The sequence below is a fragment of the Artemia franciscana genome, chromosome 12, assembly GCF_032884065.1.
Source record: "Artemia franciscana chromosome 12, ASM3288406v1, whole genome shotgun sequence".
Classification (NCBI taxonomy): domain Eukaryota; kingdom Metazoa; phylum Arthropoda; class Branchiopoda; order Anostraca; family Artemiidae; genus Artemia; species Artemia franciscana.
Genome location: NC_088874.1, coordinates 27,207,107 through 27,336,261, shown reverse-complemented (window position 1 = coordinate 27,336,261; position 129,155 = coordinate 27,207,107). Strand labels below are relative to the sequence as shown.

At 34.7% G+C, this 129,155-nt stretch overlaps 1 protein-coding gene across 2 annotated transcripts; it reads left to right on the top strand.

Annotated features, from left to right (window-relative positions):
• The first annotated feature begins 27,597 nt into the window (after positions 1-27,597).
• On the top strand, positions 27,598-120,078 carry LOC136033937 (uncharacterized). 2 transcript variants are annotated; one of them, XM_065714954.1, is made up of 3 exons: positions 27,598-27,695; positions 89,773-90,074; positions 114,232-120,078. In XM_065714954.1, the coding sequence occupies exons 2-3, from the start codon at positions 89,942-89,944 to the stop codon at positions 116,697-116,699; spliced, it is 2,601 nt and encodes an 866-aa protein (XP_065571026.1). In that variant the 5' UTR covers positions 27,598-27,695; positions 89,773-89,941; the 3' UTR covers positions 116,700-120,078. The 2 variants fall into 2 exon arrangements, with proteins under 2 accessions (XP_065571026.1, XP_065571025.1); XM_065714953.1 differs by lacking the exon at positions 27,598-27,695 and adding an exon at positions 82,996-83,331.
• The last annotated feature ends 9,077 nt before the right edge of the window (positions 120,079-129,155 follow it).

Genomic DNA, 129,155 nt, shown 5'->3' with positions numbered 1-129,155 from the left:
CCTTTTATATTGAAAAATGCCTTTTTTTTAACGTCTACCCTCCTGGATTTTTAAGAATAGCTTTTTTGTTTCTTCATTTAAAAATTGAGAAAAATTGCTCCCTTCTACATTCTCGTGACCTAGCGCTAATATTACCAACTGGCCGTATTGGTTGTATTCTAATAACTGTTGGGTTTAAATGGAATGCATAAATATTTAGCGACAAAAAACGCCGTGGCACGGAAGTAGGCAATAAGAAGTTAAAGGCTTTAAGGATTATCATGGTCCTAAACTGATTGGGTATGTCAAATACTCGATCGAGAGCGTTTTGAACCTATTTCGGCCAAAATCGCCTTTTCTTGTAGTACAACGTGGCAGAAAACGGTATTTAGTTCCGCTATAATCGCCTTTACTACTGATTAAATGAAAAAAAAGAGTTTTTCAACTGAAAGTGAAGTGCAATATTAAAAATTAAAACAAACAAAAATTCTTCCGTATGTGAGGGGGAGTGCCCCTCCTTGACCCATGGTCTTCCCTCCAAAGCATGGCTTTTTGTCCAAATTCTTGAAAGAACGACTGCTCACCCACAAGGGCCATTAATTAGAATTCGAATATTTTTTTAAATTACTATAAACTTTAGCGTAAAGAGCGGGGACTGATAAAAAAGGGAAAATCAACAAAATGGTGAAAATTAACAAAATAACAAAATCTTTACTCCAAAGCTTGACTTTAGGCCCAAATTCTTAAAGAACGACTGGTCACCCACAGGGGCCATTACTTGGAATGCGAAATATTTTTTAAAGTGCCATGGACTTTATCGTAAAAAGCGGGGACCGATAAAAATAAGGAAAATTAAAAAAATGGTGAAAATTAACAAAATAACAAAATCTTTACTCCAAAGCTTGACTTTTTGTCCAACTTCTTAAAGAACAACTGATAACCCACAAGGGCCATTAATTGGAATGCAAAATATTTTCTAAAGTACTACAAGCTTTAGCGTAAGGAAAAGGGACCGATAAAAAAAAGGAAAATTAACAAAAAGGTGAAAAATTAACAAAATAAACAAATTTTTCAAACAGTTCGTGGTAACGAACTGTAGTAAGGAGTGACCCGGCTCAAAAGTAACCGAAACTCTATAAAATGGAATTTTGATATCAATAGTTACACCAAAAGAATCGGATTTTAATGTTGATTTTAAATATATAAGTTTCATTTAACCCATCAAAATTTACCCATAATAATTTTACCCATCAAAAGTTACGAGCCTGAGAAAATTTGCCTCATTTTCGAAAATAGGGGGAAACACCCCCTAAAGGTCATACAATCTTAACAAAAATCACACCATCAGATTCAGCGTATGAGAGAACCTTATTGTAGAAGTTTCAAGCTCCTATCTACATAAATGTGGAATTTCGCATTTTTTTTTCCAGAAGACAAATCACGGATGCGTGTTTATTTGTTTTTGTTTTTGTTTTTTTTTTGTTTTTTTGCTCCCAGGGGTGACCATATCGACTCAGTGGTCCTAGATGTTGCGAGAGGGCTCATTTTAACGGAAATTAAAAGTTCTAGTGCCCTTTTAAGTGACCCAAAAATTGGAGGGCCCATAGGCCCCCTCCCACGCTCATTTTCCCCCAAAGTCACCGGATCAAAATTCTGAGATAGCCATATTGTTCACCATAGTCGAAAAACCTAATAACTATGTGTTTGGGGACGATTTACTCCCCTGTAGTCCCCGTGAGAGGGGCTGCAAGTTACAAACTTTGACCTGTGTTTACATATAGTAATGGTTCCTGGGAAGTGCACAGACGTTTTCAGGGAGATTTTTTGGGTTTAGGGGAGAGAGTTGAGGGGGAGTATTAAGCGGTAGGATATTTCCACGGAGGAACTTCTCATGGGGGAACATAATTTCAATGAAGGAGGCGCAGGATTTTTTAGCATTATTTGAAAAAACAATGAAAGAAAAATGTGAAAAGTTTTTTCTACTGAAAGTAAGGAGGAGCATCAAAACTTGAAAGGAACAGAAATTATTACGCCTATGAGGGCTTTACTTCCTCGTAATACCTCAATCTTTACGCTAAAGTATTTTTAGTAATTTCAACTATTTATTCTACGGCCTTTGTGATTCAGAGGTATTTCTTAAGGAATTGGGACAAAATTTAAGCTTTAGTGTAAAAAGCGAGGTATAGACGAGGGGTGAACCCCTTCATATTCGCAAGAAAACCATACGAATATAGAAGTTCGTTATGTATGTTAATTCGTAAGTTACGTATATTTTTTACTAATGAAAACTTTCGTAAAAAATTAAAAGTTCTAGTTGCCTTTTTAAGTAATCGAAAAATCGGAGGGTAACTAGTCCTCCTCCCTCTCTCCTTTTTTATCAAAATCTTCCGATTAAAACTATGAGAAAGCCATTTAGCCAGAAAAAATTAATATGCAAATTTCGTTTTAATGTCTAACTATATCTATGTCTATGTCTATGTCCTATGTCTAGGTTCTATGTCTTTTGCCAGAAGGCAGATCACGAGTGAGTGTTAATTTGTTTGCTTGTTTTTTTGTTTTTTTCCCCAGCGGTGATCGTATCGACCCAGTGGTCCTATAATCTTGCGAGAGGGCTCATTCTAATGGAAGTAAAAATTTCTAGTGCCCTTTTTAAGCGACGAAAAAAATTGGAAGAGAATACAGAAGTTCGTTACGTAAGCTATTCTGTAAGTTACCTATACCTTTTACTAATAAAAACATTCGTAAAAAATTATAGTTCTAGTTGCCTTTTTAAGTAACCAAAAAAACGGAGGGCAACTAGGCCTCCTCCTCCGCTCCCTTTTTCTCAGAATTATTCGATCAAAATTATGAGAAAGCAATTTAGCAAAAAGAACAAAAAATACAAATTTCCTTTTAATTATTCATCTGCGGAGAGCCAAAATCAAAACATGCATTGATTCAAAAACGTTCAGAAATTAAATAAAGAAAACAAGTTTTTTTAACGGAAAGTAAGGAGCGACATTAAAACTTAAAACGAACAGAAATTAATTTGTATATGAAAGGGGCTGCTTCCTCATCAACCTCCCACTCTTTACGCTAAATTTTTTTCCTGTTTAAAAAAATAGACTTAAGAAAAAGAGTCAAACTTTAGCGTAAAGTGCTGGTGAGGAAACAGCCCCTTTCGTATACGAAGTAATTTCTGTTCGTTTTAAGTTTTAATGTCGCTCCTTACTTTCCGTTAAAAAAACTTGTTTTTTTTTGTTTATACTCTAAAGCTTGACTTTTTGTCCAGATTCTTAAAGAAAGACTGCTCATCGACAAGGGCCATTAATTGGAATGCAAAAATATTTTTAAAGTACTATAAACTTTAGCGTAAAGAGCGGGGACCGATAAAAAAGGGAAAATTAACAAAATGGTGGAAAATTCGCAAAATAACCGAATTTTCACTCCAAGTCTTGACGTTTTGTCAAAATTCTTAAAGAACGACTGTTAACCCACAAGAGCCATTAATTGGAATGTCAAATATTTTTTAAAGTACTATAAACTTTAGCGTAAAGAACAAGGTCCAATAAAAAAGGGAAAATTAACAGTATGATGAAAAATTAATAAAATAACAAAATATTTTCTCCAAATCTTAGTTTTTTATCCAAATTCTTAAAGAACGACGGCTTATCCACATGGGACCATTAATTGGAATGCGAAATATTTTTTAACTACTATAAAATTTAGCGTAAGAGCGGAAACCGATAAAAAAAAAGGAAAAATTAACAAAATGATGAAAAATTAGCAAAATAACCGAATCTTCACTCTAAATCTTGGCTTTTTGTCAAAATTCTTAAAGAACGACTGCTAACCCACAAGGGCAATTAATTGGAATGCGAAATATTCTTTAACTACTATAAAATTTAGCGTAAGAGCGGAAACCGATAAAAAAAAAGGAAAAATTAACAAAATGATGAAAAATTAGCAAAATAACCGAATCTTCACTCTAAATCTTGGCTTTTTGTCAAAATTCTTAAAGAACGACTGCTAACCCACAAGGGCAATTAATTGGAATGCGAAATATTCTTTAACTACTATAAAATTTAGCGTAAGAGCGGAAACCGATAAAAAAAAAAGAAAAATTAACAAAATGATGAAAAATTAGCAAAATAATTGAATCTTCACTCTAAATCTTGGCTTTTTGTCAAAATTCTTAAAGAACGACTGCTAACCCACAAGGGCAATTAATTGGAATGCGAAATATTCTTTAACTACTATAAAATTTAGCGTAAGAGCGGAAACCGATAAAAAAAAAAAGAAAAATTAACAAAATGATGAAAAATTAGCAAAATAATTGAATCTTCACTCTAAATCTTGGCTTTTTGTCAAAATTCTTAAAGAACGACTGCTAACCCACAAGGGCAATTAATTGGAATGCGAAATATTCTTTAACTACTATAAAATTTAGCGTAAGAGCGGAAACCGATAAAAAAAAAAGAAAAATTAACAAAATGATGAAAAATTAGCAAAATAATTGAATCTTCACTCTAAATCTTGGCTTTTTGTCAAAATTCTTAAAGAACGACTGCTAACCCACAAGGGCAATTAATTGGAATGCGAAATATTCTTTAACTACTATAAACTTTAGCGCAAGAGCGGAAACCGATAAAAAAAAGAAAATTAACAAATTGATGAAAAATTAGCAAAATAACCAAATCTTCACTCTAAATCTTGGCTTTTTGTCAAAATTCTTAAAGAGCGACTGCTAATCCGAATGCGAAATATTCTCTAAAGTACTATAAACTTTAACGTAAAGAACGGGGACCAATAAAAAAGGGGAAAATTAACAAAATGATAAAATATTAACAAAATAAAAAAATCTTTACTCCAAATCTTAACTTTTTCTCCAACTTCTTAGAGAACGACTGCTCACCCACAAGGACCATTAATTGGAATGCGAAATACCTTTTAAAGTAGGCCTACTAAAAACTTTAGCGTAAAGAGTGGGGACTGATAAAAAAGGGAAAATTAAAAAAAATGCTGAAAAATTAAAAAAATAACAAAATCGTTACTCCAAAGCTTGAATCTTTGCCCAAATTCTTAAAGGACGACTGCTCACCCACAGGGGCCATTACTTGGAATGCTAACTATTTTTTAAAGTACTATAGACTTTATCGTAAGGAGCGGGGACCGATAAATAAAAACTATAGGAAGATTAAATATTTTTAAAGTACTAAAAACTTTAGCGTAAAGATTGGAGACTGATAAGAAAAAGGAAAAAGAAAAAAATGGTGAAAATTTCAAAAAATAACAAAATATTAACTCCAAATCTTGCCTTTTTGTCGAAATTCTTTTAGAACTATTGCTCACCCACAAAGGCCATTATTTGTAATGTGGAATATTTTTTGAAGTACTTTAAACTTTTGACTTTTCTGTAAGGAACGGGGACCGATAAAAAACCTATAGGAAGGCGAAATATTTTTTAAAATACTAAAAACTTTAGCGTAAAGAGCGAGGACTGATAAGAAAAAGGAAAATCAACAAAATGGTAAAAATTTAACAAAATACCAAAAACTTTGCTCCAAATCTTGACTTTTTGTCCAAATTCTTAAAGAACTACTGCTCACCCACAAGGGCCATTATTTGTAATGCGGTATATTTTTTGAAGTACTATAAACTTTAGCGTAAAGAGCGGGTACGGATAAAAAAAGGGAAAACTAACAAAATGTTGAAAAATTAACAACATAACAAAATCTTTACTCCAAAGCTTGACTTTTTGGCCAAATTCTTAAAGAACAACTGCTCACCCACAAGGGTCATTAATTGGAATGTGAAATATTTTTGGAGTACTACAAACTTTAGCGTAAAAAGTGGGGACCGATAAAAAATTAAGAGAAAACTAACAAAATGGTGAAAAAAACAAAATCTTTACTCCAAAGCTCGATTTGTTGTCCAAATTCTTAAACAACGACTCCTCACCCACAAGGGCTATTAATCGGAATGCGAATATTTTTTGAAGTACTATAAACTTTAGCGTAAAGAGTGGGGACCGATAAAAAAGGGAAAACTTACAAAATATTGAAAAATTAACAAAATAACAAAAACTTTACTCCAAATCTTGACTTTTTGTTCAAATTCTTAAAGAACTACTGCTCACCCAGAAGGGTCATTTTTTGTAATGCGATATATTTTTTGAAGTACTATAAACTTTAGCGTAAAGAGTGGGGACCGATAAAAAAATGGGAAAACTAACAAAATGTTGAAAAACTAACAAAATAACAAAATCTCTACTCCAAAGCTTGAGTTTTTGTTCAAATTCTGAAAGAAATGTTGAAAAATTAACAAAATAACGAAGTCTTTACTCCAAAGCTCGACTTTTTGTTCAAATTCTTAAAGAACTACTGCTCACCCACAAGGGCCATTATTTGTAATGCGATATATTTTTTGAAGTACTATAAACTTTAGCGTAAAGAGCGGGGACCGATAAAAAAAAGGGAAAACTAACAAAATGTTTAAAAATTAACAAAATAACAAAATCTTTGCTCCAAAGCTTGACTTTTTGTTCAAATTCTTAAAGAACGACTGCTCACGCACAAAGGCCATTAATTGGAATGCAAAATGTTTTAGAAGTACTATAAAATTTAGCGTAAAGAGTGGAGACCGATAAAAAATTAAGAGAAAACTAACAAATGGTGAAAAAATTCTATAAACTTTAGCGTAAAGAGCGGGGACCGATAAAAAAAAGGGGGAAACTAACAAAATGTTGAAAAAGTAACAAAATCTTTACTCCAAAGCTTGACTTTTTGTTCAAATTCTGAAAGAACTACTGCTCACCCACAAGGGCCATTATTTGTAATGCGAAATATTTTTTGAAGTACTATAAACTTTAGCGTAAAGAGCGGGGACCGATAAAAATAGGGAAAACTAACAAAATGTTGAAAAATTAACAAAATAACGAAATCTTTACTCCAAAGCTCGACTTTTTGTTCAAATTCTTAAAGAACTACTGCTCACCCACAAGGGCCATTATTTGTAATGCGATATATTTTTTGAAGTACTATAAACTTTAGCGTAAAGAGTGGGGACCGTTAAAAAAAAGGGAAAACTAACAAAATGTTGAAAAATTAACAAAATAACGAAATCTTTATTCCAAAGCTCGACTTTTTGTTCAAGTTCTTAAAGAACTACTGCTCACCCAGAAGGGTCATTTTTTGTAATGCGATATATTTTTTGAAGTACTATAAACTTTAGCGTAAAGAGTGGGGACCGATAAAAAAATGGGAAAACTAACAAAATGTTGAAAAATTAACAAAATAACAAAATCTCTACTCCAAAGCTTGAGTTTTTGTTCAAATTCTGAAAGAAATGTTGAAAAATTAACAAAATAACGAAATCTTTACTCCAAAGCTCGACTTTTTGTTCAAATTCTTAAAGAACTACTGCTCACCCACAAGGGCCATTATTTGTAATGCGATATAATTTTTGAAGTACTATAAACTTTAGCGTAAAGAGCAGGGACCGATAAAAAAAAGGGAAAACTAACAAAATGTTTAAAAATTAACAAAATAACAAAATCTTTGCTCCAAAGCTTGACTTTTTGTTCAAATTCTTAAAGAACTACTGCTCACCCACAAGGGCCATTATTTGTAATGTGATAAATTTTTTGAAGTACTATAAACTTTAGCGTAAAGAGTGGGGACCGATAAAAAAATGGGAAAACTAACAAAATGTTGAAAAATTAACAAAATAACAAAATCTCTACTCCAAAGCTTGAGTTTTTGTTCAAATTCTGAAAGAAATGTTGAAAAATTAACAAAATAACGAAATCTTTACTCCAAAGCTCGACTTTTTGTTCAAATTCTTAAAGAACTACTGCTCACCCACAAGGGCCATTATTTGTAATGCGATATAATTTTTGAAGTACTATAAACTTTAGCGTAAAGAGCAGGGACCGATAAAAAAAAGGGAAAACTAACAAAATGTTTAAAAATTAACAAAATAACAAAATCTTTGCTCCAAAGCTTGACTTTTTGTTCAAATTCTTAAAGAACTACTGCTCACCCACAAGGGCCATTATTTGTAATGTGATAAATTTTTTGAAGTACTATAAACTTTAGCGTAAAGAGTGGGGACCGATAAAAAAAATGGGAAAACTAACAAAATGTTCAAAAATTAACAAAATAACAAAATCTTTACTCCAAAGCTTGAGTTTTTGTTCAAATTCTGAAAGAACTACTGCTCACCCACAAGGGCCATTATTTGTAATGCGATATATTTTTTGAAGTACGATAAACTTTAGCGTAAAGAGTGGGGACCGATAAAAATTAAGAGAAAATTAACAAAATGGAGAAAAATAACAAAATCTTTACTCCAAAGCTCGACTTTTTGTCCAGATTCTTAAAGAACGACTCCTCACCGACAAGAGCTATTAATCGGAATGCGAATTATTTTTTGAAGTACTATAAATTTTAGCGTAAAGAGCGGGGACCGATAAAAAAGGGAAAACTAACGAAGTGTTGAAAAATTAACAAAATAACAAAATCTTTACTCCAAAGCTTAACTTTTTGTTCAAATTCTTAAAGAACGACTGCTCACACACAAAGGTCACTAATTGGAATGTGAAATATTTTTTAGTACTATAAACTTTAGGGTAAAGAGTAGAGACCGATAAAAAAAAGAGAAAACTAACAAAATGTTGAAAAATTAACAAAATAACAAAATCTTTACTCCAAAGCTTGAGTCTATGTCCAAATTCTTAAAGAACAACTGCTCGCCCACAAAGGGCATTAATTGGAATGCGAAATATTTTTAAGTACTATAAACGTTAGGATAAAGAGTGGGGACTGATAAAAAAGGAAAAATTAACAAAATAACAAAATCTTTACTCCAAAGCTTGAGTTTATGTCTAAATTTTTAAGGAACGACTACTCACCCACAAAGGTTATTAATTGGAATGCGAAATATTTTTAAGTACTATAAACGTTAGGGTAAAGAGCGGGGACTGATAAAAAAAGGAAAAACTAACAAAACGATGAAACATTAACAAAATAACAAAATCTTTACTCCAAAGCTTGAGTCTATGTCCAAATTCTTAAAGAACAACTGCTCACACACAAAGGCCATTAATTGGAATGCGAAATATTTTTAAGTACTATAAACGTTAGGGTAAAGAGCGGCGACTGACAAAAAAAGGAAAAATTAACAAAATAGTGAAAAATTAACAAAATAACAAAATCTTTACTCCTAAAGCTTGAATTTATGTCCAAATTCTTAAAGAACGACTGCTCACGCACAAAGGCCATTAATTGTAATGCGAAATATTTTTAAGCACTATAAACATTAGGGTAAAGAGCGGGGACTGATAAAAAAAGTAAAAATTTACAAAATGATGAAAAATTAACAAAATAACAAAATCTTTATCTAAATCTTGAGTTAATGTCCAAATTCTTAAAGAACGACTGCTCACCCATAAAGGCCATTAATTGGAATACGAAATATTTTTAAGTGCTATAAACTTTAGCTTAAAGAGCAGGGACCGATAAAAAAAAGGGAAAACTAACAAAATGGTGAAAAATTAACACAATAACAAAATCTTTACTCCAAAGCTTGACTTTTTGTCCAAATTCTTAAAGAACGACTGCTCACCCATAAAGGCCATTAATTGGAATACGAAATATGTTTAAGTGCTATAAACTTTAGCTTAAAGAGCAGGGACCGATAAAAAAAAGGGAAAACTAACAAAATGGTGAAAAATTAACACAATAACAAAATCTTTACTCCAAAGCTTGACTTTTTGTCCAAATTCTTAAAGAACGACTGATCACCCACAAAGGCCATTACTTGGAATGCGAAATATTTTTAAGTACTATAAACGATAGGGCAAAGAGCGGGGACCGATTAAAAAGGAAAAACTAACAAAATGGTGAAAAATTAACAAAATAACAAAATTTTTACTCTAAAGCTCTAGTTTTTTTCCAAATTCTTTAAGAATGATTATTCACCGACAAGGGCCATTAATTGGAATGAGAAATATTTTTAAGTACTATAAACTTTAGTGTAAAGAGCGGGGACCGATAAAAAAAAGGGACAATTAACAAATTGGTGGAAAATTAATAAAATAACAAAATTTTCACTCGAAAGCTTGAGTTTATGTCCAAATTCTGAGAGAACGACTGCTCACCCATGGGGGCCCGATTATAGTACTTCATTTTTGAAGTACTATAAACTTTAGTGTAAAGAGCGGGGACCGATAAAAAAAGGGAAAGCTAACAAAATGGTGAAAAATTAACATAATAACAAAATCTTTACTCCAAAGCTTGGGTTTATGTCCAAATTTTTAAAGAGCGACTGCTTACCCACAAGGACTATTAATTTGAATGCAAAATATTTTTAAAGTACTATAAAGTTTAGCGGAAAGAGTGGGGACCGATAAAAAAAGGAAATATTAGTAAAATGGTAAAAAATTAACAAAATAGTCAAATCTTTACTCTAAAACTTGACTTTTTGTCCAAATTCTTTATGAACGATTACTCACCGATAAAGGCCATTAATTGGAATGAGAAATTTTTGTTAAGGTATTATAAACTTTAGTTTAAAAAGCGGGGACCATTAAAAAAGGGAAAATTAACAAAATGGTAAAAAATTAACAAAATAACCTAATTTTTACTCTAAAGCTTGTCTTTTGGTCCATATTTCTGTTTCTATATTTTTGTATATTGGAGCTTGAAACCTCTACTGTAGGGCTCTCTGATAGGCTGAATGTGATGGGAAGATTTTCATTTTCCCCTTTTTAAAAAATTGGACAAAGTTTCTCAGGCTTTTTTACTTTTGATGTATTACATCAAAGGCTTGTATTACTTATTATATGTATTACAACATAGGCTTGTTATTTTAATCGTTACATTAAAGGTAATGATTTAGATACATTTTGAAAAATCATCGAAATTCGATTCTGTTGATGCATCGATAGTTATCAAGACTGTTTCTTAAACTTTTGCTTACTATTGTGCCACATCGCTCCTTTCTTCAGTTCAATTAAATTCAATTCATTTTATTTCCAAAACGGGCAGCGGACAAGCAGAATATTCGTTCAATCCACTTAAATAACTGACTAGTAAAAATATAATAAAACATTACTAACGAACTAAAGCAGCGGACGAGCCGTACAATCCTTAGCCAACCCTTATGAGATAATTTGAAATAAACCCAATCGTCCATTGAAAATCAGTACACAATAACTGACTGGTCAAAACATTATATAACTAACGAACTAAAGCTGTAGCTTTTCTTGTTTACTAGCATTTGTAAAACTTTACAAATGAGGAAACAAAGCTTTTCAAATATCTGTTTCAAGACACATTGATTGGCTTTATACGAGGTACAGCTTCTGCTACTGCTCTTGTGGGTCATTCTCGGTGTGGTTTAAATTTAAAATCAGAGGACAGTATGAATCGTTGAGAAGTTTTGTTCAAAACCTCTACATCAAAAACAAGCGACAATTTTTGTCGACAGCTAGTAAAGGAATCTAGGGCAAACTGTTCAAGGAGGGCACAGTATGGAACTTTGGGTGCTTTTGAAATTGCCAGCAATGCCCAAGATTGAACTCTCTCAATCGCGTCCAACAGCTCCTGCGTTAGGCCGTAATGCCAAAAGGGGGGTCGTAATGCCAAAGTTAGGTAAGACCATTCTTACCATTCAAGGTAAGATCGTATAAAAGAGATATAAACTCGCAAAAGGTAATCTGAAGGAATTCCTTGCCGAGACAGCAGCTTACTGTTCGTTGCCACGAACTCTGATTAATGACGCTGATCAACAACAAAAGTCAATACCTCACCCTTGAGGCCACTTGGCCTCCAGTCCCGTACCACCTCCAGTCCCGTACCACCAAGTACCACAGCTAAACTAGGTGGATCGGTATTGTCATTTATTTTAATAAGATATACACAATGATTTTCACGTATTTGCTTTTCTTTTTTTACTTAAAGATAAAAATTTACTTAAAAAAGCATATTATAGTATATGGTTGAAAAAGAAAAATATGAAAAAAAGAAAAAAAAAACAAATGTCAAGGGCTAGTAAACTGTCAACCTGTTTTCTATTTTATACATCAAGACTGTTGTACTATTGGAATGTAAAAAAAAAAATCTATTATCTATTATTTGACCAAATCATTTAAGATAACCAATTTAGGGCGATCAGAAAGGAATACAGTATTTAGAATATTCTTACCATTTCTGATTTTCAGCTTATAACGCCATTCGAGCCTCCGAAAAGTCTTTAAAATTTCATTATGACGATATCACCAAAAAGGATTATTGCTTTTTAATTCGAAATATTCTGTTCACTTTGGGGCGGTCATCTTCTTGGTATCGAAGCAATTCAAGTTAGAAAAATAAATTGTTTGAATATTGATATAGCATATTATCTATTATCTAAAAAAATCTATCTTTTAGATTTTTATCTTTTAGACAAAAAAAAATATCTAAAAAATATTATAAAAAAATCTATTATCTATTATTTGACCAAATCATTTAAGATAACCAATTTAGGGCGATCGGAAAGGAATACAGTATTTAGAATATTCTTACCATTTCTGAATTCAGCTTATAACGCCATTGGAGCCTCCGAAAAGTCTTTAAAATTTCATTATGACGATATCACCAAAAAGGATTATTGCTTTTTAATTCGAAATATTCTATTCACTTTGGGGCGGTCATCTTTTTGGTATCGAAACAATTCAAGTTAGAAAAACAAATTGTTTGAATATTGATGTAGCATATTAAAACAAGAATTTATATTGACTTTCTTATGAACATTTTCCGAATTTGTCTTATTTTCTGGTTATGTTTGTGAGCAATGAGCAGCAAGCATCGTACTTTACGCTATTACTGACATAAATAAATAATTAAAATAATAAATAAATAAAAAGCGATAGAACTACTCCTTTCTTTATTTTAGAAAGTTTGCAAAGCTGACGGAATAATTTTCTTCTAGGTATGAGATAGGAATACAACAGCTGCAATATTTATGCTTCCGATTTTTTTTTGTTAAATTTTAAATCTTAATAATAGGCCTATCTGCGATGGTAGCATGGTAGCCTACTATCTTGATGATGTCTTGATTGCTTAGTTTTAAAAATAACAGCTTTAACTTTGTCAATACACGGAAAAAATCAAACAGTTCGTAATAACGAACAGTAGTAAGGAGCGACCCGGCTCAATAGTAACCGAAGCTCTAAAAAATGGAATTTTATATCAATAGTTATATCAAAAGAATTGCATTTTAATGCAGATTTTAAATATATAAGTTTCATCAAGATCAGTCTTACCCATCAAAAGTTACTAGCCTAAGAAAATTTGCCTCATTTTAGAAAATATGGAGAAATACACCCTAAAAGTCATACAATCTTAACGAAAATCACACCATCAGATTCAGCGTATCAGAGAACCTTATTGGAGAAGTTTCAAGCTCCTATCTACAAAAATGTGGAATTTCGCATTTTTTGCCATTTTTTTCCCCAGGGGTGATCGCATTGACTGAGTGGTCCTAGAATGTCACGAGAGGGCTCATTCTAACGGAAATTAAAAGTTATAGTGCCCTTTTTCAGTGACCAAAAAAATTGGACGGCACCAAGGCCCCCTCCCACGCTCTTTGTTTCCCAAAAGTCACCGGATCAAAATTATGAGATAGCCATTTTATTCACAAGTTTCTTACTGTTTTAAAAGTTAGGTTAAGAGAAAGAATCAAACTTTACCGTAAAGAGCTAGGCGTTGAGGAAGAAAAGCTCCTTTCGTATATAGAGCTATTTCTGTTCGTTTTAAGTTTTAATGTTGCTCCTTACTTTCATTTAAAAAAACTTGTTTTTTTTATTTAATCAAACAGTTCGTGGTAACGAACTGTAGTAAGGAGCGACCCGGCTAAATAGTAGCCGAAACTCGAAACGAATAGTAATTGATACCGATAGTTAAATAAAAAAAGGAAATTTTGATACCAATATTTACATCAAAAGAATCCCATATTAATGCTGATTTTAAATATATAAGTTTCATCAAGATCAGTCTTACTCATTAAAAGTTACAAGCCTAAGAAAATTTGCCTCATTTTAGAAAACAGAGGAAAACACCCCCTAAAAGTCATACAATCTTAACGAAAATCACACCATCAGATTCAGCGTATCAGAGAACCTTTTTGTAGAAGTTTCAAGCTCCTATCCACAAAAATGTGGAATTTCGCATTTTTTACCAGAAAACAGATCACGGATGCGTGTTTATTTGCTTTTTTTTTTTCCAAGGGTGATCGTATCAACTGAGTGATCCTAGAATGTCACGAGAGGGCTCATTCTAACGGAAATTAAAAATTCTAGTGCCCTTTTTAAGAGACCAAAAAATTGGAGGGCACCTAGGCCCCCTCCCACGCTCATTTTCCCCCAAAAGTCACCGGATCAAATTTCTGAGATAGCCATTTTATTCACCATAGTCGAAAAATCTAATAACTATGTCTTTAGGGACGACTTACCCCCCCCCCCCGCAGTCCCCGTTGGAGGGGCTGCAAGTTACAATCTTTGACCTGTGTTTACATATAGTAATGGTTACTGGGAAGTGTACAGACATTTTCAGGGGGATTTTTTTGGTTTAGGGGGGAGAATCGAGGGGGGGGGGGTGGGTTACGTGGGAGGACATTTCCATGGAGGAACTTCTCATGGGGAAAGAGAATTTCAATGAAGGGGGTGAGGATTTTCTAGCATTATTTGAAAAAAAACAATGAAAAAATAAATATGAAAAGTTTTTTCTACTGAAAGTAAGGAGCAGCATTAAAACTTAAAACGAACAAAGATTATTACGCATATGAGGGGTTTGCCTCCTTGTAATACCTCACTATTTACGCTAAAGTATTTTTAGTAATTTCAACTGTTTATTCTACGGCCTTTGTGATTCAGAGGTTATTCTTAAGGAATTGGGACAAAATTTAAGCTTTAGTGTAAAGAGCGAGGTATCGACGAGGGTTGAACCCCCTCATATACGCAATAAAACATACGAATATAGAAGTACGTTACGTAAGTTAATTCGTAAGTTACGTATATTTTTTACCAATGAAAATGTTCGTAAAAAATTAAAAGTTCTAGTTGCCTTTTTAAGTAATCAAAAAATTGGAGGGCAACTAGGCCTCCTCCCTCGCTCCTTTTTTCTCAAAATCTTCCGATTGATTGCAATCAATTAATATGCAAATTTCGTTTTAATTATTTATGTGCGGAGAGCCAAGATCAAAACATGTATTAATTCAAAACGTCCAGAAATTAAATAAAAAAAAAAAAACTTAAATGAAAGTAAGGAGCAACATTAAAACTTAAAACGAACAGAAATTACTCCGTATATGAATGGGGCTTTTCCTCCTCAACTCCCTGCTCTTTAAGCTAACGTTTCTTACTGTTTTAAAAAGTGGAGTTAAGAGAAAGAGTCAAACTTTAGTGTAAAGAGTAAGGCGTTGAGGAAGAAAAGCTCCTTTCGTATACAGTGCTATTTCTGTTCGTTTTAAGTTTTAATGTTGCTCCTTACTTTCATTTAAAAAGACTTGTTTTTTTTTTATTTAATTGAATACAGTTCGATATCCCTGGAACAAATTGTTTTAGAATAGAGGACATGTCAGCCTGCGAGTCACGGTTGGCCCCAAGATTATTTGGAGAGAGCTTACAAAATATATTTAAAAATTATAATTTAATTATAATTAGATTAATATATTTATATTAATTAAATTTATATAATTAAATAAAATAATTATATTCAAAAACTATAATTTAAAAATTTTCCATTCAAATTTCATTGGACATGGTTTTAAACATCTCAACATAAGATATTCCAATAATTCAGCATGAATGAATTATATTCAATACAACCTAAATTTAATATCTGCTTCAAATTCAGTGTAAATGACTGGTAAGTAAAACAATTGTCTGTCCAACCTTCCTCGTTAATTCACTTTCCAATGTTTAAACGACAGCTTGGTTATTTCAAAAAATTTAGATTGACATCCCTTTTTAAATATAGGGCTTAATATTGAATTAAATAAGCTCGGGGGAATATTGAATTTATATATGAGACCGTAAAATAGAGCCCTTTGTGAGGGCTATAGCGCCCCCAAGATTTTCTTGTCACCCCTAATTAAATTTTTTTAAGTACCTTTTTTATATTAAATAAAGCTTTTTTATTTTCATTGAGAAAAATTGCCCCTCCGTAGATTTTGAGAAACACATTCTTGCTCCCTTCCTAATTTTCGGGAATTGATGCCATTGTTGAATTGTTTTATAATGCCTCCTTATGAGGTGGTTATCGTGCGCATAATAACAATCATGACAACACAAATTTTGTCTCAGTTCTTTTTTGTTGTAAAAATAACATCATTGTATATTATGGAGACAATTTCATGGTACGTATTCAAGAAATAGTAACATTAATTTATAGGTCGTATGCTATTAAACCCTGAAAGTCTTCTAACTTTTACATTTAGATTTAAAGCGACTTACTCTATCCTTAAAAATTATCAACACAAGGTTTGCGCTGTTATTTGCTTGCATAGTCATAATATTTTGCCGTCTAAAAGGTATGCCTAGCTAAAAACAGCAGTTTTTTGCAATTTGAGATTATTTAGTTAATAGAAATGACGGCGCACAAAGGGAATGCATAGAGGAGGTCTGCAGTCCTCCCACCCCGAAAAAGAGTTATAGCAGCAAAGTTCAAAAAATTTGTTTCAATACACAATTCCTTCCCCCAAAAAAATAAATAAAAAAATATACCGAATTTACAAAAATTATGTGTCTTTATGCAAAACACTGAATTCCGAACAGGTTTAAAAGACAAATAGCATGTCGAGAGCCTTCTCAGAATTTATACGATGCAACAGGGTTTAACACTTTGAAATGTACAGAGCCTGTTTTGGTTGTGTTTCCGTGTTTAAGTTCCTTTGAGTAACCGAAGCACTTAAGCGCCATCTATTTAGAAAATTATTAAGAAGCTATCTACAGAAAGTAAGTTTTACAACTTATCTTTCTTCCGTTGAAACTAATACAGAGAAAGGGTGTGTGTGGAAGTAGATGGATACCGTTGACAATTATTTGGTTCAACTGAATCAAATAAAACATAACCTGGCAAAGGTAATAAGGTTTATACTAACAAATGATCCTTAAAAAGGAGAATAAAAGAATAATAATTTTAGGCTTTGATAATTGATACCCCCCTCCTCTGTCAAATTTGCGGTGTGAAGTAGAGATTATGGATGAAACACAAAGATATTGTACTGGCATGTTAATAAATTGAAAGGGAGTATTTCTTCTGGACTTCTCTCAGTTAAATATAGGAACGGGGTCGTAATTAGTGATAAAGAAAGAGTCGAAGAAAGATGGGCAGGATGTTTTGGGAATATGCTAAACCGGGATAGTGGTACAGGAAAAGAAATTGAGGAAAAAGAAATTGACACTTGGACGTGAAGGAAGATTTATTTTGTGTGGAAGAATGAGTGACAGCACTAAAAGGATGAAAAAATAATAAAGCCCCAGGTTCTGATGGTGCGGTAAATGAGTTTCTTAAATATAATGGCTAAGAGGTTAGAAATAAGTTACTGAAGACTATGAGTATGATTTAAAAAAAGGGGAAGTACCTAGCTATTTTAGGAAAACCTAATTAAACCCCTGTAAAGAAAGTTGATGAGAGTGAGCGTGGTAATTAAAGATCTATTAGACTGCTCTCAGTAGGTAACAAATTAATTTGTATGATGATACTTTTTACACTGAGAGATGCTGTAGACAAAGTTTTAAGAGAAAAAAAGTGCTGTTTCAGGAAGGGTAGAAGATATGTTGACCAAATTTTCACTCTCAGGTTAATAATTGAGAAGTGCTCACACACTTTTAGTTCTCAATTTTATAGATTATGAGCAAGCGTTCTATCCAGCTGATAGAGGAGCTTTTGCAAAGGACTTATCATTCTATGGTATACCAGAAAAATACATTAAAGTGATTAGTGCTATGCATGAGAATAACAATGGTGCGTTTACGGTAGGAAATGAGGTTAGTAGCTGATTTTGTATTAAATCAAGAGTTCAGAAGGGTTTTGTTCTATCCCCCTTTATATGGACCATTTTGATGGACTTTGTCTTAAGGAGAACAGGAAAGGCAATGGGAGAATACGAATCAAATGGGAAGAAAAACTTTCCTGGACTTAGATTATGCTGATGATGTCAGCACCTCAGATGAAAATGTGAGCAAAATGAGTGAACTTTTTTAGAGGTTTCGCAAGTTCAGGGTACTAGAGTAAGTTCGAAAATTAATGTTAAGAAGACTAAGTCCTTAAGGCTAGGAATAAGTGAAGATGAAAACGTAACGTAGGGTGACAAGAAGATCAATCAAGTGGATAGCTTTACATAGCTTGTTACTATTATTAGTAAGGACTGTGGGAGTTGCGAAGATGTTAAAATTAGTACAGCCAAGGATCAGGGTGTTTCTTCACAGTTGAATAAAGTTTGCAAGAATAGGAAGATAAGTCTGCGAACCAAGACTAGAATACTGAATTCTACTAGTAGCAGTCTGGTTTGATGCTTTTTGTTGAGTTTTATCTCTTTTTGTTATTTGTTGACAGTGATGACAGTGGTTTAATATGGTTCTGAAGCATGGACACTCTGAAAAACCGAGGGAGATTCAGTTAACTTGTTACTACTATTATTAGTGAAGACTGTGGGAACTGTGAAGATGTTAAAATTAGAACAGCCAAGGATCAGGGTGTTTCTTCACAATTGAAGTAAGTTTGGAAGAATAAGAAGATAAGTCTGCGAACCGAGACCAGAATATTGAATTCTACTACTAGCAGTCTCGTTTGATGCTTTTTGTTGAGTTTTATCTCTCTTTGTTGTTTGTTGACAGTGATGACAGTGGTTTAGTATGGTTCTGAAGCACGGGCTCTCCGAAAAGCGGAAGAGAATTTACTAGAAGTTTTCTAGAGAAATTGCTTAAGGATTGCTTTGGGAGTCCGGCTGACTGACTGTATTTCAAACAGCAGGCTCTACGAAAAGTATGATTCAATCCTGCTTTCTAGGGTCATAATGAAAGAAAGGCTGAGACAGCTAGGGCACGTTCTGCGGATGACAGACTGTCAAAAATTCTCCTTTTGGGCCCACTGTCTCTGGCAAAGCGGAAGGCAGGTCGTCCACAATCGGGGTGGGAGGTATTCGTATCGAAAGATTAAAGGTAAATGAGAATTTTCTGGTGGGAAAGGGTTAGAGAGAGAGGTTTTCAATAGATTAGGATAAAGGAGGGACATGTGTAGCTGATTTGGCCTCAGGTGACTTGGTGTTGCAGGGAGTTGTTAGTAATAATAGTAGAAGTATATATACCACTGCTAGTATATAGTAGTATTAGCATTTAATAACAGTATTGTGAGGCCACAAGTAAAGTCACTTAGGACTTATATTCCGCTGGTATTGATTTGGCTTTGACTGGTTATGCAGATGATGTACTGAACCTGAGCTGGTCTCTGCAGGGGCTAGAAGCCAATTTTATCAAGTTGCAACAAGAGTATGCCCATATTGGACCCCAGTCTAATACTGAAAAGTCTGAAGTGCTGTTTTTAAACTTGAAATCTAATGCTGTTCGGATGAGTCACACTTGGTGATTCCATTGTTGAGCTCGCGGATGATATTGTAAATCTGGACCTCCCTATTGGACGGTCAATACTAGAGATGCGGCGATCACTGCTTTCTCATTTTCAGAGGCGGTCTTCTTTTACTTATAGCTGTTTAGTGGCAAATAAGCGGAAGTTTAGCCGTCTTATGTTAGCCCAGGTGTACAATGCTATGATTTTGCCTCATTGTCTATACCTTACCCCATTTAGATGCATTTTTATGGCTATAGGTAAACTGAAATTACGTCAACTGTACTGCAAGTGTGCAAAGTTTTTGCAGGTTTATCACTTTGGACAAGCACATGTGGACCGTCTTATGTTAGCCCAGGTGTACAATGCTATGATTTTGCCTCATTGTCTATACCTTAGCCCATTTGGACGCATTTTTATGGCTATAGGTAAACTAAAATTACGTCAACTGTACAGCAAGTGTGCAAAGTTTTTGCAGGTTTATCACTTTGGACAAGCACATGTGGACCGTCTTATGTTAGCCCAGGTGTACAATGCTATGATTTTGCCTCATTGTCTATACCTTAGCCCATTGGGATGCATTTTTATGGCTATAGGTAAACTGAAATTACGTCAACTGTACTGCAAGTGTGCAAAGTTTTTGCCACTAGAATCGTAATGGGTTTTTTTACTTTATTAAATAGGGTAATTTTCCGTAAGATCATCTCCTTGTTATTCCAAGAAAAAACAAGCGATTCTACAAATTACGATCCCGATACTATCTTGTTTACAGCTTTCCTTGCGCGCCATCTATATTACTCTATCGATTTCCTGAGCACTGAAATTAGCAACCTGAAATGGGCACTGAATTTCTTAGAAATAATCTTCAAACAGACAAAACAATAAGGAGAAGAATAGTAGCCATGGTCCTTAATGCCTGTAATCAGAAAAATACTTCCTTTATAGAAGTATTATGCCATGGAACTGTAACTGTTATAGAATGTATAAGCTGAAACGTATTTTAATATACTATTACTACTGAAAACTTATCACAGGACTCGCTTCAGTCCTCATAGGTCAAAATAGTTTACCACTGTGGACAAGCAATAGAAATGTTACGTGCCATTACAGCATTACCAACCATGAAAGAAGCGATTCTTTCGCAAATTGACCGGTATAATTCGTCTGGCAGGACCCATCCGTGGGCCAAAGTTTCACAGAAGTAGTCAGCTTCTCATCCCCTGAGACTGGTTTTGTTTTATCTTCGACTTTTTTGGGAAGTGTAGTTAGGACTGCTAGTTAGTTACAGTCTTATTTGTTTTTGAATCTTCATAATTTTTGCCAGAAGTTTTTTTTTTGTAATTTCGGGTGTTTCGGACAGCAAAAGCTTAAAAAACATGGGAGAAATTTTGGGTGTTAGTTAAGACTTAATTTTTTGAATCCAGAAATAATAACAAACAGTTCGTGGTAACGAACTGTAAATAAGGAGTGACCTGGCCCAATAGCAACAAAAAATCTAAAAACGGAATTTTGACACCGATAGATTCATCAAAAGAATCATATTTTATGCTGATTTCAAATATATAAGTTTCATCAAGTTTAGTTACACATTAGTTGTTACGAGCCTTAGATAATTTGCCTTATTTTCAAAAAAAGTCATAGAATGTTAAAGAAAATCACACCATCAGATTCAACGTATCAGAGGACCCTACTGTAGAGGTTTCATGCTAATATCTGCAAAAACGGAAGAATTTTGTATTTTTTGTCAGAAGAAATATCATGGATGTGTGTTTAGTTATTTATGAATTTTTCCCCTGACGTGATAGTACCGACCCAGTGATTCTAGAGTATTGCCTGAGGGCTCATCAGAACGAAAATTAAAAGTTTTAGTGCCCTTTTTCAGTGACCAGAAACATTGAAGGACAACTAGGCTCCCATGCTCATTTTTCCCGAAGTCACTCGATCAAAATTTTGAGATAGTCATTTTGTTAAGCACAGTCGAGAAATCCAATAACTTATGTCCTTGACGAAGACTTAATTCCCCCACAGTCCCTGGGGAAAGGGCTGAAGGTTATAAGCTTTGACCGTTATTTACATTTTGTATTAATTATTGGCAAGTATACGGACGTTTCCAGGAGGTATTATTTCTGGGGGGATTGGGGCTTACGTGGGAGGATCTTCCCATTGAAGAATTTTTCATAGGGTGAGCAAACTTCACATGAAGGGGGTGCCAGATTTCCTAGCATTATTCGAAAAACGATCAGAAGCTAAATTAAAAAAAAAAAACAAACAAGATTTATCAGCTGAAAGCAAGGAGGAATATTAAAAATTAAGACGAACAGAAAATATTATGTATATGAGGGGGTTCTCCCACTCGTCAATACCTTGCGCTTTACACAAAAGTTGTTTTGGTACCCTCAAAAGAGCTATTTATTGTAATTAAACGGCCTTTAGGATAAGATAAGATAATATTTATTTGCAAAAGGCTATCACAAGCTCTAAAGAGCCAAATTCGCTTTATATGTCACTAAAAGCTAAGAAAAAAAAATATCAAAATAGTACATTAAGTCAAACACTTAAAATTAAAAGGGATTAAAAAAGCAAAATCATCAAAGATAAAGGGCAACTTAACAATTAAATTACAAATACATTGCAGTAAATAAAAAAAGAATAAAAACGGCAATAGAGGAACAGGGGAATTTGGCAATTAATCACGAATTATTATTAAGGTGTCCCAGAATAAAGGGTATAAAACTTTTGCGAAACCTTTCTGTAACAGCATGGATCGGAGAGTAACTTGGGATTGCTGGGGAGGCTGACCGGGGGAGTCGGAGTCTAATGGGATTGTGAAAATCAGGGAGTAAGTCCTCAGTACGGGGATTGGAAATGACTGATTTAGGGAAAAGCAGGCAAATTTTTTCCCTCCTTTCTTTTAAGGTGGTAATGCGCGCAGCTTTAAGGAGGAAGGAGTATGGAATTTTGCCTTCTTTGTAAATGATCCTGAGCGAACGCTTTTGGACCGACTCGATTTTGTCACTAAGTTCATTTGAAAGTTGCGAAAGCCAGATCGGACATGCATATTCCAATAACGGCCTGATAAAGGATAAGTAAACACGGAGGGAATGTATCTTAGGACAATTAAATTTGTTCAGTAGCTTAAAAATGGATAGTGAAACGTTTGCTTGTTTAACAATGTTGGATACATGTGTTTCCCACTTAAGATCATTAGAAATTGTGACACCAAGAAGCTTAACATGTTTCACTAGCATTTCGCTTGGGATCGGATCGCAAAAAGCAGGAGTAGATTTCAAGAAGTTGATTGTCATTATCTGTGATTTAGTGGGATTTACTGTCATATTTAGATTCTTGGATTCATCCGAACATTGGGTTAGGATTTCAACGGGGTCCTTGACAATCAACATATTCCTATGACATACTTCAAGGATCGACAAGTCATCAACATATTTCCATCTTTGGGGGAATTCCTTGCCAATTTCGTTAATCATGACAAGAAATAATAGTGGTCCCAATAAGGTTCCTTGAGGTATTCCACAGTACCTAGGGAGGGGGTTAGAGAAGGTATTTTTGTATTTTACAACTTGTGATCTGTCTGAAAGGAACGATATAACAATATTTACTAAGAGTGGGTCAATATCAAAGTTATCATGTAGTAAACGAATTAGGATAGTGTGGTCAACTAAGTCAAACGCTTTTTGGAGATCGACTAAAACCAGGTTTAGCCAAACATTTGGTTTCTCTAGTTCACTTAGGATCGTGTGAATCAAGTGTACAAGGTAATGGGTGGTGGAGGTTTTTCTTAAATTACCAAACTGTCGGATGTCAATGCGTGGTATAATTTTAATTTTAAGCCAGTCACAAAGGAACCCTTCGTAAAGCTTAGAAAAAACTGGAGTGAGTGTAATAGGACGCATGTTGGTTATAGTCAGACTGGAAGATTTCTTTGGGATGGGTGTTATAAAACCTAGTTTCCAGCAACTTGGGAATTTACCAGATTTTGTAATTTGGTTAAAAATATCAGATAAAGGTCCAGCAATTGTGTCTGAAAAGGCTTTAGTCAAGTCAATTGGGATGTCTAATGGGCAAGTACTTGATTTTTTGAGCTTTTGGATTTTATTTATAATATCAGAGGGAGAAATTTGGGGGAAAGAGGTGGAGGGAGGAATAGTTTGACCTGAGCCAGTGAAAGGGGGGAGACTTTGTACTATGGACGCAAGATGCAGGTTCAAATCGTTGGCTATCTTGTAAGGGGGCTCAGGGAGATGAAAATTAACTTCAACAGAGTTTTTTCCGCAAATCTCTTTGATTTTCCTGTACCATTGTTTGGGTTTGTTAGAATACAAATCCTTAACCTTACTATTGTAATACCCAGAAGCTGCCTTTCTCAATTTTCTCTTCAGGAACTTTCTTCGATCATTAGCCTGTGTGATATGTCCTTGCTTGAACAAATTAATTTTTTTCCTTATTAGTTTTTTAAAAGTCGCAGTAATGTAGGGTTTATCGGTAGAGCATATTTTATTTTTTTTTTTCACCGGAAAATGGGCTTCATAATTATTCCTCAATAAATTTTGGAGGGACAAAGCCTTGAAGTCGACATCATTTGTTTGGTACACAGGGGACCAATTTTCACTAGTGATCCAAGAGCCAAAATTGTAGAGTCCTGAGTCAACTAGAGGTCTAAAGACGGTTTCAGTAATAGTAAAGGAATGTTTAACTGTAGCTAGTAGAGATAGGAGTAGGCTAAAGTGGTAACTACCTCCGAGAGGGGGAAGAATGGTGACGGGTCTGTAGAAATTTGATATATTGGTTCATATTAAATCACGAGTAGAATTGCCTTTGGTAGTAGGGACTTTTACAATTTGTTTTAGACTAAAAGTATTACATGTAGACTCAAGTTTTAATTCATTTGCATCACCTAAGAGGAAAATTCCAGCATTTGGGTATTAGATAGTACATAGTCGGCACTGCCATGCAATTTTTCAATAAAATTAATTTTTACAGCCACTCTCTGCCCAGGAGAGTAGTAAAAACAACACAGGACAATCAAATTGAAAGGACGTGGTAAGACTTTAGGTTGAACACAAACCCACAAAATTTCATCAAAGGGAGTGAGACAAGGAACCAATATTTCTGAAGGATAAAAATCATTACGGACAAAGAAAAGAATTCCACCCCACTTTCTTACCCAGAGGGTGGGTTTCGGGTCTGAGTTTAATAAACAGGGTGAAATTATTCATTTTTAACATGTGTGTATTTTGAGCGTGTACTTCAGTAATAGCAATTATGTCTGATCTATATATTTTAGAAAAGGAGTCTAATTCATTAAGTTTGTCAAAATTAAGACTTTCAGCGTTGCTTAACAAAAGTGTGGGAAATTTAAAACGACCTGCAAAGGTACCATTTTTACACTTAACTTTATTTAAATTACAAATGGGTACAGGGGGCATGGTGGGATTCTTAGCAGGGGCCAGATTAATGTAGTCAGAAAAGGGGACCAAGGGAGCACATTTGACTTTTATGGGATGACTATTAGGGTCAACATCGAAAGATGAATTATTAGAGTAAGAAAAGGATTTATCTTGAGGATTTGGGGATGGGGGGACGGGCAATGATATGGATGAAGCACGAGGAGAACGATTAGGATTCATTATAAGACAATTAAAAAGTCTCAGACCTGAGTCACGTTGACAGGGTAGGCACGAGGGATAAAACGAATGGATTGGGGGTGGGGTTTCGTAAAGTGCTGGGAAAGGGGGCCTGGTTGGGAATAGTGATTCATGTCCGTCAAGAAATTGCTGGTTTGTGGCAGAGTAGGGAGGGTATAGGGCTGCATACTGTGAGGGGGGAGGATGGACAAGGAGGGAGGATGGGGTCGTGAGTGCCTTCGACGCTGGCCTAAAAAGGGTGGGGCCTCCCTCCGAAATCCATACCCGTTTTTTGTCAAATTCTTAGAACTAACATCGTACACATGGGAAGGTATAACTTGTGGCTTAGAGAATAACCTACTAAACGACTTCGGTATAAAAACATGATACTTGTCGCAACCGAAACAACGACCCGACATAAAAACAGAACAAATTGAAACATGGTCAAACGAGCACGAACTTTTATTGCAAGAACCCGTCAGAAAATATTTGCAAATATGGAGCCGATTACATCTTTTTCCGTGGTTACATTTTGCACGTAAAAAATCTTTGCAAACTGATTTCGTTGATTCCTTATTTTCAATTACACGTTGATCACCATTTTTTTTCCAGGCAATTCTTCCGTTTCCTTCACTTTCATATGCCACAAGTTTCTCATAAACAATTTCAATATCTGCATCGGATTTCGTAGTAACCTTATTAGTCTTTAAAACAAAGGTGTCATTATCCTCTTTCAAATTCAGCATACAACCGGAAGCCGTTAAGTTATTCCTGTATTCGGGATCCTGATCCTCTACCATACTAATAGAGGATTTGTCAGTGGGATTACGTTCATGAATAATTGATTTCATTTCAACATTGTTAACTTGACTGTTCCGGTCAATGTAATTGCTAATCACCTGGTATGTCACTGGTTCAAACGCCCTTGACCTCTCAAATGAATTTACTAAGGATAATATAGCATTTTCTGAATTTTTTATTTTCACTTGATTGACTTCATTATTCTTTATTATATCACTGTTTTGAGTTACAGATAGGGGTTCAGAAATTACGGTCGAAATGTAGCTTAATAACTCTTCTAGTCTGTCTTTTAATGGTTTAAGAATATCAAGATTTGTCTGGCAAGCAAAATCTTTAACACAGGGCTTTGGATACGTTAAATTTTCTCTGGTAACATATGAGTAAGGTTCGGTCTGAACCGATAACTCGCGTGAGCAGGTGCGTAATTTTCCAATGGTGGTGTTCAGAGTATAGGATGGGTCGACGGAAGAAAAGGTCTGGCACTCAGTCTGACAAGAAACTTCAAGAGGGGGGGACGTCACTTCGTGTTGTAAATAGGGAGAGGCTAGAGTCAACTTCTGCGAAGGGGGGAGCACCGGCGATTTGAGCTCTTTTAAGATATTAAGCATCCTAGCTCTTGAATTTGGAGAACGAGGGGTGCGAGGTGAAGGTAAAACAGGTGAATTTAAAGGATTTACCTTATTGATTGGTATTTTCTTAGAGGAGCAGTCAGGACAACACCAGCTCTCACTCCAATTAGCTGTATCAATTCTGGCACATTTATCCGCTCCTGCGTGAAACGAGCAATTGCACCCTCCATACTTCACAGAGTTTGAAAAGACTCTAAGCCTACATTCGGGACAAATTAGTCTTTGTCTGACCATTGTTGTCTTTGCCATTCAGGGGGCACTCTTAAAGAATTTGAACAAAATTCGGATTTTAGTGCGAAGAACGAGGTACTGACGAAGGGAAACCCCCTCATAAACGTAATAATTTCTGTTCGTTTTAAGTCTTAGCGTCGCTTCTTACTTTCAGTTAAAAAAACTTTTTTTTATTTAATTATACCAGAGAAACTATTGTTTTACAGCCAATAAATTGTTGCTTTTTTCACGATTTTTTCTTCCAATTTTGTAATGAAAACACCAAAAATAGACACAACTGATTGTACTTACTGTTTTCATGAAATCAATCTTGTGGAGTATTACCTAGTGTTGGTGTTCCACTGATATTGGGAGTCTCAATAAATAAAATTCTGGAATTTACTAAATCATTTAGCATTAATAACTTCTTTTTTTCGTCACATTCAAAAGCTGAATCCATTTTGCTCAGCTTTGATTTGAAGTACAACTGCTTACATTTGCGCAACTTTATGTTTTTGTATGTGCTAATTGATGCGTGTAGAGTTAGCTCTTAAATGTTGCTTGAAGACTTTGGGTTAGCTCTTATAGAGAGTTAGCTCTTATAAGTTGCTTGAAGACTGATATTTCTTAAATCTTATACATAAATCTTAAGGCGATTCAGTTCACATATAGCATTCATTCAGTGAACATCTTAAACTGGATTTACTCTCACAAAGTTTTGATAAAACAAGAATGCATTCGAGGTAAATGCTCTTACTTTGCGTCGGCCGTTCATTTAGTGTTCAGCAAGGTTAATTTGCTGTCGAAATTTTTTTGGATAGATTCAGATGCCAATATTACGCAAAGTGAGTAATTAAAGGTTTTTTATGTGGAAGTATATTTCTACAGTCTTTTTTTCTTGGAGTTCAATTACTATTTTGTATAATGGGAGGAAAGAGAAAGAAGGAAAAATCTGACGAGTCTTTTCTCACATCCAGTCCTATGGAAGGAATCTCATTGAAATCACTAGCTGATAGTTTGAGTCTAGTTTTACAGACTGTTATGAAAATTCTTTACTGCAATCGCAGTTATCTAGCCTAAGGCATACAATGATGAAGCTGGAAGTAAAGAAACTGATAAAAATATTCTAGCATGGAACGTGACAGCGATTGATGCTGTAAACGCTAAGGTAATTTTCGATAGTATAATTTCGTCATGCCTTGGAATCCATGAGGTACCCAAATATACGATAGCTGATGTTAAGCCTGAAAAAAAGCTGATAAAGGTTATCATGGAGAACAGGGAGCTGAAAGTGGCAGGTCATGACTGACGTCGTGTTTGTTGATTGACGAAATTACACACCGGGACATCGGGACACAAATGACGACCAGGACACCGGGACATAGGGAATATAAATGACGACCGGGACACTCAAAGAGAAAGCGACCGGGACACAAGGAATGTTCGATTAGCAATCACCATCAACAAAGCACCGGGACACAAATGACGACCGGGACACAGGGAATATAAATGACGACCAGGACACTCAAAGAGAAATTACAGACCGGGACACCAGAACACAAATGACGACCGGGACACAGGGAATATAAATGACGACCGCGACACTCAAAGAGAAATTACAGACTGGGACACCGGGACACAAATGACGACCGGGACACAGGGAAACAACAACAACGGGGACGCCGGGGGCACAGGGGGATATATAAATGACGACAGGGACACAGGGAATGTTCGATTAGCAATCACCATCAACAAAGCTCAAGGGCAATCATTAGAATAATGAGGTATAGATCTGAATACAGATTGTTTTTCCCATGGACAATTATATGTTGCATGTTCAAGAGTCGGTAAACCTGACAATCTATTTATATGCACAGACAATGGGACAGCCAAGAATGTTGTACATTCGCAAGTTTTACGTAGTTAAAAATATATATATATATATATATATATATATATATATATATATATATATATATATATATATATATATATATATATATCTATATATCTATCTATATTCGCAGGTGGGACACAGGGACACAACTACAATGGCACGCAACTAATATGGCACGTAACGACTTGCGCGGGGGGGGGCGCGAAGCCCCCCCCCTGTTGGGGTGGCGCGAAGCGCCACCCCAACAGCTAGTACTATATATATATATATATATATATATATATATATATATATATATATATATATATATATATTTAGATATATATATATATATATATATATATATATATATATATATATATATATATATATATATATATATATATATATATATATATATATATATATATATATATATATTTATACTATATACTTTATTTTTTTAACTGTTGATTTTTTATTGATTTCTATGATAATTGATAACATACAAATAAAATAACAATAAAATAACGACGATGTTTTCAAGGCTCTCACACAAAAACTCACACAAAAACTTTCGGGGCTCCAAAAACTCACACAAAATAACATAGGACTAAATGAATTATAAAACAACTAAAACAAATTGCACATCGTAATCGGCGCCACAAACCTTACAAAAAATAATAATCAAAGTTTCTATTAAAATCACACCCCAAGAGGCCAGAATAAATTACTTAATTATATATTTACAGCCCTCCCCCCAGTCACCCAAAAATACAACAAAACTAAAATTCATACTTACTAAAAAGGATTTCATCGAGTTCCGTAATCCTGGATCATGGATCTCAAATTTAATAAACTGCCAAAACATGAAAGACTTGTACCATGTTTTAGCCCAAAAATAAGCAAAAGTGCGTATGATTCTCGTAGTCCAGAAGCTAGCAATATTCTTATTCGCTCGTAGGTGTTGCGAAAGCCTACTGAATCACGAGGTTGTTGTCCAACAAATAATCGAACATCGTTAGTTTGAAAAACTCGTACAGACCGTACAATTGAAGTAAATTTACCAAGCCGAACGCTATTACAAAACAGTATATATATGGATGGACAAGGGAAAAATAAAGGAGGCATAAGCCATATGTTGGGAAAAAATGCTTAAGTTTTCTCGTTATACCCAAATTACGAGACAAAATTTTACTCAGAGACTATACATGGTGCTTAAATGATAATATTTCATCAATATAAACCCCAGGTACTAATTAAATTACCAGGTATGAACAAATTCATACCCCCCCCCTAGGTAGGTATGAATAAAAGCCACTGCCTATTTAAATTTTAAACAACGGTTTAAACTGACCGTGTTGCCAAATACCCTGTGCCAGGTGACCGAATCACAAAAGGAAAAATGCGCCGATGTCACTGGCGCACAGAAAAGACTAGAAAAAGGATGTTATAGGCCCAATGGCATCCTTTTCCAACAAAAGTATGCAGATGTGAAGAATCCTGCATAAAGTAACTTAAAAAATCGTTTGAGTGTTACAAATATACAACTATCTAGCAAAATCATGCATATACACAACAGGTTAAACAATTCTCCTTAGATGGATTAATGGACGATAGACTGTCTATCAACAACTGAAAATAACATCATTTTTATACAATCTTGAAAAATACTTCTCCATTTTTGCCTTTCACTCAGATTGTCTGTCTTGGCTTTGTCTCCAATTGGCCAATGGCTTGATGGTAACTTGATTTTGGCAACTCAAATATATCTATAGTTTTAAACTTACCTTAAACTCTGTTCTATTTATTTTGTTATATTTAAAACTTTTAGGTTAGTACGCATCTTCTTCAATATTGAAAAGCATTATTTTTATCTTTTCATTTTGACGTGTTTATCTTGTCCTAACATGATGGAGAGGATTTAGTACAGGAGCTTTAGTTTTAAAATATAACCATCAAGGAGATAAGCATTCAATTAGGTCTTGAATTTTAAATGCCAACAAGAAGAACAAAAGGCAAACGAAATTCCGGATATAAAAGTATTTTCATATCTAAATGCAGTTTGACATTATAAATGTAAACTTTGTACATCTCATATGAAAGAGGCTCTCACTGATGTTGGATTTTCGGTAGCTGGGCTGGTGCTGCTTTAAATCTAAACTGAGGGCACCAGCTTTCTAATTTCAAGACCCAGAGACATCTAAAGTCTGGATAGTAATTTGCTAATTACAATTTTCTCTGGAAAGCAATAAATAAAATAAATTACATAAGTTATATCAAAGAGTTCGTGGTAACGATATGTAATTAAGGAGCGATGCGGCTCAATATGCCAAAGAGGTGACTTTGCACAAGCAAACAGGGGCAGACCCAGGAGATGGTTTTAAAGGAACGTCCCTGCCACAATGAGGTCAAATATTGCACTAATTACTGGGTCAGAGGGGCGAAAAATATTGATGTTGGAAACCAAATTTTTATCAATGCTCCCTCCTAAAATATCAATTCTGAAACGACCCCTACAAGTAGAACGTTGCAAATTGAATTATTATTCGTAGAGCTCCACAACTAAGCAGCAAATATTTCTCTTTTTTTGCATATATCCAAAAAGACGAAAATCCCATGCTGCCATATTTTTTTGTTAAGGTACTGTTGCAAGGCAACTTAAGAGGTTGAGCTTTTTTACAAATTTGTTTCTCAAAATTTTTGAGAATTGGAAATTTAAGCAATTATTGCGGAATTAACTGCACATTTCCTTCCTCCAACTTTAATAACACCGAGGCTCACCAGGGAGCCATTGCTCACACGTTGAGAGTCACTGACCAAGACAAAAAAAGGGGATGGATCACCACTTCCATCCAAAATGGTACTTCCTTCAGTTTATGGTTTTCGGAATTTTGATCCCAATTATACACTTCTCATTTCAACCTACCTCCATTTTCGAAGAGTTTCAAGATCATTGTCAAAATCTTCGAAAATTTGCTGTTGCAATAAACTTTTGCTGTTAAGAAAAACCTACATAATAATTGTCATCCCTGAATCACTGTTGAAAAAAATATTTGTTCTTAAAAATTCTGTTTCAAAACAAGTTTTTGAATTTTTGGTTATCACTGGTTTTAGGTTGTTCTTTATTAGGTTAAAGCTTCTGCTCCGATCACGATTAAATACTTAGATAAATTTCTTGCGTGCAGAAATTAGAAAGCTGTTGCCGACGCTTTAGACCCAAAGAAATCCGACAGTGCACAGAATAAACATTTAATAATTTTACAATAAAACATTTAATTTTACAATTTGAAGGATAATAGTGTCACATATTAATATCTAGGAATTACTTTTAATGGAAAGCTACCTCTGCAAGTTCATATTCGTCCACTACGTGTCTAATTAACATAAAATATCTGAAAGATACATGCAATCTTAAGGTTGCATGCATTATCTGAAGCATTTTTTCCATTTAGAATCTTGAAGATTACCTATTATTCTTTGGTTAAGCCTTACTCAAAATAATGATTTATTTCAATATTTTTAGCCAAATACAGAAACTTTTCACATTCAGCAAAATAGGGGAAAAAAGAAGCTGGTTAATGTGGGTACATTTTGCATTAAATACATAATATATTGTTAATCATTTCTTAGCAATTTTCCCAAGCTGCTCAGCAAACTCGCAGTTGTGCAAACAATGACATTTTACAGTAATCAAACAGTTCGTGGTAACGAACGGTAGTAAGGAGCGACCCGGCTGAATAGTAACCGAAACTCTAAAAAACAGAATTTTGATACCATTAGTTACATCAACATAATTGCATTTTAATGCTGATTTTAAATATATAAGTTTCATCAAGCTTAGTCTTACCAATCAAAAGTTACGAGTCTTAGAAAATTTGCCTTATTTTAGAAAATAGGGAAAAACACCACCTCCTACAAGTCATGGAACCTTAACGAAAATCACACCATCAGATTCAGCGTATCAGAGAACCCTATTGTAGAAGTTTCCAGCTCCTATCTACAAAAATGTGCATTTTTGTATTTTTTGCCAGAAGACAGATCACGGATGCATATTTTTTTTCCCAGGGGTGATCATATTGACCCAGTGGCCTAGAATGTTGTGAGAGAGCTCATTCTAACGGAAATTATAAGTTCTATTGGGCTTTTTAAGTGACAAAAAAATTAGAGCGCACACGCTCATTTTTTCCCAAAGTAATTGGATCAAAATTTTGAGATAGCCATTCTATTAAGCATAGTCAAAAAACATAATAACTATATCTTTGGGGACGACTTACTCCCCCACAGTCCCCGTGGGAAGGGCTGCAAGTTACAAACTTTGACCAGTGTTTACATATATAATGGTTATTGGGGAGTGTACAGACGTTTTCAGGGAGATTTTTTTGTGGAGAGGGGCTGAGGGGAAAGGGTTACGTGGGGGAATCTTTCCAAGGATGAATTTGTCACGGGGGAAGAGATTTTCCATGAGGGGGCGCAGGATTTCCTAGAATTATTTAAAGACGATGAAAAAATAAATATGAAGAAGTTTTTTCAACTGAAAGTAGGGAGCAGCATTAAAACTTAAAATGAACAAAAATTATTATGCATATGAGGGGTTCACCTCCTTCTAATACCTCGCTCTTTACGCTAAAGTATTCTTAGCAAATTCAACTATTGATTCTACGGCCACTGTGATTTAGGGGTCATTCTTAAGAAGTTGGGACAAAATTTAAGCTTTAGTGTAAAGAGCAAGGTATTGACGAGGGGGTTGGGACCCCTCGTATACCTAATAAAAACATACGAATATAGAAGTTCGTTAAGTAAGTTAATGTGTAAGCTACGCATCTTTTTTACTAATAGAAACGTTCGTAAAAAATTAAAAGTTCTAGTTGCATTTTTAAGTAGCCACAAATTAGAGGGCAACTAGGCCTCCTCCCTCGCTCCTTTTATCTCAAAATCTCCCTATCAAAATTATGAGAAAGCCATTTAGCCAAAAAAAAATAATTAATATGTGAATTTCGTTTTAATTGTTCATGTGCCGAGAGCCAAAACCAAAACATGCATTAATTCAAAAACGTTCAGTTTTCTTAATAAAAAAACAACATATTTTTTAAACTGAAAGTAAGGAGCAACATTAAAACTTAAAACGGACAGAAATTACTCCGTATATGAAAGGGGCTGTTTCCTCCTCAACGCCCCGCTCTTTACGCTAAAGTTTATTACTGTTTTAAAAAGTAGAGTTGAGAGAAAGAGTCGAGCTTTAGCGTAAAGAGCGGGGCGTTGAGGAGGGAACAGCCCCTTTTATATACGGAGTAATTTCTATTCCTTTTAAGTTTTAACGTTGCTCCTTACTTTCTGTTAAAAAAAACTTGTTTTCTATTTAATAATTTACTAAAAACGACATTTTTTTTGTGGTTCGATTTCTAGCTTTTCTCAATTTTAGTTAATAACCACCAAATTGCTTAATAAAATTTTACATTGTTTAAAAGTTACCACCTACATTTATATTATAACTTGTTCTATTTATTTCACTTACAATAGTTTATTAAAAAATATTAAGTTAAATGTTCAATTTCACCTTGAGCTATTTGGAATAGGAAATGTCGGTTCAAAGCTTGGCAATAACTTTGGGGCGTGGCAATGATTTCACCAATGGCGCATGGCAGCATTTTGGTAGGTCATGGGTAAAACGTACACCCTTAGGCTGACTGTACTTTAAAGTAGTGCTTCCACTCCTCCCGATTTATCGAGAGATCTCCCGACTTTTTGGAAAATCACCCAACTGAAATTTTTTTCATACAAACTCGCGATTTCCGTTGAATTGAGCTCTGTCCAATTTGAAGTTTCTGATCTTTTGCGATTGTCTGGCAAAATGCAAAATATGTCTTTGTTGCCCGTAAAAGGGGGATTTCAAAGCCATCGGCTGCGTTTGATTCGTGGAAGTCAACTGCGGACCCTAATTAATGACCTAGTCGGCAGCTTGTTCCGTGAGAGACCATTGTTTTGTTCTAAAAAGGGTTGATATCATTTTATTCTCAGCTCATAACTTCATCGAATCTGATCAGTCAGCTCAGATAGTTCCTTTCCACTGGATAATATTTGTACAATAAGGATGTGGCTTACCTTACGTGACAGGATTTTTTTTTTAGGGTAAGTACCAAGTTTACTGGAAATTCGAATACACTATTCTTACGGGTCTTATAGATAACTGCCAGTATTCAGTAGATATCACGAATTCGGCGAGAGAAATTGGTGAAATTATTGATTATTTAGTGAACTATTCTGTATATTTACGGAGATTCGGTAGTCACACAAAATCCCGAATAAGCTATCGGTCCAAAATGATTCGGTATCATGGTTGGGCTTCGGTAATTTATTCGGTATACTTTTCAGGATTCGGTTGTTACCACGAATCCCACCTTTTCTTCTAGTTTCAACGAAATTATACCGAATACGAATATGGTTCGGTAGTCTTTTGATACCAAAACAATTCGGTGTAATCCCGAACATGTTGTTGATCTAAACAACATGTTGTTGGTCTAATAGCTGAAAGTCGGTAATTTATTCAGTATAATTGCCAGGAACTCGGAAGAGGTTGAGTGAAGCACTGGTCGCACACAAAAGGACTTATCTATTATTTCATTGATAGCTCTCACTTTTATTTTGGATCCAAAAAACAAGATCTAATCATAAATTTTTCGAAAATTCCGCCTGCGAAGCATTTCATAATATTCTCTATTATCTATTCTATTGTATGTCTAGTAACAAACAGAACTTTCCAGGCTCATGAGAAATGTCGGCCGCAGATTATTCTGACTCCAATGAAGCTCAGGATATAAAAAGAAGGAAGATTGATAAGAAAATCGAAATTGTTCCTAGCAGCAGTGGCTCAGATGAGGAATTGGTGATAGTACAGCCAAGCCCCAAACCCCAAAAGAAAAAGAACAGTTGAAAACGTTACGAGCAAAAGCATGTAAAATCCTGGGAGATGGAAGATACATTTAAAGACTGGCTTTCGAAGAAGCGAGGATCCGAAGTTGCTATCTGTTTGTGGTGCAACTCTGAGCTTTCCTACAAAAAGGGTAAAACAGATCTTACTGCCCATGCCCGTACTTCTGCGCATGTTAAAAACAGAGTGACCCCAAAAGCTATGTCTCCTACTATTTCGGTGTACATGGTTCGTGACGTCTTTCCGTCTGTGCTTGAGACTGAAGCTAAAATTGCTTCATTCCTAGTCAGCAGCGCCATTTTCCCTTTCGGACTAGTTGATACCCCTGCTGAAAGCGATGCCACCAAAATCAGTCCTTGGTAAATTGCGTCTCGGGAAACAGAAAGATGTGAAAGTTGTTCACCAGGGAATCGATTCTTACTACAAGCAAAAAGTTGTCGAAGAAATAAAGGTGAGACCTTTTCCTTTGGTCATTGACGAAACGACGGATGTGAGAACCGGTAAACGGCTCGCTACATGTGTTTCCTTTTGTAACAACGAAATGGAAACGGATATCGATATCATTGATTTTGCGGAGTGCTCAAACGGATAAGCAGTTTCCATTTTCACAAAACTGGAGGAAACTTTGGAGTTTCTAAGAGTAAGTGAAGTGCCTTTACGGAATTGTGTCGGGCTCTGTGGTGATACCATGAACGCCATGATGTGTTGTAACAACGCAGTGGTGACTCTGATTCAAAGAAGCTACCTTAATTAGGGTATTAATAGTGAAGTGCATTTGTCATTCCATTCATCTGTGCGCTCATACGCCTGCAAGAAACTGACGAAGACTCTAGAAAACCTTTGTCGTCATGTGTACAATCATTTCAATATGAGCGCCAAGCGAACAGCAGCCCTGAAAGAATTTCAATTGTTTTCAGAGACTGTGGTCCACGAGATATTGGCCCTAGCCTGGAATACTAACCCTGTATTTTACCAGTGCCAGTTTTGAAGATCCGACTCACGGCCGTGAGTTAATTTTGAGTGCTCTGAAAAAATACATTTATGAGGATCGTTATGATGTTTGTGGACCACGCGCTGGGACTTTTGAACGGCTTCAATACCCTTTTTCAGTCACAGGCCCCTATTTTCTACCGACTTAAAATCGAATTGGTGGAACCTCTGTTGAAAACTTTATGAATGCTCGCGCAGTAAGGAGCTGTACCGACATAATAAAATTGATGTTGAAGACGAAGCCAGTTATGTAGATATGCAAAAGGTCTACCTCGGCTAAGACGCCGAAGCAGCAACGGCTGACCTTTTGGCGTCTAGTGATGGACGAAATGCCAATCCTGACTAAGTTGACAAGGTTTATTCTACCGCGAGGGAATTTTACAAGGAAGTGGTGGTCCAGATTAAAAACCGCTTCTCTTTCGACTCGGACATTTTCACCTTCTCCAAACTACTTGACCCTGTTCAGGCTCAGGATCTGAATCTTCCTAGCCTGGCACCATTTTTGGCAAAATATAGCTTACCCTCCTGGTCCAGAAGTCTGATAGACAGAGAGTGGAGAGAGCAAAGCTCTGTAAGATAGCCAAATGGCGAAGATACTAGTTTACTATCAGTAACTGACTACTGGAAGCTTGTATTTGCCCAGAAATACTCTAACGGCAAACCAAGGTTTGGTAACCTGAGACTTGTCGTTGAGTACTTGTACGCTCTACTGTTTTCGAACGTAATAGCGGAGAGATGGTTTAGAACTGTCATAGACGTCAAAACAGACAAACGTAACTGCCTGTCGACAGTTACGATTAGTTCGACGCTTCAGACTAAACTTGGCATGAGTAGGGTTAAGGTGACACTTCAGTTTCTGATCGTAGATGGGAGCATGAGGCAGTTACTGAAAGGCGTAGTTGCTTACACAACCGCTAATGAAGCTAATGTCGCTATCTTAAAATCGGCTTCTTTAGCGCGAACTCGTCTGGCCCGAGGAGCAAACAATATCATTGACATCAGGATTAGAAGTAGTGTGATCTAGTGAAAATTCTGACTGTGGTACGTATTCATAATTCTAGTTCAAATTATGTGATCAAGTAGTTTTAGCTGCAGTGTGATATAGTGAAAAATTTTGCCTGAGTTCTGTGACTCGTATTCATAGTTCTAGTTCCAATTATGTCAACAAGTACATTATATGATTTTCAATAAAACCATTTAGTTTACATAAGTTTTGTATGAAAGAAACATTGTTCCTTGTTCCTGTAATTTTTTTATTACAGTACATCAGAAGACAGGACAGCCCAACGATGAAAATACAAAGGCAAAAAACACTCTTAAAACGATTTTCCAGGTCCTTTCTTTGCTGATTGATTACAATCAGTTTTTTGAAGAAGTCTAGTCGGAAATGTGTTTTAGAATACTTTAAACCTTAATAGTCTTGCTCTTTTTCGTCGCCTTTTGCTTCGTTTCGTCATATTATATTGATAGCTGATTTTGGAGTAATAATTAGTCTTCACCTTCCGGAATCCAGGTTCCCAGATTTTCTTTTTTATTTTTTTTTAATTTTTTTTTAAAAATTTTTAATTTAAAAAAGAGATTTTTTTAAAGTTTTTTCTGCAATACTTAAAAATTCCTGAAATCTGGAAGTTCAAAAGCCCCCTTTTTCCGTATTACTTTGATATACTTTCAGACCGGTTCATATTCCAGATGCAAGAAGAAGAAGACGTCAAAGAATAATCCAGAAGCCCAGATTCCGGAAATTCCGGGAGGTGAAGACCGGACTTAAGACTTTAAAACATATTTTTGATTCTACTTTGTTGTGTCTCTCTATTACTGACATTTTTACCACCAATACAGATGGTATATAAGACAAAACAGCTGTTTTAAACCTCCTGATTTTTCCCCAACTTAAAAAACCTCCCGATAATCTCCCGACTTTTTTGGAGTCGTTACTGATTTTCAGGAAAAAAAAAGTGGAAGCACTGCTTTAGAGCCTTGATAAAAAGAAATCATTGTTCATGTGAATGACGTCCCATTGACATGCATTTAAAGAACAAAAAACATACAGTATAGTATTGCAATGACGTGAAGTATTGCATAAAAGGTGTTATATTTAGATAATATTTTTCATTAGCATAAAATATGCTTAGAGGATGATCCCATGCAAAGATAGTAGGCTAATGGTCTTTCCAGCTTCATTCAGGTGAATACACATAAAATGTTGAATAAAAAAATATATGTCATGAGGGGACATCAGGGTTTTAGAAATACCTAGGTGGGGCATGGCCCAAGACCTGTTGGGAACCACTGTTCTAAATGCTCGAAGGACTGGATTATTATTTGATTTTTGAATCTGTTGAAATTGAGCAGTAAGAGCAGCTGAGAGAAGCGAAGACTGCTATATATTTCACTATCCAGTCGTCAAATGAGTATTTTCATGATCAGTCATTGTCGGTCGTTATTAATAGCAAGATCGTTAGTGGATATACTTATCATATATAGTTCCTCCATGTAAATAGAGAGATCGATATATTCAATCAGATATATGCTCCCTCATAAGTATTATCTGAGACAAAAATTTCTCTCTTATGCATCTTTGACTTATTTAAAAAATAAGTTAAAGAAATCAATAATGCATGATTAAAGAAAAAGCCTCGGGAACGGAAATTAAAAAGTTGTTTACTTGTTGATTTACGTTGTTATTACGTACTTGTCTAGACAAGTATTTTATTTCTTTGTCTTTTTTAATCTCTTTATTTGCTTCTCTCTCTCTCTCTCCCTCCCTTTCTTTCTTTCTCTCTATCTCTCTCTCCCTCTCTATGATAATTGATAACATACAAATAAAATAAAAATAAAATAATGACGATGTTTTCAAATTTGAAAAGTAATTGAAAAATTTGGCTGAATTAACGAAAATTTTAAATACCAAATTCAAGGAGTTTAATGAAAAAGAAATTTTATAATTTTAGAAGTGTGTAAGATGACAGAATTCCCATTTAACTAATAAGTTAATTGAATATCTAGAATATGTGACTGGAAGGGACTGTCAAGCATTTGTGTTGAGGGGTCTGTACTTAGTCAGCGCTAAAAGTATTAAGAGGGGGACATGGGGGGGATTTATACCTAAATTTTGGCAAGAGTGAACTCTACAAAATCTTAAAGTTTCTTGGTAATCGTATGAGAAGTTTAGTCATGCATTCAGGACACACACAAAGACAGGAATAAATTTGATCTTATTTATTTTCTTTAAAAATTTGTAATGGATGATGAAATTTTCTTTTGAAATAATCGTTCAGAATAGTTCATAATCGTTTATACTCCATCTATGGTTTTGAAATTTAACTTAAGTTATGATGTCTTTATTTTGTTATATTTAAAGCTATTAGCTTAATACGCATTTTCTTCAATACTGACAAGCATTATTTTAATCTTTTCGTTTTGACGTGTCCATCTTGTACGATTATGATGGAGAGGAATTACTACAAGAGTTTTAGTTCAAACCATTAAGTAGATAAACATTAAATTTATCTCGTATTTCAAATACCATGAAGAAGAACAAAAGACATACGAAATTCCAGATATAAAAGCATTTTTATATGTAATGCAGTTTGACATTATGAATGTAAACTTTGTACATCTCATTTCAAGAAGGTTCTCACTAAAATCAGACCTTTGGTAGCTGGGCTGTTGCTCCTTTGAATCTAAATGTGGATAGCAGCTTTCTAATTTTGAGATCTAAAAGCCTTTGAAGTCTTGATAGAAACTTACTATTTCCGATGTTCTTTGAGAAGCAATATAAAAAAAAACAACATAATAATATCTCCCTGTGCATAAGGTAAACCAGCCATCGATGCTTCCTAGCAAAAATAAATGTTTGTATCCTCATGATTTTGCATCGTAGGTTCTTGCAGGGGGAGGGGGCTGAAGGCAATAATCTATGGAGGCTTGTCCATCGATACTTCTTAAGGCTCTTTCCTGTGTGTGATAAGGCACATTTGATTTAGTATTTAAACATATATGCGTTTCAATAATAGTTGTAGTGGCAGCTGCAACCTAATAAAGAACGAACCAAAGTCCATAGTACTCTGGTTGTATAGTACATAGTACTGAAGTAATTTTAAAATGCTTTCTGATGAAAACTGTAAAAGTGAGTAAAAACTGCCATTAGAAGCTGATTTAGGAATAGTAACTACGGTTTCAATTAATTTTCATGGTAAAAGTTTATTGTGGAAACAAATTTATGGGATGCAGTCTGAAAACCATTGAAAATGAAGTTGGATCGAAATAAAAACAGCACCATTAGAATTGCCAATGTCAAAAACCCCATAGAGGAGAGTTTCAGCCCCCTCCTTGAATAGCAAGGAACATCACTTTTTTGCATTTTCCCTGTGTAGTAGCACTGATTTCCTCTTTTTTTTCTTCAGTTTGCTTTCTTTTTTCTTGTTACCGTTAGTGGGGAACTGCAACAACATAGAGGGCTGTTTAGAGAGTCATTTGAAAAGACGTTGCAATATCTACGTTCTTTCAATGTAACAAATATATATCTATATTTACTATATATTTAAAATTTTGAAAGGGAAATTTAAAAATGGTAAAATTTTAGAAGGATTTTTAAAATGGTTAAACGTCCGGACTAGGTTTAACGGATTTTACCGCTAAGCACTTGATTTTCCTATCTTTACCAAGACATGCAAAGCAAAGCATAGCTTCAACTTACATAGATTTGGCCATCCTGTATGAAAATTACTATAAAGTTGATGTCATAGTTATTTTTTATTTTAAAGATCAACATGGACAATATTTACCAGGTCAAACGGAAATTCTTTAACATTTGAAAATTTATTTGAAGTGCGTTCTTTTATTTTTGATTACCAGCAGTGTCAATTCACGAAAATTCAGGAGGGGGAGTAAGACGTGTTTTTCAAAATCTGGGGGGAGGTCTTGTCGTTTTTCAGTTGTCAGTTTTCTAATACTCCCCAAACCGCAATTTCAGTGAACATTTCTCAAAAAAGTATTGTTAAAAATCTATTAAGGGGGTGAGGGATGGTTGAGGGATAAGATATACTTTCCAAAACCTGGGGTGGGGTGGGGGGGTGGTCGACCTTGTCGTTTTATTTTATTTTCCAATGGAAATATTGGTACTTATGTGTTATATAATACATACTTGAGAAGTGAAGTTTGGCGAATGCTAATGAAATAAAACAAAATATGATGAAAACACAATACTTTAGTAACAAAAGTATGAAAACTACAACAAAGAATTACAGAACAGGGGCCGCCTAGAGCCATTATATTAAATAAGTAACCTCAAATAACCTAACCAAACCAAAACACCAACTATATATTCAATAAAAATATAGCTATAACAACCTAGTTTCCCACCGAGCTGAAGCTAATTGTCTGATGTAAACACTGTAAAACCTGGTATTGTCTCATGTTCACGATACAAGTTCTCGAGTGTGTATAATATAACACATAAGTAACGAAATATCTCCAAGAAACGTAATTTTAATGAAAGCTTCTGAATACAAGTATTCTTAAAAACCTTTAGGGGGGATTTCTAAACAGAGTCTACATATTATAATGGTCAATTTCAGGGTTTTTAGAGTAAAATTACCTCTGTAGTGAGCTCTTTGACCTCTCACCTCTTACGTCATCTCTGACGTGGCTGTTTGTGCGATATGTGCCGCCGAAGCTACGCAGTAGTTAGAACTATGGATGCGATAAAATTACCAACGACTTCAGCACTAATGATGAACCCCATGCGAAATTTGATGGTTTTGGTTATCTTCAGCGTATTTTATATGATTGACCAATCACATTGAAGTTCAAAGTATCATTTTTTGAAAAGAAGTATCATAGAATGTCATTAGAAAAGAAGGGAGCTTGGAAACTATCTCCATCATGAACCTGACAAAAATAGAAAGACTTAGTATTAGTATACAGTATCAAACAGTTCGTGGTAATGACCTGTAAGCAAGGTGCGAGTCGGCTCAATAGCAGCCGAAACTCGAAAATAGGGAGTTTTAATAACAATAGATATATCAAAATTAAAATTTTTGTGTTCATTCCTAATACCGTATATAAAATTCACTAAATTTAATGCTACCCATCCAAGGCTTCAATTTTGTATTTTTATGAGAAGACAGGTAACAGACGCGTGTTTTCTTCGTTTTTAGAATACATCAATGTTGATACAAGATTCTTTATCACGTATCAACAATAAATGTCATGAACTTGAAATTTATTAAACAAAATCAAGTTTTTTTTTCAACTGAAAGCAATAATAAACGTTAAAACTCAAAACGAACAGAAATTATTACGGCTTCCTCTTCTTCAATACCTCACTCTTTAGGCTACGCTAAAGTTTGACTTATTGCTTATAGCTTGTACCCCTTCCCCCAGGTGCTGGGGGGGGGGGGGGGGTAAAGCCAACCTAAAACATGGTTATTAGATCTTCAGACTATGCTGAACAAAATGGCTATCCAAAATTTATATTGGACGACTTTGAGGGAAAATGGGCGTGGGAGGGGGGATAGTTGTTCTCCAATATTTTTAGTCACTTAAGTAGCGCACTGGAACTTTTAATTTCTGTTTGTTAGTCCTATTTCCGATATTCTATGATCATTGGTTCGATGCTTTCATCCTAGGGAAAAAAAAACAAACAGAAAAGCAAACAAATAAAAACGCATCCGTGGGCTTACTTCTGGCAAAAAATATACAAATTTCCACGTTTTTGCAGATGGGAGCTTAAAAATCCTACCAAGGGGTTCTCGGCCACACTGAATCTGAATGCTTTTCACTAAGATGCCTTGAATTTTAGGGGGTGTTTTTCCCTTTTTCAAAAATCAGGCAAATTTGATTTATTTTTTCAGCAAATGTCACTAAACTAATGTTTAGTGCTTTTGATGAGTAGCACTAAACTTAATGGATCTTTTGTATTGGATTTAGCATAATAGACCAATTCTTTTAATATGTTTATTGATGTCAAAATTTCGTTTTTTAGACTTTTGGTTACTATTGAGTGGAATCGCTCCTTACTTACAGTATTAGCCTCTTCTTAGGTAACTAATGAAAAGATTAGTTACCTAATCCTTATGCTACATTCCCATGAAATCATGGTGCTACATTCCCATTTATAAATAAGATGAATTTATCTTTATAAGAAATTGTATATTTTCAGTTTTCAATGTGAAATGCTAGGAATAACTATTACTCTTAATCAGGGCCGTATCCAGGATTTTTATTTCGGGTAATTTTTCTTTCAAAAAAACTTTAAAAACGCTCAGAAAAAATTTCGAGAGCGGGTTCTAACTGGGTAGCCCCCGGGGACGGCCCTGCTCTTAACAAAACAAAAATATTTTCGTAGTGAAATCACTATAGTTAACTATATTTCACGTAGTAGACTATAGTTTAACTATCAGGATGGAATATGTTCAATAAACATTAGCTTTTTCACGAACAGTTTTGGATTTATCATAAAAGTGTGGCTATAATGTGGCTTGTCCATGTTTGACTTTGTTAATGTTCAAGCCCGAAGGTTTCGAAATAATTAAGAGTTTTTGTGCTTTTGGTGGTGCTCTTTGGTGTTGTTTGGGTAGCCAAAATAATGAAATTGATCTTGAAACTCCACTCACTCCATTGAGCTGATTAATTTTACTAGCTCAATTTGTTTTTGCTAGGGAAACGGGCTGATGACGTAGAATCAATGGAAGAAAATCCGTCTCAGTCGGTAAAAAAAGAACTATTTTTAGTAGCAATATCACCCAACTCAGTCGGTAAAAATAACCAGCTAGTTGGCAAAATTCATTCTCCCCCCCCCCCGTGTTTTGGCCAGTGACGCCTCTGCGGACAGTTCCAAAGTGTTACCGCAGGGCGTGCTTATGTAGTTTCACATTTATGTTCATAGATGGCGTTGCAATCGAATATCTGACGCTCTAGGATTGTTATGTACATGTACCTACTTTGCCAAAGAGAAAGAAACCGATAATAGGCTACAGTAAAAGTTTGTTTTTCTTATGAAAAAAAATCCTTTCAAGAAGAATAGAAAAAATTTACTATTCTAGAAACAATTGTAATTGAACGTCTAAAATCATCGTAAAAGCCTATATAAGAAACACATTATACATGAAAATAACAAGAGCTATATTCATTTGTGAAAAAAGGAATCAGAAGACCGTTTAAAATGAAATTTTAATGATTTCAACGTAAAAATTTTCCGTAACTGAAAAACCTGATAACACTTTAGAAATCAGCAAAGTAAATACTGTACTTACAAACAATTTTTATTTTATCTCACTATTGAAAAACGGATTGAAGTCACGGATCAAGGCTCGAAAGAGGAAGCTGAAAAGACTTTTAACTCATATCATTACTCGCAAGCCCATTGGCCAGGGGTACCAATTATCAGGGGGCGGGGAATAGGTCCCTTAGGATTTGCAAAGTAGATTTATTTGGCATATTGAAAAAATGAAGAAAGTGAAATTGTCCCTTCTCCCTAAACATTTACAAAACACATTATTGTATATTCATTGGTAATAAGAAAATCCTTGTCACTTATCGCACCTAACAAGTCCACAACCAACGATATTGTCTACCTACTAGCTCTGAAGCACTGCGACACAACTTAAGGAAATCTCAATTTACAGATTCATTGTCCAATTCAGTCTATTTGTACACTTTCCTTCCTTCAAACTTTTATAACTTTTAGTAATTTTTTCATTGAAATTTAATCGTAATGAACGTAGATAACTTCGAAGACCACACTGCCTTTCCATGACGAAAGTAAAACAGTTCAAAATAGGGATGAAACCTTTTATTTGTCAGTGAATATATATAACAATTATTTAATTGGATATTTCGAACACATATACAGTGTTCATCATCAGCAGTAAAACATTTTACTGATGAACAACATTTAGCTTTTTTTCTTAAATCCCACCTTAGATAAGAAAATTTCTATAAGGGACCAAGTGTAATTTTAAGAATATAGAAAAAAGCTTAGTTTTTTTTTTTAGCTAAGCTGTGGTAATTTTTGTAACGAAATATTAATGAATTATAGTAAATAAATAATATAAATGGTAATTATGAATAATAATTATAAATGATGATAAATGAAAGGACAAATTTACAGATGTGGGTAACAGATAGCCGAAAATACTGCTTTTGACGATCACTGATCCTACATGAAAAGCACGACACATAGGTAAGAGATGACGAATGTGAGAAATTGTATTTCGAAGGAGAATTCCGAGATAAACGATATTGAAAAGAAACACCCTGTGATGGCATCGTGTCTCAGAACATTCAAACGTTTTCAAATATGAGCATCCTAAAACTTTCAGCTGTTCCAAGAGTATACACCCCATTATTGGATTCAATTCACCTCTTTAGTATGGAGTATGCTGATATTCGTGGAGTTTTGTGTGTTTGTTTGTGTGTTTTGTGTGTTTTGGTCGGTAATAATACAATGATTTCCAAAATAACATAGCTGTATAAAGATGAGTCCTCTCCGTAGGAATCGCTTCTATATTTAACAAGGTCAGAGTTAGTAGCGAACAACCAAATCCATGGCACTCACATTTTTGTAAGCACATTCTGGTTCAAGTTAAGTACTTGATTATCATGTTAAGGGGATAAAATAACATAGTAGATATTGTTAACGGAGCCTGCAAATAGAGCTCCAGAAATGTAGTTTCCGGAAAATTTAATAAAATAAAGAACGATATTATGCTAGAAAATATATTACTTAAGGATAAATAACGTATACTTGCGCATTGACGTATAAATTACATATTGACGTATATATTTTTGACGTATGCATTGTTTCAAAAATACTGCTTGAACCTCAAAGTCGAACAGAACAAATCATATTTTCTAAAACGTGCAAGCAGGGCCTGCTACCTAATTTTGGTTTGAAAGGTTCCTTGAAAAAATGAAAAATACAAATGGTAACTTTTTGTATCTATTGTCGTCCATTCGGATTTATTTCACTTCTAACAAATCAGAATTCAGGTGTCTGGGAACAATTATAGATCAATGCTACAATTGCTTAAAATTTTTGGGCTGGTGATGGCGTTCCAATATGCTAATATACCATAAGCCAGAACTGTTTTACAGCTGTTACTAGTCAGTACCAGTATGGTGCTTCATGGTGCTTGCATGATGCTTCATTCTTCCACTGCGCAAAATTTTATGATCCAGTGTTAAGAAAAGGTTCACATATAGTCTTTGTGGCAGGGAAACGAACGTCCAGACCCCTAATACGTAGGTTGAAAGTAGAAGATGTCTGTAAGCATAAATCTGAAATTTCAGCATCAGGTCACAGGGTATAATCTCGCGAAGAAGGAATTGTGAGCATAAATCCGACTCCCAGGCTTTTACCCATAGGCTTCCTCATTGGCAGAGTTAAACACCTTTTCGTACTAATCCCAGCAAAACTGTAGACGCAAACTTAAATTTCAGCCTCCAAGAGCAGAATATCTTCATGAGTAAAAGCTACTCTTCACAATTGGCTTTTTTGGAAACTGAAAAAAGCAGTTCTTTCCCCACAGATTGTAGATTTCTTTAACAAAACATCACAACTATCCAATATAATAAAACATGTTCATATAGATTTCAAGGCGTAATTTGGAATTCCTAGGTCATAACCATAATTTTGGGTTTTGAAGGACGAAAAAACAGGTTTCTCAGACGTCATCAGATCTATGACCTTTTGTGAAAATAATTTCTCAGACCACACTGGTTCTCACTTACAATTTAAAGGAATTGAAAGCACTGAAAATTTATGAAATTCAAATAAGGCAACAAATTTTTGTAAAATTTTATTTTTTTTGCATTATTAATAATGAAAGTCAGAACATTTTGGCTTCACTTCTGAAAGCCATTACATAAAAAAACTAGTTTTTCTAACTGAAAGTAAGGAGCGACATTGAAACTTAAAAAGAACAGAAATTAGAAACTAGCCTAACACAGAAACATGAGAAAAAGAACAAAAAAAAAAAAACAACACCAACAAAAACAGCACAGAAGCGCTAGACAAAAAAAAAAAAAAGACTCACATTTATACAAGTGCAAAAATAGTAATTCACGGATAAAAAAAAAAACAGCTTGATTGCTTTTTATGCCTGAATTAGTTTTTGATATAATATTACTTAAATGAGTCCAGATATAGAATTTCACGCAACAATATAACAAGGCAGGGTAAATATTATAAAATACTAGCTGTTGGGGTGGCGCTTCGCGCCACCCCAACACCTAGTTGGCGGGTGCGCTTCGCGCCCCCCCCAAGCCCCCCCGCGGGCTTGGAAATTCTGAAATTCTTTGAATTTATATTAATAATTGAAAAGACGTATGAAGGATTTAAGCACGATAAGAAATCTGTACAAATATCTCCTGTGAACGAAGAGATTATCCAATGCTATAAACTAGAATGAAGTATTGTTTAATCTTCTATTTTGAATCATGACTGAATACAAAAAAATTGTTTGACAAACAGTTGATGCCTATAGGCTTTCTGGTTTTGTTATTCGTGCTGGCAAACTAGATAAATAATTAAATTGTAAGAGAATAAGCATAGATTGTGACCGATTACGGATTTTGCTCTTGAGAGATTTTATCACAAATAACGAGCTGCAGAAATAATGCTGACTTATTAAAATCGTTATTAAAAGATAAAAATTCATATGGGCAAAAAGCTGTTTATTGGATACACTAGCATCAACCTAGTAAAGATTAATTTATCTTTAATACATGTAGGCTAAGCTAATTTGAATAAATTTGACAATTGAAGTTTTTGATGTTTTTGCCATTTTGTAGAGAGTAGATATTAAGACAAACAACTCAATCAAAAGATTAACAATGCGTCATTCTGTTTTATGGCCTGTATAATCTTTCTTTTTACGCATAAGGTATTTGTAAATATTTCAGAGCATGTTAATATTTTAGTTGTGACGTCAAAATAAATTCTTAGCAATTCTAGGAAACCAAAAACTGTGACTTTAGTAAACTTTAGATTCTATTAAGTGCAAAAATTGGTTTTTAAACTCAAATGACCCGATTCGTGACACTTAGTAAAAAACGGCGTAACCTCTCTGTATTTTTTCCATTTTCTTCCAATCGCTTCGTATTGGCTCTCAAACATACGAGAGCCAATGCTTACGATTATTCTTACAAATGAAAATTGTTATTGAAAGTTGTAATGCTTTTCCAAGAGTTAAAACTCAGTGGATTAAAGTAAGATTCAGTCTTTCTCAGAAAGCTCCATTTTGCTGTATTTATGCAATTTAAAAAGGGTAAAAGTGCGTAGGGATTTAAGTTTTAAGATAATCGGTCAAAGTCTAAAACCTTAACCAGGAAGCTTGGAGGCTTTGTCAGGAAGTGCCGAAAGGTAAAGAAGGAGGACTTTAATTTACAAGTGCTTTATTTTAAGATGTTCAAGGCACTTAACTCGAGACTTAAAAAACATGTAGATAATTAATGGGACAATAAATAAAGTAAGAATGAATAAGAGAATAATGAACTGACTTAAAGGCAGGGAATAGGATGTAAAACCTAAGATACTACAATAACCCTACATTCTTTCCTAGCTGAATCCATAGTCTACGAAGATGTAGCTTCCAAGATAAATTTTCATCAACTATAAGACCGAGGCTCTTGCAAAATTTCCTTTTAGTAAAGGTAACTAGTTCTTTGTTAAAATGAACAGATATTTGAGAAAGCCACAGTAGGGCATGAGAAAGTCGAGAAAAGATGATGAAATAGGTCTGGGATGATAATGAACAATGCATTTGGCAGCAAACCATTGCAATAGCTTTGTTGGACCACGACAGATGTATTCTCTGACTGATGATACATATGGACATGTGACAGAATTAGCTGTGTCGCCTGCGAATAATAGCGCAAGTAAATCAGCTGCGATTACATCAAGAATGTCACTGATGTATATCAGAAACGGAAGTGGTCCAAGAATTGAACCTTACAGTACTCCTACCTTTTCTGAACATTGGGTTTTTACCAACCTTGTTCTACCCCCATCCATCCTACAGCAAGAGAACATTGCCTGTTATTCCACACCTGTGAAACGGGCACGGAAGAATCAAATGCTGAATCGTGCCAAATGCTTTTCTTCACATTCAATAATATTGAAGCTGGTGTCTCGTCACGATCTATTTCATCATTTAGAAATTGTCGGAAAACGAGCATAAAATGCTCGGCAAAGGGTCCAGGCTTGAATCCGAATTGATACATGTTGAAGAAGCTTAACTTGGTTAGATAATTCATCACTCTGTTGTAGATGCACCTCTCCATAATTTTCAAAACACGAGAGAGAATAGAGATGAGGTGGTAGTTAGAAGCCTGCTTGGAGTCACCACTATTGAGGAGGGGAATAACCCGTACTGACTAGAAGCAAAGGATAAAATAGGGGCAAAGATTCCACCCTTAAAGCAAGAATCAACGACATGTGCAATACCCTCGGCATATAAATTGACGGCCTTCCTTATGAGGTAAGTTGACGACCCATCTAGATATCAGGGTCCCGATGTCCCGATGTCCCGTTTTGTTTATTTCGGTTTTCATTTATTAGGGTCGTTGTATTCTTTTGTAGTTTTTCTGCTTCTTGAAACTGTTTATGGCAATATGCTTCAGCTCCTTGGGTCACTTAACAGCAGTGAAGACCCCATGAAGTATTTTAAACCGTAGGCTAGCAAAGCAGGACAATTAAAGCATGACATATCGAAGCTTTATTGGAGTCTGGAACAAAATTATCCCACGGAGCCGAGCACAGCTTGTTGCATGGACAGCCCATGAAGTCGAAATAGTGGCAAAACGATTGGCTTGGAACGCCTGTTCAAATTTCTCTGAAATCTTAAAGAACTCTTATTTTTGGATCTGTCTTATCCAGGGACTGAAGCATAATAGCCTGCCTATGCCGTCTTATAATAGTTCTAGTCCAACAAGCCGTCGAATACCTGAGGAAAAGAACTTTTGAGCCCCTCAAAAATCTGAGAATATAGTTAAACGGTTAACAATCAACAAAGCTGCTGGTATCTGCGCATTAAAATTAAAGATTCTAAAAAAAAACTACCGTTAATAATTCTATTCCTTTATGCCCGGTTCTATTTATTCATGCAAACTGAAACAGTCCTGAAGACTGACGGAAGGATGTCATCAACCCATCATAGAAGACGCTCCAGATGCAAATATCCTGACTACTGGGGAATGCTTTTTATGTCAGTAGCTGGTAGGTTGATGTCGGAAAAAAATCCGTAAAATTCAGTGTCTGGAGCAAGCTGGTTTTGTGTTGGACATTTACATACGAGCAGATTCTGAAAGTTCAAAAAGTAGTAGGAAAGACCATGGACTTCCAAGACAAAATTTTTTGCTTTCGTAGATTTTCCTTGCCGATTTTTCTGCTGCGACACCGACCAACAACCTTTATGGTCGACTGGCGTTCCCAAGAAGCATTGCAGTTTCTCTAAGGCTTTGTACTATGGGATAGAGAGCGGCGTTGAAGTGAATGGCCGCGGCAGCCTGCTCTTTCAAGTCCTGACAAAAGTGTTAATGTGAGCAGTGGACCCAGAAATCTTTGGTGTCATCAGAGAGTACATTATGACACAGTCTCAAGTTTAAATGTTGCGTCATCTCGAACACTGACCTTGCTAATGTTTAGGCATTCTAGTGGGATTCATATAACAATTGCTGGCAGTGCCCCAACAATTATGAGAAGAAGTGATAGAACTGGAAGTGATTAACTATTGTTATACTGGAATTAAACAAAATAATGTCGTTGACCAATGTAACCCTACTGCTGTTTCTATAGTCAACCTAGACATCTCCACTAGGATCGATGCTATTAAAAATTAACATACCTTGACTCCACAGGTTCTGCGGATGGCTCACTTCTGTCTAGTAGCCAGCAAACATATTTAAAGCATCTTTTGCCACGGAAGGCTGAAGTGCTATCTTTGATGATGGTCGAATATCATCCGTGCAGCGAAGCTACAGATTTTCAACGCCCTCGTCAAGTCTGTCATATTTTATCAAGCTGAGATGTCGTAAATATCAGCCATAACTCTCAAAACCATTGACTGACTCCAATCAAAGAGTCTGAAGGGGATAGAAGATCTTTAATAGTACGACATACTTAGCAACGAAATTTTAGCTCACCATACAGTCATGGTTATCAACTCAAATAGCAAAACAGACCTTTCGTTGGCTTGGACACATGGTTCAAATCAAATACCTCTGCACCTACGCCAAAAGACAATCTACGACTTTTACTCTCTAACAATCAGTTAAAAGTTACTTCATGGTTAGCCGGAGAAACAACAGCCCAAGATTATTTCTAAGTTCGTAACGTTGGAAATCCTCAGACGTGGCGAGGTACAAGCACTGATAATGGTCCATAACGAATAGAGAAGGTACACGTCATTTTCTTCACCGAACAGCATCTAGCTGGAACTATGGGTTAAAGTAAGTCGACTATTCCGGGATAGAAGCTTCATAAATATATTTTAGCACAGAGGTTGTCATATTAGACCTCGTCGAAACCCAGACCATGCGAAAAATTTTAGTCTGCATAATTGAGTGATGTAGGCACAGCTATGGGCCCATTGTAATATTTATTTAAACCTTGGGGGACGACCCTCCAGTATATCTTATAATGACAGTAAACCTAAACTCTCTTGTCAAACTTAACCGGATCGGGGGAATAATCAACAGCAAGGGTAGAAAATATAACCCACCATTATTGGCCTATGTGTCAAATCGAACATAAACTCATGTTAACCTCATGTGATAAACTAATTAAAAAAACTCTATACATAAAATAGGCCGACTTGCCTTTTTAGCCAAGCAATGTCGACGCGGTCCAATCAAGCTAATGGAATTTTAAACTCAAAATTACTCTATCTGTAATTACCCACATCTTCCGAGAAGCCACCTTTAAACAAAGGTATCACCTGTTCTTTATTTAGCAATCAGGAAAATATCAAAATTTGAAACACTCATTACTTAAAAATGCGAATCCTATACAGATCACAAGTTAAACACCACGGAAAACCTTTAGAGTAATTAAATAAAAAAAACAAGTTTTTTTTACAACTGTAAGTAAGGAGCAACATTGAAGCTGAACTTAAACTGCATATACCCATACTACTGATTTCCTGGCATTATCTAAAAAATGATCAGAAAATAAGTTAAAAAAAAGTTTTTTCGACTGAAATTAAGGAGAAATATTAAAAATTAAAAGGAACAGAAACTATTATGCTCAAGACCTTGACCTTTACGCTAATTATCCTCAACACCTCGACCTCTACGCTAAAGCTTTTAAGTACTTTAAAAAAACTTCTTATTGTTCTAATAAAACGAACATAGTGGTTCAGGAATCGTTCTTAAAGAACTGGGAAAAGATAAAAACTTTAGCGTAAAGATCGAGGTGTTGAGGAAAAAATCTTGTTTTTTTTTATATAATTTCAGATGGTTTTTTAGATAATGCAAGGAAACCAGTAATATGGGTATATCCAGTTTAAATATCCTCATGTACCATTGGAGTCACAAACCACTCGCATATGTAATTCAAGCTCAGCCCTATCCCGATGTACTATTGAAACCACTAACACCTCGTATCGCATATGCAGTTCAAACTCATTGTTTGCATTTTCTGCAAACAATACAAGTATATATTCTCGGTGGAACGGTTCAATGGGTACAAGCACATATATAGCGTTATTACAGTTTCCGGTTGATAGGGAAATTCATTGGAAACAATATTATGTGAGTTTCGTTACCAAGTATTTCATTCAAATATTGATTGCGATCTTGAAGTGACATGATGTCTAATAAACAAAGTTTTGATATTGACTCTAATATAAAATTGGAAGTGCTTTTTTTGCACTTTAATGGTATCAAGCTCAATATACTAATGGCTAACGACACTTGTTTCGATAACCAAATTTGTAAAGGCACCAAAAATTGTATTAATGACAGACGGCCAGGTATCCTTTTTGTAATGTAATGGTCCCAAACACACTAGTTTTCTATTACCGGGTTTGCACATGAGTTTGGGACCTGGATATCCGGTCCAGGGCCCCAAAGTCTCCCTCCAGGCCCCCAAGGTCCCCAAAATTTTTGCCCCCCCCATTTTTAAATTCGATTTTATGGGACTTAGAATTATTTTGGAACCTATAATTTCTGGACTTAGAATGTCTTGGGACTTTTTTGATATTTCATGCGGCTGCCCCGTGGTATTTTATGGTTGGTCATCGACGCTACCTAGTTTATTGTATGTTTAAACTAATGTTCTTTGTACATTGGAAAATAAACACTTGCATCATGCTTCGAAACATGAAGATGAAGCATTCCAAGAAAGATCAAACAAAGTTTTGATATTGACTCTAATATAAAATTAGAAGAGATATTTTTTCACTCTAATGGTATCAAGCTCAATATACTATTGGCCAATGACACTTTTTTCGATAACCAAATTTGTCAAGGCACCAAACATTGTGACCAAATTGAAATGTATTTTGTGAAAATGAAATGTATTTTATTCGCGTGTATTCTTATTTCTAAAAGCTAAAATTCAAGTTTCTTAAACGCTCAAAATATTAAGTATTTTAAACGTGTGCATTACTTTTTGTGCAAAATGAAACCTTAGTTTCTTAAGTGATCAAATATTTTTAATAAAATCAGATGTGTTCTAAACGTGAATGTTTTTATTTCTGAAAACTAAAACTTAAGTTTACTAAATGCTCAAATATTTTTAATGAAATGGGATGTATTTTAACCAGATGTGTTCATATTTCTGAAAAATGAACCCTAACTTTTTTTTTGATAAAACCAGATGTATTTTTACCTTGTTTGTTCTTATTTCTGAAAATTAAAACCCAGATTTCCTAAATGATAAATATTCTTAATTAAATTTGATGGATTTTAACCATATTTTTTCTTATTTCTGAAAACAAAACCCCAAGCTTCTTAAATGCTCAAATAGTTTTAATAAAATCAACTGTATTTTAACTATATACGTATTCACTTGTCATATCTAATACACTAGTTTCCGAACTAATCGAATATTTTTAATAACATACGATATATTTTAACCGTGTGTGCTCATATTTATGAAAACTAAAATCCAAGTTTAATAAATGATTAAGTACAATTAATAAAATGATAAAATATTAGTAATGGTAATAAAATGATAAGATATTAGTAAAAAAAGGCCTGTATTTTAAACATGTGTGCTTTTATTTCTGAAGACTAAACTTTAAGTTTCTTCAATGCTCAAATACTTTTTACTGAAATAAGATGTGTTTTAACCATGTGTGTTCCTATTTCTGAAAACTAAAACCATAGTTTCTTAAATGATCAGGTATTTGGTAATTAAATAAGATATATTTTAATTGTGTGTGTTTTTTACTATGAAAACTAAACCTCAAGTTTCTCAAATAATACAATATGATTAATAAAACCAAATGTATTTTAACCGTATGTGTTTTTATTTCTAATATACAAACCCAACTTAAATGTTCAAACTTTTTTACGATAAAATAAGATGTATTTTAACTGCGTAGGTTCTTATTTATGATAAATAAACCCCAAGTTTCCAAAGGCTCAAATATTATTAATAACATTAATTGCATTTTAACCGTATTTGCTCTTATTTCTGAAATATAAAACCGAAGTTTTCTTACATGATCGAATATTAGCAATAAAATCAGATGTATTTTAACAATATTTGGTCTTATTTCTGAAAACTAAAACCGTGGTTTCTGAAATGATCAAATATTTAAAATAAAAATAAGATTTATTTTAACAGTGTGCGTTCTTTTTTTGTGAAAACTAAGCCCCATGTTTCCTAAATAATCATATATTCATAATAAAATCAGATGTATTTTCACCACATATGTTCTTATTTATGAAATATAAAACCCAAGCTTTCGTAAACGGTCAAATATTTTCAATAAAACAGATGTTCTTTAACTGTGTGTTTTCTCTTTTCTGAAGTGTAAAACCCAAGTTTCTTAAATACACAAATAGTTCTATTAAAATAAGATGAACTTTAATGGTATGCGATCTTTTTTTTAATGAAAACTAACCCCATGTTTCTTAGCTGATCTAATATTATTAGTGAAATGAGATGTACTTTACCCGTTTGTGTTCTTATTTCTGAAAACAACCCAAGTTTTTCAACGATCTAATATTATTAAAAATAACCAGATGTATTTCACACGTTTTTATGTTCTTGTTTTTGAGAACTTAAACCCAAGTTTCTTGAATACACAAATATTTTTCATAAAATAAGATGCATTTTAACTTAATGTGATTTTTTTTAATGAAAACAGAACACCAAGTGTCTTTTATATTCAAATATTTTTAATAAAATAAAATATGTTTTAATCGTTTGTGTTAATATTTATGAAAACTAAATCCAAGTCTTATAAACGATCAAATATTAGTAATAAAAATATATGTATTTTAAACATGTGTGCTCTTATATCTGAGAACAAAATTTAAAGTTTCTAAAATGATTAAACATTATTATTGAAAAATCAAATTTCTGTGAACTAAACTCAAGTTTCTTAAATGCGCAAATAATCTTAATAAAGTGAGTTGTTAACAGTTTGCGTTTTCGTTTTAAACAGAACAAAAACACAAGTTTCTTGAATCATCAAATGTTATTAATAAAATTCGATGTATTGTAACAATATCCGTTCTTATTTCTTATTCTGTTCTTATTTCATTCTTATTCCGGCTCCCCAAGCATGGCTCTAAGCTAACTGAACTAAAACGAACCTAACTTTAAATGATACTATAAAGAGGCTGAAAATCATATATGCCAAACAGAGGATCACCTAACTCAGTTCTAAATGTTAACTAGCAGAGTTGTAAAGAAACTTGTGGTATAGTTTTCAGAAATAAAAACACACTCTTAAAATATATCTGATTTTATTATTTATATTTGATTACTAAAGAAAACTTATTCTTTAGATTTTCATGAAAAGGAACGTACACTATTAAAATACATCTTATTTTATTAAAAATATTTGGGCATTTAAGAAACGTGGGGTTTAGTTTTTCAAAAATACAAACAAACCTGTTAAAAAAATACATCTGATTTTATTGATAATATCTGATCACTTAAGAAACTTGGAGTTTAGTTTCCGTAAAAAGCAGGCACATGGTTAAAATATATCTTATTTTATCAATATATTTGAGAATTTAAGAAACTTGCGTTTTATTTTCAGAACTAAGAATACACACGGATAAAATACATTTGATTTTCAGTAATAATATTTAATCATTCAAGAAATGTTGAGTTTATTTTTCCTGAAAAGAAAAGGACACGGTTAAAGTACATCTTATTTTATTTATACTATTTGATAATTTCATAAACTTGGGCTTTAGAATTCTGAAATAAAACAACACACGGTTAAAATAAATCTGATTTATTAATAAAATTTGATCATATAAGAAACTTGGGTTTTAGGTTTCATAAAATAACACAAATGGTTAAAATACATCTTACTTTATTAAAAATATTTGAGTAGTTAAGAAACTTGGGTTTTAGTTTTAGAAATAAGTAAGCAAATGGATAAAGTACATTTGATTTTATTAAACGTATCTGATCATTTAGAAAACTAGAGTTTCGGTTTCCATAAGCAATGCATACAGTTAAAATAAATTTGATTTTATTCAGAATATTTGATCACTTAAGAAACTTGGGGTTTAGTTTTCAAAATTAAGAACGCACATGGTTAAAACTCATCAAATTTTATTAATTATGTGTGATTGTTTAAGAAACTAGGGCTCTAGTTTTCATTTGAAACGAAAACACAAACGGTTAAAAATACATCTTTGTTTATAAGAAATATTTGAGCATTTAAGAAACTTGGGTTTAAGTTTTGAGAAATAAGAAATCAGACACGGTTAAAATACATCTGATTTTATCATTTACATTTGATCACTTAAGAAACTTGGTTTTTAGTTTTCATGGAAATTAATGCACACGGTTAAACACATCTTATTTCATTAAAAATATTTGAGAATTTAAGAAACTTGCGGTTTAGTTTTCAGAAACAAGAATAAACATGGATAACATAGATTGGATTTTTCATCAATAATAAGTAATCATTTAAGAAACTTTGGGTTTAGTTTTCATGAAAAGAACCACACGCGGTAAAAGTACATCTGATTTTATTACTAATATATTGATCATTTAAGAAACTTGGGGTTTAGTTTTCAGATATAAAAGCACAAACGTTTAAAATGCATTTTTCTTATTACTAATACTTGATACTTTAAGAAGAATGGATTTTAGTTTTCATAAATATGAACACACACGGTTAAAATATATCTTAATTTTTCAAAAATATTTGTCTAGTCGAGAAACTTGGGGTTCAATTTTCATAAAAAAGATCCCACTCGGTTAAAATTCATCTTATTTTCTTTATAGTGTTAGTGCATTTAAGAAAATTAACGTTTATAATAAACCTGATTTTCATTAATAGTATCTTATCATTTAAGAAAGTTAGGGTTTAGTTTTCATAAAAAAGATCGGAAACGGTTAAAATTCATCTTATTTTATTAAAATTATTTGTGCATTTAAGTTACTTGAGTTTTAGATTTCAGAAAAAAGAAAACACAGCTTTAAAAACATCTGATTTTATTGAAAATATTTGACCATTTAAGATAACTTGAATATTTGTTTTTCAGAAGTAAGAACGCATACAGTGAAAATACATCTGATTTTATTATGAACATTTGATCATTTAGGAAACTTGGGGTTTAGTTTTCATAAAAAAGAAACCACACATTTAGAATAAATCTCATTTTTGTGTAAAATATTTGATCAAGAAACTACGGTTTCAGTTTCAGAAATAAGACCCTACATGATTAAAATACATCTTATTTTATTACTAATATTTGATCATTTCAGAAAACTCGGGTTTTATATTTCATAATTAAGAACACATACGGTTAAAATGGATCTTAATTTATCAAAAAAATTTGGTCATTTAAGAAAACTTTAGTTTTATATTTCAGAAATAATAACACATACTGTTAAAATACATCTTATTTTATTAATAATATTTAATCGTTTGAGATACTTGGGGTTTAGTTTTCATAATGAAGAAAGCAAACAGTGAAAATACATCTTATTTTATTGTAAATTATTTCATCATTTAAGGAACTATGGTTTTAGTTTTCAGAAATAAGAACACATATGGTTAAAATAGATCTTCATTTATTAAAAATTTGAAAAATATAAGTTTTCAGAAGTAATTGCACTCACGTTTAAAATAAATCTGATTTTATCTAAGAAACTTGGATTTTAGTTTTCATCAAAAAGATCGCGTATGGTTAGAATATATCTTATTCAATTAAAAATATTTGAGTTGTGCACATGGTTAGAATAATCCTTATTTTAATAAAAATATTTGAAAATTTAAGAAGCTTAGGGTTTATTTTTCAAAAATAAAAGCAAACACGTTAGCAATACATGTTTTCTTACTACTAATATTTGATCACTTGAGAAATTTGGATTTTAGTTTTCATGAGTTTGACCATATACGGTTAAAATATACCATTTTATGAAAAATATTTGATTAGTTAAGAAACTTGGGTTTTAGATATGACAAATAAGGACGTATTTGGTTAAATTACGTTTGATTTTATTAAAAATATTTGAGCATTTAAGAAACTTGGCATTTAGTTTTCAGAAATAAGAACATATTTTAAGAACACATTTTTTTCCGAATTATGAACACACACGGTTAAAATACATCTTATTTTATTAAATATATATTACAATTTAATGAACTAGGGCAATAAAATCCACGTTTAAAATACATTCAAGTTTATTAAAAATATTTCATCATTTATGAAATTCAGGTTTTAATTTGAATAAAAAGAAATGCCCATGGTTAAAAAACATGTTATTTTATTTAGATTTGACATTATATTAGACATATATTTGAGCGTCTAAAAAACTTTCGTTTTAGTTTCCAGGAATAAGAATACTCTTGGATAAAATAAATTTGATTTTAATTAATAATATTCGATCATTCTTGGAATACTTCATTTTCCCTTTTAAAAAAATATACTGCAAGTGTTTATCTTTTCAATGTCCAAAAAATGTTGATCTAAAACATACAATAGACTAGGTAGTGTCGATGACCAACCATAGATTACCACGTGGGAGCCGCATAAAAAAAATCCAAAAAAACTATGTTCACCAGTCCCGAAACATTCTAAGTCCAAAAATTATAGGTTTCAAAATAATTATATATATATATATATATATATATATATATATATATATATATATATATATATATATATATATATATATATATATATATATATATATATATATATATATATTCTATATATATAAAAATAAGTTGTCTGTGTGTGTGTGTGTGTGTGTGTGTGTCGAGTGACGTCATGTTTGTGTGTCGACTGACGTCATGTTTGTCGACTGACGTCATTATAAGGATTGAGCTGTATGCGTCATGAAGTTGTCAGTCAACTGATGAAATTACATACCGGGACACCGGGACACAAATGACGACCGGGACACAGGGAAAATAAATGACGACCGGGAACCTCAAAGAGAAATTACAGACTGGGACACCCGGACATAAATCACGACCGGGACACAGGGAATATAAATGACGACCGGGACATAGGGACACAACTACAACGGGGACGCCGGGGGCACAGGCGGGATATATAAATGACGACCGGGACACAGGGATTATTCGAATAGAAATTAGAGACCGGGACACAAATGACGACCGGGACACAAATGACGACCGGGACACCGGGACACAGGGAATATAAATGAAGACCGGGATATATATATATATATATATATATATATACATATATATATATATATATATATATATATATATATATATATATATATATATATATATATATATATATATATATATATATATATATATATATATATATATATATATATATATATATATATATATATATTAAGTCCCAGGAAAATTTCCTGATACGAGGGTTTATTGACTCTAAGGGTATATCGGGATAGGACTGAGTTTAAACTGCATATACGCATACTACTGAAGTCTAGCTACGATTTTACGGAATAATCACTCCTCCCCACGAACGTATTCTCTAGACAGTTCAGTCCTGGTGACAAACTTACCTCGGACAGTGGCTCTTAACATCTCCAAGCGTAAAAATGTGTCGGCAAAGAGAAAACAAGACATAATACGAATTTCGTATATTAATTCTGGCAAATTACCCCAGTATAAAATTTTCCGTGAAAAGTTCACCCCGTTAAAACTTCCCTTCCCACGAAAAATTATCCTTGTGAAAAATCCTACCGGTAGAAAATTGTCCCCCCGCTAAATCCGAAAAATGTATTCATACTTCGCGATAACAAAGACTATGCGTAAAAAATAGGCAAATTTTCTAAATTAAAGACCTTTCCCCAGGGTCTGTAGGGGTCTTAATATCTCGAAAGGCGTAGTTATTTGGTCTTTCAACTACGCTGAATAAAATAGCTATATAAAAACTTGGATTGAATGATTTTGAGAAAAGTGGGCGTTGGAGGGAGCCTAGTCACCCTCCATTTAGCTGTTTACTTTAGAAAGGACACTAGAACTTTTAATTCCTGTTGGAATGAGCCCTCTACCGATATTCTAGGAACATTGGGTCGATACGATAACCCCTGAGAAAAACAAACGAAAAAACCAACAAATAAAAAGGCATCCGTGATATTTCTTGTGCAAAAAATTAAAAACTGCACGCTTTTACAGATAGGAGTTTGAAACCTCTACAGAAGGGTTCACTGATACACTGAATCTGACGGAATGATTTTCATTAAGATTTCATGACTTTTAGGGTGTGTTTTCCCTTTTTGCGAAAATCAGGCAAATATTTTCAGGCTCATAACCTTTGATGGGTAAATTTAAACTTAATGAAACTTATATATTTGAAATCAGCATTAAGAACCAATTCTTTTGATATATCTATTGGTATCAAAATTTCGTTTTTAGTGTTTCGGTTACCATTGAGCAGGGTAGATTCTTGATTACAGTTCGTTACCACGAACTGTTTAATGATCTCAGATCTGGCTGCAACATTTTTCATCTTGTTAATAACTTCAGAAACTTCACTCAATTTTACTGGCCTCAGGTAAGCTGACACATCACATTCTTCAGAAAGCAACTGCGTAAACGCACCATCATCTTGCTGAGGCGAGACCCTCGATCTACTTTTAAATCCAACGGTATCGATCAAGCTGATTTGACATTCACACAGCCTGGAGCAATTTCATCCACAAAAGACTGGTCTGGTTTAATGACAGATTTAAATAGTCTCCGCTTTTTTACAGGTTTACCTATCTGTTTCTTTGCACTCAAATGCAAAACACTTAGCCTTGGACTTTCGTAATAAACTATTCAGTATATCATTATAAGGCTTAAAATCTTCTTCAATCACACCTTTTTTCCGAGCAAAATCTGAAAACATCTGGTTCTTTTTTCATAGATAATAACAAACTTTTTGTGACCCAAGGTTTTTTTTAGGAACACCATATTTTCCTACCTCCTTAATCCTAACATACTCTTGGAGACCTATTTTCTGAATAAACGGACTCAGTGCATTAGAATAGGGGATTTTACGTCAAATGACAAAAGTAAAAAATGTGCTAGTCCTCAAGAATCGGTTTTGGTACCCCTATTGTTTTTGATACATGTTAATGATTTGGATAAGTGCCTGGTAATCTGTGGTCTGTCAACTAGTGACGTTTTTAAGGTTAATTCTATTTTACCGAGATTTGCAGATGGTACCCCATACGGTGGCTGCTAGGACAGAAAGGGAGCTGCTAAACCTTTTGAAAAGCGATGTATTATACATTGAATCATGGATAAGACTGAATAAGCTGAGTGTGATCCTCCTTGGTAATATATGGTAAAGCTCTAATAAGTATCCTTGGATTGAGCAGATACAGTTAAGTGGACACATCATTATACACGCTAAATCAGTGAAGTTTCTTGGAGTTGTACTGGACGAGCGCTACAGCTTTAAGAATCATGTCTGTCAAATTTCTTCCGAAAATATTCTCGCATATTTTCCCGGATAATATCCTAAGTAGACTTTATTTCTCTCTTGTTGATGCACAGCTAGTATACTGCATTACGGCATGGTCTTCTAAGTTCTTAGTTCATCTTCATCCATTGAGAGTTCTACAAAATTAAGTGGTTAGAGTGCTGACAGGTGTAGATAAATGTTCTCCAGCGAGGTCCATGTATTTTGAACTTGAGATGTTGCCCATTTTTGGTCTGGTGAAATTTTATAATGCTCTATTTATGTTTAAGTACCAAAATCATTTGTTGCTCAAGTATTTCAGCAGCCATTTCTTTACCGGTTTTAAGTGTTCACGAGCATAATATAAGGATTTCAAGTCAGTTTAGTAATCCTAGAGTGGTTACTAAGCAATCAAAGTTTTCTTTGCACCATGTTCATCCTCGTGACTGGAATTACTTTGCCACAGAATATTATGCAGGAATTAAACCTGAGTAAGTTCCAAAGTTTGCTGAAAACCATTGTTTATGGGCTTATCACAAGAAAGGGAGTTGAGTTCTCTGTTTTTTTTTTTTATTTATTAAAATAGTAATGTTGTCATTATTGCTGAATTTTTCAACAATAATGTTGAATGTTGGTCAATCTGTTGAATTTTTCGGTTTGATGGACTGACGATGGGAGGTACCGAATGGTTTTTTATTTGATTTGTTGTCGTTGTTTTTTTTTATTGATTGTCGTCAACTTTCATAAGTTGATTTATATTTGGGCCTAGTGGGGTGATTATTTACCTTAAAAATCTTTGCTTCAGGTCTTGTTATTTTTGTTATTGGTGAATAAACCATTTATTTCTTTTAAAAATAAGAAAAATGGTTGGTATTTTTTTAAATTGACAAGATTTTTGCCAAGTTGTTTACAACCCTTTCATTTTACGGAAAACTACAATCAGCATTAAGATTAAGCATAGTGCATACCTAATTATATGCAGGGGCGGTTGGATCGTCTATAATTGACACCATCTGGCACAGTGAAAATGATCAGGCACGTTCTGAGCTGTTGTTCCAGTGAAGCAGCAAGTCAATTTATATCATCCGCCAGTTCTAGTATTTTCTCGTAACCTTTGGCGTCCCCCAGTTCTAGTATTTTCTAGTAACCTTTGGCATCCCCCAGTTCTAGTATTTTCTCCTAACCTTTGGCATAGTTGTTTGTGTCTCACAATATTCTTTCAAAGATATTCATTAGATTACGAGAGATCCCATAAAGGATTTGCAAGGCATTCTTCAACAGCTTCATACGGGTCTAAAATTTATATTTGGTGATTTTCAAAATCACCTTCAATGGTTTTTAATGGATGTGCCACTAATTTGATCTTGTGATAAATTTGTTCAGCTGCCTTAACCCTAAAACCATTACAACTATTGATTTTTGAAATGTTATGATGCTCGCTGTTGCATGTGTTTACACCGTAGAATTCTTTCCTTTTCACTTTCATTTCTGACTCGTTCTGACTCTCGGTGTCGCATGTTTTATAACCGCAAGTGTCTTTGTTCTTCACTTTGTTTTTACACGTTCTGATTCTCGCTGTCACTTTTCTTCTAAACGCAAGTATCTTTGCTCTTTACCTTCATTTTTGACACGTTCTGATTCTCGCTGTTACTTGTATTCTAACCGCAAGTGTCGTTGTTCTTTGCTTTTGTTTTTGACATGTTCTGAATGTTGCTGCAGCATGTCTTCTAGCAACACAATTCTTTCTTTTTAAACTCATTTTGACTCGTTCTGATTCTCGCTGTCACTTTCCTTCTAAACACAAGTGTCTTTGCTCTTCACTTTCATTTTTGACACGTTCTGATTCCTGCTGTCGCTTGTTTTCTAACCGCAAGTGTCCTTGTTCTTTATTCTTACGTTTTTGACACGAAATACCAGAAATAATGTTCAATGGCCACCCTTTATCGTATTTTATTTCTTTACTTTCTAATTATATGAAATGATTCAGAGTCATTTTAAATTGAGTGGATCATTTCAAACATGACTTTGTAAGAACACGTGAACATCGTCTACTTGACATATACGTTTTTCAATTCTACATACGGAGACCTTTCCATTGCCTTTCGTAAGTTATGTCTTCCAGACCTATACTCTGGTAGTCATGAGCTACTAGCTGTAAAGGCGAGTTTGGAAAACTTCTACAATATATTGTTGCCACCACAACTTCCTTATTGTACTGTTACTGCATTTGGTTCAAAATGTTTGATTACGTTCTTCAACTTCTTTGAATTTTGAAAGGCTACTGTTTCAAGTTTTGACATGATAATGCCAGTAGGGCGGAGGAACTTCACCTCCTTAAAAATATGTCCCAAGGATCTTCCCATAGAAAAAAGTAAACACTATCCAGCCTAGCATGTAATTCTATTAGTTTTACGTCCCTGGGTAAGTTTTTCTGATGTTCTATCGAAAATGTTGACTGTTCAGAAGACCTTGTTAAAATAACATGCATATATAACAAGTTTCCACTATTTAAAATTCGCTACATCTTTCTTTTCTTTCTAATCTAATAGTCTGCTTGTAGAAACACACACACACATGCGACAACCGTGCATTGTATTCGTCGGTGATGAGTTCGCGCGAGGTGTGGGAAAAATTTGCCGACAACAAGAAAAAATAAATAAATAAGTTACCGCCTTTGTATTCCTAGGATAAGAAAACTTTCTTGGAAGAGTCAAAATCCGTTTTTTTTTTAAGAATATTAATAGTTATGCGCTGTTCTTGGGGGCCCCTCCGTCCAACTTCATTTTTCGGACTTGGGTTTTCTTGGTCAAGGATTGTTCGACCCCATTTCTGAACAAACATTTTTATTATTATTTCCTAGCGTATTCGAGCTCCCTTGTCCAAAGGAATCATGAATATAGTTTTAAATCGGATAGAGACGCAGATTTTTTGATTGTTTCCAGGTCTGTTTCTTAAGGAGGGAACCCCCAGCCTGTAATTACCGTACAAAGGCAAATATTTTTCTCACTGTTCAGAAAAAAGCTCATTTTCGAACTCCTGTTTAGGAAAACCAATATCTCTCTTTATTTATTTCATTCGATGGGGTCTTCTCTGCTCAAAGTGAATGCGAGTTTGAAATTGATCAGAATTTTTCTCTTTTTTCCATTTGTGTGGCCCATTTTCAGAGTCCCATCCCTGAAAATAGGGGGCACCCCCAGCCAAAAATTACCGTATACAGGGATTTGGTTTTCACGCTGTTCTAAAAAAAGGCCCATTTTGAACTCCTGCTTAGGCAAACCAATATTTGTTTTTTTATTTATTTAATTCGATGGGTTCCTCTCTGCTCAAGGTGAATAAGAGTTTCAAACTGATTAGAAATTATTCTTTTTATCTACTTTTGTGGCCCATTTTCAGAGCCCATCCCTCTAACCAAAATTTTCGCTCGTACAATAGGGTACAATAGGCTCTGAAAACTTACCAATGTCAGTTTTGCAGCACAGAAAAAAGATGTTTTTGGTCCTTTTTTGGGTCCCATTTTGAAACGGTAAAACAATGTTTTCAAAACTGGAAATCATCGCATTAGAAAATGATTAAATAAAAAAAAAACAAACAAAGTTTTTCAAATGAAAGTAAGGAGCAACATTGAAACTTGAAACGAACAGAAATTACTCCGTATATGAAAGGGGCTTTTCCTCCTCAACGCCCCACTCTTTACGCTAAAGTTTGACTCTTTGTCTTAACTCTATTTTTAAAACAGTAAGAAATTTCAGCGTAAAGAGCGGGGCGTTGAGGAGGAAAAGCCCCTTTCATATACGGAGTAATTTCTGTTCGTTTTAAGTTTTAATGTTGCTCCTTACTTTCATTTGAAAAAACTTTTTTTTTAATTTAATTTCTGGACATTTTCGAATTAATGCATGTTGTGCTCTTGGCTCTCCGCACATATATAATTACAACGAAATTTGCATATTAATTAATTGCAATAAATTGGATGATATTGAGAAAAAAGGAGCGAGGTAGGAGGCCTAGCTGCCCTTCAATTTTTTGATTACTTAAAAATGCAACTAGAAATTTAAATTATTTACAAACATTTTCATTTCTAAAAAATATACGTAACTTACGAATTAATTTACGTAACGAACTTCTATATTCGTATGTTTTTATTGCGTGTATAAGGGGGTTCAACCGTCGTCGATACCTCGCTCTTTATCCTAAAGGTTAAGTTTTGTCCAAATTCCTTAAGAATGACCTCTGAATCACAAAGGTTGTAGAAAAATAGTTGAAATTACTAAGAACACTTTAGCGTAAAGAGTGAGGTATAACGAGGAGGTAAACCCCTTATATGCGTAATAGTTTTTGTTCGTTTTAAGTTTTAGTGCTGCTCCTTACTTTCAGTAGAAAACACTTTTCATATTTATTTTTTCATTGTTTTTTTTTTCAAATAATGCTAGAAAACGCTGCGCCCCCTTCATTGAAATTCTCTTCCCCCCTGACAAGTTTTTCCATGGAAACAAACTCCCACTTAACCCCCCCCCTCCCCTCCCCTCAAATCTCCCCCCTGAACAAAAAAACCCTGAAAACGTCTGTACACATCCCAGTAACCATTACTATATGTAAACACAGGTAAAAGTTTGTAACCTGCAGCCCCTTCCACGGGGACTGCGGGGGAGTAAGTCGTCCCTAAGGACATAGCTATTAGGTTTTTCGACTATGGTGAATAAAATGGCTATCTCAGAATTTTGATCCGGCGACTTTTGGAAAAAATGAGCGTGGGAGGGGGTGTAGGTGTCCTCCAATTTTTTGGTCACTTAAAAAGGGCACTAGAACTTTTAATTTCTGTTAAAATGAACCCCGTTCGCGACATTCTAGGACCACTCAGTCGATACGATCACTCCTGGGAAAAAAATAACAAAAAAACAAACAAAAACAAATAAACACGCATCCGTGATCTGTCCTGTGGCAAAAAATGTGAAATTCCACATGTTTGTAGATAGGAGCTTGAACCTTCTACAATAAGGTTCTCTGATACGGTGAATCTGATGGTGTGATTTTCGTTAAGATTGTATGAATTCTAAGGGGTGTTTCGTCCTATTTTCTGAAATGAGGCAAATTTTCTTAGGCTGGTAACTTTTGAATTGTATAACTGATCTTGATGACACCTGTATATTTGAAATCAGCATTAAAATGCGATTCTTTTGATATAACTATTGGTATCAAAATGCCATTTTTTAGAGTTTTGGTCACTATTGAGCCGTGTCGCTCCTTACTACAGTTGGTTACCATGAACTGTTTGATGCAGTCTGTTCCAGGCCTATTCAGAAAGTTTGGATTTTGCGCTAAGAATAAATGTTTTTCAACATAGTCAAATTTTCCCCCCTATATTTTAATCAACAATTTTTTCCCTGCGTCAAATTAGAGGCTCGAAGTTTATCTCTCAAATTTCATTATCAGTTCTTACTTAACGTTTTTAATCCCTTGATATAAAGACTTAAATTAATTAGATAAACTTGTTTTTCCATGTTGGTACGTCAAACCACAAAAGAAAACGTCAAATGAAAGCTTGATTTATATGGTATTAATAAAACATTTGTCTAAATAAATACAATTTCTTAATTAAAGGATTGTAATCCTACTTCTCAGAAGTGGAAATATTTTCAGGTAACAACTCAGAATTATTTGACGTTCCATTTTTATAATGAAAAAATTAAAGCTTGATTAATATGGTATTATAAAGTATTGTCTAGAAATAATACAGTTTCTTAATTAAAGGATTGTAATCCTGCTTCTTGGAAGTGGGAAAAATGCTTTCAGGTAACAACGTCAGAATTATTTTAAGTTGCATTGTTATGATAAAAAAATCAAAACTTAACTTCTCTGTACCGTCCTTGAAATTGATTTGATGCTTAATATGGTTTAAAGGCATCGTTTCTCTTAAAATGGAAGAAAATTATAATCAAAATTGGTTTTATAATGAACCTGAATATATATCTTTGACATGATTACGGATCTAATCAAAAAAAAAAAAAAAAAAAAAAAAAAAAAAAAAAAAAAAAAAAAAAAAAAAAAAAAAAATTCTGAGTCATTGTTTTGTCGTCTGTTCTTTTAGTGCAGCTGGTTATTCGTCGATACTATATTCTGTAGATAGCTCCAATATTGAAAATCCTGACCCTTGGGCCTGAAAATAAACTTTTCCAAAGCTAATTACCAACTGAAAAAACTTCATAATCCTTTTCCTCTTTCCGTTATGCCATTTGGGCGAAAAGTAAAAAAACATCGCCTATTTCAAAAGAACGCAAACGTAGAAATAAACACAAATTCCTGATAATTGAACACATGTATATATGTGTTCATATTCTTAATTCTGTTTAGGTTGGCTAAGTTTTCGTAATTGGATTCGAGTTGCATATTTCAAGACTAAAAAGTACAAGGCGTTGGTCATAAGGGTATAGGGTATATTAGAGGCAACACTATTACTATATTAGAGGCCTTACCTACAGTAAAATCCATAAGGCTTCAAAGTATTATATTTAATTTTATGATTATTTTTGCCCAGAACTACTTCATATAGAAATGGTGTTCGTAGGAACTTTAGAAGGGTCTCATTCGATCAGAAATCGCAAGTTTTAGTGCCCTTTTTTAGAGTGAAAAGCGGTCAGAGGCCAGCTAGCCCATCCGCGCCTTCTATTCCCCAAATGCATCCGATCAAAATTCTGAGATAGTCATTTTGTTCAAAACAGTCAAATAAGGTCAAATAACTATGCCTCTGGTATTGACAAACCCCCACGGCCCAGGGCAAGGATTTTAATGTATGAAAGTTGAGCCAGCTTCCACCCCCATACCCTTTTCCCCCAAATGGATCCGGTCATTCCCCGATCTCTCCACTTTAAGCGTTCTCCAAGATTTCCGGTCCCCCCCACAAATTTCCGCCAACGTCATCGGAACCAGTCAGGATTTAACAAAAGAGCTCTGGGACAAAAGGTTCTTTAAATATGAAATTTCATTAAGATCCGATCAACCATTCGTAAGTTAAAAATACGTTACTTTTTCTATTTTTTCGAATTAATCTTCCTTCCACTCCCCCCCCCAGATGGTCGAATCGGGGAAGCGACTGTTTCTAAATTAATCTGGTCAGATCGTTGATACGCATGCCATGTCAACTTCCAGCGATCGCTATATTGATCACGTATCTAGTTTTGGATCTTCTTCATGTCAAAACTGAGGTGGTCCGGGATTCGAACCCGACACCTTTTGCACCCTAGATGAAAATCATACCACTAGACAAACAATAAACAATCATTTGTTTTATCGGCAGATACAATTCTTCTCAACTATCTCGTTCGCTTGCTCCCCTCTCCCATATGGTCAAATTGGGTAAGCGACTATTTCTAATTTAATCTGGTCTGATCCTGATACGCCTGCCATTTTTCATCGTCCTAGCTTATCTGGAAGTGCCCGAACTAGCGAAACCTGGAACAACAGACTGATAGACAGACAGACAGACGGGCAGACCTACGGACAGAAATCTTAATCGCTAAGTGTCACTTGGTGAATACCAAGTGCCATAAAAACACTAGAAAAGCGACTAGAAAAAAATATAGTCCTGAACTGAAGACTGATCGAACCCCCCTCCCAGCAACTATTGAGCTTTCTCCAGACCAAGATGCGGTCCGTACTCTACACATCCGTTTCGATCTGAAGTTAGGTATTGACCGTGTGGCAGTACCTTCACACCTCCTGCACATACATAGATTTTGTCTGATATGGCTGACACGACATTTTAATCGACTCTAACTGTATACTTCCTAAATTTTTGAAGAGCGAATCGTCATAACCTTTGCTCTTTGAGCTAAATTATTTTCTACACAGTTCCTATAAACATTCATATCGAAATTTTCCTTTACATAGTGTGATGGCACCCTCTTGCAGACTTTATCGTAATTGTGTGTTTGCAGACAGTACACCTTCGGACCTGCAAGCACACCATGGGATTTCAATTCGCTTCCCGTATCGCATTTATGGCCTAGTGCTTCACTAGCTTCGGGTAAATGGACTCGTCCCAGTTGGTGTAGTCCATTCGCGAGCTAATGTGCTCATCATTTTACAAATCATCTAATAAATTTTCAGTTTAACTTCTAACAATTAATAATCTGTATCTAAACTTCAACTTGTCCCTCCCCCGGCCGTTGGAGCTTACATATTTTAATAAAATTCCAGTTTGAGTCTTTTTGAAGGTTTTTTAAATGGCACAGCCAGTGGCAATGTTTTTATTTAAAACTACGTTTCTTTTTTTCCATGTAAAAGGACCATATTGGAGTCTATGATCGTGAAAGATGTAAAATTTGGATCTGCAATGATTCGGGCACATTCTTTTGGATCGGTCACAACGTTACAACGACTCCTGTTTTGCACACTCTCGCACATTTTATCAAAGACTAAATTTAAAATCAGTTTAAAGATTTCTTTTTCAGCCTTTCGGAACATTTCTTGCCAAAAGTGTCAATAAATGGCTCTGTGAATCTTTCTGACATCGAAATCGTTAGCCACCATCCACCGAAAAAGAACGTGATGTACAAGAATGTTCTTTTTCAGATGAATGTCGACAATAAACTTTTGTTTTCATGGTGTCCAGTGCATACCCCCATCCTCTACCAAAGATATATAAGGACTCAAACAAACCCTAGGCACCGGCCTATTTGTGCACAGGAAAACAAAATCCTCTGCCGAGTCATCAAGTCCCACTGGTATTTCACCATCAATCTCAAATAACCATCCTTGTGGATGGTAACCATCCTAGTCGACAATCTTTCCCACCCAGTGTCTCAAATACCTCTACCTATTGCATGGTATTACTAGAGTATCTTTGCCCGTTGACAAAAGACACCGCAATGGCTTCCTGTTTTTTAACACGATTCAAATTTGATGTACCGCACACGTCCATGAGTTTGGCCTCAATGTCTAATTCCACATTGTCGCTCTGCAAGAGTGAATTCTGAAAGTGTTGTAACCGTAAGATGCCATTGTTGCCTGAAATCGTTTCCACGGACTGGAATCCATGACACTTACAGTGCCTGAAGTTGCATTTCAATTTTAATTCGGTATGGAATCTAGATAAAAACTTTGGACAATAGTAGAAATTCCTACCTTTATTATAGTTTGAACTCTTACTTAAAACCCTTACTTAAAATTCCAATTGAATCAGGGTCTTTGGCAGGCTCGTAGAGAAGCCATAACCAGTTTTTCACCGATTCAATGGACGGAGCCCTTAGTTAATGTAAAAGTACCTTTTTATCTTTAAGTCGCTCCTCTTCATATTCTGTATCGTACCGTTTCACAGAAACCCGAATCCTTAAATGTTCGTTTGCCCTCCCAAAAATGTCCATCCCCTCAAGCGTTACAGCATATTGTTTCTGCCCCACCATCATTAACAGACAAATTGTCCAAATGGGGCTTACTAGCATCCCTTTGCAATGGTTTGTGTCCTGAGACTAGGACTGAATACTTGGAGTACTTTAAGCCCGTATAGAAACCAAAATGTTGTACACCTTGACAACCCTTTAAATTAGTATAATATCTTGCACCCCCCTCCTTCCCCACCTCGCCTTTTGAAACACTTTCTTTTTTAAATTTTGTTACATTCAAATCTACATTTTTGTTACATTCAAATCTAAATTTTCAATAAATATAACAACTAACCCACTCCCATTTTCATTATGATTCTCTACCCTATCAAAAATACTACCCCCCAACCTAAAAAACACCTTCAAAATTGTGTAAGTCCGGCTGAAGCGTCCAAATTTTCGTTTGTAGGTTATTCAAGTACACACTCACCCCTGCAGAAAAACCCTCCCCTCTTGTTCACTTTACCGTGGTCGCGTACATGCATTGTCACGAAATGCGGTGGTAATGCCGGTATATAGACTTAGAAGATAATAAGAGCTTATTAGCTCACTGAAAAACTCTTGATTTCATCCTTTAAAAGAATTTATATTAGACTGAAAAGAAAATAGTTAAGAGTGACCCTTCGGATGATTTGAGATGACACTACCATTTATGAATTTAATGACCATACATGGGCCTCCAAAGGGCTCCTTCGGAAGTATTTAAACCTCACTACCAGCTGAGACGTTCATGACCATACATGGGTCTCCAAAGGGACCCTTCGGATGTATTGAGACCACGCTTCCAGTTAAGAATTTAATGAACAGAAATTATTCCATACATTGACCCTTCGGGTCTATAGCCCACTGCACTATGAGCTATATATTTAATGACCAAACATTTACCACGTCAGCTGTCCTTCTTTACTTTTCAGGTATTATATGCTTTAAAGAGTCTTAAAAAACTTACTAGGGGATTCTGATGTCCATTGCTGTTTGTCAACAGAAATCCATCAGCAGATCATCAATCCTTGCTGGGACATCATTTTCAGGAGCTTGTAGCAGGGTGTTGGCATGAAAATATGCCAATTGATTGTTAATAAATAGCTCAAAATCATCGTTCTTGGGGGCCTGGAAAAAATTCTTACTCCCTTGAAGCATTTATGATTTAAGCTATGAAAAGGAATGCTAATCTAAGGCTCTTCAAAGCCTTCAGAACGAACGGGCCAGGGCCTGTTATTATACTGAAGAAGAATAATAATCTAAGAACACTCAAATCCCCTTTTTAGAGGGAACGCATTTCAACACTGGAATGACTTATTTTTGAAGCATGATGATCTTAGTTATTTACCGAAAAGAATGTCTTATTTTTAACTTTTTCCCTGGGGGTAACCCCTCAAAACTATTGTGAGGGCCTCTGATAATTTATCTCATTATTAAGTTGAAAAAAAAGAAACCCATTGAACAACGCCACTCAAATCTTCTTCTTAGGACGCTTTTCAATATTAGAATGCATAATCTTAGAAAACCTTATTTTCAATACACTACTAATAGCTAAAAGCATGATGAAAACTCCATTTCCTTTACAACCGAGGGGCCCAATAGTAAACTAAAAGGAATGTTTAACTTTTTAAAGATGGAGGGAGGGTGGCATCAATATTTAGTATCGTTTCCAGAAAAATTTAGTTTTAGTGGGTTACAAAGCCCTTCAGGGCAAGAACCTGGTCATTTCCCTTTTATTAAGGCGAAATGAATTTGCTACTTTAGCAGTGATGAGGATGGGGGATGCCATTCCCCCTTCCACTATCACCAAACATGGCCGCCCCAACACTCTACAGTTATTTTTCCCTTTGTTAGCCCGAACAAGAATACAAATTAGGCTGAAAAAAGTACGATTTCACTGCTAAAACATTAAGCTTTTCGAGAAATATCAATAAGTTTACACTTATTGTAAATGGATTTTAAGCTTTTCGAGAAATATCAAATGTTTTCGAGAAAACATTAAGCTTGTCGAGAAATATCAATAAGTTTACACTTATTGTAAATGGATTTTAAGCTTTTCGAGAAATATCAAATGTTTTCGAGAAAACATTAAGCTTTTCGAGAAATATCAATAAGTTTACACTTATTGTAAATGGATTTTAAGCTTTTCGAGAAATATCAAATGTTTTCGAGAAAACATTAAGCTTTTCGAGAAATATCAATAAGTTTACACTTATTGTAAATGGATTTTAAGCTTTTCGAGAAATATCAAATGTTTTCAAGAAAACATTAAGCTTTTCGAGAAATATCAATAAGTTTACACTTATTGTAAATGGATTTTAAGCTTTTCGAGAAATATCAAATGTTTTCGAGAAAACATTAAGCTTGTCGAGAAATATCAATAAGTTTACACTTATTGTAAATGGATTTTAAGCTTTTCGAGAAATATCAAATGTTTTCGAGAAAACATTAAGCTTTTCGAGAAATATCAATAAGTTTACACTTATTGTAAATGGATTTTAAGCTTTTCGAGAAATATCAAATGTTTTCGAGAAAACATTAAGCTTTTCGAGAAATATCAATAAGTTTACACTTATTGTAAATGGATTTTAAGCTTTTCTAGAAATATCAAATGTTTTCGAGAGAACATTAAGCTTGTCGAGAAATATCAATAAGTTTACACTTATTGTAAATGGATTTTAAGCTTTTCGAGAAATATCAAATGTTTTCGAGAAAACATTAAGCTTTTCGAGAAATATCAATAAGTTTACACTTATTGTAAATGGATTTTAAGCTTTTCGAGAAATATCAAATGTTTTCGAGAAAACATTAATCTTTTCGAGAAATATCAATAAGTTTACACTTAAATTAAGATCAACAGCTTGCTTATGGAGGGCTGAAGGGGGTGTATCATGGCCTTGCATGGGGACCTGGAAGTTTTAGAAGCTTCACTATCATATGGTACATGTTTTGAAGCCCCGGCGACTTCTTGCACGTGGAGCACAGATGGGGTAGCATTCTCGCCGTGTAATGAGGCTTTTTCTTGGGTTCTAGGCATAATCCTTACCCTATTTTTGGGAGAGCGTTGTTCATGGTTATCCTTAAAAAAAAAAATTAATTTAATCTTCCATGAAGTGAAAAACTACATCTTCTGTAGTGAAAAACATAGCTGGCCCCCTACTGCACCCCACCTCTTCTATATTGATGCTAGAAAACCTTACTTTTCATGGTCCGCAATGATAAAAAAAGTCGAAGCAAAGGTAGTTTATTCAGATTTGCGTATATCCCCATATCAATATCTTACCAGCATAATTTTCGAAAGGCTTTTATTTATTGATATTTAACCGCTTTTTCCTGATTGCGCTCCAAAACCTAGATAATTCCAATCTGCGTACACCCCAATATTAACTTTTCACTACCATACTATTTAAAAGCCCTCCCTTTAAATTTAAAACCACTTTTTTCCGTACTAAATTCCTCAAATTAGATCTAATCGCGTTTCTTTTTTTCATGTGAAAATAGAGATTATAACTAGCGCCATCCCCTGCATCTATTTCAAATTAAATAAAAAAAAAGTTTTTTTTAACTGCAAGTAAGGAACGATATTGAAGCTTAAAATGATCATAAATTATTCCGTATAGGAAAGAGGTTGTTCCCTCCTCAACGCCTTGCTCTTTACGCTAAACTTTGCCTTTGTCACAACTGTACTTTTTAAAACAATAAAAAAAAAACTTTAGCATAAAGAGCGAGGCGTTGAGGAGGGGACAATTTTTTTTTTAATTTCTGAACATTTTTGAATTCATGCATGTCTTGATTTTGACTCACCGTACATGAATAATTAAAACGAAATTTGCATATTAATTTTTTTGGCTAAATGGCTTTTTCATAGTGTTGATTCGACGATTTTGATAAAAAAAGGGTGGGAGAGGAGGCCTAGTTGCCCTCTAATTTTCGGCTACTTAAAAATGCAACTAGATTTTTTTTACCATCATTTTTGTTAGTAATAAATATACGTAACTTACGAATTAACTTACGCAACGAACTTCTATATTTGTGTATTTTTATTACGTATATGAGGGGATTCGCCCCCTCGTCAATGTCTCACTCTTTACACTAAAGCTTGAATTTTGTTCCAATTATTTAAGAATGACCCCTGAATCACAAAGGACGTAGAATAAATAGTTGAAATTACTAAAAACACTTTAGCGTAAAGAGCAAGGTATTGTGGAGGAGACGAACCCCCTTATATACGTAATGTTTTCTGTTCGTTTTAAGTTTTAATGCTGCTCATTACTTCCAGTTTAACTAATTTTTTAATTCATTTTCTCATTGTTTTTTTTTTAATAATACTAGCAAATCCTCCGCCCCCTTCATGGAAATGCTCTTCCCTCATGACAAATTCGAGTAGGATACGCGGTGAATATTAGACGATTAAAAATGTAAACTTTCCATTCAGTTTCCTTCCGATTTGTTTTGTCTCATGGGGGACTTAAATGGTTTTACTGGGGTTACTCTAGAAGTTTTGATGTCATCTCATGCCTGTACGGACAAAACTGCTTGGGAAGTTTGGGATGTTTTGATAATCCATCTCTCTCCAAGGGTTACTAAGGACCATAGTAGACGGAAGAATAATTCGGGTCGTAAAATTTTGGATTTTTGTGGCAAGGAAAAGTTTGTTATTTTGAATGAAAAAGTTGGAAAGGATGAAGGTGTGAGAAATTTAACTTGTTTTTCAAGGGTGTCTCCAAGTGTGATTGATTTTATCTTGGCGGATGTACCTCTTTGGCGTGTTGTAAGAGTCCGACTCTGGAGGGATATAAACTGCACAAAAACAAATAAACCTTCCATCGGCTTCTACTCTTAGCCATATCAAATTACAAGAAGCACTTTTCAGCCACTGGACTTTATGCTTAGACAAAAAATTATCAGACAGCAAAATTACAACTCCACTATAAGCTCGTCCATTCCTAGATTTTTTACGATGGGTACCGAAATATCAATACCTTTTAAACTGAATTTCATTTTCCAACCAAGTTTCAAATAATGCTGCAATATCAAACTTGCACTGGGATACCAATAGATTATTAATTTTCATTTTACTCCATCCTTGAATATTCTAATGCACTATAATTATTTTTTATTGCATAACACCATGGCCCTGGTCTCCCTATTCTTGCAGTCAATTGCTTTGATCTTGGAAAGACAACTTACGATGTGCGATCTGTCTTTCATTTATTGCGGCCCTATCTCAAAGAAAAGTTTGCTGTTTTGTATTCTACGCACTATCATTCGGGCTAACAATTAGAAAGTTTCCTCTCTTTGAAGTGCCCCTTTGAACTTGTGGTGCAGCAACAACAATGGGCGTTTAACGCACTTCTATTGCGTTTTTCAATTGTACAGGATCACAAAATGCGCTACCGAATGACTGCATAGATGTGGTGTTTGAGTTTGATACCTCCGAATCCGCTCTCAGTCTTCCACCATATATCAACGTTACGTTTGAACCTCCAGCAGCCGACATTTGGTATGCCCTAGCAACTCCCCTTCTGTATTAACCACTAGGTATTGTGCACTCCTCTATCTTATCAGTTGCAAAATTGTATATATATAACTCTTGTTCTCTACAAACAATGTCATACCACACAACTTAGCCTCTTTGCCCGCTGATTTTGGTGAATCAAGGGCGAATTTCATTTCCTTTCCAGCAAGCAATTGTCATTCTGTGCAGTCAGGCGTAAATGCATATTTTTGCTTCTCTAAAACGTGGACCTGATTTCAGAGCAAAATCGTGGCAAAAAGCGCTAGTAAATTTAATCAAAACCGGGCGGGGTTTCTTATTGTATTTAATACAGAAATCGTCTTTTATCGCTAAGGTGTAACGAAGCATTCGGAATAAAGTGGTTAAACGTGGTAACTATATCTTCAAGTAATGTCTCTGCTCGTAGGAGATAAGATAAGATATTTATTTCAAAAAAATCACTATCACAAGCCCTCAGGGGGCCGAATTCGGACTTCGGAGTCGACTAATAAAACAAACAAAGCAAAAAACACTAATAATAATGAATGATCAAATTATGTATAAAAATACAAGTCAGAAAAAAAGTCAAAAAATATAAGTCAGAAAAAAAGGGATGGGGACAAAAAAAATCAAGAAATAAACATATATATCTACAAATTAAAAGGGACACTAAAAAAAGTCCAAAAACTCACAAAAAAAGAACGAAGCATAAAACACACGAAAAACACATATGACTTAAAAGGGAAACTAAACCAAAACAGCGGGGGGCAAGCAAATTAGTGTAACGACCTAAAGCACCTCACATGAAAAAAAAGAGGGGGGGGGGGAAACTAGTTGTCTATTTTATTTATTTTTTCTGTGATGAAGGGGACAAAGATTTTTTCATATCTGGAAGTAACGCAGCGAATGGGAGACAAAACTGGGATAGGCTCAGAAACAGCTCGAGGCTGTCGTAATCTGGATGGTGAGTGACGTTTGGGGAAAATACTTGCCGTCCGAGGGTTCGCTATTGCATTTTTTTGAAAAACGGAGGCACAACGACGACCTCCTTCGCTCAAGGGTTTCCAAACTAGCTTTTTTTTAGGAGCAGAGAGTAAGGCACCTTGCCTTCTTTGAAAATTATTCGCAAGGCTCTTTTTTGGATTGACTCAATTTTGTCAGATCTCAATTTTTGTCAGGGGGGACGCTATAGTTACTTAGGAGCTTAAGGAGGGCGATAGACGCATTAACTTTATGGATGATATCTTTAACGTGGATATCCCACTTTAAAATTGAAGAAATTGTGACTCCAAGTAATTTAACCGAGGATGCATAAATTTCAGGAGGGATAGGATTAAGAAAACAGGGCGTGGATTTGAGGAAACAAATCGGCATTATCATGGACTTAGAGGGGTTTACAGTCATATCTAGGTCCAAAGCCTCACTTTCAATTTCATTGAGAATACTCATTGGGTCGCTTATTAAATTTCTGAAGCAACTTTCAACAATCGTTAGGTCATCAACAAATTTCCAACGGTCAGGAACTTCCTTCGCGAGGCTGTTAACCATGACTGAAAAAAGGAGGGGGCCTAGGAGAGTTCCTTGGGGTATGCCATTGTAGATAGGGAGAGGATTTGAGTAATGGTTCTGGTATTTAACCACCTGTGATCTATTTGTTAAAAAGGAGGCAACCAATTTTACCAGTAAGGGATCGATATTGAACTCGCTTTCAAGTTTCTCAATTAAAATATTGTGGTTAACAAGGTCAAAGGCCTTCTGAAGGTCAATAGAAATTAAGTTTAGCCAGGAATTAGGTTTTTCGAGGATTTTCCCGATATGGTCAATAAGAGAAACGAGGTAGTGGGAAGTAGAAGTTGATTTTAGGTTTCCGAATTGCTTCAGGCCAGTAAGAGGTAGGATTTTTTCCTTTAGCCAATCTGCAAGGAATCCTTCATACAATTTTGAAAAAATAGGAGTAAGTGTAATAGGTCGAACGCCATCAAAGCCAGGCTTTCCGTTTTTCTTTTTCAAAGGGGTAATGAAACCCTGTTTCCAAATTGTTGGAATTTGCCCAGACTTAGTAATTTCGTTAAACAGGACAGACAAGGGCTTAGACAGGAAGTCACCGAAGGCTCTAATAAGGGGAAACGGGATATCCAAAGGACAAACACTTGTCTTTCTTAGTTTATCAATTCTTCTTTCAATCTCATACGGGGAAACAGTCGGGAAAAAGTGGGATGGGGCTCCTGTTGAGCAGGCAATTGGCAATTGGCAATGCTGGAAGGCTCTGGACAATGGAAGCGAGAAATTTATTTAGACTATTTGCAGTAACATCAGGGGGCTCTGGTAAATTGAAATTAAGCTGGTCAAGACTCCTGCCACATAGCTTTTTAACCTCGGAATACCAGTTTTTAGGCTTATTAGTAAACAATTCTTCGATCTTATTTTTGTAATACGATCGTGCCAATTTACGAATTTCTCGTTTAATTGATTTTCTTAATATATTGGCTTGATCGAGTTTACCATTTTTAAACAGCTTCAATTTGGTTCTAATTAGTGTTTTTATTGTTTGATTAATAAAGGGTTTGTCACTTGAGCACCTTTTAAACCTTTTTTCTGGGAAACAAATTTGATATTTATCAATTAGCTTTTTATGAAACGTGGCTGTTTTCTCATCAAGGTTTTGTAAACTTGAAAAGCTTTGATTCGTCTTGACGAATCAAAGCTGTGCATAATCACATTTTTTTTTTTCGAATCAGCCTCCATATTACTCATTTTATTCCGCGTTTTCTCCAGCTCTGTTCTCAGAGAATTCACTTTTTGCTGCGTATTAGTGCCTTTAGCACTACTTAAGTAAAGACTCATATTTCTTTAGTATATTTTTTTCTCCCTGCCATTTTCTATGGAATGAGTAGTCGTATCCTCTCCCCCCCCAAAAAAAAATAGGACCCAAGAAGGGGATAATTTTTATTCCTGATTTGGTACAAAATATATATGCTTAAGTCAATGGCCAAAGGGAATCCAATGCAGATGAAAAAACAGAACAACAGTCTTGTTTGGCTCAAAACAGATCCAGAAATGGCCAGAAAAGAGCCAAAAAACTTTTTCCCAGTTACCTCTCATGGATGGGTAGTAACAGAAGCCTGAAAAAAGAGAATAGGGCCTTGGCAGTCCCTGAGTGTGGTTCTGATCTCCGTTTCATGACCCTTAAGCCAGGAAATGCAATGAGGGCGGGGGGGGGCTGGAAGTCAGCCATTTTATGCTTTCACATACCCTTCTTGTGTAACTTCTCGGATTTCTCCACATGCCCATTTAGAGCTGGGTCGACTCTAGCTGAGCTTACAGAGTCAAGCAACTGACCCCAGTTTCAAAATAAATAGCCAGCGACGCTAAGACTCTAACTCCTGTCTTCACGGAAGCTTATGAGGGGATTCATTCGATTGGATGTTCTGATTCTTATTTTAAGGGCTAAAAGTGATTGGTGGAATCATCCACCCTCCAGTGCCCTGTTTTTCTATTTGACCTCCATAAGTCCAATGGTATTGGATAAAATCTTTAGATAGTCATTGTGCTCAGAAATGTTAAAAGATCTAATAGGCATACCTCCCGGGTCAGAACACCCCCTCCCAGCCCTAGGGGTAATGACCCTAAATTCTGTATATTAGCAATCGTTCACAGAGAAGTTTCAATATAAAAATCTTAAGGATCGTTCGCTAGGCCATGATTCTCAATGTTTCACAAAGGTATAGTCAAGAAAAAACACTCGTGTCTTAATAAATAAATAGACGCTTTGTGCACTCAACTTTTTTAATTTTATATACAATGTCTTGAGGGATCAGCTTGAAACATTAAGGGAATCTTGAGGATTCAAATGGATCTCAAATTTTTATCTGGGGAGGAAAAGGAAGTAGATTGAATGGCACGATGTGTATCCAGGTCACCGAAATAGCATATCCAATACTTCGACAAAGACCAGGGAGATGCAGTTGAAACTTTCAGTTACTAAGGGCAGAAGAAGGGGGCAACGGGCTTCAAATATTACATGGGAGGAAGGGGGAGGGACTAAAAAAATTTGTATGTGATTCACTAAAACGTTTTGAACTATAAACTCCTATGTGACTTATAATCTATGCACAGTTAAATAGCAAAATAAACCAAAAGACATTACCTGTTGCTGGGTTATCAAATACTGTATCTGAAATACCTTGGGAACAGATTGTGAGTTCGGGTTTAAAGCTTCATTGAGAGTTAAGGGGTGCAAGTGGACCCTTGAGGTTTTACTTAGGGGAGGGGCATAGTGGGGAGGCTTAAAATATCTTTTATCCAAACCACATTATCACTTTGCAGTATCAGCTCCTATGATACCTATAATCTACTCACAGTTAATTAGTAAGGCAAATCAAAGATAGTTTATGTTACCAGGTAAAGTTTTAAACAGATAGGAGACCGGACATTTTTGAAATCCCAAGAATAGTACATTAAATCAGCTTGTGATGATAACATAGCACAAACAACCCGAGGAACAAGGGCGTTAAAATATAAAAGTTGCCCACTGCTCAGAGATAGGTTTTGTAGTTGGAAAAACAAGGTCATTTTGGAATTCGCTGTCTAATTGGCTTTAAAATGTCACTTTTGAGGTGCTTTTTCTGTATATGTTCTTTTTTTGTATAAATATCGCTAAAATTACCAATCTCTGTTGAATTGTGCTTGTCGTGCACGGAAAATCTTTCTAAGAAAAAAAAAAAAAAAAAAATCAAAATAGCTGTCTTCCCGTCCAAGTTTTGTTCACGACAATTTAGGTGAAATTTAATTTAAGGCCCTCCAAAGTAATTTTTGACAGTTGTCTTATGTGCCATGTGACAGTTTTGTAAGTGACAAACTTAAGCAAGATGAATTCGGAAAAACTAAATTTATAGGTTTTTCAATTCAATCCTTTTAAGTTGTGATGCTTTTACATGCCATAAAATTTTCAAAAATATTTAGATGTGCCTAAGAAAAAAGTTTGACAGTCCTGGATGACACTGTGTTTCTTCCTATAAAAATGAACACATCCATATTCAAAACAGTATGAAGTCTCTTCCGCTGGCGGATCCAGGGAGCCCCCACCGAGAATTTTCTTGCGCCCTTATTCCTTTTTTTTGTTCTTCACTCTTTTGTTAAAATAAATTTGTCAGTTTAGTCAATTATGCTGACCTTGTCATACTGGCCACCCAAGGTTTTGTTTATTGGAGCTCTTGTTACATTCCCCCCCTCCCCCCAAGATTTTGTTCTAGATCCGCCCCTACCTCTTAACACAAAATTTTTACCATAAAGCTCATCCACGAGTCAATAAAATTTTAGTAGTAATTAATGACACAATCCAGTCTCATTGTGTTCAAAGTTCAAAAAAATAGAATGATAAGAGAAAGGTGCATTTCTGGACTCGGTTTTTTTAATCAGTTTGAAAAATAGCTAGCAGTTAGAAAATAGAAATAGACATGGTTCTTTTCTTTGAGGCGATTAGTGAAATGGGAAATGTGTGCATTCGAAATAAAAAGAAAGGAAAAGATATTGACCCTAACTCCACAGTAGCATTTGATATTGACGAAAGTGAAAACATTACAAAGGTGATAAGTGAAGAATCCAATGATAAGAAAGATGAAAGTTTTGCTGATAGCAAAGAAAAGAAGAAAGCTGCAATTAAAGCTTATAATTTAGCTAAACTGAGGAATGATCTTAGAAAGAATCCAGAAAATTTCGTTTTAAATAACCTATTGCTATCAGTAGAATTTTTCAAGAATTATGAAAGGTAATTTTGTTGATGTATTAATTTCTTTTGTAAAAGAACCCTAATTTCATCATCATCCTTTTTCTTTCTTTTGTGGATATTCAGAGCTTTGGAACTGTGGGCTGGGAACTGGTTAACAGAAGGAGACGTTTCAAGTATGGTTAGGGAGAGACTAAGAGACTATGAAACCCTGGTTTGGAGATTCGAGAGTCAATGCAGACCGATCCCTCGATCAAACAGTTCGTGGTAACGAACTGTAGTGAGGAGCGACCCGGCTCAATAGTAACCGGAACTCTAAAAAACGGAATTTTGATACCAGTAGTCAAACAGTTCGTGGTAACAAACTGTAGTAAGGAGCGACCCGGCTCAATAGTAACCAAAACTCTAAAAAATAGAATTTTGATACCAATAGCTACATCAAAAGAATCGCATTTTAATGCTGACTTTAAATATATTAAATAAAAAAAACAAGTTTTTTTAACTGAAAGTAAGGAGCGACATTAAAACTTAAAACGACCAGAAATTACTTCGTATATGAAAGAGGCTGCTTCCTCATCAACGCCTCGCTCTTTACGCTAAAGTTTGACTCTTTCTCTCAATTCTTCTTTTTAAAACAGTAAAAAACTTTGGCGTAAAGAGCGGGGCCTCTTAATAATTAGCGTGGGAGGGGGCCTAGGTGCCCTCCAATTTTTTTGGTCACTTAAAAAGGGCACTAGAACTTTTCATTTCCGTTAGAATGAGCCCTCTTGCAACATTCTAGGACAACTGGGTCGATACGATCACCCCTGGGAAAAAAAAAAAACAAAAAAAAAAACAAAAAAAACAAAAAAAAACAAATAAACACGCATCCGTGATCTACCTTCTGGCAAAAAATATAAAATTCCACATTTTTGTAGATAGGAGCTTGAAACTTCTACAGTAGGGTTCTCTGATACGCTGAATCTGATGGTGTGATTTTCGTCAAGATTCTATGACTTCTAGGGGGCGTTTCCCCCTATTTTCTAAAATAACGCAAATTTTCTCAGGCTCGTAACTTTTGATGGGTAAGACTAAACTTGATGAAACTTATATATTTAAAATCAGCATTAAAATGCAATTCTTTTGATGTAGGTATTGGTATCAAAATTCCATTTTTTAGAGTTTTGGTTACTATTGAGCCGGGTCGCTCCTTACTACAGTTGGTTACCACGAATTGTTTGATAAGTTTCATCAAGTTTAGTCTTACCAATCAAAAGTTACAAGCCTGAGAAAATTTGCGTTTTTCAGAAAATAAGGTACCCCCTAAAACTCATAGAATCTTAACGAAAATTACACCATCAGATTCAGCGTATCAGAGAACCCTACTGTAGAAGTTTCAAGCTCGTATCTACAAAAATGTGGAATTTTGTATTTTTTTTGCCAGAAGGCAGATCACGGATGCGTGTTGATTTGTTTGTTTGTTTTTTTGTTTTTGTTTTTTCCCAGGGGTGATCGTATCGACCCAGTTGTCCTAGAATGTTACGAGAGGGCTCATTCTTACGGAAATGAAAAGTTCTAGTGCCCTTTTTAAGTGACCAAAAAAATTGGAGGGTACCTAGGCCCCCTCCCACGCTAATTATTTTCCCAATGTCAACGGATCAAAATCCTGATTGAGGTACTGAAGAGGGGGCAAACCCCCTCATATATGGAATAGAAACATGAGAATACAAAAGTTCTTTACGTAAGCTAATTTATAAGTTACGTAAATCTTTTACTAATAAAAAGATTCGTAAAAAATTAGAAGTTCTAGTTGCCTTTTTAATTAACCAAAAAATCGGAGGGCAACTAGGCTTCCTCCCCCGCTCTTTTTTCTCAAAATCATTCGATCAAATTATGAGAAAGCCATTTAGCCAAAAAAAAAAATGCAAATTTTGTTTTAATTATTCCTCTGCGGAGAGCTAAAATCAAAACATGCATTGATTCAAAAACGTTCAGAATTTAAATGAAAAAAAAACAAGTTTTTAATTGAAAGTAAGGAGCGACATTAAACCTTAAAACGAACAGAAATTACTTTATATATGAAAGAGGCTGCTTCCTCATCAACGCCCCGCTCTTTACGCTAAAGTTTGTTTTACTGTTTTAAAAATAAGAATTGAGAGAAAGAGTCAAACTTTAGCGTAAAGAGCGGGGCGTTGATGAGGAAGCAGCCTCTTTCATATACAAAGTAATTTCTGTTCGTTTTAAGTTTTAATGTCGCTCCTAACTTTCAGTAAAAAAAAAAACTTATTTTTTTATTTAATTACATCAAAAGAATCGCATTTTAATGCTGATTTTAAATATATAATTGTATGTAGAGCTCAAAAAGCAATGGAGAGAAGATTCAAACAGTTCGTGCTAACGAACTGTAAGTAAGGAGAAACTTGGCTCAATAGTAACCGAAAGTTAAATTTTAATATCCATAGATACGTCAAAAGAATCAGCTCATCATACTGATTTCAAATGTATATGACTTACCAAGTTTAATATTACTCGTCAAAAGTTAACAAGCCTAAGGAAATTTGTCCGATTTTAAACAAAGGGTCAATGGTACCCCCTAAAAATCAAGGAATCTAAATGTAATCGCAACATCACATACAGTGTATCAGAAAACCCTACTGTAGAAGTTTCGAGCTCCTATATACAAAATGCAGAACTTGCAATTTTTTTTTGCCTGAAGAAAAATTACAGATGTGTGTTTATTTTGTTTTTTTCTTTCTCAGGGGTGATTTTATCGCAATAATGACCCTGGAAGGTCGAGAGAGGGTACATTTTGACGGAAATTAAAAGTTCTGGTGTCCTTTTAAATGACCAACAAGATTGGAAGGCAAGTAGCTCCGTTTTCCCCCAAAGCCGTCCGATTAAATTTTTTAGATAGTTTGCTAAGCATAGTTGAAAGCTTCAATGACTATGCTCTTAGGGGTAACATGACCCCCCCCCCCTCCACAACCTTTGGGAAGAGTCCTGTAAGTTATGAAATTTACCCTTTGTTTATGTATAACATTTGTTATAGGGAAGTATACTGACGTTTTTCGTGAGAGGGGAGAAATTGTGCTTGGGGTGGTTTTTCGTTGATAGCATGGGTTTTCATGGTGGGTTTACAGGGAGAGGGGGCAATTTTCGGCGAGGACTGAATTGTTCGACAGGAATTTCGCGAGGGGAGGCGTGTATTTTGCATAGGAAGAAATATTCAAAATGGTGTCAGTTTTGGCTGGGAATTTTCCATGGAGCATTTTCCAGATTTACCAGCATTATTTGAAAAAAAGATCAGAAATTAAGTAAACGAAAAAAGTTTTTTCAACTGAAAGTAAGGAGCAGCATTAAAACTCAAAGTGAACAGAAATTATTCTGTATATGAAGGAATTGCCCTCCTCTCAATACCTTGCTCTCTACGCTAAATTTTGGCTGTCTGTTCCAATTTTTAAAAATGGCTCCTAAAACTACAAGGGCCTTTTCTTTGGAATAAGAAGCTTTTAAAAAATGCTGAAAAACTTTAGCCTAATGAGCAGGGTATTTAGGAGAGGGGAATCCCTTCGTAAACGGAGAAATTTCTGTTCGTTTCGAGATTTAATGTTACTCCTTACTTTCAGTTGATTTTTTTTATTTAATTATGCTTTACGTCTGTGCCTCAAAAGAGGGAGCTTAAGTTTATTATTTCCATTAGGTCCGAAGGATTACCACTTATTGAAAGGGATCTGGTGGGCTACTTGTCTGTTTCGGTACTATAAAGCGGGAAAGAAGAAGATCAGGTTCATTTTGTTTGCAAATGCAGTGAATTCATAGATTTAAGAAATGAACAGTTTGGGGTTGAGTTTCGGGAGAAACCTAAAATAATCAATTTACTATTAAAGAAAGATATAGATCTGTAAAGAGAGTTAGGAATTCCTGACGATGAATAAAGAGCATATGAAAGATTTTGAGAACATGAGGGATGAGGCTGTCTGTTAGCCAGATTTATATGTACCTTCTTGCCAATTTCTTTTTGTATGGTAGAGTTTTGTTTTTGATCATGGCCCTTTGGGTTTTTGTGTCAATAAATTACATTCTGTTCAATAATGAATACCAGCTTTAAATAAAGATTATTTGCGGTAGTTAAAGTAAGTGAGGAGTAATTACGTAGTCGAGTGAGAAAAGAATTTTAACAGACAAACGTATAATTATACAAAATATTCTCCGACGGAACTGTCTAAGGATAGTCTTTGGTATTCTTTTATCTAAGCGTATATTAAACAATAAGCTATACGAAAAATGTTGTTCAAAAATTCTTGGCTTATAAGAATTAAACAAAAAAAAAGAAAAGTTTTTTTTGACTGAAAGTACGGAGCAACATTAAAACTTAAAACGAACAGAAATTATTAGGTATATGAGGGGTGTTGACCCATCGTCAATACCTTGCTCTTTACGCTAAAGTGTGATTTTTTTTTCCAATTCTACAAGAATAACCCATGAATCACGAAGGCCCTTTTAATTAGAGTAAATAGCTCTTTTGAAAGTAAAAAAAAAAAAAATAGCGTAAAGAGGAAGGTATTGACGAGGTATAATTTATTGACACATAAACCCAAAGGGCCATGATCACAAAAACAAAACTGCCATACAAAAAGAAATTGGCAGGAAGGTACATATAAATCTGGTTAACAGATAGCCTCATCCTTCATGTTCTCAAAGTTTTTTTATTTGGTCTTTATTCGTCGTCAGGAACTCCATATACTTAATAATTTCTGTTCGATTTAAGTTTTAATGTTGCTCCTTACTTTCAGTCAAAATAACTTGTCTTTTTGTTTAATTTCTGATCTTTTTTTTAAATTTTGCTGGTAAGTCGGGCGTCCCCTTCAGGGAAAATTCTCTTGTGTGCTTGATTACGCATCTGGGGAGGAACAAAAAGTGGCAAAACATAGGATAAAAAATGCTACTTCATGGAGGGAAGTAAAAAGGATCTGCAATAATATGTTTGTTGTAGCTAATCCCCATTTATCATTTTTCGCAGACCTGCAAAATTACTGTGTTTGGATTACATTAATATCCATTTCTTCATTTCCATTAAGGTCGTGGAAAACGTAATATCTTAGTATTTTTTTCAACCGTCAAACAAAAACAGTTTTCAAGTCATTTCAGATAAGACTAACCATTTGAGAAAATACTCAAAGAGACCCAATTGGGTCTGTTTTGCGAATTCCACATTTTTTATAAGCTTGTTCAGTAAAATTCGCCAGCTTTCTTATAATGCTTTTCTATAGATTTTTAGTGAACGGACAGAAAATGAAATACCTTTATACTGTGGACACCATTAGAAGTGAAAATTTTCATGGCGCAATGAGCAAAGAAATTAAAACTGCAGCACCGTTTAGGATTTTAACCATTGAAGAATGACCGCATTTGCAACTAAAGGACTATTTTAATATTTTGAATAAAATCGTTTGTAGCATCTATCATACAAGGCACTGGTTTTCTAAGACTTCCAACCAACACCCCTGTTAGAAAGACCCTCTCTGGCTAATGCCTCTTTAAGACCCCTCATGGCAAACGTTTTTTCAGCGGTTTATTTGGCAAAAAAGCCGGTGCTTGAGAATTAGAGAAAAGGATAGAAAAGTTTAAAAATATTAATCATTATGATTCATTTGTTCCTAAAATTGCCAAATTTTGACTAAAATCCTAATACTAGAACATAATTCTTAATTCAAATAATAAAAAGCACCACCTGGAGTTAAAAAAAAATCTTTAGCAAAGCACAGCATATATTTTGTTTGATTTATTTCTTTAATTTCCTCCAAAGTCTGGTATTTGTTTTTTTAATGTCTATTATCGCTTTAAATCCATAATTAGTATTCTGCTGCAACAATTAAATAACCTGATCTAATTTAGCTTTCCAGAAATGAACATGATCAGTGACGCCATTTCACGAAACTGAGGGGGGGGGGTATTCTTAATTTTTTAATTAAAAAACAGAGAAAAGTATTTTAAAACCTAGAGGGGGGGGGGGCAATTTCGCGTTTCCGATTTTTTTTATTGAAATGCCAAAACGTTTCTTGTTCAAAATCTAGGAGAAGGCGCAGAAAGTCTAGAAAGAGCAATTGCCTCCTGGCCCCTCTCTCCTAATTGGTACCCCTGTACATGATACATATGGAAACAATGCAGAAAGCATAAATCAATTAAACTTATAGTTTTTCCCTTTTTGATTGTCAACTAACTCATTTTATAGAACTTTTGGAAGTGCAATTTTCAAGAATTATTTGTTTTAGGTTATGAGTGTGCGTTTTTTTTTCTTTTTTATTTCTCTTAATTAGAGTATCTACAATCCAAGAACTAAGGAAAAATTAAAGATTTGAATCTACCACTTTTATTTCTGATCGCCCATCTCCCATCTTTTCAGGAAAATTCTATGCTTAGAAGGCGAACCATAATTGTTTAAATATGTAAATTTTTTATTGCCCTAAGCTAGGGCAATCTCTCATTCTATCATTTATTTTTCAGAGACAAGGAAAAGGCAAAAGATCGAAAAGCCCAGGTTGAAAAGCAAGTCCATGAGAAAGTAAAAAGCGATAAGAAAAGCATTCTGTACGATGGCAGTCTGCATGAAGTTGTTGGTGAATATATAACTTACACACCCCGAGGTGAAAATCAACCCCAAGTCATAGGACCAATGCACTATACCGTCTTGCAAGATCAAATTGAAATTTATCAAGAGTCTAATATCGACGTAATCCTGAATAATGGATACTCAAAAGTCACAGGGACCCTCAGACTGCTAATGGAAAGGGATGATACTTCACCAGGTAAGCTACTTACTCTGCCCTATTAGAGATTGTCTCACTTATTTTCTGTAACAAATAATGAGCCGAATGGATTTCAATGTTATCTTTCACAAATAGAAATGAATTAAAACTTAGTTCAACAGGTCTTTTTTGACAATGAGTGCTAATCAAACGGTTCATTGTAACGAATGTAAGTAAGGAGCGATATGGCTCAATAGTAACCGAAACTGTAAGAAACAGAGTCTTGATAGCAGTAGATATATCAAAATAACAGAACGATGCTTACTCAGAATACATAAAATCCATGAGGTTTAATGCTATCCATCAAAAGTTACGAGTCTGAGAAAATTTGCCCAGTATTTGAAATAGGGGTAAAATATCCCTACAAAACCAAATAATCTTTATTAAAATCAAACCATGAGATTTTGAATATCAGAGCACCCTTCTGTAGAGGTTTCAATTTCCTATATACAAAAATGCGCAATTTTGAATATTTTGTCAGAAGCAAGGAAACGGATGCGTGTTTATTTGTTGTTTTTTTCCCCAGGGGTGATCGTATCAAACCAGTTATGCAAGAAGATCGGGAGAGGGCTCATTTGATTGGATCAAAGGTCATAGTACCCATTTTAAGTGATAAAAATATTGAAGGGTTGCTAGCCCTCCTCCCACCCTTTTTTTCCAATATTGTCCGGTCAAAATTTTGACATAGCCTTTTTCTTTAGCATGGTCGAAAGATCCAATAGCTATGTCATTGAGGATGACTTGACCCTACAGAGCCCCGGAAGGAAGGGCTGGAAGTTATAAACTTTGCCAGTTGCTTGCATATAGTATTGGTAATTGGGAAGCATAAAGATATTCTCGGGGGGGGGGGGTCTGGCGGGGATGCATACATGGGAGGACCTTTCCATGGAGGAGTTCTCGTAAGTGAGGGGAATTTTCCACGGAGGAGGAGCTGTGATTTCCCGGTAATAATAAAAAAACTATCTGAAATTAAATAAAAAAAAAATTTTCAACTGAAAGTAAGGAGCAAAGTTAAAACTAAAAACGAACAGAAATTATTGCGTATGTGAGGGGGGTCGCCCCCTCATCAGTACCTCGTTCTTTACGCTAAAGTGTTTTCGAATTAAAAAAAACTTATTATTCTAATTAAATGATCCTTTTGTATCAGGAGTGATTCATGAATGATTGGAACAATATGTCAAACTTTAGCGCAAACAGCGAGGTATTACGTAACGTTATAATACATAATGCTAATGCTATAATGCTGTAATACATAGTGTATAATACATAATGCTATGGACGGCAAGTTTCTGCAATTTTTATTCTTAACCGCTATAATAATAAAAGTAAAAATGGTTAGAATGTTTCCCTTTCAGTAAAGCAAGAATAATCCTCTAGCCTCTAGATGGCTTAAGGGGGTGGGGTCCGGTTTCTTATGGTTCTATCATCTCTTATCGAAAACTATCTCAGATCATGGTTGCAGCTACTGTAATCATTATCAAGAACACCTTATCAAAAGAAATATTTTTAATTTTTTAAAGGTCACTAAAAATTAGGGCTTTAATGGAGAAGTCTAATTTTCTCTCTTTTTTACGGCTAAATAGTGAAAAAGAAACATGATGACAACAAATAAGTAGATAAATCAATCAATGTACTAAGTTTTCAATATTACAACCACTTTTTACAATCAATCACGTCATTCAGTCTGATTTAACATGATTAGTACAAAGTCTGTTATAACTGGCTCCTGAATAATGGTCACAGGCTACAACAGTATGCTATATAGTATAATAGTAGGCTATTGGAAAAAACTAAATTAGAATTCACCTAAAAGAAATCAATAAATATAAAGTTTAAACAATTATTTTTATTTAAGTTTATTACCATATTGAGAAATAGTCATGGTCTTATGCAATACGATCCAAGTATCTGCCATCTAAGCGGTGCTTCCACCTTTGCACAATTCTGGGTTCGCCATGCTTCCCAAGAAACCAACTAGGTGGCTTCAAAAATATATTTCTGGTTACAGAAAGAGTAAACAGCAACAATACAACTAAAAAGATCAGTTTTTTATCAGTTGCTACTTTATTATTGAATGATAGCAATGATCGGTGTTACATAATATCAGAAAAATTAACGGAGAGTATGATATCTAGACTATTTAGCTGACACCTCACCTCACACCTTACAAATGTAGGCGAGGAGGGACGGAGAAGGATTTTTTTTTAAATGAAAATACAAATAAAGGTTTTTTTCTACTAATTTTTTCTATTAAGGAGACGTGTAAATCTTGTTTTCTTTTAATTTATTTAGATGAGAATACGAAATAAATATTATTTTTTAAATCTAGGTAAAAGCAATTTCTGTTTTTCAATTTTTAAAAGAAAATATATAAAATAGTAAGGTGCATAGTGGCCGTCGCTGCCTCCCCCTGTCCCCTAATTGGTGTCCCTGACACCTAAATTTTCATAATCTGAAGGTTGTTGTTTTGATTTGAACAGAAACTGAGCCTTATATTTACTGGAGAGGGGAAAAGAGGGCAATAGCTAAGATCTGTGGGGGGGGGGAACTACAGCGTATTAAATCTGTTAACTTTTTTAGAAGGATTTTCTCTTACTGAATAATAGTATTATAGTTAGGTCTTATAGTTATAGTTAGGTCTTATAGTTAGGTCTTCTTATAGTTAGGTCTTATGAAACTAAGTGAGTGTTATGTAATTCAGATCTTTTATAAGAAGCATCAAAAATATCGTTTCAAAATATTTTAGCCTGAAGGATCTCTTTTTACAAAAATAAGAATTTTAACAGAGACACAACTTCAGGTTTACTATGAAAGGGGTCACAAAACTGGCAAAGATGAAAACAGACAAAGACAGACACTGAAACGAGCCATCACCCGCCCAGACACATAGGCGAAAAGAGTGAGAGAGACAAAAACAACTAGAAACAAGTAGTTTCCGACATAAGAAGAGACAAAGACAGATACTGGGAGAAGCAAACACCCACCCAGAAACACCGGCACAGAGAGTGGGAGAGACAAAAACACATACAAATATACAGATTCAGACATACAAACAGACAAAGACAGGTACTGGGACAAGCAAACACCCACCAAGACACACAGGCACAGAGAGTGAGAGTTACAAAAACACTTACAAAAACACAGATTCAGACATGCAAACAGACAAAGGAAGACACTGGGGACAACGAAACACCCACTCAGGCACACAGGCACAGAGAGTAAGAGACACAAACACAAATACAAATACACAGACTCAGATATACAAACAGACAAAGAAAGACACTGGACAAAGTAAACACCTGCCAAGACACACAGGCAAAGAGAGTGAAAGAGAAAAAACATACAACCACACAGATTCAAACACACAAACAGAAAAAGACAGACACTGGGATAAGCAAATACCCACCAAGACACGCAGGCAGAGAGACTCAGTCAGACAAAACATTTGGAAAAACACACATTCAGACATACAAACAGACAAAGACAGACAATGGGACAAGCGAACGCCCGCCCGGACAAACAGGCACAGAGATTAAGAGAGACAAAAACGCATACAAACACACAGATTCAGACATGCAAACAGACAAAGACAGACACTGCGAAAAGCAAACACCCACCCAGACACACAGGCACAGAAAGAAAGAGAGAGAGAGAGATAGAGAAAAAACATACAAACATACATATTCAGACAAAAAAATAGACAAAGATAGACACCGGGAAAAGCAAAGACCCGCCCAGACACACAGGCTGGGAGAGTGAGACAGGCAAAAAAAAATACAAAACACGTAAATTCAGACATAGAAACAGACAAAGAGAGAGACTGAGACAATCAAAGACCCATCCAGACGCACAGGTGCGGAGAGTGAGAGACCCAAAAACACATACAAACACACTGATTCAGACATAAAAACAAACAAAGACAGACACTGGGACAAGAAAACACCCGCCCAGACACACAGGCACAAAGAGTGAGAGAGACAAAAACATATACAAACATAAAGATTCAGACATACAAACAGACAAAGACAGACAGAAGGACAAGCAAACACACCGCCTGACACACAGGTAAAGAGAGTGAGGGAGACAAAACACAAACAAACGCACACATTCAGACATACGTCGGACAAAACAGACACTGGAACAAGAAAATATCTGCCCAGACACATAGATACAGGGACTGAGAGAGAGACAAAAACATATATAAATGCAAAGTTTCAGACATACAAACAGACAATTACAGTGGGACAAGCAAACAGCCACCCAGACACAGAGGCACAGAGAGTGAGAGAGGTAAAAACACATAGACACACACAGATTCAGACATACAAACAGACGGAAAAAGACACTGGGACAAGCAAACAACCACCCAGACCCACAGGTACAGAGAGTGAAAAAACACAGATCAACACAAAGATTCAGACACGCAAACAGACGAAGATAGACACTGGGACAAACAAACACCCACCCAGACTCACAGCCACATAATGTGAGAGCGACAAAAATACGTACAAACACACAAATTCAGACATACAAACAGATAAAAACAGAGACAGGGACAAGCAAACACGCACCGGACCTCAGGCAGAGAGAATGAGATAGGCAAAAATACATACAAACGCATTGATTCAGACATAAAAATAAACAAAGACAGATATTATCACTTTCTGTGCCTGTGTGTCTGAGCGGAGTCTTGCTTGTCCATGTGTCTGTCTTTGTCTGTTTATTAAATAAAAAAAAACTAATTTTTTTAGCTGAAAGTAAGGAGCGACATTAAAACTTAAAACGAACAGAAATTACTCCGTATATGAAATGGGTTGTCCCCTCCACAATCCCTCGCTCTTTACGCTAAAGCTTTTAATTGTTTTAAAAAGTAGAATTGTGGCAAAGAGTCAAACTTTAGCGTAAAGAGCGAGGGATTGCGGAGGGGACAACCTTTTTCATATACGGAGTAATTTCTGTTCGTTTTAAGTTTTAATGTCGCTCCTTACTTTCAGCTAAAAAAATTAGTTTTTTTTATTTAATTTCTGAACGTTTTTGAATTAATGCATGTTTGGTTTTGGCTCTCCGCACATAAATTATTAAAATGAAATTTGTATATTAATTCTTTTTTTGGCTAAATGGCTTTCTATTAGTTTTGATCAGACGATTTTGAGAAATAAGGGGTTAGGTTAGGTAAAACACCTACTCTTGACACTAAATCGTAAGTTTTGTCCCAATTCTTTAAGAATGACCCCTGAATCAGAAAGGCCGTAGAATAAATAGTTGAAATTACTAAAAATACTTTAGCATAAAGAGCAAGATATTTATCTCCTCCTAAATACCTCGCTCTTTATGCTAAAGTATTTTTAGAACCCCTCATATGCGGAATAATCTCTGTTCGTTTTAAGTTTCAATGCTACTTCTTCCTTTCATTTGAAAAACCATTTTCATGTTTATTTTTCATTGTTTTCTTATAGTAATGCTAGAGAATCCTGCGCCCTTTTCATTGAATTTTTCTTCCCCCATGACAGATTCCTCCAAGGAAAGATCCTTCAACATAGCCCCCTCTCCTCAGCCCCACCCCCAAACAAAAAAAAATCCCCCTGAAAACGTCTGTACACTTCCCAATAACCATTACTATATGTAAACACTGGTCAAAATTTGTAACTTGCTGCCCCTCCCCCAGGGATTGTGGGGGAGTAAGACATCCCGAAAGACGTAGTTATTATAGTTTTCGACTATTCTGAACAAAATGGCAATCTCAAAATTTTAATCCGTTGACTTTGGGAAAAAAATGAGCGTTGGAGGGGGCCTAGATGCCCTCCAATTTTTTGGTCACTTAAAAAGAGCCCTAGAACTTTTCATTTCCGTTAGAATGAGCCCTCTTGCAAAATTCTAGGACCACTTGGTCGATACGAAGACCCCTGGGGAAAAAAAACAAAACAAAAAAACAAATAAACACGCACCCGTGATTTGTCTTCTGGCAAAAAATACAAAATTCCACATTTTTGTAGATAGGAGCTTGAAACTTCTACAGTAGGGTTCTCTGATACGCTGAATCTGATGGTGTCATTTTCGTTAAGATCCTACGACTTTTAGGGGGTGTTTCCGCCTATTTTCCTAAATAAGGCAAATTTTCTCAGGCTCGTAACTTTTGATGGGTAAGACTAAACTTGATGAAACTTATATATTTAAAATCAGCATTCAAATGCGATCCTTTTGACGTAGCTATTGATATCAAACTTCAATTTTTTAGAGTTTTGGTTACTATTGAGCCGGGTCGCTCCTTACTACAGTTCGTTACCACGAACTGTTTGATATATCTGAATCTGTCTGTTTGTATGAGTTTTTTTGTCTCTCTCACTCACTGTGCTTGTATGTTTGGATGGGTGTTTGCTAGTCACAGTGTCTGTTTTTGTCTGTTTATATGTCTGAATCTGTGTGTTAGCATGTGTTTTTGTCTCTCTCAATATCTGTGCGTGCGTGTCTGGGTGGGTGTTTGCTTGTCCCAGTGTCTTTCTTTGTCTGTTTGTATGTCTGAATATCTGTGTTTGTATGGGATTTTATCTCTTTCTCTCTCTGTTCTCGTGTGTCTTGGCGGCTGTTTACTTGCCCCGATGTCTGTCTTTGTCTGTTTTTATGTCTGAAACTGTGTGATTGTATGTGTTTGTCTCTCTTATTCTCTGTGCCTGTGTATTTGGCTGGGTTTTTGCTTGTCCCAGTATCTGTTTTTATCTGTTTTTTTGTCTGAATCTTTGTGTTTGTAAGTGTTTTTTTTCTCTCTCACTCTCTGTGTCTTTGTGTCTGGGTGGCTGTTTGCTTGTCCCAGTGTCTGTCTTTTTCTGTTTTTATATTTGAATCTGTGTGTTTGAATGTTTTTTTGTATCTCTCACTCTATTTGCCTGTGTTTCTGGGGTGTTGTTTGCTTTTCCAAGTGCCTTTCTTTGTCTATTAGAAGGTCTCACTTTGTGTTTCTATGTGTTTTGTCTCTCTGACTCTCTTTGCCTATGTGTGTTGTCTGGTGCTTGCTTACGAATACACACGTTTAAGATACATCTGATTTATTAAAATATTTGATCATTTAAGAAACTTGGACCTTAGTTTTGATAAAAAAGAAGACATACAGTAGAGATACATCTGATTTATTAAAAAATATTTTGATCATGTAAGAAACTTGGGGTTTAGCTTTGAAAAATAAGAACACACACTGTTAAAATACATCTGATTTATTAAAAGTATTTCATCATGTGAAAAACTTGGGTTTTAGTTGTGATAAATAAGAACACACACGGCTAAGATACATGTGATTTATTAACAATATTTGATCATACAGGAAGCTTGGGTTTTACTTTTGACAAATATTAGCCCACACGGTCAAGATACATTTGATTTATTCAAAAATATTTTTCATTTAATAAAATTAAAACATGGTTTTGAGTTTCTACAAATAATAATACATACGGTTAAGATACATTTGATCTATTAAAATTAATTGATCATTTAAGAAACTGGGGTTTTAATTTTGACAGATAAGAACACATACTCTACTAAGATACATCTGAGTTATTAAAAATATTTGTTCCTTTAAGAAACTTGCATTTTAGTTTTGACAAATAAGAATACACATGGTTAAGATACATCCGATTTAATAAAAATACTTGACTATTTGAGAAATTTGAGTTTTAGTTTTTATAAATTGGAACACACACGGTTAAGATACATCCGGTTTCTTACAAATATTTGATATTTTAAGAAACCTGGGTTCTAGCTTTGACGGATAAGGTCACACATGGTTAAGATACATCTGATTTACTAAAAATATTTGATCATTTAAGAAATTTGGATTTTAGTTTTAACATATAAGAACACACACGGTTATGATACATTTCATTTATTAAAAGTAGTTGATCATTTAAAAAATATGGGTTTTAGTTATGACAAAAAGGGCTGATATGGTTAAAATACATTTGATAATATTGATAAAGTTTGAGCATTTAAGAAACTTGTGCTTTAGTTTTTATAAAAAGGAACATACATGTATCATCGCTTAAAATATATACTACTATATTAATTTCGACTTTATGATTACCCGAATACTAATCAATACTTTTCAAAAAAATAGAAGTCCAAAAAAATCGAAGTGAAAAAGAATAGTGTTACTACGCACATTATTTTTTTTTAACACGGAATACCAAGACTAACATGTCTGTATCGTCTTCATTTCATATCTCGAAATTTTACAAGCGAATTTTTTATTTTAAGTATATTTTATGTCATTATAGATATGAAAATAGTCTTAAAAGTTTCTGAATGAAAAAATTCAAAGTTGAAAAAAATCAAAAAAATAAGTTCTAAAAAGGGGGAAAGTTGGAGGGAGGGAATTGGGCCCTTTGGAGGTGGGGTATGGATGACCATAAGTTCCCCTTAAGAAATACCCTATCAATTGATTCATTGGGGAACATAACTTTGCAGCTTTACTCTACCCAAGCGCGTGATAAAACCAGTTTCATTGAACCTAAACTAAAAAAAATTATTAATAGAATTAAATCCTCAGGAAACGAATTTCAACTTTCCTTGTTAATCATGTTCAGACAGTTATCTGTAAATGAGATGCTGACTGGATTATATCAATGAATTATCTCTTGTAGTATGATTATGTTAGTAGATCAATAACCCAAATCGTATAAGCAAGCTAAAGTGCCCTAATAAGGATGTTCCCTCTGTAGTAAAGGCAACCTATAGTGCTCAAATAAGAGTATATCTTCCGTATTGTATATATCATCACTGTTTGTGTTTCAGGAGTCGTTCTTAAAGAATTGGGACATCCTTCAAACCTTAGCGTAAAAAGCTAGGTGTTGAGGAAGGGGCAAACCCCTTCATATTCGTAATAATTTTTTTTGCTTTTAGTGTTGTTCCTTACTTTCGTTTGAAAAAATTTGTTTTTTTATTTAATATCTTACCGTTTTTTAAGTAATGTCAGGAAATACGGGCCAACCTCCACGGACACATCCCCCTTCCCACAGATATATTCAAGGCAATTCAATCCTGGTGAAAATTTACCCCGGACAATTACACTTAACATCTCCACGAGTAACATTGAGGCGGAAACGAGAAAGTAAGACATACAAATTATATTTATATAGGAATTCTGGTGAATTTCCCCAGTATAAAATTTTCCCAGACAAGTTCACCCCCTGGAAACTTTCCTCCCAACGGAAAATTCCTCCGTGGAGAACCTTCATCAGAAAATTCGCCCTATAAATGTGTGCGTAATTTCCAATATCAAATACTATGCATAAGCAATGAGCAAATTTTATAATCTAGAGATCTTTCCCCTGGGGATATGGAGGGGGTTATGTTATATACAAAGGCATAGTTATTACGCCTTTGAATATAATCAATGACTATATACATATCATTGATTATCATCAATGATATGAATATAATCATTATTACGAATATAATAATAATTATGTTCATTATTATATAATAAATAAAATAATGATTATATTCAATATATAATAATGAATATAATCATTATTATATTCATCATAATGCACAAAATTGCTATCTAGAAATTTAAATTTGACGATTCAGGGAAGAAAAGGGACGGGGGATTTGGCCTAGTTGCCCTTTAATCTTTTTGGTCATTTAAAAAGGAGTTCTAGAACTTTTAATTTTCGTTCAAATTAGCCCTCTCCCGATATCGTAAGACCACTGGGTCGATACGATCACCCCTGGGAAAAAAACAAAAAAACAAATAAACACGTTTCTCAAATATTATTTAAACAATTAGCTAATAAATATAATTTACAAAGTATATGCGTAAAAAAAATCTTCATAAACGGCGACATACTATATATTCTGCAGAATAATAATATTTGAACATGTTCCGGCAAAAAAATGAAATTCCACGTTTTTGCAGATAGGAGGTTGAAATCTCTGAAATAAGGCTCTCTGAAACCCTGTATATGATGGTGTGATTCTTATTAAGATTCTTTGACGTTTAGGGTAGTTTTCCTCCTTGTTCAAAAGTCAGGCAAGTATTCTTAGGCTCGTAGCCTTTGATAAGTAACACTATACTTCATGAAACTTACATAATTAGAATCAGCATGATAAGCTGAATCTTTTGATATATCTATTTGTATCAAAACACCATTTTTATTATTACAGAGTTATACTTCAGGAGAATGAAAGAGGAGGGTTGTAATTCTATTATTTGTTATCATTGGAAGATAAGATATACTACTAATTAGTTGTATGCTCCTTTATTCTGAATAACTTTAGTGCATTGTAAAATAGGAAAGAGCTGGACTTCATCCCTTCACATTAGAATTATCCTTTATTGTAGTTATACCACGGAAATTAGAAGTATAATTAATTAAACAAACTGAAAGGAAGTTTTTCAAAGAGAAGCAAAGAGCTACATGAAACTCATGACGAACAGAAACAGAGTCAAATGATCGTTCAAACACAAAACGAACAGACTCACCATCGATGAATAAAAAAGATTCAAAACGAAGAGATATTATAATAAATAATCAAGTCTTAAAGTAAAACGAACAGAATCACCACCGATGAATAAAAAAGATGCAAAACGAACAGATATTACAATAAATAATCAAGTCGAAAATGAAACAAACAGAATCACCATCGATGAATAAAAAAGATGCAAAACGGACAGACAATAATCAACAGACAATACAGTAATCAGACAATACAACACAACAGACAATACAATAAATAATCAAGTCGAAAGTAAAACCAATAGAATCACCATCGATGAATAAAAAGGATGCAGAACGAACAAATATTACACTAAATAATCAAGTCGAAAGTAAAACGAACAGAACCACCATCGATGAATGAAAAAGATGCAAAACGAACAGACAATAATCAACAGAAAATACAGTAAACAGACAATAAAACACAAAAGACAATACAATAAATAATCAAGTCGAAAGTAAAACGAACAGAATCACCATCGATGAATAAAAAAGATGCAAAACGAACAGCTATTACAATAAATAATCAAGTCGAAAGTAAAACAAACAGAAATTACCACAAACAGAAGTAAGAGCTAGGCTAAACCTTTTAACAATTTTTCAATAAGCTAATAATAGTCTACTATAGAACTTTTGACGTATGGGTTGGAGAAGATTATTGAAATAAATGGATTGAAGATCTGACGACCCCTTGGCCTTCTATAGGGCCAAAGCCAATAGTATCCCAATTCTGTTATATACATGAATGCAGACAAAACTGATCGATCATTTTATTATATGAATCGTATTGTGTTATATTTTGTTTCAGCTACTTTCTTGTTCATGTAGACGCATTTTGAGCTTCTTTTTTTTTAAAGAGCTTTGATTTGTAGTTTAAAACAAAAGGAAGCAAAGCAATCAATGTAACCAGATAAACCCTGTCGACAGCCCAAATACACACAGTGTATTTTGATTTAGCTCAACATACCCAACAATAAACTCTGAGATTTTTAAAATAGTAGGCTACCATTAGTCAATGTGAAAATTCCAAATTTTGGCCAATTTCATTTTTAGTTTTGAAATATTTTGACTGTGAAAAACTTCTAAATGTGGGTTTTTAAAAGGCAGAGAAGAAAGCCTGTCGTTTACCATTTTACAAAGTTTATTGTGTAAAATTTGAAACATTTCATAGTGGTATATCTTTTTCTCCCCCGTTTTCAAAATAGTTCTGGGAGACACAATGGGCCCCAGCCAGAGATACTTTTGACATATGTGATCGATGTTCAAAAACTTAACTGAAACTTAACGTTACCAAAAACTTAACTGAATATTTTCAGCTACTATCAGAAACAGCCAGAGAATCGTTTCCTCAATATAGATCGCCGTTTCGTATCAGATTCTTCCTTGACTCTTTTATTTACCTTGCTGACTGTTCAGTTTAATCTAAAATCCGTGTTTTTTTAGAAGCTGATAAGATAAGATTTTGACGCTTCTAGATTCAATTGCGTAACTAGTATTAATGCAGACAAATTGCTGATTTGGCTCAAATATGACTTTTTAATGATGATTAAATTTTGGATAGAGCACAAAAAATCCTTTCATCATAAATAGCTGTTATTTAATTTTTTCTTCCCCTGGATTCCGTTATAACTATGATTTTCTCATTACATTTCATTTTTTTTCTTAGCATCGATAATACCTATCTTTTTTATTTGCATCTGTAGCATTTCCCTCTGCAGCCTTTTTTCCATGTTGATACTGGTTAATTAGTCCATGTTGTCTTTTGTTAGTTTGAATTTTTTTCTTCGCTGTTTATCGTTTTTGTTTTTGTTTATTTATAATACTCCGTACTTTGTGTTTTTTATACTTTTACGGGTAATAAAGTTCATTCATTCATTCTGTGAAATTGAACGTAAAATATCTGTGAATTTGACGTAAAATATGGAAATGAAGAACAAATTTTCTAAGGGGTCTTGACCGTAGTCTGATGTGAAATTTTAGTCCAACCGCTCTTTTGCCAATGGGGATGAAGGTGTCTTGAATAGACAACAAATTAGACACGAATAAATTTTTTTAACAGGCCATCGGGTTCCTAACCTGTTTGTAAGAAGGGTTCTGACTATGACTGACTGCTTTTAAAACTACCCATATTTCCCTGTCATTGCAGCATTCCGGGGAGCTAGAGACTATCACGAAGATTGTTAGTCTTGTTGAAGAGCCCTTCTACTTACAATATCAGCTTTGACTAATTAATATTTCCTTAAATCAACCCCACTACTGGAAGAAATGAATTTTCAAATATGCTAATAAAAGAGTGTTGAATAGGAATGCGGGTAGTAGAAGATCATCACCAAATGAAAAGCTTAGAAAGAATCTTTCTAGGTACAACAGTTAATCCCCATTGATCTTAAAACCGATTCTAATAAACACTGTACTACTGTATAGGCTAGTGTCGATCACAACCTAAGAATCTTGAAGAATCACAGTAGGCCTATCTGCAGTAAGCTTCTTTTACTACTAAAATACAAATTTCTACTCTTGAAAAAGTATTAAATGAAAATTATGGTTTATTTGTTACTAAAAGAAATATTATGCACCGCATCGCCCCATTGAATATCGGCTTTTCGATACAACTTTTGCAGTTGGACTGTTTTGGGGTTAGACTATTCTAGGGGTTAGATTGGGTATTATACCATTTGAACACCGCTTATAAGACTCTAGGCTATATAACAGAGGGTTCAGCATGAAGCTCTAGAAACTGGATCCGTGGCCTTCAAGTAGAGGCACCAGTATCCCAACTTAGTGGAATAAAACATGGCATGAATGGTCAAATATACAAGAAATTTCAAACATCTATTTTTCAGACAAGTGTTCATAAAAAGTAGGCTTTATCAGGGAAAAGAAATTGAGCCTACTTGACAGTTGCCCCATGTACAAATGCTTTTGCATCTTTATAACGTTACTTAAAAAAATATACCAGCAAAAAATAAACTCCGATTCTCAAAAGACGCATCATTTTACGCCCCTTCTATTATTTCTCGTACAATTAATGCTATTATCTATATTAATTTAATAAAAAAATTCAAGTTAGATTAAAGGGCCTTATTGAAACCTAGAACAAGCAGAAATATAGCCTGTACGCATTAGCACTCGTTCTATTGTTTTACGTGCAATTAATGGTATTACCTTTATTAATTAAAAAAGTTTTTCAAAGAAAATTAAAGGGCCTTATTAAAGACTAAAATGGGCAGAAATAAAGTCATTTAACAAGCTGAATAAATAAATGAAAGCTAAAACAAACGTGAATTAAAATGGATAATCACACTGAACTTAAAATTACCGGACGCTGAACTTCAAAATAACAGACACTGAACTTATATTAACGGACACTGAACTTAAAAATAACGAATGCTAAACTTAAAAATAACGAACAGTGAAGTTAAAAATAACGAATACTGAACTTAAGAATAACAGACACTGAACTTGAAAATAACGAATACTGAACTTAAAAATAACGGACACTAAACTTAAAAATAACGGAAAACTGAAAAAAATAGCAGACCCTACTATGAACGAATAAATGAAAACATAAAGCGAACAAAGATTAAAAGGAAAAATCAAGTCAAAACCTAAACAAACTTAAGTTACCACACAACAAGAGTAGCACTAACGCTTAATAGGCCAAAAGCTGAACTTCTATAAGGGATTGGAGTTCCTAGGCTAAGCTGTATTTACCTAAGATGTCACCAATGTCACTGGGAATCCCAAGAAATAAAATTGTCACATTTGAAGCAGTCAATCTAGTTTCATTAATTACAAATGATTTTATTGGTTTTTTCCCAATATCTAATAGAAAGTATGAGACAAGAATTTCTTTTGGCACGATGATCCGCAATATATGTAAATTGTGAGAGTTCCCTTTCAAAACTATCAAGCTGTGGCCTAAATCACAAAGAACAAGAAAGAATAGTTTAGGCATAACTATGAAATATTTTTGATTTTTTCAGTCGCTTATCTATTACAGACGTGGAAATGTGGCAAAATACATAGCTGCAATAAATAAGGCGCGCCTGAATTGCATTTTATTAGCTGCATAAATGAATAGAGCACTCTGGCCAATGGCTTCAATCCGTAGAAATATTTCGTAGCCTAGGTTTCTCGACATTTTTATTTCTTTTTAAAACGAGCTCTCTCTTGATATTCTGTGACTACTGATTCGTTTCAATCAAGGTCAAGGTAAGGAATATGGCGTTGGACCTTACAGTCCCAACCGGTGGTGCTGATATCCGTTACATAGCCTTTCCTCCTGAAAGTACGCCGAGGGATTACTGGGCACCCATCCTGTGCTTTCACATAGCCTTCGTGTTTACCTTCTTTACATTTATCCAGGTATCTATTTAGAGCTGGGTTGATTCTAGCTGAGCTTACAGAGTCACGCCAATGATCCCAATCCCAAACCAAATAACCAGTGACACCTGGGCTCGAACCCCTGCTTTCACGGACAAAGGATTTCAAGTCTAGCGCGCTAACCACGTGGCTAGAAATTATGTTTTGGAAATACGATCAAGCCTTGAAAAAAAAGAAAAAGGGTATAAATGTAAAAATAAAATTCTGTTTCCCTTAGGGGCAACCTAGTAACGAATGGCCCCTAGTCCATAGCAACTGGAAATTAAGAACGTTTATAAAATGACCTGTCAAGTGAGGAAGAACCGCCATTTGAACCTGGTTCATCTGTGGTGAACCTGAATTGTAACTATTATTTATATTTATCTTAATGCTTCTTTGCGAAAAAAATTAAGAAAATTTGGAAAGAAAACAAGGGATGGACACCAGAAACCAGAGTATCTAGGGTTCAACTCCCATGCGGGAAGCAATTTTTTCAAACAATCTTCTTTACTTAGTGAAAAGAAGTCACTTCATTGGTATCTATGCAAAAATGCGATCTTTATTGTTGTTCAAGTTGGGGGACTATAAAAACCAGCCAAGAGTTTCAAAAATGGTGTTTTAATAAGATAGATATTCTTTATCTCTGTTGGACATTATTTTTGAAAGATTTCAGGCTTTTCAAAACATTTATTTCTACGAACATTTCTTCTTATAATTACAGATTACTGTTGGGTTGAATCTAAACGATAATTATTATTTCAATGCGGTGTTATTTGGAAAATGTTTGTCACTAAACACTGGTTTTAAAAAACATGCTTTAAATTTTGGGGTACTTCGGACCGTCGTTCGTTCTTTACTTGGCTGCAAAAACTACTGCAATAAATATGTAAACTATTTTAGATTTTCTCAGTTGCTTATCTAAAGCCGTTAAGGCACAATTATAAATTTTATTCACTGCAAGACCTAGTCATTTACTTCGCCATGGCCAAAACATTTTGGCCATGGCAACATCGTCTGAAATGACCAAACAAAAGTGTATATCTCACCCTTTTTAAAAGGACTTGGAGATTGAGGTAGAGTTTTCCAGTGCCGTTCTAGTCATTAAATGAATTTGGAGTTATATTTAATTCATGTGAGGTACAGTTTTACTCTTTGTCACATCAAACAGTTTGTGGCAACGAACTGTAAGTAAGAAGCGATGCGGCTCAATAGTAGCAGAAACTCTAATAACAATACATACATCAAAAGAATAAAATTTTGATGTTTATTTAAAAAACGTAAAACTTAACAAATGTAATGGTACCCATCAAAAGCTACGAGCCTGTAACTCTTGCTCAATTTCTGAAAAGGAGAGGGGACCCCTCAAAACATAAAGTGACCTTAATGAAAATCACTCCATTAATTTCAGCATACCAGAGAACCCTATTGTTAGGTTTCAAGCTCCTATGTACAGAAATGTGACATTTTGCATTTTTTGCCAGAAGAAAGATCATGGGTGCGTGTTTATTTGTTGTTTTTTTTTTTTTTTTGGTTTTTTGTTGTTTTTCCCAGGGGTGATCATATTAAGTGATCGTAGAAGGTCAAGAGAGGGCTCATTTGTTAGGAAATCAAAAGTTCTAGGGTTCTTTTTTAGTGAACAAAAATATTGAAGGGTAGCTAGCCCCCTCCCATGCTCATTCCCCCCCCCCCAAAGTCACCCGATCAAAATTTTGAGATGGCCATTTTGTTCAGCATAGTAAAAAAATTTAATAACTATGCCATTGAGGATGACTTAAACCCCCACAGTCCCTGGGGGAAGGGCTACAAATTATGAGCTTTACCCATTGTTTACATATTTACCCATTGTCAAAGACGTTTTCAGGGTGACATGAAAGGATCTTTCCAAGGAGGAAGGGAATTTCCCAAGGAGGGGGAGCTGGACTTCCAAGTGTTATTGAAAAGACGACCAGAAACTAAATGAAAAACAGGTTTTTTAACCTGAAAGTGAGGAGCAACATTAAAACTTAAAACGAACAGAAATTATTACTTATATGAGGGGGTTGTCCCCTCGGCAATACCTCGCTCTTTACACTAAAGTTTTTTAGTACTTTTAAACGACCCATTATTTCTAATTAAACGGCCTTTGTGATTTAGGAGTCATTTTTAAAGAATTGGGACAAAATTTGAACTTTAGCACAAATAGCAAAGTATTGACGAGGGGGAGACTCCTTCATATACGTAACAATTTCTGCTTGTTTTAAGTTTCAATGTTGCTGTTTACTGCCAGTTAAAAAAAATTCATTAATATTAGTAACTATTGCATGTTTGTTTGCTATGGTTGTTCATTTAATTTCTGTTCGTCTTGAGTTTCATTTATACTTAAATAGCAAAATATTTTCATTCGTTTTAAGCTTCAGTTGCATAATCAATGTAAGTTTTACTCGTTTTAAGATTTATTTATTCATTTATATTGCTACGTGTTGTATGTTTTTTGCTATGATTGGTATATATTTTGTGTTTGTTTTGGGTTCCATTTATTTTTTATTAAATAAAAAAAACTAGTTTTCTAACTGAAAGCAAGGAGCGGCATTAAAACTTAAAACGAACAGAAATTACTCCGTGTATGAAAGGGGCTGTTCCCTCTTCAACGCCCCGCTCTTTACGCTAAAGTTTGACTCTTTCTCTCAATTCTACTTCATTAAACAATAAAAAAACTTTAGCGTAAAGAGAGGGGTGTTGAGAAGGGAACAGCCCCTGTTCCAGAGGGGCGTTGAATAGGGTTTTCTGATACGCTGAATGCGATGGTGTGATTTTCGTTAAGATTCTATGACTTTTAGGCAGTGTTTTCCCTATTTCTCAAAATAAGGCAAATTTTCTCAGGCTCGTAACTTTTGATGAAACTTATATATTTAAATTCAGCATAAAAATCCAATTCTTTTGATGTATCTTTTAGCATCAAAATTCAGTTTTTTAGAGTTTCGTTTACTATTGAGCCGGGTCGCTCCTTACTACAGTTCGTTACCACGAACTATTTGATAGTAGTTTCTGGTCGTTTTGAGTTAGAGCTATTGTAGGTTTCTATTTTTTCCGATGTTAAGTTTAATATGGCCTTTACTTTTCTTAAAAATACTCCTTTTTGTAGGTTTTTTTTTAATTAATTGAAATTAAAATTTTATTCATGGAAGTGAATTTATTTAAGGCTTGGCAAATTTATATATATGGCTATAAAGCAGCCTTGAGAATCGGTGGGTCTTTGAGTAGTTGAGTTGGTGGGTGTTTGAGTAGATTGTCCTAGAACCTAAAAGGTCCGTTTTTATGCCCAAAATTCCTCCTTTCAGCGAGCCTTCATGTAAGTATAAAAGGATTTTTTTTTTGGGGGGGGAGAGAGAAAAAGTATTTAATCTATAATACCTCCTTATTCCAAGATATTTTCTAGTCTCTGCTTGTAATACACGCGGTACATGATTATAGCACCGCTCTTACTGCAGCAATCTTTTCTTACGTAATAAATAAAATTACATTCGCACGTTTGCCAGCACGAAAGATACAAAGGTGGCAGAATTATGAGTGTCATCAGAAAATTTCCTGGGAGGGTTTGAAGAAGTCACCCTGAAAACCGTGGAGACGATGAGCCTAGAATTAGTTTCTTATATTTCAGACTCCTTTCCCCCTAATAAATGATGATGGGGATGATTTTTTTGAGGATTTTCATCCTCAAAGCATTGCTGCATGAATATGCAACTGGAATGTAAAAACGGGGGCTGAAGGAAGCAGTAGCAGCCTCCATCAAATTTAAAAGCACCATGGATCAACTACCTTGTAGCAAAAGGCTGTAAGTAAAGGGCAGCCCTTGTGAACAGAAACTAAAAATCTAAAAAACGAAGTTTTGATTGTGATATATGCAACAGAAAAGATATTACTCATGCCAATTCTCACTATAAAATTTTTATTAATCTTACAATTGCTCTTCAATGATTTTACCTCGTGAAAAACTTGTGTAGTCTAAGGAACAGGAAACAAACTCCCCTGAAAGGGGTGTGACATCGATGGAAATTACGGAATTAAATGTCAACATGTTTGAGATGCCCGAAGTGACTATCAGCAAAATGAGAAATATTCCATTCTTTATGAATTGATTAACGAATGGAAATATTCCGTATATTATGTTGACCTTCCCCTCCTCAATCCCCAGGTCCTTACGTTAGAGCTAAACTATTTGTCCCAATTCTTTGAGAACGACCGGTCAAACACAAATGCCATTGAGTTGGAATAAAAAGTATTTTAAAGTATCAGGGAGGAGTGGTAATAGGGGGTAGAGGGGGTGGGGAGGGATTCCAGAAGGGGGCAGTCACTCTCATGTATAGAATAATTTCTGTTTCTTTTTAAGTCTGAATTTTCCTTTTTACTTATCCGTATTGAAACCTAGAAAGCCAAGAAGTATCAATTTTCAGTAACTACAGAATATCTAATATTTTCCCAGTCGCTTATCTGTTACCGACAAAAAATGTGAAGAAATGTTTTACTGTCGTAAAATAAGGTACACTTATAATTGCATTTTATTAGCGACAATACAGTCTAAAACGTAATGTTTATCTCAAAAGTAGGTTATCTGGGATATTTTTAACGGAAAAATCAATTGAGTATATTTTAATGCCTGAGCTATTTTTGTCGTTTTTTTTTGTTTTTTTGTTTTTACAGAAGTGTAAGTTGCTAGTTATTTAAGTTCTAATTCATAAGAATTTTTTTTTAATCGAAAGCATTCGTCCGTGTATTACAGCCATGAAGTATATAAATTTAGGTGTGAGTTAGTATTTTGGGGCCATGAGCTCGTAACAAATGTCAATTATTATTAAAAGAAACTTTTTAGAAAAAAATTGTTATCAGTGAACTCGAACCCAGGATCTTCATATTTAGATCTCTTTGTAATTTGATATGAATTCTTCCACTTGTCATTCCACTAAATAACGACAGGGAACACTTTTTACCAGAAGGTACCCAGACAGGATCTCTTATCTATGATTAGGAATTTTAGGAACGATGCCCAGCAAAAATTATCTGAACTAAACATTTTTAAGCAAGGATCTACATCTTCACTAAAAAAAAAAGAAAAACAATTCAGATTGTTAATGAAAATTGCAAGCCTAAACACATATCTATATCACTGGGTTGTGACATGTGATCACTGGGTCGTGACACATTTATGCATCGCTAAGTCAGGACACGTGAAAATGCTATATATTATAACTTTTCTTCGGACAAAACAGTAATGAATGAATGAATGTTCTTTCAACCCATCTATAAACAAAAAAAGAAAACGATGGAGTACAATAAAAGAAAGGAAAACGAAAAAAATATGTCATACAGATATAAACAAATTACTAATAATACCAAATCTAAAATAGTGCGCCCTTCCATGGGTGAGAAAAAGACTGGTTACTCAGTTTCTGAAACTGTTCATACCGGCCTGAATCGGTTCCACCACACCAAAACGGTTAAAGATGTACGTATTCCTGAACCATCGAGGGGCCTGAAGCAAAAACTTCGCATACTTAAAATAGCACGTTCGCAACACTCGCCTATCAGATTCAGTAAAAATGTCCCAAAATGGGGTCAAATATAGAATATAAGGGAGAGCCACAATATTACACTATATTCCAAAAAGAGCTTTCTCTTCCAGATTGAGCTGCGATGCATCCATACTAGCATAAGGAACTCTAAATTTGCGCTCAGCATTCCGAAGCAAAAGCTTTCGTGTATTCTTAATTGAAGACCCATTCGAGAGACCTAAATATGTTAGTACAGTGCTAGGCGCCACCTCACTATCACCTAGACTGACACTATCGGGTACATAAATACCATATAAATTAAAAAAGAGGACTTGGGACTTCGCAGCATTCATGCTTAGTCCTATTTGTAGATATCTATCAGATAGGTTATCATAACTCCGTTGAAGACTAGCTATTGACCGGTATGGATTTAACAGATCGTCCGCAAAACAAAGCACTGATGTATCCATCCCTTTTAAAATTCAACTAATAGGTAGGCCAACTTGCGCAAGAAGAGACAAGTTGTTGTAGATAATAGGTGATGTGATGGCTCTTTGCTTTATCCTGACGAATACAGGGAACTCATTACCCGAAAGATGATTTCCCAACTTCAAACGATCTTTTAGATGCCTATACATATAATATAATGGGAAAATTACATGGCTAACACCACGGCTATGCAACCCCAACATGGCCTCTGAGTGGATAAGGGAACCAAAAACACTCATAACATCGTATGCTCCAAGAACAGAGTACTCTCAGATGCGTCTATATCTCTGAGTATATTACAGAGACTTCTAAGAGCATGGAAGCAATTTAAACCCGACTGGAACCCGAACTGGAATGGTGGCATAATACACTTTTCTTTTAAGTGGTCAACTATCAGAAGCACAAACATCTTTGAGAAAACGCTTGAAACAATCATTGATCTATATGATGAACATGATGATTTTGGTTTATTCTTTTTTTTCGAAATTGGACAAATCACTCCAATGCATAGACTGTCTGGAACGACACCAACGTTAAAAACCATTTGAAAAGTAATGCAAGATGGTTATAGAGGACATCACTTGCGTAAATAAATTGCTTAGTACAAATGTTGTTGGCGGCAGCCAAAAATTTCTTCTTTTTAAGCTTCAACACACCCTCCTTAATAGCAGACGATGCTATCATAATATAATTTTTTTTAAATAGAATTAAGCAACCAAGCCATCTCACTCCTGAAAGAAATTTTTTACACTTCTGTTGGGTTGTACAAACTGACTTTGAAATGGGCAACCCACTCAGACTCTAGGATGTTATCGAGGCCCTCATGATTCTACTTTTCAGAACGAGGACGAGACTTCCAAAGGTAATTAGGGTCATTTACAACATTCTCGACAGTAGTCGACTTGACCGCCGCTAGAAGCTTCTGCAGAGTATTCCTAAATGTTCTCTTAGAATAAATTTGGACCGCATTGTGAACCCGGTCCTTTGCGTCTCACACTCGTCCCAGAGCCGCAACCACCACTTTGCCGTAGCACAGGCCGACACTAGATCTGGGTTACTTGGCCACCCGCATTTCTCACTCTTGCAATGTATCCGCCTCACTGGAATAGCCACCTTATCAGCACATTTCATATATTATTTGCTCATATTACAGGTTTAGTTGTAACCTTAACTCATTTTCACTTAGGAAGATACTCGGCTGCAACAGATGGTATGAAACCTGCAGTTTTACTAGGATACGGTCGTAAAAATCACGAAACTCTGGTACGCATAAGTTACTCCACATCTTCTTCAAGAGCCACTTGGGTTGAGAATCATCAGCTTTGGTCCCTTTAACGGGTATCAAGACACATATAGGGAGACAGTCGCTGGTGGCCTGATCTTCCATTACTGTCGCACATTGGACTGGGCTGTCTGAATTCCAGCACATGGTCCAGATTTGACGTAGTGTTATCCGGTGATATGTATGTAAAGTCCTTGTTCTTTCCAAGTGATGAGAATGAGGAGGCAGCATACTTTGAATAGTTTCAGAACGTGGGCATTCAGGACGGGTTAGATCACAATCAAATTCACCTGTGATAACATTTCTATGAAAAGAACGAAGGATTTTCTTAGCAAACTTCGCTAGCCTCTGACAAGCGGAGGTGAAACAGGTCTCAGAGGCCTGGTCACCATAGTAAGTAGATTAGTACACATTTATGACAGCAAGATCATTAAAAGATACGGTTACAAAGCATTCATTAACTTCTAGGGTTTGGAGTTGATACTTGCTTGGCACTGTGACGCCTCCACTGGGGTGACCTCGGTTCTGCCACTGACATGCTGAGGACACTGTGGCAAGAGCGTTAGTTAGGTCTATAAGGGGCAACCGGTCACAGGAAAGAATATATTCTTGAAGGCATACAATACCGAATTGCTCTACCAGCGACTCTAGAAGAGGAAGCTTCTCACAAACCCCGCCGTTTATGTTCCAGGGTTCAATTGGAATGCTCCCATTACTGTCCATTTCTTGCAGAGTCAGCTACACTGTTATGGGTTAACTCGTGCAATAATTTCTTGTTTTGATGGCGGTGAAGTGAATATTAGTTATGCCTATTCGACTTGCAAGAAACACAGCTAAGGTCGCTTTCGCACGGAGAATCGCGCGAGCTCATATGCCCCGGCTGATCAGAGCGAGAACAAATCATTGCGTTCTTATAGTCTTTGGCCAGGTGGTCATCAATTTTGTGGCACCCGCAAAATATCCTGGGAAGGAACAGAAAAGGATCAGCTTTTGGCACTTCGTATCCTATTTTAGATGAGTTTGCGATTGTATAATCCAAGTCCGCTTGATACTGGAAGAATACCTTGAAAGTCCATGAGCCGTCGCATTTTTTTTGCCTTGCTAAACCTACGAATGAAAGAGCACAGATCATTATTAAATTCATGCGGGATGTGCTTGATAATTCCAATATATTGTTTTGACTTAATTTTCACATCTGCTTCTTGATCGGATGCCTTGAATGATCTCGACCGTTGATAATGACTTAGTTGGATTTTTTACCACTATTGAGTAAAGAAGCGGAGACTTACCTCCAGGTTCTTTGCTAGACCCCTCATGAAGGCTAAGTACAGGAACTTGGTTCAAATTATCCAGGGTCTTATCAACTTTTTTGTATATTTATGGAATTTTTGATTCTACATTCACTCTGGTCAATTCTTAGGGAGCTGAAACCTCTTGAGGATCGTAAATCACAAACTTCAGCAAAATTTTCTGGTCCTTCACACATCTTGTCGACCATTTTCCTTTGTCAAAAACATTATCCTCCTCTTTTTTATGTGGAACACATCGTTTATCATATCCTGATTCATCATGCAGCTCTTTTTTTGTGCTTCCAAAATCGTATCTTTTTCAAAGAACTGAACGCACGATTTTAAGCTTAATATATTAATAGGTTATATCCAAAAATAAGGTGTCAACCAAACGAACTCTCAAATAAGACTTATAAGAGAAATTAAATAAGAGGGATCATAAATTTCCATTGGTTGTTGGTGCTCAGCACTTGAAGTATTTGTTAATTACATTTTGGTTTGGATGACTAGAATTTCAAAAAGTTCTTTTGACTCAATAACTGTATGTCCTTGGGGTAAAAAGAAAAAAAAAGTTTTTCAGAAATCCAAATACAACCATTCATTTTAAATGTGAGACAGTTTCTTTCTTCAAACTAGTAAAAACTGTTCTGCATCAAACCTTAACTTTCAAAGGTTGCTATGTAATTAGTTAATTAACCTAAATAAAACCTCACATCTTTTCAGGATTTTGCTTACTACGATGTGTGGAACAGCCGAAGAAACCGAAAATTGAAGAAACTCCGTCACTCTCCTCGTACACAGATGGAAGTGAATTGTACAGCAAATTTAGTGATTATGACATAGACACTTCAAATACAAACAGGATTCAAACACAATTTACAGAAGATGAGGAAATTACTCCCCCTCCACTTAGCCCAGGCGAGGAGCTTCTGGAGCAGTTTGGAGGAACTATGCTTACTTTTACTAAATACCCCCTCTCATCAAAGAAGTTCGAAGATCAGCCTACCGATAAGACAAATCTAACTTCAAGCTTATTTATGAGAAATGGAACCAGTTTAAAAAATGGAACGAAGGAAAAAAGAGATTCTAAGCACTCGGGTCATTTGCCAAATGACAAAGTTTTAGTAAGAAGGGGATCACAATTCCAGGTAATAGAGCAGAAGCATTCTAACCTAACACAGTATGCAATTAATGAAAATTCAGATACATTTTCACCTAGGACAAACAGATACAAGCAAAAGAAAATGGCTGAATCGCGTAACCATTCTTCCGAAAGTTTAGCTTCCTCTTCAGAAGGGTCTATATATGCAAGGATTGATGATGTCATGAGGCCTTTACCAAGTAGACAAATATCAGTAAATTCGACCATTTTTGAAAGCCAAATAAAGCAAATGAGGACTCTTGTCAAAGAAGAAGAGGAAGATGATCGTAATAATCCTCTTAACCTTCCATTAAACGCCATCTACGAAACCCGTCACTATCTGTCATCTCATCTATTTCTTATCAATTTTAGTAGCTCAATATTTCATGATTACATGGAAAAAATTAGTAAAGAGAGTCTTTTAAACAGTTCAAGTGTATTGCCACCAAGTATTTATGTCTACGATTATCCTCAAGAAGGACCTTCAAAAGTCTATGTATGCACTCCAGCTCTCCAAATTTCCTGGCCTGATGCCTGCTTTGAGTGGTCTTTAAGGCCCAGAAATAAAGTAAAGGATAATCGAACGGGATTGATCTATAAGTGGCCTCATCACCAGACTATTGAGATGGTTCGCCAGCAGGGCTGCTATCTTTACCCAAATGGTGATAGCATTAAAGGTATATCAACAGCTCACTCTGATCTTCAGTGGGAAATCTCTTTTGACAAAGCGCAATCTTTACTTCTTAATACCCTAACTCCACCACAAATGAGGAGCTTATACTGGGCATTATTGATTTTTCGTGACCAAATTTCAGATCTAGGCTGCATCAATACCAGTCATATTATAAACATTTTGTTTTATATGCTGGAAAGCAATTACGGCGACTGGTCTGAAGTAAATATTGGTGATAACCTGAGACTAATATATGAAAATCTACACGCTTGCTTGATTAAGAAAAAGCTACCAAATTATTTTCTCATTAAGCAGAATCTTTTCAGGTCTAAGCAGGTTCATAGTCTCAGAAGAGTGCAAGAGAGGGTTTTTCGAGTCTCCGAAAACATAGTACCTCACATAATAAGTATTGGTAAACAACTTCAAAGCTCCTTATATCCACTTCCAGATTTTGATAAGTTGAGAGGAATTCTGACAGATAGTACAACATCCTTACTAGCACAAATAAATCCTGCGCTGTTGCCTATCGAGCCAAAAGAGTCGGGCAAAAAGGTTAAAAGGAGTAAGCTAGTAAATGATGAGGAAGACGGTTTTTGGAGCACTGGAAATAAGGAGAAGCTTCAAAAACAAGACCCTACACAGCAATATTTACGAGATAACTATAAGAAATTACAGGCTGATAAAAGGAGGAAAGAAAAAGTACAAAGCAAAGAAGAAGATACTGAAATGTTTACTTTAACTAAATCATTTAGTAGAACACAAACGCAGTGCCTCATAGAGTTTTTTATTGATCATTTTCTGGAGCTAGTGCGTACTGCAGTTGACTTGAAGTCATATAAGGAAGCAAATATTTTGCTTGATCACTGTGATAATCTTGTAACTCTTTTAAAAGAACTTGGCATGACCTCAGATGTTGAGACTTTCTCTTCAGAAATGTATCGAATTCGTCTATTATTCAAAAAGGAATATGTAAAAAATCAAAAGACAGTTGCAGGACTAGACTTCCATAACACGCAAAAGGGAGAAAACTGGGTTCTCAAGAAAACTGATCCCCTTCCTGATATACCAAAGAACGAAAAGCGCATTGACAGATCTACTCTTGGAAAATCACTTGGCTATTTCCCAGAAACAAATGGCAACGCTGTCCAACTTATCCCTGAACGACCTGTGTCTGAGCCAGATTTTACAAGAATGTGGGTAGAAGCTCAGGTGCATAGTAGTTTTAGTGAATCATCCTATGTTGCAAATGATATGCCAAATGTTTCAACTTATGATTTGAACAGTAATGATAGTGAGATATATGACAAAATAGAAAGCTTGAGACCTGTGATACTCTTAGGTAGAAATGATGATGGTGATGAATCTACTGACTTATGAACAATTATTATGTATGTGTAAAAACAAATTTTATTGAAATCGAATAGCCAAGAAAATATCTTAACAGAAATTTTTGGTAGGAAACTTAAAACAAGGTAATTCTAGAAAAAATGTAAACTATGGAGGAAAACTTCTCCCTTATAGCCGATACATTTTTAAACTAAACAACAACGCCTTATTCAGGGGATTTACCAGGTTTGAGCCTCCCCTGAAATTTTTTTATGACTCGTAAAAACGTAACAAAATGCTCATAAATATTTATGTGATACGTTTTATATGTTGAAAACTTACGTTTTCTTCTTTACTGAAAGTCTTTACTTATATCAATTCTGTTTATTTTTCATTCAGAACCTATTTATATGGCATGACTACAAAAGCCCAGGACTATCAGGAATAAAACACAAAGAAAATTGGGTTAACATGCAATCGACTCTCGATAATTTGACACATTTTAATTTTTGAAAATTTAGTTTTTTTCGAAGTCCCTTGAAAAACATTCGATAAACTGAAAAAAAAATTAATGCGATTCGGCCCGTTGTCAATTTAATTATATAATTAATTTGGTATGAATAATTAATTAATTATTAATTAATTTGGTAATCAAAGGCATAAACAATGGCGTCACATGTCTATAATTATTCTTTAGGTAGGGTGTGAGACTAGGGAAATCGAGGCCTCCCTTTCTATAATCAAAAATTAGTACTAGTTTTCACGCTCCAACCATTTGTCTGTTTTTATGAATTAAATATTAATTTGTAGCTCTTTTCCAAGTTTTAAAGTGATATTGCACAATTGTTATTTCTTTGAAAATCTTTAACATCGAAATAATTTCAAAACACAGCTAGTTTCCAAAATTTTTAGTGCAGAATTAAACAAAAAAATTTCACAAGTTGAAAAAATGTACGTGATTGAAGCTGTAGAGGGTTGGAAAAAAAGATGGAAAATTTTTGGCATTAAACTTCAACAAGGTAATTCTAGAAGAAATGTAACCTACTGAGGAAAACTTATCCTTTATAGCCAAAACAATTTTTTAAGCTCAATAGTTAAGTTTTTCTCGTCAGAATACTTAACGTTTTCTTTTTTGATGAAAGTCTTTATTTATCTCACTTCTGTTTTTTTTTCACTCAGAGCCTATTTATATGGCATGAATTCAAGAACAGCAAAGCCCAGGACTAATAGGAATCAAACATGTAGGGCAACGAGTTAATAAACAGTCGACTCTTGATTTGGCACCTTTAAATTTTTCGATAAAAAAGTGTTTTCCTACTCCCTTATCCGATAACCTAAAAAGATTAATATGATTTGGCCTATTTCCAATTTAAGTATATAAACAATGGCATCTTCTTCGTTCACATGTCTATGATTTTTTTTAGGTTTGGTTTGAGACTAGGACAGTCGATGCTTCCCTCTCTATAATTGAAAGTCAATACTTGTTTTCACGCAAGGACATAGTGTCTTATTATATATTAATTTAATATTAATTTTGATATTAGAAAAATTAATATAAATTAATTTTTGATGATATAAAGATATATATTTTGATGATAAAAGATATATGATGATATAAATTTTGATATTAATTTGCCGCTCTTTTCCATAGTTTAAAGTGATCTAGCACTCTTGTTATGAATCTTTGACATCAAAATGATTTCAAAATAGGGCTAGTGTTTACTAGCCCCTTAGTTCCCAAACCTTTCATATATAAAAAAAAAATTCAAAACAGATACCATTAGCGGAAAAAGTGTATGTGATTGAAGCTGTAGAAGGTTGGCAAAAAAGATATCACCAACTATTGAAGCATTCTATCATCGTCTTGTCAATACATGTGAAAAGTAAAAATCGTGTAACCGAAAGTGTCTTAAATGCAAGTAGAAAAGGTCACACTAGAGTGAAATTTTCCCTCTTGAGGAATGCTTTCTTATGTGGATTAGTTATATGCATTTATCATAAATTAACATGATTCAATGCTCGTATAAATATTATGAAATAAAAATTCCTAATGTAAATCAAACTATTTTTTAGGTGAATTCCCCCTCCCCTCTTGATTATTTGATCTTCTCTTATCCTTGGTCATTTGAATTATTCTCTTATCCTTCGAACATCAAATTGTCGAAACTCGACTGTACTATCCAACCAATTAGAGACCAGCTTGATAAAAAAGTTGGTAATATTCTCTAGCGTCACTTTTAGTCAACATCACTAACAAAGAGGAGAATTTCAAATAAAATTGAATAATTGATAGAACTGATCTGCAATTTTATAAGAATAAAGATGAAATTTTGTAGTAGATGATAATTTGTCAGCTTTTTTTCAAGATTTATTGTTAGTCATCATCCAGTCTTTACAAAGTAGGTCGTATATCATCAAGGAAAAATCGAATTAGATTTACAGAACGTCATCTATTAGACTAGCTTGATTAAGGCTTGTTTAATTTAAACTGGAAGGCCCACTAGTGACAGAATTACAGTTTTCTAACCTCCATTGCATTTAAAGTACCTGAAAACATAAGTATGCTGCATATTAAGATAGATAAGAAATTGCCAAGCGTTCGAAAAGATAAAGAAATTGCCAAGCGTTCGATGGCGTTGGTAATTTTTCTTTTTTCAACACCAAAACTAGTTTTTACTCTTGTAAGTTTCTTATGCTCTTTGCTGAAATAAAAGCAACTGAACCATGATCAGTTCTTGTGCAATAAAGTAAATTGAGACTGTTCTTGAAGGAGCCATTTCAATAAAACTCTGGAGGGTGCTCCTTGTTGCTGATAAAATTTTCTCAGAGTTACAGACAAGACCATATCCAAGGGGGTTAAAGGGTTTGAACCTCCCCCCTCCAAAATTTTAGTTCAACTCGTAAAAACCTGACAAACTTTACATAGATAAATTTTCATGTGCTTTTTTTTTTAAAAAGTTACCCTTTCCCTCCCAAAATAACCCTCCCCTTGAACGAAAATCCCGAAAAAAACCTTGGTTAGAGCCTAGACATCTTTTTTCTGAATAAAATGAACAACATATTATTGCCGTAAACTCTTTTCGTGTATATATTGTAAATAGCTACTGTATAAATTTTTTACAGTTTTTATTGTTGTGTATTTAAAGTGATGAATATATATCATTCTATACCAGCTATAAACGCTAGTATAATGCAGTGAATAGTACACATATAAGCAACGTTCTCAATAATTGAACAATCATCGAAAAGTCTTTGGAAAGTGTTTGATTTAAAAGACTGATTGTATAATTTCTGTTGAATATAAGTGCAATTTTGTTTATAGATATGTTGAGTTGTAATGTCTTTGTTAATACGAAAAGACTGAGACGTATGATTTTTAAATTTATTTTGCTCCATGTAATAGTGACTATTAAAATAACTGTTCATTTTATTTCTTATTCGTTGATGAGATTTATTACTTCTGCTATATATAGACCAGCAGCAACTTTGGTTATTGAATACACTACAAATTTAATACACTAGCAAACGATTTTTCTGTTTATTACTAAATTTCCTATGGTTTACTTTTCTTATTTTGTTCTCATAAACTTTGATCACTTTTTTTCTTTTTATTACTAGATTTCTTAAAATTTATTTTTTATTTTCATAAACTTCGATCCCTTTTTCTGTTTATTACTAAATTTTATAAAATTTATTTTTTGAATTTTATTTTCATAAACTTCGATCCCTTTGTTTCTGTTTATTGCTAAATTTCTTAAAATTTATTTTTCTTAGTTTGTTTTTATAAACTTCGATCCCTTTTCTCTGTTTATTATTAAGTTCCTTAAAATTTATTTTTCTTAGTTTGTTTTCATACACTTCGATCCCTTTTTTTCTGTTTACTACTAAATTTCTTAATTTTTTTTTGTTCTCATAAACTTCGGTAGTCTGTTTTTTGTTTATTATTAAATTTCTCAAGATTTATTTTTCGAATTGTATTTTAATAAAAAGACCACAAAGATTGCAGCTATTTAAAAAGTATTGGAAAGATATCATTTAAAGAATTAATTATTAAAGTAAAAATTAGGGAATAACTTTCAGCTCTTCTTTTCGGCTAGGTTCTTGTGTTTGATGACAGGGCCAAGATAGTTTGTACGCAAAAATCTTGCGTATGTTATTGCGTATGTTCATGGCGTCATAGTTTTACCCTAAGTGACGAAAACACAAAATTTAAAAGAATCAGGAGAAAAAAGAATTAAAAGAATTAAAAGAATAAAAAGAAAGTGTCTGAATATCGAAATAAGCAAATGACAGGAAATCCATTAGATTGGATTAATCTAGATTAAAATTAATTAAGATTAGATTAATCCATTAGATTAGACCAATGTATCTTACGGGCATAGTTTTGACATCTGTTTCACGAAAAGAAGAAAAATGTCTCATCACACCAAAATAATACTTCACATGAATAATATCATATTAATTAATGATACTATGCCCTTTACTGACTTATTGCTTATTACTTTTTATATTACTTATTATTATTATTATATAATTATTACTTATTATATTTATATTATTATTATTATTAGTATTATTATACCTATTATTATTATTATATATTATTATTACTACTTATTATTATTATTACTTATTATTATATTATTATATTACTTATTACTTTTAGGATTATTGCAGCCACTTCAAAACCACTTCAAGTATTGAAAATTGAATGGGATTTACCAAAACAGTAAAAAAGATTTCTTTTTTAACGAATTTCTTTTATTAGTAAAAAATATAAGGTGAGCTGAACACCACATTCCCAAGTAAAAAAAAACACTTATCTTAGGAAGCTTTTACTCTAGAGGACAATTATCATAGATCATAGTCAATTATTTGTTAATAAATTCATTCTAAGGTAGCTCATAATTAGAAATTATAACGCTTACATACTCATAACAAGCAGCAGGTATTAATGCTTTAGCTCACTCTACACTCATAATGATACAAATAACTGATTAAATGTTTAAAAATTGGGGATTTTGGAAACACAATAATAATAATAAATAGTAATTTGTGATTACAATAATTACATTTTAGAACAGACCTTAAAATGATTTAAGCATCTTAGATCAAATATGTGAGACCCAGGGACATTTTTTGGGATAAAACTAGCTGGACACAGTTTTAAAGCTACTATCTCTAAAGATTCATTTAAGAAAAAAAGTTCTCATAACTTTGGAGTAGGCCGCAACTAAATTACACTGTTTCTTTAACATCAATGAATTACAAGGTTAATAAATTACGAACGATTAGATGCACTGACAAAAAAAGAACAAAAAAGCTCGTAAAACGATTTGTACGGCATCTCAAAGGATCGATTTGCTTCTGTGGGTAGCCAGACCCTTTGCACGAGGAGGCAGAGGCAGCGAACAATGCTCCTGACCTGCGAGTAATGAGTTTCCAATCTTAAGAATAGGTTTGAATCTGCGCTCACTGTGGGAGGACATTTTTAGACACTCCGACACCGAGTATGATTCTTACAGCATGCTTCTGTATACTTTCGATGTCACTACTGAGGTATTCTGTATTGCGCACTTGAGGGCCCCAGACCAGACATACTTTCTCAAGTAATGGCCGCACAAAACACAGATATGCCAGTTTGAGTTCTATTGTAGAAAAAGCAGGTACTACATTTATTCAAGCATTTAGCAATCGGGGTGGTATACAGTTAAGCTGGAAGTGATTCTGTAAATCAAATATGAGACAAACGTATGGAGACATTTTCTAGTTTAATGAAGCAAAAGTGTAGTAGCATAATGTTTCCCTCGGAAAGGGATACAAACTTCACTTTAACCTAAACACTGATGCGCTCTCTACCTTATAATCTCTTATTAAAAAAAATTACCTTTCAAAAATACTTTCTGCGTCCGTTGTCTAAATACTTATTACGTATGTCCGTTGATTTTTATTCAGATCAAGTAGTTGCGCATCAAGCCATGGCTAATTGTAGATAAATCCGAGACAAATAGTCCGGTGAGAGGCAAATCTGGCATAAGCCCTTTTTATGATTGTATAAAAATGTGTCATTGCACTTGTTGATAGATAAGTCTATCATCCATCAGTCCATTTATCATTCCTAGAGAAGAACTAAGGTAGGTAGTCATAGAACTAAGGGATGAAATATCAAAATCAAGTTGATTAAAATCAAGTAGTTGCGGGAATCAAGCCATGGCTAATTGTAGAAAAAGCCAAGACAGATAGTCCTGGCGAGAGCCAAATCTGGCATAAGCCCTTTTTTGGATTGTATAAAAATGTCATTTCACTTGTTTGTATAAATAAAACACTTTGTTTGAAATCGAACGTAAAAAAGTTGATATTTCATAGGAAAAACAATTGATTTAAATTGATTTTTTAAATCCTAACATAACCTTGGCGTTTTCAAGACCGTGTCGTCAATACCAACTATCCATTAAAAACTAAATAAAAATGTTAAGAATGTAACCTCCGTGGATACCCTGGTCTTGGCTAATCGTCAAGATTGTATTATTTTACGAAAGTCAACGGATTTGATCTATGCGCAAACTAGACTAGAGTCACAGCTATTTTCTAATCTTACCTGTGGCTACTTTAGTATTACGTTAGTACTAGGTTACAGCTATTGCTGCCACCACGAAAATTGAGCTTGAAGTTCTCCGAAGTCTAGCTATATCTTAGTCAAAAATAACTCCGTGTTCTTCCGTAGATGTCACTCTAGTTTGGCTCATGCGTTATCATCTTAAACAGTTGAATAAACAGAGATGGATTAGGATAAGCATTCTTCGATTTCAGGAGGAAGAACTTCTTTAAAAATTGAAATTGAACTATAGCAGCTTATATACAAGTTACCTACGTTTCATCCCAAGTCCATTGCTCTTTACTTTAGCCTTAAATGGAATCAATTAAAGTCAAAGACAAATAGTCATTTCATTATTTTCGTTTCTTAAAAAAACAAAATTCTTTCAATCATCAAGAAATCTATAATCTTGATGTAAACAAAAGGACAGCTTTTGTAATACTTTACGGAATGTGAATTTTGACAGATAAGGCTACCGTGACGTCAATAGGAAAAAACATTCGATTAGAAACAAGAAAAAGTTGAGTAATTTTTAGCAAAAAAAGATTAATCGTTTACATTATTGTAGATGTAAGTAAGTATATGCCTCCTTGGCATAAACGTTTCGTATCTAAGTAGAGTACAAAGTACGTAATAGAACTTCCAACTTGAACAAGTAACTCTTTTCTGAAAAAAAAAAATTCAATTGGTAAACCCAGCTGGAGTTATTGAGAAGCACATATGGGATCTCACTACCAAATGCCAGAAGTCTTCCCATCTTTGGTTATTTCTGTTTGTCCCTTGTTTGTAGTTGTCAAAGTGTTTTTATTTCTATTGTCGCTTTTCGTTTTTTCTTTTCTTGATTTTTACTCTTTCTTTTTCTAGTCTTTCTGCCTAGTTTTTTGTGACGGGTTATAAATAAAATGATGATGATGATGATTAAGATCACCGATACACAAGATGATAGGAACGGAAGGAAATAAAGTCCTGAATTCAGATTTAAAAGAAGAAAAAGAGAATTAACAAGGGGATTTAAGTATAAGAGCAATCAAACAACTAGATAATATCACTTAAAGGAAGTAAAATACCAATGACAATTTGAGCTCAATACGGGAAATTCGAAATTAAAAAGAAAAAGTTACAATTGGCCACTACTATATCTGGCAATTTTAAAGTTCAAAAATAGTTGCCAAAATCTGTTTGCTGAGCTGCAATCAACGGTAGGATGAGCTGTGGTGGCCTGTGTTGGCCTGGAGCTGTGTTGGCCTGTGTTGGCCTGGAGCTGTGTTGGCCTCAGGCAGCCTAGTGCAGCAAGAACTTGTTAGTTACTGCAGTGACAAAATCCAAATATGTTAAAACTTATTATACTAGGTCGCTGTTCCTCTTAAGATCGTATTTTACAATTTTTAATTTACTGTATAATTTTCAGAAGAACTTTTAATAAGCTGTTCGCTAAGTGACTATCAGCAAGGCAATGTATTATCAATCCCACTTCAACCCTCCTTATCTACATTACCTGGTTCATCCTCTCTTTGAAAACAGGTTAACAATCAATTTTTGGCAATATATTAAGAAGCGTGAAAATGCATAACACGACCAAGAGTGAAACAGCAAATATTAACATAAAATAAAATATTAAATATTAACGTTAAAAAATGTTAACATATTTTTATCCTACTGCTACTACAACTAAAAACTTCTTACAGTAGCCTACCAGGCCACCAGAGGCCAACAACACAGCTGGGGACACTGTTGCTCCACTTCATTTTGTTTAAGGCTATGTTTAAGGCTATGCTCTTATTTCTCCCAATGAAAATGAAATTTCCTCTAATTCTTCTTACGACCTCTTACCGTCCCATTTGGGGACAACATGCTTAGTTCAGCAGCCGATAGATGGATGAAAACCACAATTGTTGGCAATCTCTTAATCTATCAATCGTCCTTAATCCGTGAAATGTGGTATAACCATTTTAACCTTTCTAAAAACAATGTAAGAATAATCTAACAACCAGATTATCTTCAAATAAACTTCAAATAATCAGAAAATGTCCAGATAAAATTTTTGCAGTATCAAGCCACTTGAGACCAACATAGCTGCCCATGCTGTTCCTCCACTTCATTGTGTTTAAAGCTGCACTCTGTAATTCCTCTAATAAAAATCAGATTTTCTCTAAAGCTTCTTAAGACCTCATTCCGTCCCATTTGGGAACGACCGACCTGGTTTAGCAGCCGGTAAATGGCCAAAAATTGGCCAGAGCCTCGTTCGTTTTACTGTATTAGTTAACTGATAAGTACATTTGGTATTCGTTAATTAAACGAAACGTACTCTAGAATTACGCTTAGGCTAGATCTCAGAAAACGCGTTTCATAGCCACAAAAACAAATGATGGGTGACAGTAGTGAAGGCATTGGACTTGTATAATTTGGGCTATATATTTGCATATTAGGAGGGAGGGGGTTGCGTTATGTTAGGGGTGCTGTCTGAATAGTTTATCCCCCCTCTAATATTGCAAACATAAAGCCCAAATTACATTATTAAATAAAATAAAGGTTATATGAAGGTCATAATAATTAAGATTAACCCAACTTCACTTTTTGGGTGTTTCATTTAATTAACAAGTACCGTAGATTTTGCCGATTTTTGGAATTCTTAGTTAACTTTGAACGTTTTTTTCTGACGAATGGATTCTTAGTAAACCAAAAAGTTGACTACGAAACTACTATTACATATTCTTGTTGTTAGATATCTACAAAGAATTTCTGGCAAAAAAATCAAACTCGGCAACTCACGCTTGCCTCTATGATTTTATTTCAAAATTGTCGGTTATAAAATGCTAGAAAAGAGTAAAAATATTCGAATTTTATCTTCTTTTAAACTGTGGAACACAGTAAAAAAAAAAACCGCGTATGTCTTTGAATAGCTGGCATTAAGTCCACAAGAATAAAAGAATATAATGTACGTCCACAAGAATAGCTGGCACTGCTCAGAGAATCTTTGAGGTTTTTCCTCACAACCGGGTAAGCGACACCTTTCCGATTTTTTCAGAGTAGCATCAAATCTTGGCAAATGCTCAACACCGACCGTCCTTTCATTGTGTAGCGGCAGTAAACATTGCCGTCTCCTCTTACTGGATCCACCTTCATACTCCTCATCTTCAAGGTAATTTTCGTAGTCCGGCTCTACGAAGCTATTTGACGCCACACGATATGCTTCGAAAGAAAAGTAATCTCCAACATGAAATCTGAAGTACAGTATTTGTTTGTACCTGTTCTTGGCTGCTTTTGCATCTTTTCAACACAGGAGCCAAGCGCTGGACAGTATAAGGTCGATAAAAGGATGTAGGACGCGGATTGTCCATTTTCTTGTGAGTTTACTAAAGCGATTATAGCTGATCATTTTATCACGCATGGCCACGTCCCCCATGTACTTGTTATATTCGCAGACAGCTTGAGGGCTTGGCACCTCAATGTATTCATGCAGAGTTTTGTCATACCTCATCACTGGAACTTCAGATTCTTTTACATGACAATTAAAGGCAAGAAAGATAGGTTTACTATCAAACCACTGAGTTATTGCAATATCGTTATTTTCTTTGACAAAGCAAAAAGACATGCCTCTCCCAAGGAACTACAGATTTCTTCCGTTTTTTACTGGGATACCTTCCAGACGGTGCTTCATAAGCGTCCGGGTTGCATTTACTTTGGCAGTTGTAAGCTCTTCTAACAGCTGGATGCTGGTGAACTACCTATACCAATAGAGGTAAGAGCCCTCTTTCGCCTACCTCAAAAGGTGAAGAACAGCTTGAGTTCTTAATCCCCTGTTTTGCAGGTCTGGTGGTAAACGGTTTTTCCCTGGTAGATCGCAAAACCACATACCAGGCTTGAGGATCCAGCCAGCACGAAATTCTTCAGTCCAAGGAGATTAGGTTTGTTAAGAACATGCTGTTTCAGATTACACCTTTCCCACAATCAAGATAATCTGATCATCTAAACTCAGAAATTGCTTTCGCTCCAGTTTCAAACACGGTTGGCGAACTGCTTCTAGTAGAGGCTTGACTTTCCACAAGCAACCTGTCGTCTTTGCCTCTGACCTGACATTGTCATAAGCGAGGAACTTTAAATTCTGTTACTTGAAAAAATATGTCTAGAAACATGTTTTGGCAGCCAACAGGTACTTTGAAATTGTCGCTCCAATACATACGTATTCTCGGGAACGTCAGGTTACTCACAATAATTGACACACCAAAAAACCTTCACTCTAGAAGACGATACCGTAAGAGATTTGCCCAAATTTTATTTCAGTTAATGGTAGTTACAGCAGATGTCATTTCGTCAAACAGACTATCTGGAAAGTATTCATGCAAATATTGATGCAGTTTACATTTAGTCCTTGGAAAAATGTCATCAGTAGTCGTTGAAAGATACTGGAAGGGGTTGGTAAGTGAGGATGATTGTCTCCACTTTCTAAGTGGGTGGCGTATTTTGCAGACCTAGTCTCAAATGCACCATTACTTGGAATACCTGGTTTGTCATGCACGCTGAAAGCTGAAGGATGTTCCTTTTCATCAACAAAAAGAACATCGAAGTTCCTGATGCTCTAATTTTCAATAAATGGCTCTTCACCAGTGTCTGATAGCATCTCAGCCTGTGCAGAAACGAACAGGACACTCCGGGTAGTTTTCGATTCCTCGTCTTCGCTGTCTTCTAAGTCACAGAGGTCATTATCATCAAGCAATGACAGTGCGTCCTTAACCGAAACGACAAAAAAAGGCAAATTTAGGCGACAGAAAACTGGATTCAGATTACTTATCAGCAAGAACAAAAAGAACGAAATCTGGTTCAGCTAAGTTACATACATCCACCCTGTATACATACTAAAGTCACCAAAAATAGAACTCTCAAGGCGGAGTTTCCATTGGAACTACTTCGGTTCATTTGCCCACCCATGCTTTAAGTAAACACGTCATCCGGTTCTGTCGACTCTGATTGGCTGCTTTAATAATTTACGTGAAGGTTTCGGGCGTCAACATGGTTGCCATTAAGCTAAAAAGGACAAATGCAATCCTAATGTGGTGCCTATGGGTTAAGGACCCTGCCTTGGTCTTCCAGTACTTCATTTCGATCAGCAGGAACCTCAAAATTCTTAAAAAAAAAAAAAAAAAAAAACGAAACAGTCCAGCTGGTTGCACTTTTGTGTTCAAACCGAACGTCCTGTCGACTGGACAAGCAAACCATTTACCAATAAATGGGGCTATATGTGTAAAATATCAACGTTCTTGACCTAGAGCAGAAGCCTAGTCTCAATTGTACTTGCCAGAGTTTTTGCACCCCCAAAAATGTACTAAAATATTTTTTTTTCAAAATTTTCTTACCTCGGTCCCTGCTTCGACGTCGAGACTTAACACACAAGTTTGTTTGCAAGTTCTACGCCATTTTTTAGAACTGAAAAAGATCACATATGGCTCTGGAAGTGTCTTCTTATGAGCTGTGCCATCGCTGAGACCGGACTTGACTCAGCTTGGCCATAAAAATTATGAAGCAAAAGTCCAATGGGTTGGATGGCCGGTCCTAGGAGGCTATGGTAAAAATATTGACTCTTCCAAAATCCATGATTCATTTAGTGTTTCCCAGATTGAATAATGCAGCTGTTTATTAAAAGCACTTACTCAATGGCAGTATTTTTAATTCTGGAGTTAAATCTCTTCTTATAAACAAGATTTTTCCTCTTTGAACAGAAATTTCCAAAACAGATTTTTTCAGCCTTCTTCATTGTCTTGAATATTACAGACCTCACCTTCCTGAATATGATGGTCTGTTCCTGATTTTTTGTACGGCCACAAACAGTAAAGTTGTGTACAGTAAAGTAAAGTGCAGCAAAGTTAAAAAAAAACAGTAGAGTTGTTAATCTAGCAGCGTTTAGATGACCAAAACTA

Coding starts and splice junctions, on each gene's coding strand:
- LOC136033937 (XM_065714953.1), top strand. CDS start 83,021: ATGGTTCTTTTCTTTGAGGCGATTAGTGAAATGGGAAATGTGTGCATT. Junction 83,332..89,772: donor TTTTTCAAGAATTATGAAAG/GTAATTTTGTTG, acceptor TTTATTTTTCAG/AGACAAGGAAAAGGCAAAAG. Junction 90,075..114,231: donor AAGGGATGATACTTCACCAG/GTAAGCTACTTA, acceptor ACATCTTTTCAG/GATTTTGCTTACTACGATGT.